This window comes from Oryctolagus cuniculus, chromosome 3 (genome assembly GCF_051225735.1).
Source record: "Oryctolagus cuniculus isolate XC-2025 breed Fujian yellow rabbit chromosome 3, ASM5122573v1, whole genome shotgun sequence".
In the NCBI taxonomy this organism is placed as follows: Eukaryota; Metazoa; Chordata; class Mammalia; order Lagomorpha; family Leporidae; genus Oryctolagus; species Oryctolagus cuniculus.
This window is the reverse complement of record NC_142869.1, coordinates 840,227-959,380: the sequence shown is the minus strand read 5'-3', so window position 1 is coordinate 959,380 and position 119,154 is coordinate 840,227. Positions and strand designations below refer to the sequence as shown.

General features: G+C 67.1%; 3 protein-coding genes across 21 annotated transcripts; 2 read left to right on the top strand and 1 right to left on the bottom strand.

Moving 5' to 3' along the window:
- The first annotated feature begins 353 nt into the window (after positions 1-353).
- On the top strand, positions 354-21,855 carry GPR35 (G protein-coupled receptor 35). 3 transcript variants are annotated; one of them, XM_070069938.2, is made up of 3 exons: positions 354-468; positions 16,583-16,760; positions 20,690-21,855. In XM_070069938.2, the coding sequence occupies exon 3, from the start codon at positions 20,700-20,702 to the stop codon at positions 21,621-21,623; it is 924 nt and encodes a 307-aa protein (XP_069926039.2). In that variant the 5' UTR covers positions 354-468; positions 16,583-16,760; positions 20,690-20,699; the 3' UTR covers positions 21,624-21,855. The 3 variants fall into 3 exon arrangements, with proteins under 3 accessions (XP_069926039.2, XP_089184889.1, XP_089184890.1); XM_089328763.1 differs by lacking the exon at positions 354-468 and adding an exon at positions 490-766; XM_089328764.1 differs by lacking the exon at positions 354-468 and adding an exon at positions 16,105-16,225.
- Positions 21,856-31,472: 9,617 nt separating this feature from the next.
- LOC103347324 (aquaporin-12) lies at positions 31,473-35,850 on the top strand. Its single transcript, XM_051839332.3, has 3 exons — positions 31,473-32,143; positions 33,100-33,216; positions 35,561-35,850. Exons 1-3 carry the CDS (start codon positions 31,537-31,539, stop codon positions 35,740-35,742), a joined length of 906 nt encoding a protein of 301 aa, XP_051695292.1. The 5' UTR covers positions 31,473-31,536; the 3' UTR covers positions 35,743-35,850.
- A 2,116-nt stretch (positions 35,851-37,966) lies between these two features.
- Positions 37,967-104,454, bottom strand: KIF1A (kinesin family member 1A). 17 transcript variants are annotated; one of them, XM_051839311.3, is made up of 50 exons: positions 104,228-104,454; positions 91,193-91,342; positions 89,213-89,289; positions 87,982-88,161; positions 87,243-87,308; positions 85,755-85,933; positions 84,704-84,815; positions 83,558-83,635; positions 83,291-83,356; positions 82,735-82,752; positions 80,472-80,547; positions 78,970-79,048; positions 78,575-78,717; positions 78,146-78,172; positions 76,197-76,408; positions 75,259-75,338; positions 75,025-75,100; positions 74,195-74,274; positions 73,835-73,941; positions 73,042-73,125; positions 71,155-71,335; positions 71,015-71,087; positions 70,826-70,919; positions 68,820-68,968; positions 68,219-68,397; positions 66,945-67,082; positions 66,014-66,286; positions 61,231-61,349; positions 59,627-59,712; positions 58,702-58,843; positions 58,437-58,605; positions 58,260-58,350; positions 57,081-57,199; positions 56,623-56,678; positions 55,984-56,092; positions 55,282-55,348; positions 55,111-55,195; positions 52,509-52,614; positions 50,423-50,449; positions 45,236-45,350; positions 44,096-44,229; positions 43,914-43,975; positions 43,499-43,644; positions 42,593-42,775; positions 42,263-42,340; positions 41,796-41,920; positions 41,199-41,351; positions 40,892-41,084; positions 40,278-40,396; positions 37,967-39,993 (listed from the first exon to the last, which is right to left on the bottom strand). In XM_051839311.3, the coding sequence occupies exons 2-50, from the start codon at positions 91,296-91,298 to the stop codon at positions 39,951-39,953; spliced, it is 5,460 nt and encodes a 1,819-aa protein (XP_051695271.1). In that variant the 5' UTR covers positions 91,299-91,342; positions 104,228-104,454; the 3' UTR covers positions 37,967-39,950. The 17 variants fall into 17 exon arrangements, with proteins under 17 accessions (XP_051695271.1, XP_051695272.1, XP_069927561.1 ...); XM_051839312.3 differs by lacking the exon at positions 50,423-50,449 and adding an exon at positions 46,393-46,416; XM_070071460.2 differs by having other exon boundaries at positions 76,197-76,330; positions 104,228-104,453.
- Between the last annotated feature and the right edge of the window lie 14,700 nt (positions 104,455-119,154).

Sequence of the window (119,154 nt, the reverse complement as noted above, 5' to 3'; positions counted from 1 at the left end):
CCTCCGGGGTCGCTTTAAGCGGGCACAATCCCATGAGTGAGGGCTGCGCCTCCCAAAGCCGCCTCCTCACACCGCCGCCTTGGCTTTAACTGGGTCTCGGGCACACAGCGCCCCCAAGCCTGCGCCCGCCCTTCCAGACATGAATAGAAGCTGCTGACCATGGCCCCAACCCCCAGCCCTGGGCAGGGCACCCAGAACTCCAGAACACGCGCAGGCCGTGATGTCCGGGCTGGGTCCCTGACCACACCATGGCCCGCCATGGCAGCCGTGGGGTGGGGCCACCTCCTCGCTTGACACCTGGGGGAGGGGTGGGGGAGAGCTGCGCATGGCCCTGGAGGACCTGGCCGTGCAGGTGGGGCCGTGCCTTCCCTGGCCTCCTGCAGACTTTGCCCCGCGCCAACCCCAGGGCTACTTCCTGGCCTTGCCTCTCCCCCGCCTGGCTCAGCCTCAGGGTCAGCAGCGCTTCCGGTGAGTACGCAGGGCTTGGCAGCAGGTGTGAGGGGCAGCTGGGAGCTCAGACCGAGGCAGCAGCCGCCCGCCGGCCAAGCTGGGACCCCCACCCCAGCCACTCCTCCCCCACCCCAGCACCGCCCCAGCCTGGGCTGGGACTGGCAGGCGCTGACAGGACTGGCAGACTGAGGCTCTGTCTGTTCCACCCAGGCCGGGGCCCCGTGACGCTGGGACCCTGTCTCACTGCCGACTACAACCACGTATGTGTGGGGCCGAGACTCAAGGCCGCCCTGTCCCCAGGGCCGCCCACACCCAGGTAATCAGTCTCCCAGTGAGGCCGTGGGCGGCGCGGGGGGTGGAAGGCAGGGGCCTTTGTGCCATTTGACGGTCCTGGGTCTTGTCTCCTGGGCAAGAAGGCTCTCTGACCACCGTGTGTTTGCAGTGTCTCCCTGCCTGGGGACCGGGGCTGGGGCTGGGGCAGAGGCCGGGGTGGGGGTGGGGGCACTCGGCAACAGCCCCAGCAGGAGGAGACATACATGATTTGGTGCTTGGGTTTTGTTAAATTGCTAGTGGAGTTGTATCTTCAGGCTCTGTTGCTAGGATACAGAATGCATGATTGACACATTAACTGCATATCCCGTCGCCTTGGTAATTCACTTACGGTTCATGGCTGTGTTGGCTTTTGTTTTTCCTGGTGAATGCCTTAAGGTGTTCTCCAGGTGCGATGACGTTGCAGAAATCCGAGGTGGGAAGACTCCCTTTGTTCAGACAGGCACCAGGGACGGTGCAGGACCCGAGCCGTCCACCACCCAGCGGGCTCAGCTGGAGTCACTCCCGAGAGCTGAGCCACATCCCAAGCCTCTTGCGGTGTTTCTAGGCCATCAGCGTCACCCCTTAGCTGTCACAGCACTGGTGGGTTTAAATTGCAGCCCACGTGACTAGGCCCACACTCCAGTGGTCAGTGGTCTGGTGTGTTTGGAGAAGAGATGGCAGGGGCAGAGTCGGTAGGACAGATCTGTGACTGGAGTTAGAGGAGGACTTGGGACGTCTTCCCTGTAGACCAGACGCCAGCGGGCAGGTCTGTGTGGGAGGAGGGGTCGCTGCTGTCTGGTTGCGGCCGTATTTCCTCTCCGTCCCCCGGTGGTGCCCTCCTCACCTTCTCAGGGGCACCACCCTGTTGGATCTTTTAAGTTCCCTGGCCGGTAGCTGCAGACCAGCACTTACTTTATGGCCTCAGACAGCCCAGTCGGGCCAGCACATCAGTGATGCGGGGGACAAACAAGCTCTAGGATGAGGAGGAGCAGACTTTCGGACAGGGCAGGAGCTGGGGCCCTAAAGATGGCCAGAGCAACTCTTGTGACCAACCCCAGTCTTCTGGGGCTGCCTCGGTTAAACCCACAGCCAGCCACAGGTCAATATCTTCATGAGTCTCAGTGGAACAGGGTGAGCAGAGACCCAGGACAGGGTGAGCAGGGACCAGGACAGGGTGAGCGGGACCCAGGACAGGGTGAGCGGGGACCCAGGACAGGGTGAGCGGGACCCAGGACGGGGTGAGCGGGACCCAGGACAGGGTGAGCAGAGACCCAGGACAGGGTGAGCGGGACCCAGGGCAGGGTGAGCAGGGACCAGGACAGGGTGAGCGGGACCCAGGACAGGGTGAGCGGGACCCAGGACAGGGTGAGCAGAGACCCAGGGCAGGGTGAGCGGGGACCCAGGACAGGATGAGCAGGGACCAGGACAGGGTGAGCAGAGACCCAGGACAGGGTGAGCGGGACCCAGGACAGGGTGAGCGGGGACCCAGGACAGGGTGAGCGGGGACCCAGGACAGGGTGAGTGGGACCCAGGACAGGGAGAGCAGGGACCCAGGACAGGGTGAGCGGGACCCAGGACAGGGTGAGCAGGGACCCAGGACAGGGTGAGCAGAGACCCAGGACAGGGTGAGCGGGGACCCAGGACAGGATGAGCAGGGACCAGGACAAGGTGAGCAGAGACCCAGGACAGGGTGAGCGGGACCCAGGACAGGGTGAGCGGGGACCCAGGACAGGGTGAGCGGGGACCCAGGACAGGGTGAGTGGGACCCAGGACAGGGTGAGCGGGGACCCAGGACAGGGTGAGTGGGACCCAGGACAGGGTGAGCAGGGACCCAGGACAGGGTGAGCGGGACCCAGGACAGGGTGAGCAGGGACCCAGGACAGGGTGAGCAGGGACCCAGGACAGGGTGAGCGGGACCCAGGGCAGAGTGAGCAGGGACCCAGGACAGGGTGAGCGGGACCCAGGACAGGGTGAGCAGGGACCCAGGACAGGGTGAGCGGGACCCAGGGCAGAGTGAGCAGGGACCCAGGACAGGGTGAGCGGGACCCAGGACAGGGTGAGCGGGGACCAGGACAGGGTGAGCGGGGACCCTAGGTTCTGGGTGTCTATTGAGTCTTCCAGGCTTCCGCCATGCGTTGCCCAGTCGGCTCCCAGCTATGTGACTGGAGCAGGGCCGTAGATTCCTCAAGCCTCAGCCGTGTGTAGACTGACCAGCTTCCGGGGTGGTCAGAGCAGGGCAGGGGCTCAGAGGTGACTGAGGGGCTTTCAGGACCCCCAGTCACTGGCCACTTGATGGAACTCTCAGGTGGGGCTGTCGCCTTTACTCAGAGTGATGGACCCAGGCGTCTATTCCTGCGGCCTTCGAGGCTGTAGGCGTGGTTAGAAGCACAGGGCATGGTCCCTTCCATGTAGACCTAAGGGTGTCATGTGTCAGTCTCTTACCCACACGAGATCTCCTGGCCTGTGGTGCTGCTCTGGGTTGCTCAATGGCACAGGAAGTCTCTCTAACACCCACTGACGCAGCCGGGCTCTGTTACGGCCAGAGCTGTAGCTGGGCGTGGACTTTGTGTTTATGATTTATTTATTATTGATTTATTTATTCGAAAGTCAGAGTTACACAGAGGAGAGGCAGAGAGAGACAGATGTCTTCCATCCACTGGTTCACTCCCCAGATGGCCTCAACAGCTGGAGCTGCGCCAATCCAAAGCCAGGAGCCAGGAGCTTCTTCCAGGTCTCCCACGTGGGTGCAGGGGCCCAAGGACTTGGGCCATCTTCCTGCTTTCCCAGGCCACAGCAGAGAGCTGGATCGGAAGTGGAACAGCCAGGGCTTGAACCAGCGCCCATGTGGGATGCTGGTACTGCAGGCTGGGGCATTAACCCACTGCGCCACAGCGCCAGCCCCTGGGCACGGATTTTTAAATCCTCTATTTCTCTCTCATCTCTGGGCATCTCTGTAAGGGGTGGGGCCTACGGAGCAGAATCTCAGGGTGAGAGTTTGATTCCTGCTTGGGGTGAGCGTCTCAGAGAAGAAGCAGGACAATTGGGTCTCCTGACAAAACTTCAACAGAGGATCAGATTCTAACTCTACGTGTTGTAGGCAGGCAAACAGGTTAAAGTTGATTAGGCTTGTGAGCTGGAAGACCACACCTTCGCCACACCCCTGTGTGACCTCATGCCCCTACCTGGCCACACCTGAGCACCCACTGGCCAATCAAGTTAATTAGCCACTCCCCTTTGGAAGTGGATTAAAAGCCTGGGACAGGTATGCCCACGCTTCTCTCTGGCCTTTTGCCAGTGCAGGGTCTGTGTGGCCCTGCGCCTCCAGGGTGTGTGGCCTTCAGGCCGCCCGCCCCATGCTTCCTGGCCTGGATGCTCCTCCACGTGGCTGGCTCCTGGTGCTCAGTGTGAACCCAGATTTACCCCTCTCTTTCAGAAAAAAGCCCTCTGTTGCAGTGGATTCATTTCTGGGAGGAGGAGGGACAAGAGGCGCGGAGTCACCACACAGACCCCGGGAGTTGGGTGAAAGCAGGCCAGAGGCGAGCAGCCCACAGACTCATTTATTTCAGTTGGTACAGCTGCTTATATAGCCAAGGCAAGCAGTCCAGTCATGGGGTGGTCTATGCCCTAACCAATCACACCCTGTTGCCAGGCAGTTTCTGAAACCATAGCCCATTGCCAGGCAGGCTCCATTGCCAGGTGGGTTTCGAAGCCATTGCTGAGTAACTGACCCTGGCTTGCCAGTGGCCACCTTGGCATGGCCTTCTCATTCCACCACAGCCCTCACTCTCCTATGCATTTCCCTCACTGACTAAAAGCTTAGCATGTCCCAGGCTGCCTCGTTCATCTATGCTGCTATTCAGAATTCTCTGAATACTAGGCAGGGACCCACACAGGTTATTAATGCTGGGAATGAATTTATTTATTTATTTATTTATTTATTTTTGACGGGCAGAGTTAGACAGTGAGAGAGAAAGAGACAGGAAGTTCTTCCTTTTTCTGTTGGTTCACCCCAAAGTGGCCGCTACGACCGGCGCGTTACGGCCGGCGCGCTGCACCAATCTGAAGCCAGGAGCCAGGTGCCTCTCCTGGTCTCCCATGCGGTGCAGGGCCCAAGCACCTGGGCCATCCTCCACTGCCTTCCCAGGCCACAGCAGAGAGCTGGACTAGAAGAGGAGCAACTGGGGCAGAATCCGGCACCCCGACCGGGACTAGAACCCGGTGTGCCGGCGCCGCAAGGCGGAGGGTTAGCCTAGTGAGCTGCAGCGCCGGCCCCGGCTGAGTTTTAACGGCCTTGCCCCTCCCCCCTGCAGCGAGCAGCTCTCCTCCTCTGCACGGAGCTCCCTCCGTGGGTGGCGCCAGCGGACCTGCGTCTCTGTAAATGTTTACCTTGCGTCCCTTGCTCAATTCCCAGGGCTCTGCCCACTGTGCTGACGGCCCCCTGGAAGGGCCTCGATTCTGTTCTGTCCCCACTGCATGCCCTGGAAGGCGCTTAGAATCCATCAGGGCTGTGACCGCCTGTGGGGCCTTGAGATTCAGGGTTTGTCCCGTAGTCATTGTCCTCTTTCACCAGGAGAGCAGTCGCAGCTAGTGCAGGATGGCCAGGCGGCCAGCACGCAGGCCACAGGTCACCTCTGGGGGCCTGTATTTTGGGATTGGACTCCAAAAGCCATTTTCAGGACAAATTGAATTTGCAGGTCCTAAAGCAGGTGCCCTAGTGGGAGTCGTTCCCGTTAAAGTCGCTCTCCCCCCTTTTGTGACTTCCTGGGGGGCCATCAGTGAGAAGTTGGGGATCCAAATGCGACAGAAGCCAGCTGTGCCCCAGACCCTCTCGGACGTGTCTCTCTTGCAGAGCGCTGTGCTGGTCAGCCTGGTGGGGGGGGCTCTGATCTCTCGCGGGGGCCCCTGAAGAGCCTGCACGCCGGAAACGCCGCCGTGTCCACAGCTGCTGTAGCTGAAGCTTCCAGCAGCTGCCCTGTCGGGAACAGAGGCGGGGCCTGTGCAGTCTCCGCTCTGGGCTGAACGGAGACGCATCGCTGCCTGTTCAGGTTCCTTAGGTGGCAGTGCGTGAAGCAGGCGCTGGGCTCTGGTGGAGGAGGGGCCCTGGCCTCGGAGGAAGGAGGTGGGGAGGCGGCAGCAGTGAGGGCTCTCCTGGCTCCCCCTGGAGAATCGGTGGAGAGACTGTGGAAGGCCTAGTGGGCCCTCGATCTCTAGACCCGGGGATGAGTCCTGGTCACAAGAATTTTGCTCTGTCCCCCTGCCTGTCAGCGCACAGGCATATCCAAGGGGTTGAGTTAATGTAATTTGTAACCATCTGGGAGCTCTGCCTATCTGGCTATCACCGGGCACACCGGCAGTGACCTGCAGAGCCGCTGTGCTGGGCTCTGGCTGCCCAGCAGAGCCACGACATCAGGACCCGGGCCTTTCCCGTCCGCTGGGCCAGCAGGCGGCTCGGGCTCCCTGGTGAGCGGGAGGGCAGCACGTGTCACAGGTGCCCGGCCTCCCTCCACGATGCCTGGCACAGAGCACACGGCCCCCAGGCTGTCCATCCTATTGGCTGGGCCCAGTGGCCCATGGCCACTCCCTCCGCTGCCCCCGCCCAGGTTCCCCTGAAGAGCAGCAGCCAAGCAGTGGCAGTGGCATCTCGGCCCTCATCTTAGATGGGCAGCAGCTGTGACAGCTGCTTTACGTCAGAAGTTGGCCTTTTACTTTATAGGCCTTTTTTAATTAAACCAAAATGTTTAACTTTGTAAGATCCACCTTAGAGGCAAAATAAAGTTCTAATTACCTATTGTTGCCTTGCTGGATCTGCTAACCCAGTAACAAAACAAGCCTGGCAGATTTCGCAGCAAGAGCTTTTCTTTTAAAACAGTGGTCTTTTTGGTTTTAAAAGAAAAAATTTTTTGAACTCAATGTTTAGTTACATTTTACCAAATGATCACAAAAGCCATAGCTCTGGCAATTTAATGCATGAGATTTTACTGTCATCACTGTCCCCCAGATGTCAAGTTGAATTTGATACTCCTCTCTCACCAAACAAGTGTCCCAGGCTGCACCCAGCCAACAGTGAGATGCCTGGGACCCTCTCTGAGTCACCCCCGAGAGCTGAGCCACATCCCAAGCCTCTTGCGGTGTTTCTAGGCCATCAGCGTCACCCCTTAGCTGTCACAGCACTGGTGGGTTTAAATTGCAGCCCACGTGACTAGGCCCACACTCCAGTGGTCAGTGGTCTGGTGTGTTTGGAGAAGAGATGGCAGGGGCAGAGTCGGTAGGACAGATCTGTGACTGGAGTTAGAGGAGGACTTGGGACGTCTTCCCTGTAGACCAGACGCCAGCGGGCAGGTCTGTGTGGGAGGAGGGGTCTCTGCTGTCTGGTTGCGGCCGTATTTCCTCCACGATGTCATATTACCCCCCCCCCCCACTTCCCTTCCTTTCCCGTGTTTTTCCTGTTGCCTGATTGTCCCCACTGCTGAGGTCCCTGCTGTCATTCTGAAAACTGGCAGAGGGTGGGGGACCTGGGCCCGGGGGCAGGGGCACCATCTCCCCGCAAAGCCGGAGACCCCTGCTGGGGGTGGGGCTAGGGTTTCCTCCTCTGTTCAGGGACCGTGGCCGCGGTCGCCGTGCTGGGTTCAGTTTGCTGATTTTTACTGAGGGCTCTCCTGTGTGCAGGCGTGAATGGGCCTCCACTGCGCGTGCCTGAGAGCGCGCTGTGCGGCCTCTCCGCTGTTCTGAGTGGTTGAGGCTCCTTCCTCTCATCCTGGAACTGCATGCAGCCCAGCGGGAGACCGCTGGCGGGAGGGCTTGCTCGGTGGAGATTTGTGGTTGCTTCTGATTTCTCTGTTTATCTGCAAGGGGGGGGGGGGCGAGAGAGCGAGAGAGAGCGAGCGCTTCCTTCTGCTGATTCATTGTACAAACGACCACATCAGCCATGGCGCGCCAGGCCGAGCCCAAGTGACCCCTGGGTGCCGTCTGGGAGGCCCCGGCTGAGGCTCGCTGAGCTGGGCACGGGTCCCGGACCACAGGTGCGGGAGACAACTCTGCGGTTTGTGGGCAGAAGCAGGGACAGCAGTGCTGCACCGGCCACGCCCTCAGCCCTCGAGAGGGGCACAGGCTGGGGGGAGGGGGTACACTGAGAAGAGGGGGCACGCTGAGGAGTGGGGTACACTGAGGAGAGGGGGTACAGGCTGGGGGGAAGGGGCACACTGAGGAGTGGGGGTACAGGCTGGGGAGGGGGTGCACTGAGGAGAGGGGCACACTGAGGAGTGGGGTACAGGCTAGGGGGAAGGGGTACACTGAGGAGTGGGGCTACACTGAGGAGAGGGGGTACAAGCTGGGGAGGGGGTATAGGCTGAGGAGTGGGGGTACACTGAGGAGTGGGGGTACACTGAGGAGTGGGGGTACAGGCTGGGGAGTGGGGTACAGGCTGGGGAGGGGGGTGCAGGCTGGTGAGGGGGTGCAGCCTGGGGAGTGGGGTACAGGCTGAAGAGTGGGGGTACAGGCTAGGGAGGGGGGCGCAGGCTGGGGAGGGGGTGCAGGCTGGGGAGGGGGTGCAGGCTGGGGAGGGGGGCACATGCTGGGGAGCGAGGCGCCGGCTGGCTGGGGCCAGACCCGGAGGCTGGGTTCCTGCTGGATGCTTTCCCTTGCTTGCTGGGGTTAACAGTCGGGATCTGCCTTCCTAGGGCCTTGAAGAGTGGCTGGCGTGTGGGTCTTAACGCCGTGACAGAGGCATGGGGCTCAGCACTTCTCCGTGGGTCCCCACTCCTTACAGTGCTCCTGTGGGCCCCACTCCTTACAGTACTCCTGTGGGCCCCACTCCTTACAGTGCTCCTGTGGGCCCCACTCCTTACAGTGCTCCTGTGGGCCCCTCTCCTTACAGTGCTCCTGTGGGTCCCACTCCTTACAGTGCTCCTGTGGGCCCCTCTCCTGTGGGCCCCACTCCTTACAGTGCTCCTGTGGGTCCCACTCCTTACAGTGCTCCTGTGGGCCCCACTCCTTACAGTGCTCCTGTGGGCCCCACTCCTTACAGTGCTCCTGTGGGTCCCACTCCTTACAGTGCTCCTGTGGGCCCCACTCCTTACAGTGCTCCTGTGGGTCCCACTCCTTACAGTGCTCCTGTGGGCCCCACTCCTTACAGTGCTCCTGTGGGCCCCACTCCTTACAGTACTCCTGTGGGTCCCACTCCTTACAGTGCTCCTGTGGGCCCCACTCCTTACAGTGCTCCTGTGGGTCCCACTCCTTACAGTACTCCTGTGGGTCCCCACTCCTTACAGTGCTCCTGTGGGCCCCACTCCTTACAGGGCTTCTGTGGGTCCCCACTCCTTACAGTGCTCCTGTGGGCCCCACTCCTTACAGTGCTCCTGTGGGCCCCTCTCCTTACAGGGCTTCTGTGGGTCCCCACTCCTTACAGTGCTCCTGTGGGCCCCACTCCTTACAGTGCTCCTGTGGGCCCCACTCCTTACAGTGCTTCTGCTGACGCTTGGGCCCGAGCCTGGGTCCCCGGCACCGCCCTGATGGCCTTGACGGCTGCTCCACGCCCTGCCAGGCCCGCCCCTGCTTCCCCACCCCTGTGACCCTGAGCAGCCCCTCTTCTGCAGGTGGTATTAGGGTTTAGGGTGCGGAGCCCAGCCTAGGGCAGTCACTGCTGTTGGTTCTTGTCAGTGCACAGAGTTGAGAAGTATCTTTTTTACAGATAAAGATACACTGTAAATACTCACTGATACTTCCCTTCAACTTCAGGGTCACTGATGATATGTCTGGGATCCGCCTCTCAAAGCAAAGCTCTCAGCAACCACAGTGCCACCATTCCTGTGCACTTGGGAAAATCTCAAAACACCAGCAGCAACGCCCCTATCAACAGTCTCGCTGGAAACAGCCTAGATTTTTTTAAATTTAAAAGGCATGGGGCGCCGGATTCTGTCCCGGTTGCCCCTCTTCCAGGCCAGCTCTCTGCTATGGCCCGGGAGTGCAGTGGAGGATGGCCCAGGTGCTTGGGCCCTGCACCCCATGGGAGACCAGGAAAAGCACCTGGCTCCTGGCTCCTGCCATCGGATCAGCGCGGTGCGCCGGCCGCAGCGCGCTGGCCGCGGCGGCCATTGGAGGGTGAACCAACGGCAAAAGGAAGACCTTTCTCTCTGTCTCTCTCTCTCACTGTCCACTCTAACTGTTAAAAAAAAAAAAAATTTAAAAGGCAGAGTGACAGAGAAACAGGGAGAGAGAGAGAGAGAGAGCGAGAGAGAGAGAGAGAGCTTTCTCACCCACTGGTTCACTCCCTAAATGCTCACGCAGCCGGATCTGGGCCAGGCTGAAGCCAGGAGCCAGGAGCTCCATCCAGGTCGGGTCTCCCACGTGGGTACAGGGGCCCAAGCACCTGGGCCATCTTCCGCTGCTGTCCCAGGCACACGAGCAGAGAGCTGGATCGGAAGCAGAGCAGCCAGGACACACTGGGGTGCCAGTGTCACGAGCAGTGGCCAAGCCCCCCTGTGCCAGGACGCCAGCCCCTAAGTGTATTTTGACATCTTTGGCTTATATGGGTTTGCAGATAAAATAATATTGAAAATTATTTGGAGAACGGTTTAAAATAGTTAAAGTTTTCGTCATTCTCTTTGTGGTCAGTCTACGCAGACGGCAGTCCAGACCGTGAGGTTTCGGGCTGCCTGGCAGAGCCCAGCAGGGCCCTGTCACCAGCCGAGCCAGCACACGGACGGGTTTTGTTCTGCTTTCCATCTGAAGCCCGCCCCTGGAGATTAAATTAAATTTAATTTGATAATTATACAGATAGTTACATGATTCTAAAGCCAAACCTAAGACAAGACACACACCCCACAGCCGCTGACCATCCCTCCCCTCCCCCACGTCCGCCTGTCCGGGTGGGAAGCAGTGGGGACTCGGCTGTCGGACACAGCGCTCAGGGGTCTCTCTCCCCGCTGCCTCCCATTCAAGGACTGCCCAGGCCTGACCCTGCTTAGCTTCCCACCCGCATGGCAGCGGCTCTGCGAGTGGGACTCACTTCCTCACCCCGGGGCTGCGAGGGCTCCAAGGGGCGTGGTCCTGCAGGGGCAGCCCTGGGTGAGGGTGAGCGCCTGCCGCTTGGCTGGGTGCTGCCGGTCCCCGAGCCCACGGGGTTCCCCCCGGCAGCGTCTGAGGACGCCTCCCTGACGGCCTGGGCTCAGGCTCCTGGCCGCCGCCAGTCTGCTAGGAGAGGATCAAGTCCTGTGGACCCGAACTCTGCCCTCTTTAGATGACGTCACCGACTTCTCCCGCGCTTTCTTCCTGGTGTCAAAGGCAGAGAGAAAGCGAGAGCTCCTCTTCTGCTGGTTCCCTTCCCAAATGCCCTTGATAGCTTGGGCTGCGCCAGGCGGAAGCCTGGAGCCCGGAGCTCCCTCCAGGTCTCCTGTGGGTGGGGGCAGGGGCCCCAGCGCCGGAGCCCACACCCGCTGCCTCCGGGGTGCTCGTTGGCAGGAAGCAGGAACCGAGAGTGGCGCCGGGACCTGAACCCATGTGGTGCCTTAACCGCCGAGCCGCACGAGTCCTCGCGTGTCTGACGAGCCGTGCGTGTGCCCGGGGGAAGCGCTGTCCCCAGCCCTGCTGGCTGCCGTCTTCTGGCTTCTGGGCGCGGAGTTTCAGGGTGGGGGTGAGGTTGTGCGCCCCACGGTCCCTGGCTGGTGCTGGTTAAGCAGCCACTTCCTGGCCCACCCCAGACAGGCGGCCTCAAGCCCACCGACCAGGCTGGAGCCATGCTGTGTGGTGGGGTGTGGGCAGACACCCCACAGAGACTGTCCCCTCTCCTAGGGAGCCCCGCCCTCCCCAGCCTGAATCCAGCTGTGCGGAGCCGGGGTTACAGGCCCCCACTGAGCTCCCCCTGCCAGGCACCTACAGTCTGGGCTGGGGTAGGTGCCTGGAAGAGGGGTCCCTGGACAGGAGGGGGCAGGGGCGGTCTCTGCTGGGAGCAGGGCTGTGCTGAGGCCAGAGGTTGCCCTGCCAGGCAGACACAGCCCTGGGTGGTGGGGGGGGGGGCCTGGGGGCTCACGACATATTCAGGTGTCAGCAAAAGGGACAAGAGGCTGAGAGGTGGCAGAGGCCTGCGGGGAGGGCCCCCAGGGGCTCTGGCAGTGTGGGGGCAGGCATGAGGCAGCCCCAGGGGAGCCCCAGTAGGGGAGCGGGCGCTGTCCAGGCTGAGGCTCGGGGTCTGGGTGGGCCCGCGCCCTTAGCGGGAGCAGTGTCTTCCCGTGGGCGCCCTGCTGGGCCCCACACCAGGGGAGGGACTGGGCAGTGGCCAGCCCCATCTACACTGAGCACCGCCTAGAGGGGCCGCAGAAGCTGCCCCCAGCGTCCCGGGGCAGGGCCCGCCTTCACTGCTGGGGGCGGGCACAGGACAGGGCCCCCTCAGTACCCCCTAGGGACCAGACACCCTCAGCCATCCTGTCCTGACTTCTCCCTCCTGCCTCCCTCAGCAAGGGACCCAGGAGCCCCTCTGTCGGCTTCAGCCAGGGCCAAGGGTCTCCTGCGGGGCTCTGGGGAAATGCTGAACTTGCTTTGGGAGGTCTTACGGGGGGGGGGGGGGGAGCCAGAGCCGCCTGCCGGGGCCCCGCCTGCACTCAGCCTAGGGAGCCGGCGAGGCACCGGGCAGCCTGCTGCCCCACCAGCACACGTCCATCAGGCCCCGTGCACTGAAACAGACGGTGGGAGGGGTTCCAGGGCTCTGGCAGCCGCAGAGTGGGCTCCTGCCCTCCTGCCCCGGATTCTGGACCTGGGCAGCCCATGCCTGTGGCCCAGTGTGTGTGCGGCCCGAGTCGGCAGCAGGGGATAAGAGAGCCACAGAGGGACTTCTGGCAGGGGGCAGGGGGCAGAGGTGCTGTCTGCTGCCCTCACCCCTGCCCCTGCCCCGGGACCCCTTCCTGTGGCCCAGCCCCAAGGGCTTTCGGGACAAGGGTGGGGCTGTGGCACAGACAACCCCCAGGTCACCTGGGAAGTGCCTGGAAGGCAACAGGGTGGGCTGGGCCTTCAGCCTCAAGACGAGGGGACCCCAGCCCCCCACCCCCATGTCCCCTGCCAGCTCGCCACCTCCCCCTCCCGTCCCCTGCCCATGGTTGCCAGCGAACTCTGTCCTCTGCAGCTGCACACGCAGGTCTGTCTGCTGTGGAAAATCCCAAATACCCACAAAGGTGGGGGGTCCTGGCCAGAGACCCCGCTACCCCAGAGGGGGAGTCCAGCCCTGCTCATCACAGCCAGGACCCCGTACCAACTCCCCAGCCCCAGATCCCAGCCGGGGCACCGGAGCTTCCGCCACTTCCAGAAGCCTTTCCCGGGGTGAGGGGGTGCTCCTCACGCTAGGGGTCCAGGCAAGGCCCCGAGCGTCCGGCTGAGCCTGGCCTGGGCCTGTGTCTCTGCTCTCCCATACCAGGCCCCACAGAGGCAAGGTCAGCGGCGTCTCAGTGTCGCCATGGCCACCACCTGGGGCTTCCGACTGCCCCTTGAGGGGAGGGCCACACCGCAGAGGGAGATGGGAGAGAGGTCGCGGCCCTGGTGTCTTCCAGGCAGCCAGGTTGGCGCCTCCACCGTTGTGGGTGGGCCTGGATGATGGGGGACACCAGAGGCCAAGAAGGGGCTCCCACGGGACCTGGGAAGTGGGGTGACAGATGAGCCAGGTATGGGCAGGGGTGCCGGCCGCCCTGGCTCAGGGAGAGCAGGGGCGGCACCATGGGAGCTGCGGTCAGCTGGCACCAGGAGGGCCCGGGGTACAGCGTGGGCCGCCCTCACGCCCTCCTCACAGCATAGTGACCACAGCGACAGGCCGGCGGCTGGGGGCCAGACTGGCTGCGGACGGCTCTTTCCCGGCAGCCTGCTCACTTCCAGACCTCACTCTGCCGCGAGAGGAACAGAAAGTGCAGATGCTGAGGACGTGGCTGGGTGACCCGGAGACCCCGGAGCTGGCCCAGGCCTCCCTGCCCCTCCTACTGGCCCAGGGCCTGTGAGCAGAGGACCCCACTCCTGGGGTGCCAAGCAGGGTGGACAGGTGCACCAAGACGGCTGGAATGACCGGGACGGGCAAAGCGTTGGCACCGTGGGCACAGCAGGGTCATGGCCAGGACCACCAGGAAGATCAGTGTCAGCCAGGCGCTGGCCCCGTGCAGTGTCACCCGGGCACTGGCCCCATGCAGTGTCAGCCGGGCGCTGGCCGCATGCAGTGTCACCCGGGCGCTGGCCCCGTGCAGTGTCACCCGGGCACTGGCCCCATGCAGTGTCAGCCGGGCGCTGGCCCCGTGCAGTGTCACCCGGGCTCTGGCCCCGTGCAGTGTCAGCTGGGCGCTGGCCACACGCAGTCTCACCTGGGCGCTGGCCGCATGCAGTGTCAGCCGGGCACTGGCCTCGTGCAGTGTCAGCCGGGCACTGGCCCCGTGCAGTGTCAGCCGGGCACTGGCCGCATGCAGTGTCAGCCGGGCACTGGCCTCGTGCAGTGTCAGCCGGGCACTGGCCGCATGCAGTGTCACCTGGGCGCTGGCCCCGTGCAGTGTCACCCAGGCGCTGGCCCCGTGCAGTGTCAGCCGGGCGCTGGCCTCCTGCAGCGTCCTGCGTCACCGTGCTGGTTTGAGTCCTGGCCGCTCTCTTTCCGACCCAGCTCCCTGCTCATGCGCCCGGGCAGGCAGCGGTGACGGCCCAAGTACTTGGGTCCCTGCCACTCATGTGGGAGACCCGGAGGGAGCTCCTGGCTCCTGGCTCCAGCTTGGCCCAGCCCTGGCTGCTGCAGGCATTTAGGGAGTGAACCAGCAGGTGTAAGATCTAGTTCTTTCTCTCTCTCCCCCTCTCTGTCACTCTGCTTTTTTTTTTTTTTTAATATTTATTTATTGGTTTGAAAGAGTTACACAGAGAGAGAAGGAGAGAGAGAGAGAGAGAGAGAGAGAGAGAGAGAGGTCTTCCATCCACTGGTTCACTCCCCAGTTGGCTGCAATGGCCGGAGCTGCACCTATCTGAAGCCAGGAGCCAGGGGCTTCTTCTGGGTCTCCCACGTGGGTGCAGGGGCCCAAGGACTTGGGCATTTTCTGCTGCTTTCCCAGGCCACAGCAGAGAGCTGGATCGGAAGTGGAGTAGCTGGGTCTTGAACCGGCTCCCATATGGGATTCCTGCACTGCAGGTGGTGGCTTTACCCACTACGCCACAGCACCGGCCCCCGCTCTGCTTTTCAAACAAATGCATCTTTTATAAAAAGCCCCAGCACTGTGGACACGGGTGCTCAGCACAGGCCTGGGGATCTGGCGGGGCCACAGGCGTCCACACTCTCGGGAGGTGGAGCACCCATGTCCTCGGCCTGGCGTCCTCCGGGTCCTGCATTCTCTCCCTGCAGCCCCGAGTTCTAAACCCCCACACCGGGGCGGGGGCCACCCCCACAGGTGTCATCAGGAGGCCATGGGATGGGCACCCCGCAGGGCAGCCACACGAGGTCTGCCTGCTCAGGGCAGTTGAGGATGGGGGCCTGGCAGGCGTGAGGCGGAGAGGGCTGGACGGGCCACAGCAAGGGGCTGGTCCCACAGCAGCTAGGACAAGGGTCCTGGGTGGTGACCCCGGTGCTAGCAGTGACAACCCTGCCAGGCCTGACCTGGAACCTTCCCTGCCCAGCTGGGCCAGGTCTCCCTGGGTCCCTGAGAGAACCTTGAGAGAAAGGCCTGGGCAGCCCCCCACCTCTCTTGGGCCACCTGGGCGGCAGGGACAGCAGCTGCCTCTCCCCCCCGAGCCTGACAGTCCCTGAGCCCAGCTGGGTGCCAAGAAGCCGGGCACAGGCGGGAGTCCCCCAAGCGGGCACAGGCGGTGGCCAGCCCCACAGGCCAGAGCCTGACACACAAAGAACCAGCAGGGCGAGGTGCTGGGCCACGGACAGACAGAGGCTGGGGCGGGGTGGGGGGCCCGGGCAGGCGGCCGTGCAGAGCTGTGGGCCTGAAGCCTGGGAGTGGCAGCCCCCGACTGCGTCCGGGGCAGGGGGCAGCTGTCGCAGTCTGAAGAGGGAGACGCAGCCAGAGAGAGGCGACAGAGCCCAGGTCCAGGGTGGACTCTGCCCGGGTGTGGAGGGGTACAGGGAGTGGGAGGGTGGGGGCGGCCCCCGGGGGAGGGGGCTGCAGGACCCCACTCTCGGCAGACCTGGGTGTGGGCCGGCTGGGCGTGCACCCCTGGCTGTGAGGCTGCAGCACCCAGAGAGTGGAGAGGGGGAACCCAAGCCCACGGCCCTGGCGGGAAAGAGGAACCACCTCCCCCCTCAGCATCCGGTGCAGGGGTTCCCCATGTGGGCCCCAAGGGCAGGACCTGGGTCTGGAGGCACAGCCAGCAGGTGGGGCTGGGTGGGGGTAGCTGAGCGTCAAGGCCAGGCCCGGGGGCCTGTGGGTGGGGAGCCCTGGGCTGAGGGTCGGGGCCCGGTGCTGTCTCAGATCAGCATCACCGTGGCCCTGGGCCTCAGTTTCCCACTCTGTAAGGTGGAGTCAAGGTGGGACCAGGTTCTCCAGAGCCCCCTCGTGTCTTGGAAGAGAGGGAGGGGTCTTGGGGCAGGGGGCTCTCCCAGCGGGAGTGGAGTGGGGCAGCCAGGCTCAGCTGGGCCAGGCGTGGGTCTGCACCCACCGGCCCCGGGGTGCAGGAGGGTGGGGGTGTGGAGGCGGCATGGCGCCGTCTGCCTGAGTGTGGGCAGTGTGCGTGCCGTGCCCGCCGGGGGCCGGGTGGCCGCAGTTTCTAGAAGGACCAGGCTGCCTCTGGGGATGCTGGGCAGGGCCAGAACTGGGCTGGGCATCAGGAAGCAGCAGGCGGGGCCGAGCCACCTCTGCTTTTGCTTTCTCTCCGGCTGCTCCAGAGCGTGGATGCCGGCTCCCCAGAGCAGCACCGGGGCCGACACCCCGCCGCCCCCCAGAGAGCCCCGGAGGCCTTGAGGAGGGGCAGCCAGGGCCGCCCTGCCCCAGGCCCCACCCAGGACAGCCCCATCCCGACTGCAGAGACCAAGCGACTTGGCTGGGGGACACAGCTGCCTACAGGTCAGTGCCACTAGCGGGGTGGGGGGGGCTTGGTGGGGGGGCAGCCAGGGTCTCAGTGGGGGCTGTGAGGGTCTCAGTGGGGGGGCTGTGAGGGTCTCAGTGGGGGGGCTGTGAAGGGCTCAGTGGGGGGGCTGTGAGGGTCTCAGTGGGGGGGCTGTGAGGGTCTCAGTGGGGGCTGTGAGGGGCTCAGTGGGGGGCTGTGAGGGTCTCAGTGGGGGGGCTATGAGGGTCTCAGTGGGGGCTGTGAGGGTCTCAGTGGGGGGGCTGTGAGGGTCTCAGTGGGGGCTGTGAGGGTCTCAGTGGGGGCTGTGAAGGGCTCAGTGGGGGCTGTGAGGGTCTCAGTGGGGGGGGGCTGTGAGGGGGTCAGTGGGGGGGCTGTGAAGGGCTCAGTGGGGACTGTGAGGGTCTCACTGGGGACTGTGAGGGTCTCAGTGAGGGGCTGTGAGGGGCTCAGTGGGGGCTGTGAGGGGCTCAGTGGGGGGGACTGTGAGGGTCTCAGTGGGGGGGCTGTGAGGTCTCAGTGGGGGCTGTGAGGGTCTCAGTGGGGGGACTGTGAGGGTCTCAGTGGGGGCTGTGAGGGTCTCAGTGGGGGGACTGTGAGGGGCTCAGTGGGGGCTGTGAAGGGCTCAATGGGGGCTGTGAGGGTCTCAGTGGGGGGGTCTGTGAGGGTCTCAGTGGGGGGACTGTGAGGGGCTCAGTGGGGGGGCTGTGAGGGTCTCAGTGGGGGGACTGTGAGGGGCTCAGTGGGGGAGCTGTGAGGGTCTCGGGGGGGGCTGTGAGGGTCTCAGTGGGGACTGTGAGGGTCTCAGTGGGGGCTGTGAGGGTCTCAGTGGGGGGGCAGCCAGGGTCTCAGTGGGGGCTGTGAGGGTCTCAGTGGGGGCTGTGAAGGGCTCAGTGGGGACTGTGAGGGTCTCACTGGGGACTGTGAGGGTCTCAGTGAGGGTCTGTGAGGGTCTCAGTGGGGGGACTGTGAGGGGCTCAGTGGGGGGGCTGTGAGGGTCTCAGTGGGGGGACTGTGAGGGGCTCAGAGGGGGAGCTGTGAGGGTCTCGGGGGGGGCTGTGAGGGTCTCAGTGGGGGCTGTGAGGGTCTCAGTGGGGACTGTGAGGGTCTCAGTGGGGGGGCTATGAGGGTCTCAGTGGGGGGGCTGTGAGGGTCTCAGTGGGGGGGCTGTGAGGGTCTCAGTGGGGAGGCTATGAGGGTCTCAGTGGGGGCTGTGAGGGTCTCAGTGGGGGGGCTGTGAGGGTCTCAGTGGGGGCTGTGAGGGGCTCAGTGTGGGGCTGTGAAGGGCTCAGTGGGGGGGCTGTGAAGGGCTCAGTGGGGGCTGTGAGGGGGTCAGTGGGGGGGCTGTGAGGGTCTCAGTGGGGGCTGTGAGGGTCTCAGTGGGGGGGCTGTGAGGGTCTCAGTGGGGGCTGTGAGGGGCTCAGTGTGGGGCTGTGAAGGGCTCAGTGGGGGGGCTATGAAGGGCTCAGTGGGGGCTGTGAGGGGGTCAGTGGGGGTGGGCTGCCAGGGTCTCAGTGGGGGTGCTGTGAGGGTCTCAGCTCGGGGAGCTGGTGGCAGGGCTGGTGTCGGGCAGTTGGGGTGTGGCTGTGAGGGGGTGGTGCTGTGGGGAGCAAGTGCAGCACCGCATGGGGGCTGTGCCCCAGTCTCTGCCCTCTGTTTTAGGGGGCAGATGGGTGGGGCGGGGGCCATGGTGGGTGGGTGTGGGGCTCCCCCTGCAGGGCTGGGGCAGCATCACAGGGCAGGCTCTGCGGAGTGGCAGCCAGGCAGGAAGAAAGCCTTGTGGGGGGGCTCCTCCCCCTGGAGGGTAGGCACTCCCCCCACCCCGCTGGCATGAAGGGGCAGGGGCCCCTGCAGGCTCTCCGGGACGAGCTGCCGCCTCCTGAGCTTGGCGCTGGGCCCACATCCCGAGACAGCTCCCGGCGCCAGTCCCCGGGATCCCGTGCCATCGGACTGGCCCCTAGAACTTGACGTCCTGAGCTTGTAGGCAGAAGTATTATTTGGTTGTTTTATTTATTTGAGAGGCAGAGGGAGAGAGGGAGGGAGGAACCTTCCTGGAGCCAGGCGCTCCATCCACTTCTCCGTGGGTGCGGGGGCCCGAGTCCTGGGGCCGTCACCCTCGGCCTCCCAGAGCGCATGTCAGCAGGACGCTGGGGCCAGGCCCTGACCCCAGGTGCCAATTGCCGGGCCACACGCCGGCCAGTCCTCTCGTGTCTGACGAGCCGTGCGTGTGCCCGGGGGAAGCGCTGTCCCCAGCCCTGCTGGCTGCCGTCTTCTGGCTTCTGGAGGAAGTGACTGCGGAGGCGGGGCGGGGACACAGGAGCTCTGGCGCGGAGTTTCAGGGTGGGGGTGAGGTCGCGCACCCCACAGTCCCCGGGCAGGTGGACAGTTAAACAGCCACTTCCTGGCCCACCCCACGTTGCCTGGCGGGGTGTGGGCAGATGCCCCACAGAGAGACTGTCCCCTCTCCCAGGGGACCTGGCCCTCCCCAGCCTGAACCCAGCTGTGGCAGGGTCCCCAGCCGTCCAGCAGGGAGCTCCTGAGCTGCTGCCGTCGGGAGTGGAGGTGGTATTGCAGCAGGCACCCGCCGCCGGGATGTGGAGTCCCAGGCAGCCTTAGCCGATGTGCCAAATGCCCCCGCCCCCGACTTCCTGAGCTTTGTTGGGAGGATTTCCAAGGGTGGGGGGCCCTGGACCTGCACTGCCTCAAAGCCTCGGTGTCCTGTCCACCCCCGGGGGCCTGTGTGCCGTCAGCGGGGCACAGGTGTAAGGTTAGCTTTCTCCTCTGGACACTGGGCTGCACTGAAGCTGTCCCAGGCTGTGTAGGGCCATTGGAAGTGGTGCACATGGTGGGGGGCTGGTCCAGGGACCCTGCTGACCACACCTGCCCGAGCACCCGAGGGTGAGTAGTGGGCGTGGGTGTGCCCACCCCCTGCGCCCAGGCAGCCCCCTCCTGCCCGAGGCCAGTGCTGCCAGCTCCCTGGGCAGGTGCCCCAGGCCCTGGGCCGCTGGGCCACACAGCACCGTGGCAGCGCAGGGCAGGCAGGAAGGGACGCCCTGCGGTTGCCGCCCTCAGGTCTGCTGCCCTCAGGGCCAGGGCAGCAGGAGGAAGGCTGAGGCCCCCGCGTGTGGGGAGCTGTGTGCTCCCCCAGCGTGCACGGAGCAGACGGCGCTCCGGGGCGGGCGGGCTGGCCTGGGGGGATGTTTTGCTTCAGGCCAGGGTCCACGCCCCCTCCCTGATGGACTGCAGGCGCGCCTGCCCAGCCCTCACCGACTCACCAGGGGCGGGGTGCTCCCTTGTCCTTCCTGGCTCAGAGCAGAATGACCACCCAGGGCCGCTGAGCCCTCTTCCATACCACCCTGCAGGGCACCCCGGGGGGCCCAGTGCTCACCGAGGGAGGCTCTTGGGCCTTGCTGGGACCCTGCCGCCAGTCCCCCAGAGAGAGGGAGGAGGGAGACAGGTTCCCGAGTTTTCTGGGCAGTGGTCCAGAGCCCCAGCCCCTGCTGCTGGTCCCGTTCTGGCCTGCACCTGTGGGTTGGACACAGGCACCTCCTGCAGCCAGGTCCGGGGCTGGCAGCGGGGGCCCAGGCCCACAGCTGGGCCTCTGAGCTGCGCTTGAGGAGGGCTGCGTGCCGGGCGAGGCGGGGGCTCGGGGTCACGTGCTCCAGGCACTGCCTGCCACCCAGGGCCCCGGGAGAGGGGTGCAGGGGCGCCGAGGAGCCTCCCTGATGGTCTCGGCTTCCCACCACACCAGGGGAGGGGCCGGGCTCCAGGGCTGGCTGGGAGCTCTTTGCAGCTTCCCAGAAGTCCTTGGGAAGGAGAATTGGGGCGGTGGCGGGGGAGCCCGGGCCGGGGCAGGGCCTTGGCTGGCCCGGGCTCCTCCCCGTCGTGCCCTCTGCTGACCTCCCGTCCCCTCCCCCCCGCCCTGCAGCCCCGGCACCATGAACGACACCTGCGGCTCTGAGAACCTGACGTGGCCCCCGTGGCTGGAGCACACCTTCTCTGCCTACCTGGCCTTGCTGCTGGTACTGGGCCTGGTGCTCAACGGGCTGGCGCTCTGGGTGTTCTGCTGCCGCATGCGGGGCTGGACGGAGGCCCGCGTGTACATGACCAACCTGGCCGGGGCCGACCTCTGCCTGCTCTGCACCCTGCCCTTCATGCTGTACTCCCTGAACCACACCTCGGACACGCCGCTGTGCCAGCTCTCGCAGGCCGTGTACCTGCTGAACAGGTACATGAGCATCGGCCTGGTCACGGCCATCGCCGTGGACCGCTACGTGGCCGTGCGGCACCCGCTGCGTGCCCGCGGCCTGCGCTCCCCGCGGCAGGCGGTGGCCGTGTGTGGGACCCTCTGGGTGCTGGTGGCCGGCTCCCTGGGGCTGCGCTGGCTGCTGGGGGTGCAGGAGGGCGGCTTCTGCTTCCGGAGCCGCTCGGGACACATGCAGCACATGTCCGTGTTCTCGCTGCTGGGCTTCTACCCGCCGCTGGCCGTGCTGGCCTTCTGCTCCCTGCAGGTGGGGGCCGCTCTGGCCCGGAGCCCGGCCGCCAGTGCGGGGCAGGGCGCGGCCACCCGCAGGGCCGCCCGCATGGTCTGGGCCAACCTGGCGGTGTTCGTGGTCTGCTTCCTGCCGCTGCACGTGGTGCTGACGGCACATCTGGCCATGGGCCTGCAGCCCTGCGCCGTGCAGCTTGTGTTCAGGCACGCCCTCTTTGTCACCAGCAAGCTCTCAGACGCCAACTGCTGCCTGGACGCGATCTGCTACTACTACACGGCCAGGGAGTTCCAGGAGGCGTCCGCCCTGGGCCGGCCCCACAGCGCCAAGGCCTGCAAGAGCCACGAGTCCCTGTGTGTGACCCTCACCTAGTCCCGTGGGCCCCGTCTCTGGCTGGGGGGACCCTGACCAGTGGCAAGGAGCCCAGGATGGGCCCTGGACTCTGAGGGCTGTGGGTGCTGCCCAGGGAGCAGGGACTGGGGGGACAAGCCAGGCACAGGCCTGGAGCGCTGCACCCACACCCCAGGAAGGGGCACCCGAGGGCTTCCCGAGGCCACACCCAGCCCTTGCACCGCGCTTTGGGGCTGGAATAAAGCCCAGTCTTTGGAGCTGGTCCTGCCAGGGCCCCCGTGTGGCCCACACCTGAATGGGGGGAAAGGAGGGGGTAGCATGTGGCTCAGAGGCCACGGCCACGCCTCCCCAGATGGCTCCCCCTGCCCCGGGCCTTCTGCTGGGGGCCTCCTGGGGCCCTCTGTCCCTCCCCACCCTCTGCAGAGCTGCTGGGGGTGTCTGGTGGCCAGAGCCTGGCTTTCTCTGCTCAAGGCAGGGTTGGGGCCGTGCAGCCAGGCCCAGGTGGGGTGGCTAAGGTCTCGCTGGGGAGGCACCCAGTCTCCCTCCCCTGCCCTCCGAGAAAAGCCAGAAGCCACGTCTGGCAGAGCCAGGGCCTCCCTGCCTGGGGCTGGGCGTTCAGACTCAGCCGGATGAGCCGAGTTTTCTGGAGACCACCTGTGGCTGCAGCGGCAGTGCGCCTGGCTCCCACCCAGCTCCTGCCGCCCACTGCATGTGCTCGGGCACCAGCCCCATCGACTGTGGCAGGTGCTGGGCAGCCGTGGCCCCGCCGGCCGTGGCAGGTGCTGGGCAGCCGTGGCCCCGCCGGCCTTGGCGGGTGCTGGGCAGTTGTGGCCCTGCAGGCCGTGGCAGGTGCTGGGCAGCCGTGGCCCCGCTGGCCGTGGCAGGTGCTGGGCAGCCGTGGCCCCGCCGGCCGTGGCAGGTGCTGGGCGGGTGCTCAGCCTCTGAGTCCCCAGGTGCTTGCTCAGCGCTGAGCCTGCTCAGTGTGTGACTGCTGGCCCAGGTCGGCTGGGAGCTCGTTCTGGGGTGGGCAGGTGTGAGGCCCCGTGCCTGTGTACCGTGGGGTTTGGTGGCCTCCGCCACACTGCTCTGGGCACCCACAGGGCTGCCGCCTGCCCTGGCTTCTGCCCAGTGGGAGACGTCCTGCCTCTGAGCCCGGGTCTGCCGTGGAACCGGCTCAGGTGGCTGCAGAGCGTGTGGGGGTCGGGGCAGGGGTGCAGCAGCCCCAGACCCCCCAGCTCTGGTCCATCCGTTCCCCTGCCTGTCCACTGAGCCAGGTCTGTAGGCCCAAAGCAGGACCTGTGGCCATATCTGGAGCCAAAGCCTCCCCCAGTGTCCAGGCCTGGGGGTCCACCCTCACCCCTCCTTTCCACACACCCACCAGGCCCCCCTACCTCCAGCCCCCCCACCTGCTCCCTCTGGCCCCTCACCAGCCAGCAGCAGCTGGGGGGCCTTGAAACTGCAAAGCTGACCCCAGGCTCCTGTGTCCAGCCTTTCAAGGCAGCCTTGGAGGCCTGCTTCAACCGCAGCCCTCGGCCCTCCTCCCCCACCCTGCGCCCACCATTGCTGCTCAGTGGGCTCCCAGCATCCAGGACCAGGGCTCCCCGACCCCACTCTGCCTCACTCTGTGAACCCTGCAGGGGGCGGGGCCGGGACTCACTGGCCTGGAAGGCAGAGGGGACCAGATGGCAGGGGTGCTGGAGAACAGGGGTCTGAGGTGTGGGGGCACCGGCAGCAGCAAGGACTCTACCCAGACTGCACCCGCCTGCCCAGCCCCGCCCCCACCCCATGCTCCAGGCAGGAGACCCCTGAGGCTTCACCAGGGTCTGCCTGGGGTCAGGGAGAGGAAGACACACCCCTGAGGGCCAGGACATACCCCTGAGGGCCAGGACACACCCCTAAGGGCCAGGACACACCCCTGAGCGCCAGAATACACCCCTGAGAGCCAAGACACACCCCTGAGGGCCAGGACACACCCCTGAGAGCCAAGACACATCCCTAAGGGCCAGGACACACCCCTGAGGGCCAGTACACACCCCTGAGGGCCAGGACACACCCCTGAGGGCCAGGACACACCTCTGAGGGCCAGGATACACCCCTGAGGGCCAGGACACACCCCTGAGGGCCAGGACACACCCCTGAGGGCCAGGGCACACCCCTGAGGCCCAGAACACGCCCCTGAGGGCCAGGACACACCCCTGAGGGCCAGTACACACCCCTGAGAGCCAAGACACACCCCTGAGGGCCAGGACACACCTCTGAAAGCCAGGACACACCCCTGAGGGCCAGGACACACCCCTGAGGGCCAGGACACACCCCTGAGGGCCAGGACACACCCCTGAGGGCCAGGACACACCCCTGAGGGCCAGGACACACCCCTGAGGGCCAGGATACACCCCTGAGGGCCAGGACACAACCCTGAGAGCCAAGACACATCCCTGAGAGCCAGTACACACCCCTGAGGGCCAGGACACACCCCTGAGGGCCAGTACACACCCCTGAGAGCCAAGACACACCCCTGAGGGCCAGGATACACCCCTAAGAGCCAGGACACACCCCTGAGGGCCAGGACACACCCCTGAGGCCCAGAACACGCCCCTGAGGGCCAGGACACACCCCTGAGGGCCAGGGCACACCCCTGAGGGCCAGGATACACCCCTGAGGGCCAGGACACAACCCTGAGAGCCAAGACACATCCCTAAGGGCCAGGACACACCCCTGAGCGCCAGAATACACCCCTGAGAGCCAAGACACACCCCTGAGGGCCAGGACACACCCCTGAGGGCCAGGACACACCCCTGAGGGCCAGTACACACCCCTGAGAGCCAAGACACACCCCTGAGGGCCAGGATACACCCCTAAGAGCCAGGACACACCCCTGAGGGCCAGGACACACCCCTGAGGCCCAGAACACGCCCCTGAGGGCCAGGACACACCCCTGAGGGCCAGGGCACACCCCTGAGGGCCAGGACGGCCCCAGTGCCAGGACCTGGCCTACACCCAGGGCCAGGCAGCCCTGTCGGGGGGAGGGGTGTTCGAAGCAGCGCCTTACCTGTCTGCACCTGCGGGTCACGGTTAGACCCAGAAGTTCAGGCTCCGCTGAGGATGCCCAGGTTCGAGTTCTGGGTGTCAGTTTGGCTCCACCTCTGATCCAGAGGCCCCCTCCGCCAGCCCCCAGCTGTGCTCTGCCTAGGGGTGCCCAGGGTGCCCAGGGCTCCGGGCGGCACCATTGCAGAGGGTGGGGCAGCCGGTCAGAGAGAACCCAGGCAGGAGAGCAGCAGCCTCAGGAGCCCGGGCCCTGCAGGCCCAGCCCAACGCCACCTCCTCTGGGAAGCCCTCTGCAGGCTGGGGCAGGCCTGCTGCCTCCCTCCGCCCTCTTGCTGGGCAGCCCAGTGAGGAAGGGGCAGGAGGGGCCGGGGGCTCACACCCAGGGCTGCGCCTGGGCATGCGTTCCAGTGGGCACTTCTGCTCACCACAAGGTTCCAGAAAGGCCTGGGGCCCCAAAGGGCTGGGAGCAGAGGCAGCGCCCCACGGCTCCCCCAGGCCCAGGGACACAGGGTGGGCGCCTGGGGAGCTGGGCCCGCAGCCGCTTCAGAGCCCAGCCCAGCTGGACACGGCCCACAGGCCCCTCCTCGGCCTCCCGGCTGCACAGGGAGACTTCAGGGGTCAGGGACCCTTTGCTGCCAGCCATGGCCCTGGAGTTGTGGGAGGCAGTGCTGCCCACGTGGCGCCATCTCCATGGGAGCAGCTGCCTCTGCGGCCTCAGCAGCCTCCACCCAAGCAGGGGTGACCCCGACAGCAGGGGTGACCCCAACAGCAGAGGTGACCCCGACAGCAGAGGTGACCCCAACAGCAGAGGTGACCCCAACAGCAGGGGTGACCCCCACAGCAGGGGTGACCCTGAGAGCAGGGGTGACCCCGACAGCAGGGGTGACCCCAACAGCAGAGGTGACCCCGACAGCAGAGGTGACCCCAACAGCAGGGGTGACCCCCACAGCAGGGGTGACCCTGAGAGCAGGGGTGACCCCGACAGCAGGGGTGACCCCAACAGCAGAGGTGACCCCAACAGCAGAGGTGACCCCAACAGCAGGGGTGACCCCCACAGCAGGGGTGACCCTGAGAGCAGGGGTGACCCCGACAGCAGGGGTGACCCCAACAGCAGAGGTGACCCCGACAGCAGAGGTGACCCCCACAGCAGGGGTGACCCTGAGAGCAGGGGTGACCCCGACAGCAGGGGTGACCCCAACAGCAGAGGTGACCCCGACAGCAGGGGTGACCCCCACAGCAGGGGTGACCCCCACAGCAGGGGTGACCCTGAGTGCTGACCATGGGCGGCGGCCGCCCCAGCTGCCCTCCGCAGCCACCAGGGAAAGCTGCTCACCTCGCACCACCGTCCGGCAGGGCGCCTGCCCGTCCTCAGCCCCGGAGCCTCACCGCCCCTGCCCGCTGCCGCTCTGGCCTGCTGCTCACATACGACGGAAGAGGCCAGGGCACTCCCACCACACACAGGGCTGGGGGACAGGTCACTCCTACTTCACACAGGGCTGGGGGACAGGTCACTCCCGCCGCACACGGGGCTGGGGGACAGGTCACTCCCGCCGCACACAGGGCTGGGGGACAGGACACTCCCACCACACACAGGGCTGGGGGACAGGACACTCCCACCACACACAGGGCTGGGGGACAGGACACTCCCACCACACACAGGGCTGGGGGACAGGATACTCCCACCACACACAGGGCTGGGGGAGAGGTCACTCCCACTGCACACAGGGCTGGGGGACAGGTCACTCCCACTGCACACAGGGCTGGGGGCACAGGTCACTCCCACCACACACAGGGCTGGGGGGACAGGTCACTCCCGCCGCACACGGGGCTGGGGGGACAGGACACTCCCACCACACACAGGGCTGGGGGACAGGACACTCCCACCACACACAGGGCTGGGGGACAGGACACTCCCGCCGCACACAGGGCTGGGGGACAGGACACTCCCACCACACACAGGGCTGGGGGACAGGACACTCCCACCACACACAGGGCTGGGGGACAGGACACTCCCGCCGCACACAGGGCTGGGGGGACAGGTCACTCCCGCCGCACACAGGGCTGGGGACAGGACACTCCCACCGCACACAGGGCTGGGGGACAGGACACTCCCACCACACACAGGGCTGGGGGAGAGGTCACTCCCGCTGCACACAGGGCTGGGGGAGAGGTCACTCCCACCACACACAGGGCTGGGGGGACAGGACACTCCCACCACACACAGGGCTGGGGGACAGGTCACTCCCACCACACACAGGGCTGGGGGACAGGACACTCCCACCACACACAGGGCTGGGGGACAGGACACTCCTGCCGCACACAGTGCTGGGGGAGAGGTCACTCCCACCACACACAGTGCTGGGGGACAGGTCACTCCCACCACACACAGGGCTGGGGGGACAGGACACTCCCACCACACACAGGGCTGGGGGGCAGCATTCCTGGACCTTAACGGGGTACCTCACGCGCGGGGTCCCAGCAGGGGTTGCTGAGGACAGGGGAGCCGCTGCCCCCAGGAGGGGCTGTCTGGACACACGGTGGGGGAACCCCTGCCCCCAGCTGGTGTCTGGTTTGTCCATCGCTGGAGCCTAGGACACATCCCAGGACATCAGGGCGCACGGAGACCTCTCGGTGAGCAGTGGGGGCTCAGCATGGGGTTGGGCTCGCGCCCGTGACTCTGGCCAGGGCCGGGGACACCGTCATCTCTGGGCGGGGATTGTGGGGAGGCGGGCAGGTGGGAGACGGAGTCCCTCCTCCTCCAGCAGGGGCAGGGAAGCCGGGCCACCGGACGCTGTCCCTTCTGCCTTTCCTCGTCACAGCGAAGCAGCAGTGGCTGGGAGAGCCGGGGGCGGGGGGTCGGCTGTGGGGGTGCCCCCCGAGGCCTCCTGCTGAGGGCAGTGGCAGGCCCACAGGGAGCAGAATCCTGGGTGGGGATCCCACGCACTCCAGGCTGTGCAGAGGGTGGTGCAGGCTGGACCAGGGCACACCGCCCTGCTGCCCCCGGTGGGCGGAGCTTGGACAGGAGCCAGCGGGCAGCAGAGTGGCCATTAGAGACCCAGGACCGCCCTTGCTTGTAGCAAGCCGGGAGCCAGGCCCCGGGTCAGCGGGCGGCCAACCCTTTCTAGAAAGGCAGGCGACAAACATGTCCCATGCCCTCGCCACTGGTCCTGGCCCTGCTGAGGTCCAGTGCACCCCAGTCCGTGGTCTGCCGAGCCCCGCGCCCCCGCTGCATCCGTCCCCAAGCACACGGGGCGGTCTCCTCCCGGATCCCGGGCTGCTCCCCTGAGCTGCATGTGGGGATCATGGACACGTGGCCAGGGTTCCTGCGGTGGGCAGACTCCTCTGGCTACCGCCTGCAGTGCCAGTGAGGGCACAGATTCGAGTTCCAGCTGCTCCGCTTCCGATCCAGCTCTCTGCTGTGGCCTGGGAAAGCAGTGGAAGATGGCCAGGTCCTTGGGCCCCTGAGCCCACGTGGGAGACCTGGAAGAAGCTCCTGGCTTCGGATCAGCTCAGCTCCGGCCATTGTGGCCATCTAGAGAGTGAACCAGCTAATGGAAGACCTCTCTCTCTCTCTCTCTCTCTCTCTCTCTGCCTTTCAAATAAATAAATAAATCTTAAAAAAAAAAAAAAAAAAAAAGGAGGGGTGAGGTAGCGGGCCGTGACCCTGCAGGCCCAGGTCTGGGGAGGAGGGGCCCAACTCTGGCCCCTGGGGCAGCTGCCCGAGAGCAGCACCGCGGGCAGCGGGTGGGATGCGCAGGAGGCTCTGGGGCCACGGTTCCGAGCCTGACCCTGGGCACGGCTTCCTCCTCTGCACAGGCTCCTCTCTCCTTGCTGGGGGTGGGGCCACAGCCAGGGGCGGGGCCACAGCCAGGGGTGGGGCCACAGTGGGGGGGGCACAGCCAGGGGCAGGGCCACGGGGCGGGGTACAGCCAGGGCAGGGCCACAGCCAGGGGTGGGGCCACAGTGGGGGGGCACAGCCAGGGGCAGGGCCGGGGAGAGTACAGCCAGGGGCAGGGCCACAGGGTGGGTACAGCCAGGGGTAGGACACGGGGGGGGGGGGTACAGCCAGGGCAGGGCCACAGCCAGGGGTGGGGCCACAGCCAGGGGTGGGGCCACAGTGGGGGGGCACAGCCAGGGGTGGGGCCACAGTGGGGGGGCACAGCCAGGGGTGGGGCCACAGCCAGGGGTGGGGCCACAGTGGGGGGGCACAGCCAGGGGTGGGGCCACAGTGGCGGGGGCACAGCCAGGGGCAGGACCACAGCTGGGGGCGGGGCCACAGCCAGGGCATGGGGGAGCGGGTTTCAGACTTGAGCCTCAGGACACTGCCGGGCAGGGGAGGGGCTCACAGTGGTCCAGGCTTGGGACCGCATTCTCTTTCCCAAAGGCCAGGCTGCTGTGGAGGGGGCAGGGGTCTCTGGGCCACGGGGTTGGTCCTGAGGGAAGCCAGATTCTAAGCCGTCAGTTCCCAGTGTCACTGGGAGTGGCCCAGCAGTGGCTGAAGGAGGGGCGAGGTGACAGCTTGACCTCTGAGGTCCCTTCTAAACACGAGGGAGGCCTAGGGTCAGAGCAGGGCCGAGGTCGGGCCCTGGAAATCAGGCCTAAGACGAGGGCTGGGCCTCTGGTCTCCGCTCAGGGCCCCTGGGGCGCCTCTGTGTCAGGCTGGGACAGTGAGGTCAGCAGTGTCCTGGGGTGACCACTGAGCTCATCCTCTGTAGGAGCCCCCACAGGTGCTCTGGGTGGGGGGGGAGGGGCACCTGGGGAGCGAGGCGGGGGCTGGGCTGGGCCTGGAGGAAGCTCCTGCCCAGGCTTTCTGGCCCAGAGCAGGGTGTGGGGCTGCAGGGCAGCAGGAGGCGGTGCCCACGGGGCCAGGCCCTGCGGCGCCCGCAACGTCACACACCAGGGGGCAGAGGAACAGGGAGCGTTTTTAGCGACGTCACCCGAGCTTCTTCCAGAACCAAACTCCAGTGAGCACGGCTCTTACAATCACACGCGGAGTCCCTGCTGGGCACCGCCTCACCAGCCCCTGCCCGGTCCTGAGCAAGGAGGCCCAAGCCTGGGACACTCGCTCCAGCCTTGTGTCGTGCAGCCACAGCCGGCCACAGCCTGGAGTTGTGGTCGGTCCCCACACCAGCCACGGGAGCCTCCTGCTCACAACTGTGGGCCGCCAGGCGACAGGAGCGTACGCATCCGTCCTCGAGTTTCTGGGCGTCAGGTGGCCAGAGACCCTGGGGTCCTTCACTGCACCAGGCCTGGGGAGAAGCCGTGCCATCACCCGGATCCTAACAGTGAGACCAAGAGAAAGGCCGAGCCCGTGAGCGCCACCCAGTGAGCACCGCACCTGAGAGGGTTGGCCGCTGAGGGGTCCCGAAGACCCAGCGGGACCACCCGGACGCCCGCTGGGGAGGCCAGTGCCCAGCAGAGCAGGCAGCAAGGGGGCTTTGTGCTATTGTGCACCCAGGGACAAGCTGTGAGGGGAGCCCGATATGTGGGGGGCAGCCAAGGGAGTGTGACCACGGGGCGTGGCCAGGAGCGATGCCGGGGCGCCCACCTGGAGGAAGGGGTGAGTAAGAGCAGCAGGCGGGCAGCGGGAATCACTGAAGGGACCACGAGGGCAGGGAGTGTTCACTCCCCCCCCCCCCGCCACGCACACAGCCCCGCAGGTGCCTGGAGCCGCATTCGGGGCCCCGGAGCAGGAAACACGCTCGGTCGGCTTCCTCCCAAAGGTCCTGGTCCCTCACCAGCCGTGCCACACCCTCTGCCGGGCCAGCCTGCTGCTTCCCTTCCCTGGACTGGCCCCCCAGGGTCACCACCTCCTGGCCGCGGACCTGGCCCTCGGGGTGCCCAGCCGCTGCTGCTGTGCCCTGTGGGGGCCCAGTTCTCTGCTGGGGCTCGGGGCAGCTCAGCAGCGGCCGACCCAGGGCTCTGGATGGGGCCAGCACGGGCGCCTAGGAGGGGCTCCCCAACGAGCACCCAACCCTCCCCCCACTCGCTCAGGACCCCGGCCATGGGCAGCCGCCGGGGATCAGGCTGGGGTGCAGCTGTCTCCGACCAGTCTCGGGCCTTCTACTCCGGGGCACAAGAGGCCAGCAGGTTCAGTGCTGTCCACAGCCCTCAAGGAGGTGTGGGGCCTCCAGGTGGGCTCAGTGTGGGGCGGGGGTGACGCCGGGCCCTGCCTTCAGTCTTCAGAGACTGGTTCTGTGCTCAGGGCCCGGCCTTCCCATCCCAAACCAGCCATCGGCCAGGACAGGAGGCAGCTGGGTGTGTGCCTGACTCCCCACCACGCTGCCCTGCCCACTCGCTAGCTGCCCCCTCCCAGGGGGCCCTGCCCTCCCACCCGACACACCCCTCCCCAGGCCTCCCCACCTCCCCGGAGGGGCAGCAGGGAGGAGGCTTGGGCTTCCCCCCCCCCACGCTCCCCCTCCCTGGCAACCTCTGCCCTGGAAACAGCTCGGTCCAGGGTGGCCCTCGGAGGCAGTGCTGGGGTCACCCTGGGGCAGTCACCGCATGTGCTCCCCACTCTCTGCACCCCTGCCGCTCCCTCGTGGGGTCACTGTGGGGCCTGCTGACGCCAGTGCAGCTGACCCCGAGGGCGGGTGGTGCTGCGGTGAGGACACAGGCCGGGTGCAGGGGGGATGCCCTGGCCCCGTGTGGCCGGCGCAGGTCGGGGAGGAGCAGGTGTCCTGGTGAGTCACGGAGCGTGGCTGCCAGCTTGGGGAGAGCAGGCACCCGGGGCAGGCGGGGGTTGGGGGGCGGGCGAGCTGGGCCTTGCTGTGTCCCACGCCCCGGGGGCGGGTCTCTGTGGGCGTGCACAGGGCGGAGGTGGTGCAGCTGCGCCTTTCCCACGGCTCCGGCGCCCCGGGCCTGCCACGAGTCACCCGGTGTCCGCGCGATGACGGGGCTGAACGTGTCCCTCTGCTTCTTCCTCGGCACCTGCGCCCTCTGCGAGACGGCCAGGAGGGCGTCCAAGGCCCTGCTCCCCGCGGGCGCCTACGCCTGCTTCGCCCGGGAGGCGGCGGGCGCAGCCCAGCTGGCGGCCTGCTGCCTGGAGCTGCGGGGGCTGGCGGAACTCGGGCCCTGGGCCGGGGGCTTCGGGCCTGACGTGCTGCTGACCCTGCTGTTCCTGCTGTTCCTGGTGCACGGGGCCACCCTGGACGGGGCCTCGGCCAACCCGGCCGTGGCCCTGCAGGAGCTCCTCATGGCCGAGGCGTCCCTGGCCAGCACGCTGCTGAAGCTGGCGGCCCAGGGGCTGGGCGTGCAGGCCGCCCACGCGCTGACGCTGCGCTGCTGGGCCTGGGAGCTCAGTGAGCTGCACCTGCTGCAGAGCCTCCTGGCCGGGCACTGCAGCTCCGCCCTGCACACGTCCGTGCCCCACGGCGCCCTGGTGGAGGCCGCTTGCGCCTTCGTCTTCCACCTGACCCTGCTGTGCCTGCGACGCAGCCTCCCCGCCTACAGGGTGCCCGCCCTGGCCCTGCTGGTCACCGTCGTGGCCTACACAGGTGAGCCCCCTTCCCTCCCGACGGGCCCCCTGGGAGCCCCAGCTGGCCAGGCGTCCACGAGCTTGCCGAGGCCAGGCGGCTCCCAGACCGGATGCCAGGCCACCCGGCTGTGCCTCTCCCCAGCGCCCAGCTGCTCCTGTTCTGCCTGGGGCCCGGGGAAGCTTCCCCAGGCTCTGGTGTGGGGGCCCTGTGACCTTGGCCACCACCCCTCCCCAGGTGACAAAGCCCCAGCCCCTTCTCACCCGGTTCTTGTCTTTCCCACTGGGCCCTCCAGCTGGTGAAGCTGAGCTCTCTGCCCCCACCCAGATACCCTGGGCTAGGCCCACCCTGCCCCCACCCAGAGACCCTGGGCCAGGCCCCCCTGCCCCCACCCAGAGACCCTGGGCCAGGCCCCCCTGCCCCCACCCAGGCTGACCCAGGTGCCCCAGGCTCTTCCCCCGAACAGGGGTGCTGGGTGTGGGCTAATCCCACAGGAGGGCTGCAGCCCAGGCCCCTCCCAGTCTCCACTCTCAGGACTGATGTCATTCAGGACCCTGCACCCTGCACCCAGCACCCAGCCCCAGATACTGAGCGCCAAGGCCATGGGAGGCCCACGTGGAGGTTGGGAGGGGATCAGGCTGCCTGGGCTCCTGCCTCGGCACAGGAGGACCCCAGGGCCAGTGGGCTGGCCTCACGGGGTGGGTCTGTGCACCCAGGTCTGCACCTGCCTGGGCCTGGCACTCTCCCTGCTTCTTAGCGGTGGCCCCGCTGTGCTGGGCTGAGGACACTGCCAGCTCTGTCCCCCATCCCCCTTTCCTGTGCTGGCCTCTCTGAGAGCCGCCTCCCTGCCCCCAGCTGTGGCAGACGTGGCCCCGGGTGAGACCCTGTCCCAGGCACTCCCTGGCTGTGGGTAGGTTTGGGGGGCCAGGGGCCACTGCAGGCGGGACCAGCCTCAGGACTGCCTGGCCTGTCCACAGCCGGGCCCTACACGTCTGCCTTCTTCAACCCTGCTCTGGCTGCCTCACTCACCTTCCACTGCGAAGGAAACAGCTTGCTGGAATACGCCCAGGTGTACTGGCTGGGCCCCCTGACAGGTGAGCGCAGGTGTACTGGCCGGGCCCCCCGACAGGTGAGCGCAGGTGTACTGGCCAGGCCCCCCCGACAGGTGAGCGCAGGTGTACTGGCTGGGCCCCCTGACAGGTGAGCACAGGTGTACTGGCTGGGCCCCCTGACAGGTGAGCACAGGTGTACTGGCCAGGCCCCCTGACAGTTGAGGGCAGATGTACTGGCCGGGCCCCCTGACAGGTGAGCGCAGGGACAGGGCCAGGCCCCCTGATGGGTGGCAGCAGGGACCGGGTTGGGCCCCCCATGGGTGAGCGCAGGGGCTGGGCCGGGCCCCCGCCAGGTGAGCACAGGTGTACTGGCTGGGCCCCCTGATGGGTGAGCACAGGTGTACTGGACAGGTGAGGGCAGGGACCAGGCTGGGCCCCCTGACAGGTGAGGGAAGGGACTGGGCTGGCCCTGGGGAGGGGCTGCGGGGGCAGCACACGTGAAGAGGCACTGCCTCCCTGGGGTCCAGGGTCACCCCGAGACCAGTGAGGGGCTGTGATTGGCCCCATCAGAAGGAGGTGGAGCCAGGGCCGCAGGTGGTGCTGGGGGAATATGCGGAGATGGTGCCTGCTGGGGGGCTCCCTGAGGGCCTCACCCCCCGGGCTGGAGCTGCTGAGGGTGGAGCCTCAGGGAAGAGGGACCCCAGTGGCACCAGGTCAGCTGTGGGGGCTGGGGCTGGGCTCTGGACTGGCTGTCCCTCCCGGATCAGCTGTGGGGACTGGGGTGGCTGTGTCTCCCGGCTCAGCTGTGGGGGCTGGGCTCTGTGCTGGCTGTCCCTCCTGGGTCAGCTGTGGGGGCTGGGCTCTGGGCTGGCTGTCCCTCCCGGATCAGCTGTGGGGACTGGGGTGGCTGTCCCTCCCGGGTCAGCTGTGGGGGCTGGGCTCTGTGCTGGCTGTCCCTCCTGGGTCAGCTGTGGGGGCTGGGCTCTGGGGTGGCTGTCCCTCCCGGGTCAGCTGTGGGGGCTGGGCTCTGTGCTGGCTGTCCCTCCCGGGTCAGCTGTGGGGGCTGGGCTCTGGGGTGGCTGTCCCTCCCGGGTCAGCTGTGGGGGCTGGGCTCTGTGCTGGCTGTCCCTCCCGGGTCAGCTGTGGGGGCTGGGCTCTGGGCTGGCTGTCCCTCTCCTGCCAGCCCCTGGCTTCCTCTCCGGAGCATCCTGGGTGCTTCTCCTTCACCCGAAGCCACCGTCTTCCGTCACGACTCAGGGGTTCCCTGTGGCACCCACCTTTTCCCAGGAGTGAGCCCTACCTCTCACCCGCTGCTCCAGCTCTGCCCCCCACCCTGTGTGGGTTCACAACATCTCTTGGGGGTGCACCTGACCCTGGCAGTGCACCCCAGTGCCCTTCCCGGAGACGAGGGGCCTTGATCCCACAGCCCTTGAAGGGCGTTCCGGCTGGCATCGGCGTCTGGGCTGAGATCTGTCCCCGAGCCCTGAGCACCCCCGTCCTGGGCCCCAGGGTGGACCCCAGAGTGGCTCCCTGGGCGCTTGTGTCACTGGACCCTGGAGGACCCACGTCCGGGAGGAGGGCTCGGCAGGCTCGGCTCCTCCTGCGGCTGGTGGCTGCTGGTCACCCTCGCTGCCCTGGACCCCTCCGCACACGGCTCCTCCTCTGCGTGTCCACGTGGACACCAGCCACCTGGGGCTTAGGGCCATGTCGGGCTAAAGCTTTTCTTTTTTTTTTTTTTTAAAGATTTATTTACTTATGTGACAGTGCGAGTAACAGAGAGAGGGAGACACAGAGAGGTCTTCCATCCGCTGGCTCACTCCCCAGAGGGCCGCAGCGGCCTTGGCTGGGCCAGGCCGCTGCCAGGAGCGTCGCCCAGGTCTCCCACGTGGGCACAGGGGCCCGAGCACTTGGGGCACCCTCCATGGCCTTCCCAGGACGTAAGCAGGGGGCTGGATTGGAAGTGGAGCCGCCAGGACTGGCCCCGGTGCCCATGTGGGATGGCAGTGTCACAGGCGGTGGCCTAACCCGCTGTGCCACGGCGCCGGCCCCATGGCCCCTTGCAGAACTCCTGTCCTGGTAAGGGGTCTCTGGACTCAGAGATGTCTGTGCCCTTCTCAGGGACGCTGAGCCCGGGGGACTCAGGATTCTCGGTTCCTGGGGTGTGGGCCGAACAGGGGTCCAGGCCTCGTCAGCCTCCCAGCTCAGAGCGCCCCCTGCAGGAGGCAGGCCACACAGGCTCCAGGCCTTGAGGGAGGAGCCCGGGCCGGGCCTGTACCCACCTCCCGAGGGGAGTGGCCTGCCAGGAGCTCCCCAGGGCCCCCGCAGGACCCCCTTCCTGGGTCCCCATCCCGGGGTCTGCACTCCCGGCTGACCTGGTCTCTTGCAGGCATGGTGCTGGCCGTCCTGCTGCACCAGGGCCGCCTCCCCCGCCTCTTCCAGACCAACCTGCTCTACAGGCAGAGGAGCAAGTACCGCAGCCCCAGAGTGAAGCCGGCCCCAAGCTCCGGAGACCTGGGCCGGGAGTGGGGGCGGGGCAGGGCGGGGCAGCCTGCCCTCCGCGCCCACTGAGCTGCGCGTCGGTGGAGGATGGAGTGGCCGAGGGCTGGGCCCTGGGACCTCTGGGAGCCCGGGCTGGGGAAGCTGGGCTCTGGCAATAAACCCTTGCTGTGACCCTGCCGTGACCTTGTGTGCAGCTCCCTCCTGCCTCTTGCTTACAGACTAAGACCCTACGTAGTTGCCAGCGTGTGGCTTCCAATGGTGAGCAGCTTGGGGGCAGTGGGGGTGCTCAGGAGCCCCCCAGGCAGCAGGAGTAAAGCCCACGAGAAACCCAAGCAGTGCGAGTGTCTCCCACACCACGTCCCTTCCTTGTTCACAAAAAAGCTGACGGACACAGAGCTGGTGCCTCACGCTGTCTCCACACACACGGCACGCACACACGTGTCCCCCGCACTCCCAACAGGCAAAGCCCACCCGGCGGGCGTGACCGCAGCGGGGACCCCAGGACTGGGAGCAAGAAACAGAACCAGCTCTGTTTATAGACGGCGTCACCGACAGCCCGGGGGACACCTACAAGATGCTTGGCACGGGGACAGCACAGCGGTGACCGTGGGCTGCATACGGCGAGAACCAGAGCTATGACACCGCGCCCCGGAGACTCACCACAGCCCCCAGGGAAGGGAGGGCGTGGGTGCAGCCAGCTCCCAGGGTCCCTTCTCCCAGGGCGCCCGGCAGAAGGCCCGAGGCGAGAAACCCGCAAGATACAACCCACGCCCAGGGCCGGCACGCGGCTGGCGGAGGCTCGCAACCCCCTGGGGGAGACCATTCTGTACCTCACCCCGGGGTGAGCGCCCAGGGGGCCCATGTGGGGAGCATGCACACCGGGGGAGGGGTTCTCTGTCGGCTGTGCAGGAGCAGGCCCGACCCCCACACGTGGCCAGGACCCCGCCACAGACAAGTGGAAAACCAGGGGAAGTGTTCGAGACGCTCACCGCGGACGGAAGGTGAGCCCCCAGCTCACTGAGAACTCCGGAGCTGTTTTGAGTGGCGCTGTGGCGCAGTGGGCTGAGCCGTCGCCCGCAGTGCCCGCATCCCATATGGGCGCCGGTTCGAGTCCCGGCTGCTCCTCTTCTGATCCAGCTCTCTGCTAATGTATCTGGAGACCCAGAAGAAGCTCCTGGCTCCTGGCTTCAGATCAGCCCAGCTCCGGCCATTGCGGCCATCTGGGGAGTGAACCAGCGGATGGAAGACCTCTCTCTCTGTCTCACTCTCTCTCTCCCCCCTCCTCTCTCTGTGGCTCTGTCTTTCCAATAATAAGTCTTTAAAAGTGCTTCAGAACCAGGGAAAAAGAGGACAGAAGCAGACAAGTCCTGTGGCCCAAACCACTCAAGGCGAGAGCAGCACAGACCGGAATGGCCCACGACACCAGTGCTGGCCCCAGGCTGCAGAGGCAGAGCCCAGGCCCACAGCTCCTTGGCCCAGCCAGCTGGAGTCGCGGGGAGCCTGGGTGGGCAGGGGTGGGCAGGGGTGAGCAGAGGCGGGCAGGGGAGGGCAGGGGCAGTCAGCCTGCCGAGACCCTGGCACCCTTTCCCCCGCCCCGTCCCTGCCCCTGCCCCGTGTCTTGTCCAGTGGCTCCTGCTCTCTTGCCCCCTCTGGTGTGTGTGCTTGGGACTGCAGGTTCTCTCTGGGGAGCCAGGGTCCCTGTCCACGGGACAGCACCAGCCCTGGGAGGCTGGAGAAGGCGGCAGCACGTGCCTGGGCGGAGCGTGGTGCCCACGGCTGCGGCAAGGAGCTCTTGGTGCCCAGTGCAGCCGCTCTGCGTGCTGGAGTGAGTGAGTGAGTGAAAAGGCCAAGTGGCAGAGGGACGGAGAGAGAACCAGTGCTCGCTCCACTGCTGCACCCCCAGAGCCCAGACGGCTTTTCCGAGTCCCTCCGATGGCCTTATTACCGTGTGATGCTCAGATGGAGAGCGAGGGGTGAGTCTGGGGGAAACAGCATCGGCAAAGCTCAGGGCCACACCCACATGCACCGAGCTCGGGAACGCTGTGACTGCCCTGGCTCAGCCCACGCGCTCCTGGGACCCGTGGAGACCACGGCAGAAGGTTCCAGAGGGCCAGGGAGTGGGAAGGCATCCCCTGTCGGTGCCCTTGTGGGTAGGCGTCCCATGGGCAGATGTCCCCTGCCATGGACGGGTGTCCCCCGCAGGCAGGCATCCCCACGATTGGGCGTCCTTGTGGGCAGGTGTCCACCCCGGTGGCAGGCGGGGCCCCACAGAAGGCACAAGGAGACCCACAGCGTGTGCTGCACGAGAGCCATGTTTATTTCGTCATTGGACAGAGTCTTAGGTGCACAGAACAGAACGGGGGTCTATAGCTAACACTCGGGGCGCGGCATGGGGTGCGGTCTGGGTGTGCACACGGCAACCACGTATGTACAAGGGGGGACGGGCGGGACGGGCTCGGGGACACACAGGCCCAGCAGGAGGGCGGGCACCTGTGACATCAGCTGCACTGGGGGTCCCTGGGGGCTGCTGTGGGGGCCAGGGGCCAGGACGACAGGACCCCTGGGTGTGTGCGTGTGGTTGGCCGGCTTTGGGCGACTCTAGGGCGAGGCCTGGAGTTGCCCACTCGGCCCGTGGAGCCCAGTGCTACCCTCTCGCCTCGCCAGGGGGGATGGCTGCCCACCCCGAACAAGGCTGCACCTGGTCGTGCGAGGAGGACCCCAGCCCCAGCCAGCCCCGCTCTCCTCAGGGGGCCCCAGGCCGGCCCCGGCCCAGTCCTCAGCTCTCTCAGCATGGAGGTCGGTGGGCCGGGCGGGCGCGGGGACGGCAGGTGTTCCGTTAGCTCCGGGCTGGGGGACTCGCACTCTGGCTCCCCCTCCCAGGTGCTCCAGGGCCGCGGGCACGGGTGGTGGAGGAGTCTCCCAGGCTCCCTCCCTCGGCGGGTGGCCTGCAGGCTGGCTGGCCTCAGACGCCCACGTGCTGGGCCCCGGGCCTGACTCAGGCTGGCAGACCTGAGTGGCCACGGTGGCCTGCACCCTGTCTCTGATGCCTGGGAGCCGCTGTGCTGGGAGCGGCTCGCTCCACCCGCGTCTCCTCCCCGCCGCTGGGCAGCCGTCCTATGCTCATCCACACTGCTCAGTCATCTCCACTCCCTGGGGCACCCAGACACCCCGCCCCCCACCCAGTGGACTCAGTCCAGGAGGCAGGGGCGCTCTGCCCCAGCCGCCACCTCCTCTCCCCTCCCCCAACACAAGCTCAGCCCCCTTCGAAGCCACCTGGACCCTGGCCTCATCTGGCTGACGGGTGCAGGTGGGTGCACCCACACAGCCTCAGTGCTGTGGACACCTCGGGCCACATCAGTGCCACGTGGGGACAGCCTGGATGGGAGGGGCTGTCTCAGAACCTCTGGCTCTTCCACGCTAGGTGGCAGGAGCACCCAGCCCTGGCGTGGACCCTCGAGGCCCTGAGGGTGGCTGGCTTCGGTGGCGGTGGCACGGAGGGTGTTCTGTGGCTTGGTTCTGCTCTTTCTCCTCAGCTGGGGTCCCGGGGGCCTGGGTGTGTGGAAATAGCCCTGGGGCAGAGGCAGGGGGCTCCCTGGAGGAGGAGGGCCCCCTTGCTGGCTGCCAGCCAAGGCTGCTCCTTGCATCTGGGGAGGCCAGGCCCCCGCACCCCTGGAGGGACCCTGGATTCCAGACCTGTCCCAGCTCTAAACCCTAACACAGGACTCCTGCAGGGCCACCGGGCCACCCGGGGACCCTGAACCTCTCCCTCCAGCCCCCAGCCAGCACATCCCCTGGGGCCCCGTGCCACCTGCCTCCCAGCCCGTCCCAGGGAGACCTGCTGGCCTTGCCCCAGAGGGACATCACAGGTGTTGCCCAGGTGATGGGGCGCCGGGTGACAGGTGGGCTCTGCCTCTTCTGCGTGGCTGGGAGCCCCACACGCCCCAGGGGGTGCCGACGACCAGGGGCCTGGTCCCGCCCAGTGCCCGCCCCCGCCCGCCTCTGTGCGTCCCCGAGGGGTGAGGGGTGCATGGGGACACAAGGCTCTTACACGGCTACATGGGGCCTCCGAAATAAATACTTATAAATAGAACTCGATTTCTGGGCGGACTCGGTGTCACTAAGGTGGATTAATTATGTCTGTCTATGCTTAAAAAAATACCAGAGCGCAGCGACCCCGCCCTACCCTGCCCTGCTGGTGGGGAGGGGGCGGGCGGCGACCACAGGACAGACAGGGAGAGGGCGGGGAGCGGCCTTGATGGCCGTGGGACAGCCGCCACTCAGACCCTCATCTGTGCAGACCTCCTCCGGGACAGCTTGGACCTGCGGGGTCAGCAGGGAGGGAGGCGTCAGGGCTTTGCCCACCTCACCCCACCCCCACCCCAGGCCACCTGACTCTGCTGCCGCTCCCCTTCCCTCCCAGGGGGAGGGCCTGGGAGGAGCCTCGGCCCCTTCTCCTCCTCCTCCCTCCTCCTCCTTCCTCCTCCTCCCTCCTCCTTCTCCCTCCTCTTCCTCTATGGTCCTCCCTCCCCCACCCCTCCTTCCTCCCTCCTCCTCCTCCTCTATGGTCCTCCCTCCCCTCCCCTCCCCTGCCCCTTCCGCCGTACCGGATGGTCCCGGCCAGCAGGGGGTTGAAGGCATACAGCCAGTCGTGCATGTCCTTGTCGCTGTTGGCCTGCAGCAGGATGCCACGGTGCTCGGTGCACACGGCGAATGTGTTGGGCGTCTGTGGGGAGAGGCCTGGTGAGCGGGGGAGGGGCCTCTCTGTGGGGGGAGGGGCGGCAGGGGAGCCCTTGGGGTGAGGAAGTGGGAAGGAGACAGCAGAGCCTGATCCTGCGTGGACCGAGGGACCACGGCCGCCCTCACCCCGCACAGGGTCCTGACGCCCTTCTAGAAGCCTCCGTGGTCAGCACCCCTGCCCCAGGACTGCCCCCCAACAACGTGCCCAGCAGGCCCCCTCCGGCGCCTTCTCCACGCCTCTGCCCAACATGTGGGGGCACGGGTGGCAGGCTGGGTTCCACGTCCACCCCACAGGGGCTCCACCCCCTGCAGGGACGCCCTGGCCACCCCCAGCCGGCTCTCCCCAGCCAGCCTGAAGGAGCCGGGACGCCTGCAGGGCTCACGGCCCGGCCTCAGGAGTCCCCAGGAGGAGGGCAGGGCCCAGGGCCATCCCACGGGAGAACGTCCAAGCCCGTCGGGCCCCCGCGGCGGCCGGGCGCACCTTGAGCATGGCCTGCTGGTCCTCGCTGTACTCCACCTGGGCGGTGGCCAGGTTCAGCAGGAACCTCTCCACGGCGTCCTTGTCGCTGTTGTACATGTAGGCGTAGGGGCGCCGGACCACCACGAACCGCTTGGCCCAGCCGGCCGTGTGCGGCTCCAGGAAGTGCAGGTACCCCTTCTTGGAGACGATCGGGCTGCCGGGAGGGGACACTGCTGGCTCGGGCCCTCCTGGGCAGCCACGGGGCTGCTCCCGTGCAGCCCCGGAGCCGGGCCCTCCCTGCCCCTGACTCTCCCGGGGCCCCACACACCTGACTCGGATCTCCTGGATGTCAGGGACCAGCAGGCGCTGCGGCTCCTTGTCGGCCTCCGGGGCCCGGGCGGGCGAGGGGAGCTTCCTGGCGTCGGCCTCTGGTCCGGGCTCGGGCTCTGGGCTGGCTGGCCGGGAGCAGGGCTGTGGGGTCCTGGAGGGCGGAGGGAAGCTGTTGCCTCCCGCCAGGGGCTCCTGGCGTCTGGGCCGCGCCCCCCCGGGGGTGCTGGGGGCAGCCTTCGGGATCTGCCTGGCCATGCCCGGGCGGCTGTGCATGTCCTGGGATCCACGCTGGGATCGCAGTGACTGGGGGCCTGGCCGCGCCCCAGGCCTGGCAGCCTCTGAGGTCTGTCTTGCGATCTTTCTGTTCCACTGAGGGTTTAGACACTGACCGACCCAGCACAAGCTGTCCGTCGGCTGCCCGAGTCGAGGTGGGGCGCAGGTGCACCTGTAGGAGGGGCCGCAGACCCCACGGCACCAGGCCCCGCTGAACCCACGTGGCCATCCTCAGACCCGGCCTCTTGCCCCCGGGCATGGCCACTGTCCCCCGTGGACTCCAGGCTCCGGAAGCCTCTGCGGGAACCAGGCGCTCTCTCACCTCAGGTCGGCAGCACCGTACCGCCCTTCAACCAGGGAGGGGCAGGTGGAGGAGGGGGTGAGCGTGGCGGCCCCCAGGGGGGACATGGATGGGTCTCGCAGCAGGGTGACGGACATCTCCGAGAGCTGTGGAGGGCAGAGACCTCTTGCAGGGGCCAGGGAGGGGGCGGTCTCTGGCCCCCCCCAGGCCGTGCCCGTCCGCCCTCTCCTAGCCCCTGCACCCTGGCCTGTCCTTCCCAGGGCACTTGGGAGGGGGCTGATTCACCTCCCCCAGGAAGGGTGGGCACAGCTGGGCGGGGCAGAGGTGGGAGCCCCCGCCTGGCTCCGCAGGACCTGGGCGGGGCTGAGCCAGCACGGAGGCGGCTGGAGGAGGGCCAGGCCGCACAGGCGAGGGCCGGGAGAGCGTGGGAGGCCCGCCCGGCTCAGGCCCCGCCCCCCACGGCCTCCCGGGGAGCTGCGCGCGCCCACCTTGCTCTCGCTGGCGCTGATGCAAACGTGGCTGTGGGTGTACTCTCTGTTGAACGTGTGCGTGAGGAGGCGCAAGCACTGCGGAGCACAGCAGGTCAGGGGTCAGGAAGCTGCTCTGGATCGGGGTGCTGAGACCCCCGGCAGCACCGGCAGTCACGAGAGGGCGCCCCCGGGGAGGCCGTGGGAGGCCGGGCGGGGGTGCTGGGCCGGCAGGCTCGGGGACTGCACGGACCCCCGCGGCTCCCAGCTCCTGGTGGCTCTGACCGGAGTCAGCCGGACCAGGCTGGGCTGCCGGCAGCACCGGGGAAAGTGGGCGGGCCCGTGACCTGCCTTAACTGCCAGCTCCCGCTGCCTCTCGCTGGGGGCCTCCAGGGGCGAGAGCGGGGAGGAGGCGCCCGAGGAGCCGCAGGACCCCGAGTCCTCGCTGGAGCCCGGGGACAGCACGTCGGGGCCGGGCCGCTGGGCGGTCTCCAGCTTCTCCCGCAGCAACAGGTAGTGTCTGGTCTTCTCCACCTGCGCAGGAGGCACGGAGGGAGGGGGCCTTGCTGAGCCTCCGGCCCCCGGGAAGGTCAGCAGCCCGGCGCTCGGAGTGAGAGGAGTGGACAGACCCGCGGTCCCGCCCAGCGCCTCCCTCCCGGCCGCCACGTGGGCAGGTGCACGTGTGTGTCCGTGCTGCTCTGCAGGGCTGCCAGCGAGGCAAAGGGCCAGGTGGGCTCGGGCCCCCCGCTTCACTGCCCAGGTCCACGCCTCGGCCCCTGGGCTTGGCCTCCCGCACCCCTCCCAGGCTCCTGTCCCTGTCGCCGCCTCCCGCAGCCCCCCGGGAATGGGAAATGATCTCTGCTGCTTTGTCCTGTGCCCTGGAGCCCCTGCTGGGCAGTTTGAGGGCCGCTGGCCCCACCCTGGGGCAGCCTCCGACGCCCCACCCCCACCCCCACTGCTGGGCACCGGGCTCTGGGCTGCCTCTTTCGCTCTGTGGACAGGTCATGGGGACATGGTCACGAGGCTGTGGCTGCTTGTCCAGGGCCCAGCCCCCAGACTCCTCAGGGTCGCCTCCTGCGGCCCCCAGACTCCTCAGGGTCACCTCCTGCGGCCCCCAGACCCCGCAGGGTCACCTCCTGCAGCCCCCAGACCCCAGGGCCTCACCTCCTACAGCCCCCAGACCCCGCAGGGTCACCTCCTGCGGCCCCCAGACCCCGCAGGGTCACCTCCTGCAGCCCCCAGACCCCAGGGCCTCACCTCCTGCAGGAGGCTCAGCTTCTCCAGCTCCCACTGATGGTCCAAGATGAGGCTGTCACTCCGGGGCCTCCAGCCGGCCAGGTTCTCCTCACCACGGACGTAGGCCACAGACGTGTCCAGCACCCGCCGGCGCCGCCGCTGCATCCCTGGACAGAGGAAGGAGGCGCCGGCCCCACCCACGGCCATCAGAAACCCCCTCCCCTCTGAAAATCGGCTTCCCCAGGCCCCGAGCTCAGCCTGGGGCCGCAAGGCCTCGCTGGCCTTGTCTGCAGGAAGCGACACAGCCTGTGTCCCGCGGGCCAGGCCTGGCTGTGACTCTCACCCCCCGGGGTCCTCTGTGCACGGCGCCCCCTCCCCAGGGCAAGTCGGGGTGGGGGAGGAGCAGCCCGGCCCAGGGCACGGGGCGGACACCTACCTGGGCTGCCCGCGTCGGCCACGCGGCACAGGCTGAGCTCATACACGCCCGTCACACGGTTGCTGCAGGGACAGAGGGGGGGACACACCGGCGGGGCTCAAGTCCCGCTGCACGCCGGGGCCGGGGGCCTGGCACAGGGGAGGGGTGGCGGGGTGCCCACCCCCACCCAGGCCCGGGCTCACCTCTCGGAGGCCCGCAGGCTCCCGCTGCCGAACAGGCTGCGGATGGAGCGCGAGGCGGGCAGCTTGGCGTCGCGGGAGTAGAACACCATGCAGAAGTCCTTGGTGATCACCGCCGGCTGCGTGCAGTTCTCCATCTGCGGGGGCGGGGCGGGGCTTCGGTGAGCGCCCGCGGGCCCCCCTGCCCTGCAGAGCCCGGGGCCTCCCCCGGGACTCCAGGCGTGGCTGCCTGGGTGGGGGCTGCGGGGTCTCCCTCCAGTGTGGCACATGGCCCAGGCCCCCTGAGAACCAGACTGGACCCCGCTCCGTGCCAGCTTCAGCCGCAAAATGCATGGAGGACGCCCCCGGCAGGCTCATGTTTTCCCGGAGTGCCAGGCCGGCTGCTGGCCCTGGCTGAGGGCCCCGGGCCCCAGGCGGAGCTCCCCAGGTCTTGGCTGACCTCAGCAGTCAACGGTGAGGCGGCACAGGCCCAGGCTGTCCCTGGGGGATCTGGTCTCCGGGGAGGGGCGCCTGCCACAGGCCTAGCCGCAGGCACCTGCTCCCCTCCCCACTCCCTGTGCTTCCACGGCCTGTGTCCAGCTGAGCCCCACACTGGAGGCACCAGAGCAGGGAGGTGGGGGTGTGTGCTTCTGGTTTGGCACTGCCTGGAACACAGATGCAATGTCTGGTGGTACAGCAGCCACCTTGCAACCCCCGAGGATGAATCCACCAAGGATACTGGAATGGGTCAGCTGTGAGTGCTGCCACTGCAGACAGCACAGTGTGCAGCGAGCACTGGGCGTGGTCTGGGGTGAGCACTGGGCGTGGTCTCTGGGGTGAGCACTGGGCATGGTCTGGGGTTGGCACTGGGCGTGGTCTGGAGTGAGCACTGGGCATGGTCTCTGGGGTCAGCACTGGGCGTGGTCTCTGGGGTGAGCACTGGGCGTGGTCTGGGGTGAGCACTGGGCATGGTCTGGGGTGAGCACTGGGCATGGTCTGGGGTGAGCACTGGGCGTGGTCTGGGGTTGGCACTGGGTGTGGTCTGGGGTGAGCACTGGGTGTGGTCTGGGGTGAGCACTGGGCGTGGTCTGGGGTGAGCATTGGGTGTGGTCTTGGGTTGGCACTGGGCGTGGTCTGGGGTTGGCACTGGGCGTGGCCTCTTGCCTCGATGTAGGCGGACAGCGTCATGTAGATCTTCTCGCGGTAGGGGGTGACGCGGTTCAGCAGCAGGGAGTTGTGCATGGAGCTGTCCCACGCGGCCTCGAACTGGTAGAAGGTCCTGGGAGGAAGCAGAGGGGAGGGAAAGACAGCGTCGTGGGCGGCTCGCAGCTGGGAAGGGGACATGCAGACGGGTGGACGGACAGACGGACGACGGGGGCGGCTGCAGGGATGGCCAGGGAGCCGGGGTGGCGGTGACAGGGGGACCGGGCTGAGCTGGGCCCCGCACCGCCCCAGGCCACGCCCCAAAGGCTCCCCAAAAGGAGGGATGGGGGAGGGGGCACACAAGGGGCGGGGAGGATGGAGGACGAGGCACGGGGGGGCCCCACCTGGCCTCAGCCCGAGTCAGGAGGCTCCACGGCCACTCCCTGCCCGGCCCACCAAAGGCCGCCACCGCCACCCAGGTGCACGGAGGGGAGGATGCTTGGCGTGGAAGCCGGGCGGCCGCCACAGCACGGCTACTGCCCTGCCGCGGGCCCCGGAGCGGCCTCTCCTCTGACCCTGAGCCAGATGCATAAGGAGCCCGTGAGCCAGCGGCCACAGCCCTCCCCAGGCAGCCAGGGCTGCCCCTGGAGGCCAGCACTTCCCACGGACCGTGGGGCCGGCTCGCTGGGGTGGGGGGTGGCGGCTGCCCTGCTCCGGCCAGGGTCTCTGTCCTGTGTTGGCTTCACCTTCCAACCCCGGCCTTAGGCTGCGGGCTTGCTTGGGGACATCTGCCCAGTCCACAAAGCGGCAGCTCCGAGACCTCAGGCCGCGCGGCTCGGCCACCCAGGCCACGCGCCCGATTTCCGGCCAAGCATCCTCAGGGGACAGCTGAGCTCATCCACACCAACAGCCGGGCACAACACGGCCCCAACACGGCCCGGTGCCCGGGGAGCCAGGCTGCGCTGGGGCTCAGGCGGTGCCACGCCGTGCCCTCCCCCGCACGGCACGGTCAGGGACGTGGGACAGAGCACAGGGAGGGGGCAGGACCACTGCCGGCCACACGTCATCGAGGAGGACCCTGGGCAACCGGGAGAGGGCGGAGAGCAGGCAGACGTGGGGCGGGGGGCACTCGGGCTGCGGGGACAGACCAAGCAGGGGCGGGGGAGGGGAGGCAGTACCTAGTGTCACTTCCGAACGACAAGCTAGGGGTGAGGCGGTGGGCAGGACACACGCACACACAGAAGAAACGGAGACGTCAGAACCAGCCGCCCGGGCGCTGAGTGCGTGCCGGCCCCGCCTCCCCAGCCACGCCTTCCCAGGTCTGCTCCCAGGGGACGGGGGCGGGGCACAAATGCCTGGGGCGTCACCTGCTTGCTGTGTGACTGGCGGTGCGGCCCCTACCTCACACAGACGCCCTGCAGGTGCGACGTGCTGGTGGGCGAGGGACACGAGAGCGGCCCATGGCGCCACCGCCGTCATCCCATCCTCCCAGGTCTTTCCTGCCCCGCTGGGCCCCCTCTGTCCACCTTACTGCACCGTCCTGAAGCGCCCTGCTGGCCCTGTTCCCCCACCCCAGTGCTCCCCACGCATGGACACCGTGCACCCCGCCCGGCCCCCAGCCCCCAGCCCCTGGATCGGCCAGCGAGCCCCAGCCTGCTCCTCAGGACACTGACCCCAGGCCTGTGCCAGCAGCCTTCCCAGCAGCCAGGGAGGGGGCCCAAGGGCCCGGCTCCCGCCCTGCTGGCCGGAGTCCTGCAGTGGAGAGGCGTGGCCCCAAGACCAGGGTGTCCGGGCCCACATCCTGGCCCCGACTGGTCGGCTCAGCCACGTAGGGCCGAGCAGCCAATCTTGGGACAGAGGCTGCCCTCGGCAGGAGCCCAGCTGTGGGACCCCCAGGGCTTATGGCTGCCACACGTGAGGACCCTCACGGGGAACTCCAAACACTCGCTTGAAAAGTTGTGTGCCCTGCGACACTCTTCCCCTCCCACACCCCAATTCCAGACAGGCAGGCCATGGGCTCCGCCCACAAAGGCCGCAGGGCCAGGGCAGGTGGACCTGTGGAACGGGGACCCCAGGCTCACCCTGCAGACGCCATGGCTGAGCCAGCACAAGGCCCGTCCTGCCCAGGGAGCACCTGGGGTGGGACACGTGGTCACCCTGCAGGGGCTGGGAGCAGGCAGGGACAGATGACAGCCCAGTGACTCCATCCTGGCCCTTCCTGTCCCGGCCATTGTGGGCAAACACGGAGCAGGACAGTGCCCCGAGGTGAAGGCCTGGCCGGGTCTGACACCCGAGCACCGAGCTCAGGTGCCGCTGGGAAGCCCCTCTGCCAGCCGGGGGGTGGGGTCCCAGCAGGGGGAGGAACCTGCAGCGGCGCCATCCCAGCTCTGAGCACAGGGCGTGCGGCAGCGCAAACTCAGGGACCCTGCTCACGCGCACAGAGGCCACCTGGGCACAGCCGCGCAGCCTGGAGTCCTTGGGCCAGAAGGGACCAGAGAACAGGGGAGCCCCAGCATCTCTGGGGACCAAAGTGGACCTGCAGGCACCGGCCAAGCCACGGCGACCAGGGAGCCTCCCACCGCCTGCCTGAGCACCGGTCAGCAAGGCCTCCTCCTGCTCCTCGAAGGCCCCTCCTGCCTGACGGAGCCCCTCTCCCTCAGGAGCCCGGATCCCGGCCTGGGGACAGTCACAGATCAAGGCAGAGGAGGGGAGACCCAGGCCGACAGGTGGGGAGGTGGCTGGAGGCAGAGGCACCATGCGGGGTCTCCAGGCCCAGGAACTAGGATGGCAGGTGTCCGGAGAGCTGTCCTTGTCCCCCTGCCAGACAGGGGCTGCAGCCCACCCGGGGCCATGCCCAGCCCTCTCTTCCTGGCCTGCAGCTCCGCTGTGCCCCCAACACGGCCCCGCCTGTGGGAGTCGTCAGTGGGCCTGGATCCCATGCAGGGCCAGCCTGGCCCCATCTTGCTGTGTCCCCAAGGCCAGGATTGGTCAGCCTCTGCCGTGGAGGTGAGGGGCCAGCACACTCTCGGGCAGCTCCAAGCTCCTCAGTGAGTGAGCGAGTGTCGGGGCCCAGCCCGGAAGGGGAAACCGAGGCACGGGGTCTCAACACGATCCTGCCCCAGCGCTTCCTGGGGAGGCTGGAGGAGCACCAGGGACAGACGCGATCTTTGGGGAAACACGTGGGGTGGGTGAGGGTCCTCAGGCCTCAGCGCCCCTCGGCCTCCTGGCCAACACCTCAGGGAGGAACCTGCGCCGTGCCAGCTCGGGGCAGGTGACCCCTGGCCCGGCAGCAGCCTCTGGGACCCCAGCTAAGACACAAGAGCGCTTCACAAACATGGCTGGGGCCGTGGGCTCCCCTCCCCTGGCGGTCCCATGCGGCTGTGGGTGGGGCAGGGACCCCTGCAGGACCCGGCACAGCCCCTGGGACCTTGACTGCGGGTGCAGAAGCCGCACTGCTCGTGAGTGGTGCTGAGTGGGCTGCCAGGCCCTGTGCCTAGAGCCCTCGGGTGCCACCTCGTCTGACCCCATGGCATTCGGGGCCAGGACCCGCTACTGTCACACCCTGGGGTGGGGGGAGGCAAGTCCCCATGGGTCTGCCCCCCCACACACACAATGCCCACGTTCTTGCCGCCAGCCCAGCCGCACGACCCAGGGTCCCCCCTCTGCTTGTCTGCAGAACCACCCCCACGGGTGGGTCCCTGCCCACTGGCGTCCGATCTCGGGGCTGTGAGGGCCGTCCTCTGCTCCCGCCCAGGCCCTGGTCTCCAAGGCCTCTGCCTGTGGCACAAGCCCAGGGCCGCTGCCAACCAGGCAGTGCCGAGCTTGCCCCTCTGCCCCTGGTTTACTGGCTGTACCTAGAACCTTCCTGGGGGTGCCTGGGGCAGCCCGAGGGTCCCCCTCAAGCACACAAAGCTACAGAACCCGAACGCTGGGCAAACAACCTTGAACGAGACACGGGCCACTCCCACGTGAGAGCTTGCCAATACGCATGGAAGCTTCCACACGCCCGGAATACGGCCCCCAAACCAGGTGCCCTCCGGGGCATGAGCCGTGCAGCCAACTCCACAGGTCACCGCAGGCCCATGGAAACCTCCAGGCACTGGCGCAGCCGCGCGCCGGCCGTCACCCTGCCTCCTCGAGGGAGCCCGCCCGCCGACTGCGCAGGCAGGGAAGTCCCTGTGCCCCCTCCTTGGGTGTGGGCACCAGCAAAGCTGGCCCCTGCTCGCGGGCCACAGTCCACAGGGAGGGCCGCACAGTTGCTGGCCAGCAGCAGCTTGGGGCCACCACCTGTGCATCTTCACAGATGGGCTGCCGCCTGCCCCGTGGGGCCCCTCGGCCACAGCTGCCCGTCCCGGTCACCACAGCCAACACGTGACGCGAGCGTGGCCCCCGGGCCCACCTGCCGAGGAGGGGCCCGCACCTCGCGCCTCCCGGTCACGCAGCTGTAGGCTGACCTTGGTGCCGGAAGGTTCTCACCAGTTCAGAATTGGCCCCCAGCCTGACCGCCACGAAGCACTGGCCGCCACCCTCCCGGGCCTGGCGTGACGGCCCGGGAGCTCTCAGTGGGCCAAGTGCAGCCCCCAGCCTCACTGACCCCATCCCACTCGAGAAAGTGGGACAGTCTCTCCTGCTCAGACCCAGCGCCCGCCGTGGGTTTAAACCTGGGGTCCAGGGACTCACTGGCCACTTCCCAAAGGGAGGCCGTGGCTGGAGGGGCAGGGCTGGGCTCCACCCAGGCGCGTGCCTGCGGGAGGGGAGTGCCCGCTCCACGTCCTGCCTGTCCCCCCCTGCCCCCCGTCCCTGTGCTCTTGGCTCTGCCCGCCACGGGGCCTGCAGGGGAGGGGAGAGCTGGTGGGAGGAGCTGGGACAGCCCAGGGCAGCCTGGCAGCGGCCTGCATGCGGGAGACGCCTGCGCCCAGGGCAGCCGAGGTGGGCGAGGCGCTGGCGGGAGAAGCGGGGTGGGGGCAGCCAGCGTCTAGGGGGCCGGGAGGCTACACAGCAGCCAAGAGTGGGGGCAGAGGAGACAGCCAGGATGGTGGGGGGAGCAAAGAAGGAAAAAGGACCCCAAGAGCAGCTTGGGAAATAAAAATAGAGGAGACGGGGAGGGGAGCGGGACCGGGGAGCCCACAAGCTGCAGAACTTTCCAGGGCGGGGCGGGGCGGGGCAGCTGGGGGGAGGCTGAGATGAAGCTGAGGGCACACGAGATACCTAGGGAGGTCCCAATCAAGAAACTGCCTGCAAGACACAAACGAGCACACGTTAGAGTTGGAGCCGGGCAGCGGGCAGCAGGGCCTGGGAGAGGGAGAGGGAGAGGGAGAGGGAGAGGGAGAGGGAGAGGGAGAGGGAGAGGCCGCGGGGCAGCGGGGGCAGTGCGGAGCGGCGGGGGGGCCAACACCGACCCTTGGAGCCGGGCAGCGGGGTCTGGGAGAGGGAGAGGCCGCGGGGCAGCGGAGGCAGGGCGGAGTGGCGCGGGGCAAACACCGACCCTTGGAGCCGGGCAGCGGGGTCTGGGAGAGGGAGAGGCCGTGGGGCAGCGGGGGCAGTGCGGAGTGGCGCGGGGCAAACACCGACCCTTGGAGCCGGGCAGCAGGGCCTGGGAGAGGGAGAGGCCGCGGGGCAGCGGGGGCAGTGCGGGGTGGGGGAGCAATGCCGGTTCTCAGAGCTGGGCAGTGGGGCCTGGGAGAGGGGGAGGCCATGGGGCAGCGGGGGCAGGGTGGAGTGGCGCGGGGCCAACACCGACCCTTGGAGCCGGGCAGCGGGGTCTGGGAGAGGGAGAGGCCGTGGGGCAGCGGGGGCAGGGTGGAGTGGCGGGGGGCAAACACCGACCCTTGGAGCCGGGCAGCGGGGTCTGGGAGAGGGAGAGGCCACGGGGCAGCGGGGGCAGTGCGGGGTGGGGGAGCAATGCCGGTTCTCAGAGCTGGGCAGTGGGGCCTGGGAGAGGGGGAGGCCATGGGGCAGAGGGGCAGTGCGGGGGGAGCCAACGCTGACCCTCAGAGCTGGGCAGGCTGCACAGCTGGCCTGGGAGAGGGCGAGGCTGCGGCCCTGGACAAGCGGGGCAGCTGACACAGCACGGGGCTCTGGGCCTCAGCATCTGTGTGCAGCAGGAGGACTCTGGGGGTTGGCCGTAGGCGGGGGAGGGTCCCTGGGAGTCTGGGCCAGGCCAGGGTGGCACCAGCTGGGCGAAGCACAGGCCACAGCAGCCAGGCCAGATCCCCCTACCCCTACGTCCTCCTGCTGCCCCAGGGAGCTGAAGGCCATGAGGTGGCCTCTAGGAATGGGAGGAGCTGCCGGCCGCTACGTCACCTCCCCCTCACCCCTCTCCCCGCCTTGTCCAGCAGGTGGGCTATGCAGACCCCACAAGCACAGCCGTCAGTGCAGGGGACGGCAGGGGAGGAGGGCCTGGGAGACACCCACTGACTGCACCCCTCCTCGTTGCCCTGAGGAGTTGTGGGGGGCGGTGGGAGGGTCAGAGGTCACAGCCAAGCAGTCAGGGCCCAGGCCCCACAGTGCCACAGCATGGCCGACAGGCCCTTCTCTCTACCGTGGGCGACGCCAGGCTGCGTCTTCCAGGCCACGGGGAGTCCTCAGGTCCCACCCACTCCACACCTGCCAGGCGAGCCCCTGCCTGCACGTCATGCTGCCACCTCTGTGTGACAGCCTCCCCCCTGCCCGGCACCCCCAGCCCCATGGGACCTCCCAGCAGGTCCCGCCTCGGCCCCCACGGTGGAATGGAGCTGCCAACCTAGAAGCCAGGATGGGGGACGCCCCCTGCCCAGGACTCCCTTCTGCAGGGCAGCGCCCGGGAGCCGTGGACACAGCCCCAGCCCCGGCTCGCCGCGCAGGGCTGGACCAGGCCGAGCCTTCAGGGGTCCTGGAGCCTGGGAAAGCAGTGTCGCAGACCCCTGCCTCCGGCACGACGGCTCTCACCCGCCCCGGACACACGCGACTGGGGGCCGCACAGGCTGTGGGGACCTTGGAGGGAGCCTGGAGATGGGTGCACCTGCCAGCCGCCGGCCTGGGGCACCCCCCATCCCGGCTGACCACCAGGCAGTGCAGCCCGGCCCTGGACACCGCCAGAGGCCAGACACTGGCTGCAGCAGTGTGTCCCTGGAAGCAGCGGCCTGGGCCACGCACGGCCCCACTGTCGCCTGCTCATCCTCCCAGGGGGACGGGGTGACGGGCACGTGAGGGCGCTCCCAGACAGGGAGCTGGGGGGCTTGGGGGCCAGGTAACAGAGGCAGTGGATGGCGCTGGCCCAGGCCCTGTCCCCGGGCTGTCGCCCTGGGGGACTCACCGGTCATCCTGAGCCGGCTGGATGTACCCAGAGGAGAGGATGTTGAGAGACAGGATGTTGGGGTCGATCAGAGACTCGTCAGTTTCTGGAGTGTTCCGGATGCGACCTGCAGGGACGGCGACGTCACTGCCCCGGCTGGACAGGGCCCACAGGGCGCCCGCTGCCCCTGCCCCTGCCCCTGGAGGCCTTCCTCCCTGCAGGCTGGAGCTGTAACAGACGCCCTGCCAGCTGCCCCACCTGGGACAGGAAGGCCTGGCCCCAGCCACCAGGGGAGGTGGTTTCTCTTTTTATGCTCAGAAACACAGCTGGGCTGGGGGCATTTCCAGCAGAGCCCCCGCCCAGCAGGAGTGCCCCTAACAACCCCTCTGCTCACCCAGAGGACACACGTGGCGCACAGCAACCCCAGGCCCCACCCCTTTGAAAGACCCCTTCCCACAACCCCGCCATCCCAGAGTTCTGCGGGTGGGCACAGGGCTGGGCTGTGGACAGTGGGCTCGGAGTCTGGGGGAGCAGGAGAGGGTCCAGGGGCCCCCGGTCAGCACAGGAGGCAGAGCCGGCCCCTTAACTGGACCCCCAAACCTCTACCCCACCCCAACTCCTGTCTGTACTTCCAGGGAGGGGGCTTGGGGGGAGGAAGGGGCACGGGGCCACGCTGGGGATGGACAGCAATGCAAGGGGCCCCAGGCAGAGGGATGCCCGGGCCCTTCCCTGTCTGGAGAGGCCGGTAGAACAGCCTGGCAGGACACCGCTGTCCCCAGTGTGACCAGGAGTGCACGGGCTGTGGCCCTGTCAGTGACCACTGGCCATGTGCACCAGCTCAGTCTGAGAGACCACTGACCGGGTGTGTGGCTCCATCTGTGAGTGACCCCTGACCAGGTGTGTGTTCAGTCTGAGTGACACCTGACTGGGTGTGTGTTCAGTCTGAGTGACCGCTGACCGGGTGTGTGTTCAGTCTGAGTGACCGCTGACAGGGTGTGTGTTCAGTCTGAGTGACCGCTGACTGGGTGTGTGTTCAGTCTGAGTGACCCCTGACCAGGTGTGCATTCAGTCTGAGTGACCGCTGATGGGGTGTGTGCTCAGCCTGAGTGGCCCCTGACCAGGTGTGTGTTCAGTCTGAGTGACCGCTGACCGGGTTGTGTTCAGTATGAGTGACCACTGACCGGGTGTGTATTCAGTCTGAGTGGCCCCTGACTGGGTGTGTGTTCAGTCTGAGTGACCCCTGACCGGGTGTGTGCTCAGCCTGAGTGGCCCCTGACCAGGTGTGTGTTCAGTCTGAGTGACCACTGACCGGGTGTATGTAGCTCTGTCTGACCCCTGACCGGTTGTGTGTTCAGTCTGAGTGACCCCTGACCGGGTGTGTGTTCAGTCTGAGTGACCCCTGACCGGTTGTGTGTTCAGTCTGAGTGACCCCTGACCGGGTGTGTGTTCAGTCTGAGTGACCGCTGACCGGGTGTATGTAGCTCCGTCTGAGTGACCCCTGACCGGCCCTGTGGCTCAGTCTGAGTGACCGCCAACCGGTGTGCACCAGCTTACTCTGAGACGGCTGACTGAATACTGCACACTGGATGCCTGGTGCTGGGTCAGGGTCCTTGGCCACCAGAGTGCCCAGGGCTGAGTGTGCTCTGTGAAGTGGCCTTGCATGACCGCACACCCAGAGTAGACACCGCCACCTGTGTCCTCACAGCATGGGCAGACCAGAGCCGAGAGCCATGGAGAAAATGCTCCGAGCCCCTCCCTGTGGATAGACCGTGTGCCCGGGGTGGCAGGACGGGCAGCAGGAACGCGCCCCTGTCCCACACTGGTAACTCCCTGGAGGGACAGTGGCGTGGAGGGGCCCCAGGGGCAGCAGCTCAGCCACAGCTTCTGGGTGCGCGGCTGTGCTGTTCGTGGAGTCGGACTCCGGCCCCACGCTGAGAGGACACTGGCAGCCCTGGCCGCCCTGGCCGTGGGCCTCAGCTGGCCCCGGACGCTGACCCCGTGGGTAAGCAAAGTGGGGTCGTCATCCTGCCCTGGGCTCTCCCTGCCAAGAGGCTTGGCCGGTTGGCACAGCGGCTGGACGGAGCTGGCTGGCATGTCACCGGGCCACGGCCCCCGCAGCCCCGTGGCTCTCACAGCCCCCATGGCCCCGGAAGCCCCCGTGGCCTCTACAGTCCCCACAGCCACCGCGGCGCACCTCACCCACAGCCCCTACAGCCCCACTCACCCACGACCCCCACGGCCCCACTCACCCACAGCTCCTACAGGCCCACTCACCCACGACCCCCACGGCCCCACTCACCCACGACCCCCGGGGCCCCACTCACCCACAGACCCTACAGCCCCACTCACACACGACCCCCAGGGCCCCACTCACCCACGACCCCCAGGGCCCCACTCACCCACAGCCCCTACAGCCCCACTCACCCACGACCCCCATGGCCCCACTCACCCACAGCCCCTACAGCCCCACCCACCCACGACCCCGGGGCCCCACTCACCCACGACCCCCACGGCCCCACTCACCCACAGCCCCTACAGCCCCACTCACCCACGACCCCTACAGCCCCACTCACCCACAACCCCCGGGGCCCCACTCACCCACGACCCCCACGGCCCCACTCACCCACGACCAGCTCCCGCACTTCCTTCCAGCGGATGTGGCTGCCCGTCTCGTGCAGAAGCGTCACCGTTATCCGTCTCTGGATGCCCTGCCGGCCCCGGGAGAGAGGACAGGTTGGTGCTGGGGGCCAGGCAGGCAGGGGGGTAGCGAGCGGGGTGGGCAGGGGCTGCGCACCTGGTGCAGCAGGAAGGTCCCCATGCACGGCATGCCTCCCCGGTGGTCCACCACGGCGGGGATGTAACTGCAAGAGAATCCGCGTGAGGGCCGGCCCCTCTGCCTGGTCCCGGGGTGGACGGAGGACACCACGGCTGCCCGGAGCCCTCGGCACTGTCCGCCCCGCAGTGCCCACCATACCGGGAGTGATCCAACAGCCCCCAAGGGCCTTGGTCTCTGTTCCCTGCATCCCTGGCCCATCAAGGGACCTGGGTGAAGTCACGGCACAGCCCCTGGGACTCCCCCAACCTTGGGGCATGAGCGCAGGCCGGCTCCCAGGGTGCCAGGCGGACCCCACTGGCCCTGCACTGCAGCACCACGGACCCCCCCCCCACCGCCTTCAAGCCTCACTCAAATGTCCTCAATCACTCCAGAGCCCAGCACCCTCAGTGCCCCAGCCCCACCTGGCAGGGACCCTCATCTACTTGTCCTTAGCACAGGGACAAGGCCTGGCCCATCCTGGCCCACCTCTGTCCCGTTCCCACGGCCTTCTCCCTCCTCCCACAAGCTCAGGGGAGCCCTGTCCCCATTACCCCTGGGGAGCCCTGCCCTGCCCCACAACCCCTGGGGAACCCAGCCCCCACCACAACCCCTGGGGAGCCCCGCCCCATCACCCTCCTGGGGAGCCCCGCCCCACCCCGCCCCGCCCCGCCCAGCACTCACTCCCCGTTGGCTTCCAGCTCGCAGATCTCGAAGTAGACCAGCAGGTCGTACTTGCAGTGGCAGGGCCCGGGGCAGGGCCGCGTCAGTGTGCTGAGCTTGGTGGCGGGCACTGGAGGAGGGGAGGCAGGCGCAGGCTGAGACCTGACTCAGCAGGTGTCCAGGGCGAGCTGGGGGCAGCTCCCACGGGGAAACAGCCGTCGAGGCCACCACCAGGCTCCCCCACCCCCAGCGGGAGAAGCCCACAGCCACGACGCCGGGGCACAGGCCCTTGAAGAGGGCAGAGGCCAGAGCCCCCAGCAGCAGCAGGGAGGCAGAAATGCCTGCAGGGGGCCGCTCGGGGACCCTCTCTGTGCCACACGGCCTGCACCAGACATCAGCCACAGCCCACGGCACCAGCACTCAGCCTGGCCCCACGGCCCTGTCCTCAGCTCCCCCGGCTCTCCACATCCCCTCCCCGACCAGGTCCGCTCTGGGCAGCTCAGCTCCAGGGGTCACCGTGGGGCAGCTGACCACCCTGGGAACACGCTGGACAGAGCCCCAGACTCCAGGCGTTGGGCCGGCAGGAGCCGTCAGCCAGCAAAGCGCCACCCACGCGGCCTGGGTCTCACTCGCAGCACCACGGGATGGGCCCCCGCCTACCTGGCTTGGACAGCGGCATCACGCGGGGGAAGTGGCGGCGTGAGGGCCTCAGGGGGCTGCAGAGAGGGCCAGCAAGAGGCCACCTTCAGCTGGGCCTGGGGCCTGGGGCTGCCGGCCCCATCCTGTCCCCGTCTCCCTCCTGCTCTGTCCAGCCCGGAGAGACCACGGACTCAGGCCCTCCCGCAGCTCGGATTGGGAGGGGGCCCCTCAGGAAGCAGCCCCCGGCCCCCAGAACAATGCCTGTCACTGCCCTGCCTTTCCCAACCCCCCTGCACACGCCCTGGGGGTCTGAGCTGGAGACCTTACCCACAGCCCCCGGAGACCCTCCCAGCCCCCATTCTTTCTCCGTGGGAGGCCCCGCAGCCCCCAGAGAGGGAGGCCAGGCACAGGGCCAGGGTCTGAACGACCCCGGGCACACAGCCCCGGATGCAGCCTTGCGCGGGGGGCTGGCGGCTGACCTCAGCACGTCCTTGCACAGGGGCGGGAAGGGGTGCTGCTGGTAGTGGCCGAAGACCTCGAACACGATGGGCTGGCTCCTGATGTACTCCACAAAGGACCTGGTGACCTCCACCGCGATCTGTGGGCGAGAGGGCACAGCCACGCCGCGTCCACAGGGAGGGAGGCCCCAGCCAGCACTCCCCTCCCCCAATGCCACACCAGGGGTCTGCCCGGCACACACCCAGGTCAGCTGGGAGGCCCCAGCCAGCACTCCCCTCCCCCAGCACCACACCCGGGGTCTGCCCGGCACACACCCAGGTGAGACGAGGCACAGAGGAGGGGTCCCTGGTAGTGACCGTCTAGGGTCCACTCCCCAAGAGCCCAGGGGTGAACAGCCCCTCCCCATTCACACGGTGAAGTCCAGGCCCTCCCCTCAGAGGCGGCTGTGTCTTGAAACTGCCCCGCCCCCGCAGGTCCCGGGGCCTGCTGGGGAGACCCCTCCAATGGGGGCCGACGCAGACTCGCAGGAGGGGCAGCAGGCTCGGGGGCTCAGGAGGCCTCAGGAGGGACTCCAGCTCCAGGGCGTGAGGACACGCAGCCCTGCGGTTCAGCCGCCCACCTGTGGGCCTCATGCAGGTCTCCAGGCTGCCCACTGGGCAGCGGCTGCCCCGCCCAGCTGCCCAGGGAGCCCCATCAGTGGCTGCCCCATCCAGGGGCTCAGCCCAGGGACCCCGGGCAGTGGCCGCCCCGCCCAGGGACTCCTGGCTAGCTGGCCCTGGCCCCTTCTTGGGCCGCTGGGAGCCCAGCTGAGACGCTGAGCTGCCTGGTCACTCCCGACCTCTCAGGATGGCACTGAGGGGCTCCGCAGCCCAGGGGCCGCCCCCTCCTCCTCACCCCTGGGGTTCAGGCCAGGGCCCAGCTCTCAGCACAAACCCTGGGCACCAAGGCACTGGACACTGTGTCTGTGTCTGCCTCTACTCGCTGTGGGGAGCTCTCAGGGTCTCTCCTGATCCCAGCTGCAAGTGTAAACCCACCAGGGGGCCCCGCCGCTGGCCGCAGCCCACACACCCCTGCTGGCACAGGAGGCCTCGGCCCTGGGCCCCTGCTGGCTCCTGGCACCAGGCCAGTGTTGCCAGGGCGAGGCAGGGGCGGGGAGGACGAGCAGGTGGCCGGAGGGAGGGGAAGGGGCTCCGACGTACGTTCTGGACGTGGTAGAAGCCGAGAGGGGGGCCCCTGCCCGTGTTCTTCAGGGGCTCCGTGGAGAAGGCCTCGTCGTGGCGGTGGATGAAGCTGCAAAGTGGACGGAGACTCGTGGCCGGGTGGGGACGGGGCCAGGGCCCGCCGCCTCCCGGGCACAGCCTGCCTCGTGCGCTCACTTGAACTGGCAGAAGATGTCGGCGTACTCGGCGGAGATGCTGGAGGCCTGCAGCACCGTGACGCGGAAGGTGAAGGTACTGTTCAGGCGCAGGTGGTCCCCGGCCGCGTCCAGGGCCCCGTCCAGCGTGGCTTTCTCGGGGCTGTCGAGCAGGCCTTCCGCGGGCACCGCTGCGGGGCCAAGGGGAGAGCAAGGGCAACTGCCGGCCACGCTCCAGAGCGGCGGGGCGGGGGGGGGGGGGCCGCGGGCGGCGGGTGGCCACCTACCCGAGCAGGTGTTGTTGTTGACCTCATCGGCTGAGGGCCCTGTGTCCGCGCCCTGGCCCTGGCCCTCCACGATGCGCAGCTCCTCCTGGGAGGTCCCCGAGCGCGACATTCCCACCACGGCGGGGCAGGACTCGGACTGGAGCTGTGGGGGGACAAACCAGAGCCCACCACGGCGGTGCTGCCTGGGGCCTGCGGGCACCTGCGGACATCTGGGAGGCAGCCCCGCCCCTCCCTGGGCCTCCTGGGTTCACTCCCACCTCTCAGCTCCGTGAGGCCCTGGAGGGGGACACTGGGGACTGGGGAGCTGACTGTGTCTTCAGTACTGGCCCCTCCCACCCCCACAGGCAGGAGGCTGGTGAGTCTTCTGTCCTGCACGTCCCCAGCTCTGAGAACCCCCTCCAGGAGAGGGAAGGGATTGGGGCAGACCCCAGCCTCAGTCAAGGCACTGGGCACTAGTGCAGGGGCTGTTGTGTTGGGTGCCCAGCGTGGGGGGTGCTGTGAGGGGCCAGGCATGGGATGCCCAGCATGGGGGGCCCAGTGGGGGGTGCTGCATGGGGTCCCAGCATGGGGGTCCCCGCTGCAGTCTCTCCTGGGAGAAGGGAGCTCTGGGTCGGGTCCCTTCTCGTGAGCACGAGGCTCAGGGAGGCCGGGTGAGGGGCAGTGCAAACGCAGGTGCTGGGAGAGCGGAGCAGAAGCGGCCCAGGAGGGCGGTCAGAGCCTGGGGCCTCTCAGCTCCCACCCTGTGCTTGGCCCGGATCAGGCCAAGGGTGGCCCTGGTAGGACACGGCTGGATCTGGAGAGCTCTGCAAACCAGGGGAGGGGCGTGGCGTGCTCCCAACAGGGAGGGACAGAGCCACGGGAGGACCCTGGCCCCAGAGGCCCGGGGCAGCGGCCCAGCCCAGCGCAGCCTGAGCCCCTCTCGTACCTTTTCGAAATGCTGGTCGTCGAAGGAGATCTTTGCGGTGCCCGACTGGCGGACGCCGGAGCCGTAATCGGGGGCCTCCTCATCAGCTGTGAGAGAAACCAGGTGGACGGTCAGGGCCCCGCAGGTCCCCAGGGGGTGCGGGCGGCCAGGCCGAGGGTGAGGGCACAGGACACGCAGCAGGCGGCAAGGCTCTGGCCCCACACGCCCCAGTCTGCGCTGCCCGGGGCCCACAGGAGGCCCTGCTCTTTGATAGGGGCTGGACAATCGCCCCAGGACCTGCTAGCTCCACCTCTCGGAGGCCACCCACCTGGTCACTGCACGGCCCCAGGCGGCTCCCCCGCGCCCTGGCCCGCAAAGCCTCCAGCAATCCCCCACCCCTTCCTGCGGCCTCAAGATGCCCCTGACCTGGGCTCTGCTGGCCACCCTGACCCCCGGGCACTTGACCGTCTGTGCCAGGCTCCAATGTCCTCCCCGCGCCCCACACGGGCCGCGGGACAGTCTCACAGCCCTCCCCACCACGCAGCTGCTCCGCCGCCGCCCAGCCAGGCCTGCAGCTGGCAGGCACCACAGCCACAGGCGGGGGTATAGGTGCCACCCAAGCAGGAGGCCTGGGGACCCGGCGCAGGTGAGGGCCCCTGCAGCAGCCACCTCCCAGTGTGACCAGGGGACACAGGGACTTGGGGGTCCCCGACCTGGGCACCTGCCTGACTGGTGGCCCTGGCAGTAAGCCTCACAGAGCTCCAACACCGGCCACAGGGACCCCAGCAGCCCCTCAGGTGGGGACAGGTGGGGCAGGTGGGGACGACTGTGGTCTGACTGTGAGGGTAGCAGGGGGGAGTGGAGACGCCTGCACTGGCCCGTGAGAGGCCCCGCAGAGCGGGAGCAGCCCTGGCGGGATGAGGGTGCACCTCATGTGCCCGGTCCTCCTGGGCTAGCAGTGACGAGAGCAGGCTCCCGGGCCGCCCGGGGGAGCTAAGGGAGCATCCGGAAGTTGGGGGCCCATGAGGATTCGGCAGAGGGGTCCGGTTAGTTAAGCGAATCACTGAGGTGGAGCTAAAATCCCCTAAAGTGGCCAGGACATCAGGCTACAGCGGAGGCCAGGCATCCGAGTGTGTGTCGGGGGGGGGGGGGCTTGAGGCATCTGCAGGGGGTCACGCGCAAGTCGAGGGGGCTGCAGCCATCTCAGGAGAGAGGCCTGGAGATCTTGGAGTGCGGGGGGGTCTCGGGAGGGGGCATGGAGACACCTGGCTGGGGCCCTCTGAGCCTGTCCCCGCCCCGTCCAGCCAGCTGCCCAGTCTGTCTGCCCCCTCCACGCTCTCCCCAGGGTGCCCACATGGCCAAGGCCCTTGACAGGGAGGCGTGTGGGTGAGGAAGGGAGGGGCGGGCGGACGTCCCGCTGGGGGATGTACTGACCCTGGTTCCATTAACAAGCGAGCAGACCAATACCCAGAGATGGTGCAGTAATGGGGCCATGGGTGGGGTCTGCAGCCTTCCCCAGGGGGGCGGTGGGGAGGCTGTTCCTGAAGGGAGGAGGGGGCTCGGAGGGCCTGGGCTCAGGAGGCGGAGCCAAGGACCGCCCCGGCCCAGCGCCGAGTCGCACACACCTGAGATCGCCTGCACAGCCACACGGAGGAAACCCTTGACCTCGCCCTTCTCGCTGACGATGGCCACGCGGTGCACCAGGGGCACGGGGTACAGCAGGTTGCTCAGGTAGACGAAGGCCCTGGGGGAGCAGAGGCCGCGGTCAGCGCCACCCCGAGCGTGTGCGGCAGGAGCAGCGGCGGCAGCACGGCCGGCGTACAACACGCTGCAAAGCAGAGCAAAGCGAGACAGCCAGGGCGGGCGGGGGCAGGCAGGACAGGCAGGGCGGGGGTTCCCTGGGGAGTGAGGCACTGGGGAGACAGGAGGAGGTGCAAGAGGAGGAGGAGGAGGAGGAGGGCGTGAGCCGCAGTGGGCAGAGGACGGCGGAGGCCGAGCACAGGCCCTCTGACCGAGAGCGCTGGGGCTCCAGCCTGCTTCAAGGACTCTCAGCGGTGACGGGCGCCAGGCAGCGCCTCCGCCTCCCCACCCCGGGGCCCCCCCGGATGGCTACGACTCCCGCAGAGCCCCTTCCACAAACGGCGCAGACGCTCGGCGGGTCAGGGGGATGGGGCACCCCCACATGGCACCAAGGCGGGCTGGTGGAACGGAGCACCCGGACGCAGGGCGCTGCCGCGTGATGCCCCTGCTGGCGCCGGGACAGCCCAGGCCCAGGCCATTGTCCCCAGGGTGTGCGCTGTTCTGAGGAGGACGGGGGCCCTGGAGGACCCTCACCCAGCACTCAGGATCTCCTGGGGGCAGGGACCGGGCACAGGAGGGTTGTCCGGGTGAGCTCAGACTGGGAACCCGCCCCCAGTGGAGGGGTTAACAGCACTGCATCCCACGAGGGGGTGTGGGACCAGCTTGGAGTGGGTGGGCAGGACGTGGACACGGGAGCAGGTGGGGAGAGCAGGACGTGGACAATGGAGTGAGTGGACAGGACGTGGACACGGGGGCAGGTGGGGAGAGCAGGACATGGACATGGGAGCGGGTGGGCAGGACATGGACACAGGAGTGGGTGGGCAGGACATGGACACGGGAGCGGGTGGACAGGACATGGACGTGGGAGCGGGTGGGCAGGACATGGACACGGGAGTGGGTGGTCAGGACATGGACACAGGAGTGGGTGGGCAGGATGTGGACACGGGAGTGAGTGGACAGGACGTGGACATGGGAGCAGGTGGGGAGAGAAGGACGTGGACATGGGAGTGGGTGGGCAGGACGTGGACATGGGAGCAGGTGGGGAGAGAAGGACGTGGACACGGGAGTGGGTGGGCAGGACATGGACACAGCAGTGGGTGGGCAGGATGTGCACACGGGAGCAGGTGGGAAGCCAGGAAGTCAGGATTGGGTGGGTGCAGGGGTGGGGAAGGAGCAGAGAAGCCTAGGGTCTCAGCCAGGAAGGCAGGTGATGGGGGACAGGGAGGGGAGTCCACAGCCTGCCGGCCAGGGGGACACTGGGTAGGGGTCTGGGAGCTGGCGAGCTCCCACCCCACCCCCCAGCTGTCCTGAGGGACAAGGGACTCCAGACAGGCACCGTGGCTCAGGCACCGGGCCGGGTAGGGGGGCAAGTGGGGCTCTTCCCAGCGGGGCCCTGACCCTGCTCCACTTCCCCACGACAGGGACTCAGAACCTGGCGCCAGCCCAGCCCCTCCTCCTCCTCCACACCCTTATGCTACTGCAGGGGTCTCCCTGGAGCCCCTCACTGGCCCAGCACTGGCCCCTGCCAGGGTCCACAGCAACCAGAGGGTCTCTGGGCACTGACCTGATGGGACCTCCCCACAGCCCTGGACAGCTGGGTTCAGGGCAGGAAGCAGTGAGGTTGAGGCAGGGCAGGCCCGGCTGTCCCCACAGCGCCCGCTACTGGTGAAAGCTGGTAGGAGCCAAGCATGGCCTCCGTGAGTGGCTGACCAGCGGGCTCAGGAGCCGGGCACAGCCCGGATGCAGCTTTCCACATACAAGGTGGGGGCCGGGCTCACAGACCAGGCTCAAGCCCCTGTGAGGCAAGCTGGCGGCCAGGGAGGCCGGAGACCCACAGCAGCCAGCGCCTTGGCGAGCACTCACAGGGACGGAGCCTCTGTGGTCGGGGTTGGGGCAGGGCTGTGTCCCTAACAGGGTACCGTGGCTTCTTAGGGGTGCACAGGCCAGGATCCCCGATGGCACAGAGATCTGAAGCAGTGTTTCGGAAGAGGAACCAAGGCACAGAGCAGGGCCCAGGCCCTGAACCCGCAGCCAGCCCCTGCCCAACTCCCACCCAGCGCTGGCCACGCTCCGCTGCCCACAGTTCTGTTAACAGAGAAGCAGCCCAGGTCACACCCAGACCCGGCTGGGCAGCCACTGCCCGAGGTAGGAGGCTGGTGCTGAGACAGTGACAGCGACCCTGGGGGCTGGGCCCCTCCTCCCCTTCCCTGACCTCACAACCCCACTGAGGGCAGACACACATTCCCGGGGCATTTGCCCTGGGCGCCCAGGCGGGGGTCGTGGCTGTGTTGGCAGCTTTGGTGCCAAGTGTTCTAGAAGCCAAAGTAGCCTCGCTGGCTGACCCCATCCCATCCCAGTCCGCTTGGTGATGGTGAGGGAGCCCTTGGGACCCCCACAGCCACTGTCCCCAGGGCAAGCACCAGCCACCGGGGGGGGGGGGCTGTGGGCCGGGCCTGGAAGCTGCCTGACACTAGTAGGGCTCACCCAATGGATGCAGCTGGGGCACAAGACGATGGGGCTGAGGGGGCAGCGCCTCCTGCTGCTGCCCAGGCCTCACAGCCCTCGCGGGGGGCAGGCTGGGCTCCCCACCCCTGCCTGCAGGTGGCAGAGCCGTCCCTGCTGCCACCAGGGGGCCAGAGCCCAGCCCAGCCCTGACGCGGCCGGCCATGCCCCTGGGCAGCTGACACCAACCCTCTCCTCCCCACCCTCAGGCCCCCCAAGGCCCCTAGCTCTGGACACAGGACTGGCCGTGCCACGAGGCGAGTGTACCTTGAAGCAGACTGAAACCCACCCCGAGGGGAGGAGGCGGCAGAGGCAGACACGGCACGGCGGGAGGGAGGAGGCAGCGCTAACCACAGATTGGTGAGGTGCAGAGATGCATGCTGGGACCCGGGGAGCCTTTCCAGAGGGGACAAAAGTGGGCGCCCAATTTTGCTCAAGCTTTGGAGAGAGAGCCAGCAGCTACCAGGATAAAAGGCAAATCCCGGTGGGTCCTTCCCAGGCTGGGCCTGCATAGCCGCTGCGCGGGAGAAGCCAATTCTTGCCAGAACAAAAAGACCAGGATGGCTGCCCACGAGGCCGTCAGAGGCCGCCCTGGACGGGGGCCGGGCCTCTCGGCAAGGACCGTCGTTTGGTTTGGTGGTTTTGTAAAATCTCAAATCCACGAGGGGGGAAAGAAACGGTGGAAGGACCCAGCTCTTTCCGGCCGACACTGCAGGAGCCCACGCCTGGCCCAATGTGCCACCCCTGCAGCTCCTGACCCCTGCCCATGCCTCCCGGACACCTAGAGGCCTGCGTGGAGCTGGCCTGGGGTCTGCTTCCTCTCTCAGCCCCTGCAGAATGTCCAGAGCCCGGCACCTCGGAGGGAGACGGCCGTGACGTCTGTCCCCAGCAGGCCAGCCCACCACCCCCACGACACTCGCAGAAATCCAGGCACCTGCTACCTTCCCAGGCCGGAGTTAGCCCAGCGCTAACCCCGGGGCCAGGGGCCACCGAAGGCTTCCGGCGCTGGGCTGCCCGCTCCCTGGCTTGGGCAGGATCCAGAAGGGGGGTTGCTATGAAAAACCATCCAGGGGTTCATTTGGTGTAGCCGTTAGGGCTGGGCTGGGCAGAGGCCCCCACAGGGGAGTCCTGGCTGCTCCGTTGCCACCTTCCCGCTAACGTGCAGCAGGTGACGGCTCGAGTCCAGTGCCCCTGACCCACATGGGGAACCAGGGTGGAGCTCTGGGCTCCTGGCTCCGGCCTGGCCCAGCCCTGCCTGCTGTGGGCACTCGGGGAATGAGAGCAGATAGCAGATCTCTCTCTCTCTCTCTCTCCCTGCCTCTCAAGTAAATAGATTTAAAATTATTATTTTTAATTATTATTGATTTACAATTATTATTAATTATTTACAATTATCTCAAGCCTCTTGATGTACATGAGCTCGAGACATCAGCCACTGCCCACTGCAGCTGGGTCTCCGGCGCCTGCTGCCCACGCAGGCTGCGCGTGTCTGACGTGGCTGCAGGCAGGGCTCGTCCCCACGGCCCACGCCCACCTCCTGGCCTCGCCTCTCGCATCATCCAGGAGGGCTTAGCAGCAGCTCCACTCTGCCGTGGGCAGTGGGCCAGGAGGAGCCGGGACACACTCTCCTCTGGTGGGCCAGGGTCTGCCCAGGCCCCCAGGCTTCGGGGGTGGGGGAGGGGCCGGCTGCTTCCCCGGCCTCAGCACGGCCCCTCTGAGCCCGGCTCCTCTTCCACAGACAGCTGCTCCCGACAGCCGTGGAAGGAAGTAAAGCCACTCCCACCAGGACCAAGCCGAGCCCCGGGACGAGGGGCCAGGCACCCGGGCCGCAGGCGGCTAGGCCTCGCTTTCCAAGGCCCCTGCACAAGGAAGGCATTAGGGGCCTGAGCCGCGGCCACCCCGGGGCTCCCAGGCCGGACCCTCTGCCTCTCCTGTAACTGGACCGACCCCCTGCTGGGCCAGAGCCCCGCCCTGGGGACGCGCGGGGAGCCCAGGCTCCCTCAGGCCCCTCCCCTCAGCCTGCCTCGCCCAGGCTCCGGCCCGCGGCAGTGCTCCTGCGCCAAAGAGCTGGGTCCTTCCCAGCATGCTGTGCTCGGCCTCACCAACCTTCCTACTAAACTGAACAGGGGGGGCCGGTCGTAAAACGGGTCCCGGCCGTCGCACAGCGTGTGCTCCGGAAAGACGTCGTCCTCCAGGTGCTCCTCCTGCTCCTCCTCCTCCTCCTCCTCCTCCTCCTCCTCCCCCACGCTCTGCTCCTCGGCAAGCTCGGTGGCGTCGGAGTCGGGGCTCGAGAAGGTTGGGGAGGGGGTGAGAGCAGCCATGCGCTCGCTCATGCATGTGTTGAGAAGAGGGTAGCTGTTGCAGCCAGAGATGGCTGAACTGAGGTTAGTGCGACAAGACAGAGAGAAGTTAACACAGCCGCTCGCGGGGTGGGCGGGGCCGGGGCGGGCGGGGCGGCTGCTGTCAAACCCAGACCGACTCGCAGCCGCCAGGACATGGAACAAAATGCCCCCGTCCCCGGCCTTGGGAAGAGATCGTGTGTGGCCAGCCGGACGGCTTGGAAGGTTCTGGAAGGCACCGGAGGTGTGGGTGAGAACAGGGGTCCTGGCCGGGCGCAGCTGGCGCTGTGAGGACCTCGAGAGCTTGGCCATGTGGGGTGCAGGGCTGGACACAGCCCAGGAGAGGGACCACGGGAGGACGGGGGCTGGGACCCAGCTCCACCTCATGTTCCCACCCCAAGGCCAGCAGGTGACGGAGCCTCCCGTGTTCACATGTGGACCCAGGGTCCTGCACTGCAGGGTGGGTGGGCGGTGCCGAGACCCCCTCCCAGGTCGCTTGGAAGAACGGGGCTACCGTGGGCCAGAGGGGGCTCGGTAGGGCCTGGGCAGGCGTGGGGCGTACACGGGTGGGGCTGGGATGGGCAGGCGTCCTGGGCGTCCTCTCCTGTGGGGGCTCCAGGCCTCAGGAGGAGGCCCACTTCCTGCCCCCATGGACCCCCCACCCTCTCTCTCAGCCAGGGACGGGAGGAGGCGCCCACCTGCCCACCAGCCGGAACCAGGGGAAGCGGTCGTAGAAGGGGTCTCCGCCAGTCACCACGTTGTCACAGTCTTCCACCACGCTGGAGGGCACCTCGGCCGCTCGGTCGTACATCTCCCGCATCAGGTCCAGGCGCTGCCTGCAGGGGGCAGGGCCGTGAGGACCGGGGCCCAGGGCCAGCTGCAGCGGGGTCACGCGGCCTGGGCGGGGTGGGGGCACTGCAGGAAGCCCCTGAGCCACCGCGAGCGGCAGGCTCACCCCTGACTGCCCCCACCCCCTCGCAGGACAGCGGCAGGGTGGCCGAGGTCCACAGCCGGGAAGCTGCCGGGGGAGGGAGGGGCCGCCCGAGCAGAGCTCAGCACAAAGGCTGCAAAAGTTTTACCCAAGAAGGAAGAAAGGCGGGGGCCGGGCCCTGGCGGGGGGCTCAGGCCCACCCCGAGTGACGAGGCAAGCGTCTGCCTGGCGTGAGCGTGCAGTGGGGGTGAGCACGAGGCTGTGTCTGCACAATGCAGAGTGCGTGTCTGACTGTCGTGTGCGAGTGCCTGCAGGTGCATGGACGTGAGTGTGAGCAGCTAAACCGCACCAGAAAGGGGAGGGTCTGAGAGCGGTCACTGCGTCACTCACACCTCCGGGAGCCCCTCCCGTCTCGCCGCTCCCCAGAGGCAGCACCTTGCGGGAGGGGGCCCACGCCCAGACCGCCCCCTTCTCTAACCTCCTCTCACACGGCACCAGCAGCCCTGCCTACGCCACTGAGGCCCGGAGCCCGGTTCTGACTGGCTGGTCCCCTGCCCCGCCTGCCCCTGGCTCCCTCCCGGTCCAGACCACGCGCCGCCTCCTCTCCGCCCGAGGACTGAGTGATGCCTGGCTGTGCCTCTCGGCGTGACAGTGAGACCTGGCGCAGGCCAGAGTGTGTGCAGTGCAGGAGCCCTCCTGTCCAGCAGGGACGGACAAGCGGTCCCTGGCTGCCCTCTCCCGCTCCCTGGCCGGCCCTGCCCCAGTTCCACCTCTACCTCCTGCAAGTGTCCGGGGTCCAGGAGCTGCCCCCTCCCTGCCTCTCCCGGCTCCGGCTGGCTGGGGGACAGTATACCCCCAGGCCCTCTGGGCTTCTCCCACGCAAGCCCTCGAACCAGGAACACTGCCACAGCTCCTGGCCCCTGGCCTCAGCCCCCATCTCCTTGTTTTCCACACGTGACCACGGAACGAAGGCAGGAGAAACAGCGCATCCACCATCCCTGGGGGAGGCAGCCCTGGCCCCTCGACTGCCCGCCAGCCCACCTGAGCTTCTCCAGCGTCCAGTAGTGGGTGGCCCCGTTCTTCTGGTCCTGGACCTCCACGGCCACAATGGTGCGGGGGAAGGGCCGTGTCTCCCGGTCCTTGGCCGCCTCCGGGGGCAGCAGGTCCGGAGGCAGCGGGGAGTACAGCGTGTCAGTGAGGAGGACAAACTGGAACTGGACCTGGGCAGGAGGAAGACGACCCCGGTCAGCCAGGCCAGGGCCTCCCTGCCAACTTGGATCTCAGCCCCACACCCCCGGAGTCCACTGGACAGTGCCACCTGCTCCATCAGCCCTGATGGCCATGCCTGCCCTGCGCACAGAGGGTGATGAGCCCACCCCAGCCGGTCCTAGGGCCACCCTCAACTGCCCTCACTTCCAGTGGCCCAGGCTGGGTGGGCGGGGCTTCAGAAGGAGGGATGGGGCCTGCAGAGGGAGGGGCGGGGCTGCAGAGGGAGGGTGGGGCTGCAGAGGGAGGGGCGGGGCTGCAGAGGGAGGGTGGGGCTGCAGAGGGAGGGGCGGGGCTGCAGAGGGAGGGTGGGGCTGCAGAGGGAGGGGCGGGGCTGTAGAAGAACAGTGGGGCCTGCAGGGGGGGGGGGCTGCACCTTCTTCTTCAGCTCCACACTGATGGCGTTGGCTTCCTTGAGGAAGATGGCGTTGCCCCATAGCAGGTCCCGCAGGGATGTGAACTGGTACCACTTCCACTTCCGGAAGGCCCACAGCGCCAGCTCACACTCCCGTTCCGTCCACTGAACTGCAGGGAGAGGCCACAGCACTGCCCACCACGCCCCACCCGGGGCCGGCACTGCAGGGGGCCCTGGCTGACCCCACAGGGTGGCACCCGAATGAAAAGATCACAGGCTGGACACCGACGCCCACCGTGGTCCCTGTGGCCTGAGGGGGGCAGGGGGCAGGCCCCTGTCCTGGCTCTGTGGCTCCAGGCACCCCCTCCAGCCCAGGCCAGGGCGGCTCTGTGCCAGGAGAGGGTGGGAGACCTCATCCATGGGAGCCACATTCGGCACTGGGGGCAGGGAATTGGGAGGGGGCGGGAGAGCAGATGGTGCCCACAGGGTGGGACTGGCCCTCCCAGGGCACGCGCCTGTCTGTCCACTGGGCCCTCGGGAGAAAGGCCGGGAGCTCCTCCTGGAGCCAAGACTGCCCCTCCTCCCTCCCAGACCACTGCCCCTCCTCCCTCCCAGACCACCGCCCCTCCTCCCTCCCAGACCACCACCTCTCAGCTGCCCCTCCCACCCAGAGTCCCTGAGTTCTGAGAAGGAATCTCACTGGACTGGTGAGTGTGTGAGGTGTGTGTCAGTGTGCGTGTGTTAGTGTGTCAGTGTGTGCACATCAGTGTGTGTGTGTCAGTGTGTGAGGTGTTTCAGTGTGTGTGTGCACATCAGTGTGTCTGTGTGTGAGGAGTGTGTCAGTGTTTGTGGAGTGTGTCAGTGTGTGAGGTGTGTGTGTGTGCAAATCACTGTCAGTGTGTGAGGAGTGTGTCAGTGTGTGAGGTGTGTGTCAGTGTGTGTGCACATCAGTGTCAGTATGTGAGGTGTGTCAGTTTGTGTGCACATCAGTGTGTGTGAGGTGTGTGAAGTGTGTGAGGTGTGTGTGAGGTGTGCGTCAGCGTGTGTCAGTGTGAGCATGTCAGTGAGTGTGTCAGTGTGTGCAAATGTGTGTGAGATGTGTCTGTGTATGATGTGTCTCAGTGTGAGTGTGTCAGTATGCTTGTGTTAGTGCCAGTACCAGTGTGTCTGTGTGTGTTGGTGTGTGTTAGTGTGTCAATGTGCATGAGTGCATGTGTGAGCACATCAGTGTGTGTAAATGTGTGAGTGAGATGTGTTTGTGAGTGATGTGTGTGTCTGTGTGTGTGTTGGTGTGTGTGTTAGTGTATCAGTGTGTGTGAGCATGTCAGTGTGTGTGTGTGTCAGTGTGTGTATATGTCAGTGTGTTTGGTGTGTGTGTTAGTGTGTCAATGTGTTAGTGTGTCAGTGTGTCAGTGTACATGTGTTAGTGTGTCAGTGTGTGTGTCAGTGTGAGTGTGTTGGCATGTGTGTTAGTGTATCTGTGTTTGTGAGCGTGTCAGTGTGTGTGTGTATGTCAGTGTGAGTGTGTTGGCGTGTGTTAATGTAACAGTGTGAGTGTGTCAGTGTGTGTATGTCAGTGTGTGTTGTGTGTTAGTGTGTCAGTGTGCATGTGTTAGTGTGTCTGTGTAAGCATGTATCAGTGTGTGTGTCAGTGTGCATGTGTTAGTGTGTCAGTGTGAGTGTGTGAGTGTGTCAGTGTGGCCAGCTGCTGGATGCCAAGTGCACATGGACCTGCAGCCACAGCCCCACCCACTGTGGCCGGAGCATGCACTCAGGGTCCCGAGGTCAGGGCGGACCTCGACCTTGTGGTCTCCACAGCACACAGAATGGGGTGCATGGGCGCAGGCTGTGCGCACGGTGAGCCCTGCCCCTCGGTACCAGCATGCACGTGTGCACATGTGCACACGCACGCGGACCTGTGCGGCTCAGGCCCCATAATCCTTCCCAGGGGCCAGGAGGCAGTTCCCCGGCACAGAACCTGACCCCGGGCGGAGGTGCTGACCCGGTGGCCGCGGGGAGGCCCTCACCTTCGTCCTCCGGCTCCTCCTCCTCCTCGTTCACCTCTGGGCAGTACCTGGAATCCATCTGCTTCTGCAGGGCCTCCAGCTTGCTCTCGTAGTCCTGCGAAGAGGCAAGGCCATGGCTCTCGCCGGCCGGCCCGCACCCCCAGCGGAGGCCCGGCCGCCCCCACCCCCAGCCGAGGCCCGGCCGCTCACCAGCCGCTGCTGCTCCAGCAGGTAGGTGGCCTCCTCCCGCTCCCGGCGGTACTGGTCTTCCAGCTCCTGCAGCCTGCGGGTGGGGGCGGGGGTGAGCAGGGGCGGGGGCGGCGGGGCGCGCCAGGCCCACCCAGCCTCACCTCTGCTCCATCTCCTGCTTCATGTCGATGCCCTGCTTCTCTAGCAGCTCGCGCTGCGCGAAGGCCCAGTCCACGGGCTCGGCGGGCGTCTCTGCGCAGGGCGTGCGCTCCCGCTCCTGCCGCGCCTGCTCCGGGTGGTTGAAGCGGAACACGTGGCTCTTACCCATGATGATGCGGTTTCCTGGGGACAGAGGCACGGCTGGCCTTGGGGACCTGCAGGTCTCCGGCGGCCCCAAGCAGGGAGGAGAAAGCAGAGGCAGGGGTGCGGGCCCTCGCTGGACCCGGGCCTCGGACACTTGCCTGGCTACCAGGAGCACCTTACCCCTTGCCCCCAGCTCCAGGCCCTACCTGCAGCCCCCTCCCCTCAAATCCACCTCCTCAGGCCGTTCCCAGCTCAGCAGCCAGCAGCAGCTGCAAACGTGGGCTTCTGCTGTGCCCTCTGGGACCCCGGGCTCCAGGCTGACCCTGGGTTGGGAACAGGTGTGCCCTCCGGGATCCCGGGACCCTGGGCGCCAGGCTGACCCCGGGTCGGGAACAGGTGTGCTCTCCGGGACCCTGGGACCCCGGGCGCCAGGCTGACCCCGGGTCGGGAACAGGTGTGCCCTCCGGGACCCCGGGACCCTGGGCGCCAGGCTGACCCTGGGTCGGGCACAGATATGCCCTCCGGGACCCTGGTCTCCAGGCTGACCCCGGGTCGGGCACAGGTGTGCCCTCCGGGACCCTGGGCACCAGGCTGACCCTGGGTCAGGCACAGGTGTGCTCTCTGGGACCCTGGGCACCAGGCTGACCCTGGGTCGGGCACATGTATGCCCTCTGGGACCCCGGGACCCTGGGCGCCAGGCTGACCCCAGGTCAGGCACAGGTGTGCCCTCCAGGATCCCGGGACCCCGGGTGCCAGGCTGACCCCGGGTCAGGAACAGGTGTGCCCTCTGGGACCCCGGGACCCCGGGCTCCAGGCTGACCCCGGGTCGGGCACAGGTGTGCCCTCCGGGACCCCGGGACCCCGGGCACCAGGCTGACCCCGGGTCGGCATCAGGTGTCTGCCCTGCCTCCACCACCCAGGCCTAACTGTGCCCCGTCTTCCTGTACAGGCTGGCAAGGTGACCCCAAAACTCAGGAGGCCCCTGGCCCTCCCTGGGGGCCCCAAAGGCAGGAGCACAGACTCGTGGACATGCCCTTCAGGGCGGGGCGAGGGTCTTCCTGGCCCTCACGCCTGGTGGAGGCTGGCAGTTGGCGGGTTTCGTGCATCTGCTGGGCCGGGCTGCGGCACCAGCAAGACAATCGCGGGCTGTGTGGGTGTCGCTGGGGCTCTGGCGCGGGGCCCGGCCTGCCAGCAGCTGGCTGGACGGAAGGGGACGCGGCAGCGAGGGCCTCGTCCAGTCAGGCACAGACCCCAAGTCCCTGCCTGCATTCCCAGCTGTGGCTGCACGCCTGCCACGCCAGCCCCACGGTCGCAGGGGCTGGCTCCTGGACCAGCCCCGTCGTGCGCCGGAGCGCTGAGTCGCCACACCCTCCGTCTGCACCGCCCGGGCCAGGCCCCCGCATGCCTGTGCACGGCGCTGAAGTTAGACTTCAACAGCACTCACATGGGAACAGTCAGGACGGCTGCCGACGGCCGCCCCCAGTCACTCACCACACCTGTCCAGGGCTGCCTGCTGTAGCCCAGGCAGGTTCCCCTCACCCCACTGTCCGCTCACTGGCTCAGGGGTCCTGGTGCCATGGGCGTGGCCATCTCTGCCTGGTATACCAGGCAGATAGGGTGACTGGGACGTGAGGACAGGGGCCACTTCGCGCCCCTGCCTGCCCCTCGGCCTCCCCATGCCCCTCTCCTGGTCTCTACCTGACTGGTCACCTCGGGCCCCTCCCCTGCCCCACGCCCCCCCCTACCTGACCGCAGGATGCTGGGCTCTGTCACTTTCTTGCCATTGACGTAGGTGTCTGCCCCCTCGCAGGGCTCCAGGGTCACCACGGCTGCAGGACAGAGAAAGGGAGGCCCGTGAGAGCTGGTGCCAGGCCTCCCTCCCTGCTGCTGTCCACAGAGCCTGGCCACCAGTGCCCCTGTGTGGCCTCAGAGGGGGCTGCAGGGGTCCCAGCCCAAGTGGCAGAGGAGGAAACGGGCCAGTGAGAGCCCGGGAGGCTGCTGGGCCTGAGCCCCCAGGCCCCGGCCAGGTCTCAGGCAGATACAGCCCAGAGACTGAGGCCAGCCTGACCCATCTGACACTGGGCTCACCCACGGAGCAAGCGGCAGGGGCTTGGGGCTCTGTGGACAGAGGAGAATTCTGGGAGTGCCAGCTGTCACCAGCACCATTCAGCACCACGTCCAGGTGGACAGCAGCCTTCAGATACGGGCCTCACATGCTACAGCAGCCCAGGGGCCCAGCAGGCTCGTCACCGTGACAGCAGTGCCAGGTGATGGGCACGGCCAAACTGCTGTCCGGGAGGAGCGGTGGCGAGGCAGGGAGTGGACAGATGGCTGCTCCCCAGGCTCTCCGCCCTCCCGGCCGCCCAGCCATGCTTCCTGGCTGGCAGCCCTGGCACAGGGTAAGAGGAGGGACAGCTCGCCCATGTCCCACACTGAGCCTCCCAAGGGGCTCGGCTCCCCCAGCAGCACCCACCCCTACCCAGCACCCAGACGCCACACCCACGCACGGAACCGGGGCTGAGGGCGGGCGGGGCTCACCTTCACTGCCGCCCCTGGAGTCACTCCGGAACACGCAGTGCTCCTCCTTGATGAAGTGCCCGCTGAGGACGATGTCCTGCCGCCTCTCGCCGTCCTCCCTGCCCACTCTGGGGGGGCGGGGGCATCAGACCGGCAGCCCCGCCCGGCAGCCCCGCCCAGCCCCCACATCTAGAGACGCCCTGGGCCCAGTAGGCGCAATGACTGGGCACGGGGCCTCACTTGGTGATGCCGTCCTCCCTGCCCACTTTGGAGGGGGGCGGGGGCATCAGACTGGCAGCCCCGCCTGGCAGCCCCGCCCAGCCCCTGCATGTAGAGACGCCCTGGGCCCGGTAGGCGCCATGACTGGGCGCGGGGCCTTACCTGGTGATGCCGTCTTTGATGTAGTAGAGGAGGCACTCAGACATCAGAGGGTCCTCGTTCAGGTTGACCAGATGTGGTGTCTGGGGGGCGGCAGGAGGGTCACCCCTGGTAAGGGCAGGAGCCCAGGCTGGCCGCTGCACCTCCCTCTCCCAGACGCCAGACACCACCGGTCCTCGGAGGACACAAGGGGCCTGCTGCCCCGCGCCCTCCTGGGCACTCCTGTGGCACACAGCAGTCTGGCACAGTGGGAAGGCTGCTCGTGCCTGCTGGTGCCCCCTCCCCCGCCCTGCCCCTGGGCCCGGCTGAGGAGCCCTCCCAGTCTCAAAGGGGCCGGAGTGGGGGTCCAGGTGCCCGAGCCAGTTCCTCCCGGCAGAGGAGCCACATACGCAGTGAAAGGTGAGGGCCCCCAAAGACCCCCGAGGCCCAGCCCAGGCCTGGGACCTGTGAGCCAGTGAGCGCCACTCAGCCCCGGCTCCAGCTGCACCCAGGGGCCAGCAGGCTCCCAGCTCTGTGGCCCCCAGGCCCTACCCACAAGTGGCTCAGCCCCACAAGTCTCAGGTCTCCGGCCGGGAAGTGGCTCCCAGCCTGGCTCTCCCCTTGGGGGCTGACTCCACACCCTAAGTGGCTAAGAGCCCCCCTCAATGTTCCAAAACCACCAGAATGCCCCGCCTTGAAAAAGCAGAGGGCAGGTCCCCCGCTCAGAGGAAGATCCAGCCGTGGGTGGCGGGGCTGTGCCCACCATGCCCCCTCCTCACAGGAACACCAGCTCTCCACCTGCCCCGTCTCCAAGTCAGGGTGGCCTCACGGCCCTGGGCCCACCGGGTCCCTACCTTCTTGGGAGAGAACACGCCCAGGGTGCCGCCATCCTCCCTCATGGCCACGCCCATCTCAGCCAGCAAAGCTTCCCTGGGGGACAGAGCTGGGGTCAGCAGGTGCTTCCAGGACTGGCCTCACAGAGCCAGCAGGGCTGTGGGCCCTGTGGCCCCCATGGTCAGCGAGCTAAGGCGCCCCCGGCAGGGACTGGCCCTTCTGCACGGAGCCGCTGCCTGGGCCGGGGCGCCCACCTCTCCATGCGGATGGCTTCCGTGCGCCGCAGCTTCTCCTCCCAGGTCTCGTTGAGCTCGGCGATGATCTTCTCTGTTTCCTGGGGGCAACACGGAGCATGTGGGGTCCTGGGCCAGGGCCCAGACCCCCGGGCCACCGAGGCAGGGGGTCGGAGGGAAAGAGGGGGCGAGGAAGACATGCCCGGCAGACGTTGCCACAGCTCCCACGGCACTGCCCGTCCATTCCCGGCACCAGCACCCTCCTTCCATGTCCTTCCTCCTCACTGTCCATGGACCCCATGCCCCAGAGGGGCCCCTGACCTAGGCACCTGCAGCCCCGCCTCACCCCGGCCTCGGGGCCTCAGCACCCCTGTCTCTGGGGCCACAGCCCAGCCCCCCACCCCTTGCACGGCCGGCACTGCAGCAATGTGGAGTGGACACCTGAAACCAGCCAGGCCCACTGGGAACCAGGGTGTAAGCAGGGGGCAGCTGGGGCCTGCACAGTGGGGGCCGGCTCCGGGGGGAGGCTGCCGCACCCCAGCAAGGACACTGTGGGGACCCTGGGGGCCGGGGGTCGCGGCTCCCTCTCCCCTGCAGACAACACCGGGCTCACGCTCCGGAGACAAGGACCAGGGGTGCGATTAGAGTTGCGAAGAGACTGGGCCCTGGGCACGTGGCTCTGAGGACTTCCCTCTCCATTGCTGCTGCTCAGGGACAGGCAGCCCCGACACCGGGATCCAGGGTCCTTCATGGGCACTTTCTGTCCATCAGTCCAGGGACCCCTAAAGCCACTGGGCTTCCCTGGCTGCCGTGGGTGGGCCGGGGACAGGCCAGGGTCCACCGGTGGCCACACGCCCAAGACACCTGCTGCTGCTCCACCCTGGCCCCAGGAGGACGACCCGGTCCTCCCTCCTCTCGAGGCGCCCCTGGGAAGCGCCCTCGGCCAGCCCGGCCCTCACCTTCAGCCTCTCGATGGCCTCCTCGCTGCCCGGGGCAAACAAGATGCGCTCGTGCAGGCTGGACACGGAGGCCGCGCGGCTGGACAGGGCCGAGAGCGAGCACGAGGGGCTCATGCCCGCCAGGGCGTCGGTCACTGTGGAGAGATTGTCAGGGGCCTCACTCGGCTGCGCCCCGCCGCGGCCGCGGTTATTGTTCTCAAGGTCGGACGCGTCTATGGGAGGGAGGCCGGGCGGACAGACCGACGGAGGGAGAGAAAAGAGAGACGGAGTCGGGGAGAGGCGAGAGGTGCAGCCAGGAGTCGGCAAGAAGCACGGCGCAGCGAGCGCGGCAGCCCGCGGCCCAGGGCAAGCACATGCGAGACCTCCAGGAGCCCCGCCCGCCAGGGAGCCTGCGCTGCCCGCCAGGGGGCACATACCCACCAGGGAGCCTGAACCCACCAGGGAGCCTGTGCCGCCCACCAGGGGGCGCACACCCACCAGGGAGCCTGTGCCACCCACCAGGAGGCCCACACCCACCAGGGAGCCTGCGCTGCCCGCCAGGGGGCCCACACCTACCAGGGAGCCTGCGCTGCCCGCCAGGGGGCCCACACCCACCAGGGAGCCTGCGCTGCCCGCCAGGGGGCCCACACCTACCAGGGAACCTGTGCCACCCACCGGGGGGCCACACCCACCAGGGAGCCTGAGCCCACTAGGGAGCCTGAGCCCACCAGGGAGCCTGTGCCACCCACCAGGGAGCCTGAACCCACCAGGGAGCCTGTGCCGCCCACCAGGGGGCCCACACCTACCAGGGAGCCTGTGCTACCCACCAGGGGGCCACACCCACCAGGGAGCCTGTGCCACCCACCAGGGCGCCTGCGCTGCCCACCGGGGGGCCACACCCACCAGGGAGCCTGTGCCACCCACCAGGGGACCCATGCCTACCTGGGAGCCTGTACTGCCCACCCGGGAGCCTGTGCCACCCACCAGGGAGCCTGAACCCACCAGGGAGCCTGTGCCGCCCACCTGGGAACCTGAGCCCACCAGCCCACTAGGAGCCCACGCCACCTGCTAGCCCACTCTGCCCTGTGGCAGCGCACAGCCTGTGAGCCAGGCGCTCTCCCAGGCACCTGCCTCCTGCCACTGCCCCACCCGCAGCCACCTGGCAGCCCCAATGCTCACCCTCATCCTCTGTGTGGGTGCCGCCGGCCCCTTACCCCCACTGCACAGCACCCCTGAGCTGCGGGGGATGGGCTGGCCCCGCTGAGCGCGGAAATCCACCCCAGGACCGGCTGAAGGAGGGGGTGAGCGGCTCCCCAGCCTCCCCAGGGAGCGCCTACTCCCACACGAGGAGCTCACCCAGGACTGCAGCCCCTGCAGCCCAGAGCGGGGCGTCCTCCTCCCCTCCCCTGGGTGCGAGGTCCCCAGGCCCCTCCAGCAGAAGCAGACACACCGCAGCGCAGCAGCAAACACAGGGCAGCACGGGGCGGGGGAAGGGGGTGCCCCCTTCCGCCTCAGGGCCCGCAGGGCAAGCACAGAACCCCGTGGAGCCAGCCCAGGGCCACCTAACGCCTGGGCAGGGTCTGGTGGCGGCCACCACGAGGACCAGCTCACGGCCCTTCTGGAGAGAAGGGGCCCTGGCATGGGGCGGCTGGAGAAACTGGAGAAACGCCAGGCTACCTGGAGGCCCGCTGTCCTCCCAGCCCCACGGCGCTGACACTCCTCCTGCCTGGCCTCCAGGCACGCAGGGGCCCTCTCCTCACCCCCTTTCACCCTCAGGAGGCATGGGCTCCGCCCTGCCCCCCCGTGCCTCAGTTTCCCTCAGACGCCATCCAGGCAGGATGGGCAGGAGCCCAGGCTCCTCCAGGCAGGGAGTGAGAGAGGCCGTGGGACCCCCGTCCGCCCCCCGCCCGTGCTGCCCTGGGCCCCCGGTGGGCCAGAAGCAGTGCAGAGCAGCAAAGGGGAATACACACATTTGGGTCCTCCGGGCACAGTGTTGGCTACGGGGCAGGGCAGGCGTGAGGGAGGGAGGAGAGACAGAAACAGAAGAGGTTTGTTCCCGGCAGGCTGGCACCGTCGCGGGCTGGGAGCCAGGGGAAGGCTGGGCGGCAACAGGCGGGGGTGCAGTCTGCAGCCCGGGGACCCAGGTGGGCTTCCAGGGACACCGTCTCTGGCCTGTCTGGGCCAGTGCCAAACCCAAACCACACAGCTCCATCCAGCCAAGGCCGGAAAGCTCGGCCCTCAGCCAGGGCTCCTGCCTGGACCCCCCCCCCCCCCATCCCAAGGCAGCTGGGTCCAGGGCGAGGGAGGCGGGGCTGGGAGAGCCAGCACGCTGGCCCCAGGGGAGGCCTCTGGGCCTGCGGCCCCTGCCCTGCCCGGGCCAGGCCGGCACAGACACTCACTGTCGGTGATGTCGCCGAGCCCCTGGGCGTACAGCAGGTCGCGCAGCCGGGTCACCTCGTCCTTTAGCTCCCGGATCAGCTTGTTGTTGGGGTCCTCGTTGATGACCGCGTTACAGCGGATCTGCTTGGCGCGGTCGGCGTACCTGGGTGGCAAGGGGAGGCATGGGCCAGGCCGAGCCGAGAGCTCTGCCAGCGGGCCCAGGGGGCACCCACGGCCCTGCCGGAGGGCACTGGCGTCACCCCCACGGCAGCAAGAGCTATGGGGACCCTGGGCTGCCACAGCCCTAATGTGCACGCACAGGACAGGGCCCACGAAGGCCGGGAGCCCACAGAGCCCCAGGGAGGCCCCCAGGGAGGCGGTCCCTCTCCCAGGGGTCCCCACCTCGGGCACACACCTCAGGGTGCTGAGGGTCTCATCGTAGTTGATGTCCGCAGGGCTCAGGGCTGCCACCATAGCTGTCCTGGAGTTCCCACCTGGGGCAGAAACCAGGCTGTGCCCAGGGCTGCGGAGGGCTCGCACCGATCCCCACCGCTCCCTCCCACCGCCACGTCCAGGCGGGAAGCTGAGACAGAGAGGTAAGCCGAGGCACAGCACTGGCCCCGGCCCTCCCCGGCTGGGCTGTCTCCGCACCAGGCACCCTTGCTGGGGCCGGGGCGCGAGGCAGTCACCCCCAGACGGCTTCGCGCACTCTGCAACGTACTGAGCACTGCCTGCTCGGCCCCGGTGGCCAGGAAACGCGCAGTCTCACCGGCGCGGGTGAGGCCGGGCGGCAGGGCCCGTGGGGTCGGCCCTGACCGGCCCCACCCCAGCCCTCAGCACCGCTGCCGTCCAAGCTCCAGGGTGGACAGGTGGTCTCACCTGCCTTCCTCTGTGGCCTCAGGGCCGTGGCCCTGGGGTACGGTTCCGGAAGTCCCCACAGGGACGGTGAGGTGACAGTGAGAAGGACCCAGGCCCAGTGCTATGCTGGACCCCCAGCAGGCTACCTGGGGCCTCTCCTGCCCCACCCTGGGCCTGAGCCTGGGCAGGGTCTCCCTTGCAGCCACAGCTGGGTGCTCCTGCGACACCCTTGTCCCGTCTCAGCGAGGCCCACAGACCCCTGCCGGCTCCTCCCTCACACGGTGCCACAGCACAATGCATCGCCAGGCGGCTGCGGCCGCCCATCTCGGCCCCGCATCGAGGGAGACCACAGACCCCGGGTCAGCCCAAGACGCAGCCACCTCCCTAGGCGTCAGCTCTCTGGCCACTCACATGGCCAGGGTGATGTGGGAGGGCTGGGGTCTGGGCTTGGTGTGCCACCCTCTCCCCTTCCCCACTGAACGCCCTCCCACAGCTTGGGGCTTGGGGGGCAGAAAGGGGGGCTCGCGGTGTCACACCCCCGATGAGGAAATCAGGCCACTGGGTCTGGGGGCACAGCTGTCCCAGCCCAGACCCCTGACACCAGTGGGCATGTCTGCAGCCCCTGCGAGCCATCCTGGCCCCCCAGACCTGCTCCCGCTAACTCCCTGCCAGCCGCTGCCCCAGGCCCTCCACGTTCACCTCGGCCTTGGCATAAAAAGGGGCAGGAGCTCCCCCCGCCCCCACCCAGGTGGCTGGGTCGCCGGCCTCCCCCAGCCCAGGTGGAGGTCAGAGTGGGGTGGCCGGCCTCCCCCGGCCCAGGGTGGAGGTCAGAGTGGGGGTTGCCGGCCTCCCCCGGCCCAGGTGGAGGTCAGAGTGGGGTGGCCGGCCTCCCCCGGCCCAGGTGGAGGTCCGAGTGGGGTGGCCGGCCTCCCCCGGCCCAGGTGGAGGTCCGAGTGGGGTGGCCGGCCTCCCCCGGCCCAGGTGGAGGTCCGAGTGGGGTGGCCGGCCTCCCCCGGCCCAGGTGGAGGTCCGAGTGGGGTGGCCGGCCCGAGTGCTCACCCAGGTTCTCCCGGAGGAGCCAGGTCAGCACGGAGTCCCGGTATGGAATGAAATCTGTCTTCTTCTTCTTCTTGTTCTGCGGGAGAGAAAACCACAAGGTCAGCCCCGAGCCTTCGGCAGAGGAGGGAGGGGCCACACAGGGCCTGCGCGTGGCCCAGAGCCGGGGCAGGTGGGGGCTGGGGGCTGGGCCACACCTCTCACTCACACCCCCCAGAGACAGGGGCGGGCAGCGCACTCCTCGGGTTTGTGCCTCGCCCAGGCAGCTGGACGGGAGCTGGGATGGCTCACGTCCCGGCCACCATGTCCTCCCTCTATTGTCAGAGGGACTGGGCTGAGTCCACAGCGCCGTCAGCACCTGGTGGCCCCTTCTGGCCAGAGGGGACGACCCCTCTGCTGACATGGCTTCCCCCAGCACCCACGCCGCGCCCCCCCTTCCTGTGCTCTTATTCCTCCGGGGGAGCCCCCACCGGCCCCCCGCCATGTCACAGCTGCGGGAGGTGCTCCTCAGGACGCCCTCACAGCTGATGTCCACTTCCCGGCAAATGCCCTGCGGCCTCTCAAGGGCATTGGCAAGGAGCCCCGTGGTCCCACCTGCTGCCTCCCGCACCGAACACTCAGTCCCCTCGGGCAGGCCCACCACCTCCCAGACACCTGGCGTCTCCGTCTCCTGCGCCCACACGAGGCCAGTCCCCACCCACCGCTCTCCACCCAACCGCCTGGCACATTCCAGACTAATCTGACCTGGCCCCAGCCACTGCTTCCACAGAGCCACGTGCAAACGGCTCGTGGCCACCGTCCACAGGACCATGGGCTCTATCCTCAACCAGTTCCCCAAATTCTCTCCTATGTCCTGGGTTTGCAGCCCCCGTGTCCTCACCGCCCTCACAGATGACCCCAGAGAGCACCCACGCAGCCAGGTCTCCCCTGTCCTCTCACAGCCCCCAAGTCCCTCACATTCAGGGACGCCAAATTCCTTCCAGTTCTCACCTCACCTCCGGGCATCTCAGCCTCTCGGGTCCTTGTACAGCTCCCATGCTCCTCACACCCTCACTCACACCCCTCACACCCTCAATCACAGCCCTCACACCCTCAATCACAGCCCTCACACCCTCAATCACACCCCTCACTTTCACACCTGTCACTCTCATTTAAACCCACACCTCTCACTCACACCCCTCAGCCCTCACTCACACCCCTCACCCCTCACTCAAACCCCTCAGCCCTCATTCACACCCCACACCTCTCACTAACACCCCTCACTCACACCCCACACCTCTCACTCACACCCCACACCCCTCATTCACACCCCACACCTCTCACACCCAACACCTCTCACACCCATACCCCTCATTCACACCCACACCCCTCACTCACACCCCTCACCCTTCACTCACACCCCACACCTCTCACATCCCACACCCCTCACACCCCACACCTCTCACTCACACCCCACATCCCTCACTCACACCCCACACCCCTCACTCACACCTCTCACTCACACCCCACACCCCTCACACACCACACCCCTCATTCACACCCCACACCCCTCACACCCCACACCCCTCACTCATACCCCACACCCCTCACTCACACCCCTCACCCCTCACTCACACCTCTCACTCACACCCCACACCCCTCACACACCACACCCCTCATTCACACCCCACACCCCTCACACCCCACACCCCTCACTCATACCCCACACCCCTCACTCACACCCCTCACCCCTCACAACCCACACCCCTCACTCACACCCCTCACCCCTCACTCACAACCCACACCCCTCACTCACACCCACACCCACACACCCTCTCATCACTCACCCGCCCTCACACTCACACAGCCCCCACACAGTCCCACACCCCACACCCCGTCTCCCTCATCTCCCTCGCCACCCCTCGCAGTGCCTCTGAGTCTCAGCACGGCTCTTGGGGCCCCCGTCCCTAACACTCTCGCCCACAGGTGTCGGCGCCCCCCCACTGCACACCCAGGGCTCCCGCGGCCTCGAGGCCGTCACGTCTGGTCACGCAGCCGCTCCCTTCCCGGGATTTACTCCACGTGCGATGCTGCCCTTATCTTTCTGTGTGTCTGACTGTCCCCTCCCCCGCGGTGCAGGGGGCACCAGACCCCGGCTGTGCCCCGCCAGGGCTGGCTGTGGCCAGGCTCAGCGTGCTTCGCCATGTCGACAAGCGGGGTGGGCTTTGCTGTGGGCCTCCCCGGGGAGAGCCGGGCTGGGCTGCCCAGGGCTGAAGGAGCAGCTTACCTTGTTGGGCCCGGAGTCCTGGAAGAGAATAGACGAGAAGTCAGAGGCTGGATGAGGCGGGGGTCTCGGGCACTGGGGCCCAGCACCCACTGCCCAGCCACCACTGGTCACCCGGCTGGTCCTGGCAAGCAGGCCAGACAACCGCTCAGCCCCCAACACCGCAGGGTAGGGCAGGTTCTGCCCTGGCCTACAGCCGGGTGTCTTGTGAGTGCGGGGCTGTCACACCCAGCCCTCACCTGCAGGAGCTGTGGCACTCTCTGGAGCCAGCAAGCTCACGAGAGCACGGCCCGCGGTGGCCCTCGGAAGGGTCCACGGGGAAGGGACCCACGCCCACTGTACAGCAGGGAAAATGAGGCCTCGGGCAGGGCAGTGACCAGAGCCCACGGCCAGCCTGTGCGGCTCCCCTCCGAGACCACAGCCTCCTCGCCGGGGGCCGGGGCCGGGCCAGGGCCGAGCCGGGAGCGCGCTGAGTGGGTCCCAGCATCCTCTGAGAGGCCGGGGCAGGGAACCCCGAGTCCACCCTCTCAGTCCAGCCCCAGGCCCGGCGCCCACTCACCATTTCCGCCAGGGCAGAGATGACCTTCCCCAGAGTGGTCAAGGACTTGTTGATGTTGGCTCCCTCCTGTATGCAGGGAAGATGGCCGGGGCTCAGCAGGGCCCGGGTGCCCCCCGCCCCAGGAGAAGCCCCCAGGGCCTGCCCTGTGCAGCCCTGACCCCCCAAGCACAGCCCTCCCGCCCCACCCACCCTAACAGGCCAGACCCATGCCCGGTGAACCAAAGCGCAGAGGGTGCCGGCTTAGCACGCCGCGGCGGGCAGCCCTACCTTGAGACGCGTGCCCTTGGCTCCCGTGGAGTCTGCCCGCTCACTCCCGGCCAGGTCCACCAGGCTGATTTTGCTCACCTGAAATGGCAGACTTGTCAACAGCTGGCGATGTCTCTGTGCTTGGCCCCAGGAGTGCTGGAGCCACGGCCACACCCCTCCCTGGGGTCGGGGGCCTCGGCCCCGCAGAGCTCCCAGAAGCACCGCTGATGGCAGCTCCTTCCCCGTCTGCTGAGCTGCAGTGCCAAGCGGCGCCAAGCACCTCCCCAGCCGGCATGGCCCTCGCGCTGGTGCCAGGCACTCCCCACTCTCCCGTGAGCTGGCAGGATCGGAACCCAGCTCCAGAAAGGACCCTGGCCACTGCTCACTGCCTTGTGGGCGTAGCTCCCTCACAGCCACTGGGCTGCGGCCAGGCTCCCAGCTGAAGCTCACCCGGCCTGGGCTGGGGGCCACAGGCACCCCAGGGGGGCCCAGCGCGACTTGAGCCCCAGCCGCGAAGGCCAACAAGGGAGGCAGGGCAGGAGCCCCAGCCTGGACGTCTGGGGTAAAGGCCAGGAGCCAAGGCCCCCGCCGGGCCACTGAGGGTGCCGGGGCAGGTGGCAAGGGCCTGTGGGGTGGGCGCCGGCCGACTGTGCCTGCTCAGCACTGGCACCCTTTGCGGCGGCCCCTGCTCTCCAGCAAGGGCAGGGAGCTGCTGTCCGCCTGCAGCTCTGTGACAGGTGCGCCCTGACCCGCCAGCCCCTTGGATGCTCTGAGGGCCACCCAGGCAGGGCTGCGCCTCCTCCTGTCCCTTGGCCTGTGGGGCTGTGCTGGGTGCAGCCCTGGGACCTCCCCGCTGCACCCCACCCCCAGTCTCCACAAAACTGCCCAGCAGGCACCAGGCCCACAGCCCCTCGACTCGGCCCCTCCCACACCCAGGTAGCCCCGCATTCTGAGATGCAGACTCCACCAGTCCCCCACTGGGGCTCACGCTGGGCTGGGGCAGGAAGTGCTTGGCGTGGGGACACTGGCACACCTCACTGGGCCGCTGGCATCCTCACTAGCTGGTTTGACGTCCTCGCCCTGCCCTGCCCCGCCTGTCCTCGCATCCCCCACCCTCCCTGGCCACTGCCCTGGCCCCTGCCCCGCAAGGCTGCTCCACGCGCTCACTTTCTCGGTGGTGATGTTGGTCTCCGCGTCGTGGCGCTTCTGGGTGAAGATGATGTTGAAGACGGCGTGGGAGCGGCTGCTGGTCTCGTTCATGTTCGTGGCGGCCACCGTCCTGCAAACAGGAAGCCACACGGGGTTGCCCCTCATCCAGCCGTTGGGCACCAGAGTCGCTGGCAGTCCAGCCCAGGGGACCAGGTCACAGGCCTCTCCCAGGGCTCCCCTGCCCGGCCTGGCAGTGACTGTGTCCCCGCGAGCACTCAGGCAAGAGCTGCACCGCCTCCTACTGTGAGGTTCCCAACCCCAGCCCAGGCCCCGCTCATTGTGGGGGGAGTGACTGGGGGCTCCCAGAGGCTCAGTGATGCCCAGGTGTCGCTGGGCAGGAGACCCTGAGTGGCCCCAGAAGAGAAGGAGGTCTCCCTTGCCTCCCTGGGGAGCCCAAGGAGCCCACTGTGATGCAGGAGCCCCACCCCAGGGTGACAAGGCTCAGCACTGCGGCTGTCATGAGCGCCAGGGCTGCCTGGCCTGCCAGGGCCCTCACAGCAGTCTCCCTGGGCCTGCGAGCGACAGCCCTTGGTACCCTACACCCCCCTCCCCACCCGGCACAGGAGGCCGCAGTGACCACCTGACCCTTGTCAGAACAGCGCCCACACATGGCCGCTGGGAGGAGTGAGACGCCCCCTCCACCACCCAGGGGCCAACACTGACCCAGGTGATGGCCTCACCCTCACTCAGCAGCAACTGGCCCCTCCCCTGGGGCCACCCAACACCCCAAGAAGGTCCAGCAAACTGGCCCCACACAGTCCAGTCCTGGCGGGACAGCTGCCCTTGGGGACAGACGACAGCCTAGGCAGCTGGACAGACGCAGCTGTACCAGCCCGGGAGACATGCAGGGGCTGCCCCGGGCCTCCCTGGGGCTGGCACAGAGTCCACCAGGACACTGACAGGTGCCCCAAGGGCCAGGCCAGAGGAGAAGGCAGGGTTCCCTCGGGAGACCTGGCGGCGGTGAGGGTGGGGGCAGGGGGTTCTGCAGGTCTCCCCACCCCGCACACACCTGGCCTTGTTCCCTGAGTCCATGAGGTCCTGGATGTCGTTGTAGGAGGTGACAGCCAGCTTGGAGAGGTCCTCCACGTAGGGCCCCAGCAGCGGGTGCTCCCTCACCCGCAGGTTGCCCTTGTTCTTGGGGTTCAGGAGGTCACGGACGCGCTCACAGTAGATCTCCATGTAGCTGACCTGCAGGGAGTGGGCATGGGGACCCTGGGTGGGGGTGCGGGGAGCAGGCCAGGGGACCCTGGGTGGGGGTGCAGGGAGCAGGCCAGGGGACCCTGGGTGGGGGTGCGGGGAGCGGGCACAAGGACCCTGGGTGTGGGTGCAGGGAGCAGGCCAGGGGACCCTGGGTGTGGGTGCAGGGAGCGGGCACAGGGACCCTGGGTGGGGGTGCAGGGAGCGGGCACAGGGACCCTGGGGTGGGGGTGAGGGGACCAGGCCACGGGGACCCCTGGGTGGGGGTGAGGGGAGCAGGCCAGGGGACCCTGGGTGGGGGTGCGGGGACCAGGCCACGGGGACCCCTGGGTGGGGGTGAGGGGACCACCAGGCCACATGGACCCTGGGGTGGGGGTGCGGGGACCAGGCCACGGGGACCCCTGGGTGGGGGTGAGGGGACCACCAGGCCACATGGACCCTGGGGTGGGGGTGAGGGGACCAGGCCACGGGGACCCCTGAGGTGGGGGTGAGGGGACCAGGCCACATGGACCCTGGGGTGGGGGTGAGGGGACCAGGCCATGGGGACCCTGGGTGGGGGTGCGGGGACCAGGCCACGGGGACCCTGGGTGGGGGTGAGGGGAGCAGGCCAGGGGACCCTGGGTGGGGGTGAGGGGACCAGGCCACGGGGACCCCTGGGTGGGGGTGAGGGGAGCAGGCCAGGGGACCCTGGGTGGGGGTGAGGGGACCAGGCCATGGGGACCCCTGGGGTGGGGGTGCAGGGAGCAGGCCATGGGGACCCTGGGTGGGGGTGAGGGGACCAGGCCACGGGGACCCCTGAGTGGGGGTGAGGGGACCAGGCCATGGGGACCCCTGGGGTGGGGGTGCAGGGAGCAGACCATGGGGACCCTGGGTGGGGTATAAGGTTGCCCTGCGGGGCAAGGGGAGGCTGGCAGAGGCTCCGGGTGCCTCTGGGGCCACAGCACCTGCCTGCTGTGAGAAGCAGGGGGGTCAGCCCCCTCCCACCTGCTCAGTGTTCCGCCCACACCATCCTGGGACTCACTCCCCAGTGTTGGCCCAATGTGGTCACACCAGGGCCACCTCAGCCCAGCACAGCTAGGCCATGCTGCTCTCCAGGCCCCGGCCTGGATGCCGGAGTAACCGCCGGACAAACACCTGTGAGCAAGGGCCGCCCTGTGGCTCCGCGGCTCCGCGAGATGCCGGCGTGGCTGTCACCAGGCCAGGGTGAGGGCCAGGCCGGTCATCCAAAGTCAGAAAAGCATCATCAACCACACCTGGGATTCCCCAGCCCTGGCCGTGGGCCGGCGCGGGCGGACCCTACCTCCACGGAGTAGGACATGTTGTCGTTGGTCGTGTCATTGATCCGAGAGAAGAGATCCTCACAGAGCTGCAGGCACGGACACGCCGTCACCAAGGGGGCTACATGGAGCTCATGGCCAGTGCCACCCCAGAGCCCTCCCTGGACACCATGCCCAGTACCAGCCCGGAGCCCACACTGGATACCAACCTGATACCACCCCAGTATGACCCCAGAGCCCACCCAGGATACCACTCCAGATACCATGCCCAGTACCACCCCAGAGCCCACCCTGGGTACCATGCCCGGTACTACCCCGCACACCACCCCCAGAGCCCTCCCCAGTGGGTGCTCTCCCCCAGCCCCTCCCCACCCTCACCACACACGTCCGCCCCACCCTGAAGGCACTGAGAAGGCCTGAGCCCAGGAGCCCGCAACACCTGCCGCCCCGGGGCACTCATTCCCATGGACCTGCCCTTCACCCCACAGCCCCAGGGGTCTCCCTTCCCCGCCCTGGCCGAGTGCTGACCGGCTCAGAGCCAGAGACCCCCAGGGACTGGGCAGGGGGAATAGGTTCCAGCTGCTCTTAGGAGCCGGCCACACCTTGGCGTTTGGTCACCCTTGCCCTGGGCACCCGTTCCTGCCCTGACCACCAGACACCGAGCCGGCAGCTCCCCAGTGGCCGCCTGGTGCTCGCGATGGTGCCGGGCAAGGCCGAGGCCAGGCCCCTCCCGCAGCCCCCGCAGCCCCCGCCCGCCCGTGCCTGTGGGATGATGCCCTGCTGCTCCTTCTCCTGCTTGCCCATCATGGTGTAGGACTTGCCGGCGCCCGTCTGCCCGTAGGCGAAGATGCACACGTTGTAGCCTTCGAAGGCGTGCTGCAGCATCTCCTCGCCTATGTCCCGGTACACCTGCTTCTGCGAGGCATAGTTGATGTCCTCGGGCTGTGGGGGAGGAGGCCGTGGCTGCAGGGGGCTGGGGGTCGCCTGCCCCTCACTCCCACCCTGCCCGGGGGTCTCCCGGGAGGAGGGGGCCCCTGAGTCACAAGTGAGGGTTGCCGAGCAGGGGAGGGCGGAAGGGCGTTCCCCCAGCGGGAACAGCATGTGCATAGGCCCAGAGATGCGAGCTCAAGAGCTGACAGCTGCACACAAGGCGACGAGCACTGGGGCTGGAGGCCCAGAGGCCCACGGGCACTGAGGGAGTCACCCTGGGGACAGGGCAGACTGGACGGGGCAGGCAGAAGTGGGCGACAGGCGCTCACAGCCGTGGAGGAGGTGGACTCGGGGCGCCTGCATCCTTCCAGAACCGGGGTGGGGGACATCCGGCCCGCGGCCACACAAGCCCACGAGTCACTGGGCTGGCCCTGCTCAGGCAAGGCAAATCCTTGCGGGCACAGAGCTGCTGACTGTGTGGCCACAAACACTGTCAGTAAGGATCGCGCTAGGCCTCGGCCAAAGGCAGGCAGCGGGATCCAGGGGCCCTGGGGTCCGGGGCGGGGCCTGGCTCACCAAGGTGCATGACAGGGGCGGGGCCTGGCTCACCGAGGTGTGTGATGGGGCGGGGCCTGGCTCACCGAGGTGCATGACGGCGGCGGGGCCTGGCTCACCGAGGTGTGTGATGGGGGCGGGGCCTGGCTCACCGAGGTGTGTGATGGGGGCGGGGCCTGGCTCACCGAGGTGTGTGATGGGGCAGGGCCTGGCTCACCGAGGTGTGTGATGGGGCAGGGCCTGGCTCACCGAGGTGCATGACGGCGGCGGGGCCTGGCTCACCGAGGTGTGTGATGGGGCAGGGCCTGGCTCACCGAGGTGTGTGATGGGGCGGGGCCTGGCTCACCGAGGTGCATGACGGCGGCGGGGCCTGGCTCACCGAGGTGTGTGATGGGGGCGGGGCCTGGCTCACCGAGGTGTGTGATGGGGCGGGGCCTGGCTCACCGAGGTGTGTGATGGGGCGGGGCCTGGCTCACCGAGGTGTGTGATGGGGCAGGGCCTGGCTTACCGAGGTGTGTGACCAGTAGGAGTAGTCAAAGCTGAAGCTCTTGGGCGTCTCCTTGGGCTGTTTGGGGTTAATGATGGCTGCAGGAGAACACACAGACAGGTGCTCAGTGCTGTCGTGATGGTGCCGGCAGCCCAGGTCCACGTCCCCCAAGGCAGGACACGGAGGGCTTGGCCCCCAGAGAAGCCAAGCCCCAGCACCGGCGGCAGGGTTCTCCCTGGGTCTGCGGCAGACAGGGTGCCACCGACACCCACGTCTGCCCACCTCGGCTCTCCACCCCCGGCACCGTGGCCACGGAACCCCGGGCGGGACCAGACCCCAACCGGGTCCCCATTTCCACCATGGCTGCAGCCCAGTCGGGGGTCCTGACTGGGGGTCTGTAGCCCCACAGGGGCCCTGAGCTCCCAAGTGTGGGGGCCCCCAGGGCCAGGCCGTGCCCAGGGAGGGCTGGGTGGGCAGTACTCTGCGGGTAGCAGCAGTGAGTGAGCAGGGAGGGGTCGAGCAGAGGGCGTGGGCCACGAGGACCCTGGGCCTGGAACTCACCGGCCCTCTGCCCCCACCAACTGGGTCCTCCTCCACACTCTCACTGCACACGGGGCCCTGAGCTGCAGAGGGGCCGGCCCCTTCCCAGGCCACACGGCCCCAGCCCCTGCCCCTGAGCTGGCGTCCCACCAGCACCTCGGAGCCTTGGGAAGGGACAGGAAGGCAGCCCCCCAACCCCCGCCTGGGATGAAGGAGTGAGGGGAGAAACCTGGCCTCCTAGGGAGAGGCTCCCGCCCCCTCCTGCCTGCCTGCTCCAGTCAGAGCTCCGAGGCCCAGCACCACACGGGGCCCTGCGCTCTGCACAGGGCCTGGCCGTGTCACCTGCGAGGCCTGCTGGGGACTGAAGCCAAGTCCCGGGCAAAGCCCCCACCCCCAGCCCCCGGATGGCCTCTGGAGGCAGGGCCTCTGGGAGGAGGTCCTGTCCCGAAGATGACAGCAGCCGAGGGAGCCCGGCACAGGCCTGGCTGAGCCCACCCCGCAGCGCTGCAGGAGGCAACACCTGGCCCCCAGGTCCTGTGATGCCCATAGCTGCAGTGACCCTGACACGGTCCAGCTCACAGGGCCCCGAGGCCGGCCAGCCAGGGAAGCAGGGCAGGGAGGGGCTGAGGGGGACGGATGCTCCGCCCTGGTCTAGGTGCAGGTGACCGCGGCGCCCAGCGTGAGAGGGCTCACCGTGACCACCCCCCCGCCCCCGCACATCACATCGCAGAGAACTGAGCCTGAGAAAGAGCGCGTGGGGCGTGGTGAGGAGACTGATCCCTGAGAGAGAGACAGACAGACAGAGAGAGACAGAGAGACAGAGGCAGAGAGACAGAGACAGAGACAGAGAGACAGAGAGACCAAGCGCCTGGGCAGCGAGGAGACTGACCCTGAGAGGGAGCGAGCTTGGGGCCAGCCCGCCCTCTCCTGCCTCAGCGCTGGGACCCTGTGTCCAGAGGCCCCCGGCACAGGTGCATCACCCTGACCCCTGGAAGTCACCGCCCCCCCGCCCCATTCATCATGGTTACCACAGGCCTCCCACCTGAGACAGACGCCAGGGACCAAGACCCCACGGCGGCCCCCGGCTCCTGCACCACAGTCCACGAGCAGAGACGTGGTCGGCTGCTCAGGTGAGGACACGCTGGGGTGGGCTGGGCCCCCAGTGCACTAACCAGGTCCTTACAGAACAGCTGTGCCCTTACAGGGACACACACAGGAGAGACCACGTGCCAGGAGAGGTAGGACCAGAGCTGGGCTCCCAGGGGCTGCCAGAAGCCACAGGAAGCCAGGGACTCCTCCCCCGAGCCTTGGGCCCGGCCCTGCTGACGCCCTGAGAACTGAGAGTGAATTTCTGGCTTTGGAGCCCCCAGTAGGCGGCTGTTTGCTCTGGCTGCCCCAGGACACCACACCGCACCGGGCGGGGCCAGGAGGCGCCAGGCCGGCCAGGGTGGCCGTACTCACTGGTGGTGCTGCCAGCCATCTGGATGATGCACTTGGAGTCGCGGCTCATCTCCCGGGAGTTGAAGGGGCGCACGCGCACCGCCACCTTCACGGAGGCCCCGGCCATCTCTGCGGCCTCGGTCGGTCACTCCCAGCAGGGGCAGGAGATACCTGGGGAGGGACAGGAATTAGGAGCAGAATCTAAGGGGCTGAGTCCACCCCTTCCTGCCCCTCTGGGGCCAGGACCTGAGGTCAGGCAGCCACAGGTGAGCCACAAGGCGGGGCCCAGGTGACCCTCCTACAACCTGCAAAGCCAGGGCCCGGCAAATGCCAGGATGTCCCCGCAGTGACTGTGAGGGTGACCTTCAAACCCAGGCCAACTTCTCCAGGAGTGGCTCAAGTGGACAACGTGGCCCATGCCAGGGCTGTGCCGCAAGGAAGTGGCCCAGGGCAGGGCTGTGCTGGGAGGAAGTGGCCCACGCCAGGGCTGTACCAGGCCACAACAGCGAGTGCTGGCTCAAGACCAAAATGCCAGGACGTTCTGAGTGTCCGGTCACACCCTCCCTCCCGGCCGTCCACCGGGAGCCACCTCTGCGTCAGCGTAGGCCGAGCAATGGGACAGAATGTGTCCAGCATCTCACCGGGGCTGATTCCCGCCGCAGCAGAGAGGAGGCTGGGGGGGGGGGGGGCAGCCCGCGGGTCCCGGCAGCCGGGGGTTGGGTCCAGCGTCAGCCCCAGCCCCGCCGCTGTCCTGGCTGTGACTCAGCCCCCGGTGCACAGGTCTGACCTCACGGTGGTTTCGCCTCGCAGGACCTGGGACCCCGAGGAAGGCTGCAGGAGCGTCCCCCAGAGCGCCGGGCAGCCACGGCTGGGCAGGGTCCTCGGGCGCAGGGCGAGGAGCACGCTCAGCCCCGGAGCAGCCAGAGCTCCGGCTAACAGTCTCAGACTCCCACCCAGCGCTCTGAGCGGATGTGGACGTAGTTACGTGGTGAGCCCCCCGTCACTAGGGGCATCCAAGTGGAACAAAGGCTGGACCTGAGGTTCCAAGGGACTCACACCTGCCTGGTCCTCAGGACGGCCTGGCCCACAGCTGTCCCTGCAGCGGGCGAGGGGGCACCACAGTCCCAGACCCCGCCGGGCAGTGCCCTGGCCCCAAACCCTGCAGACCAGCTGGATCCGGCCAGGACTGACCACCCCTCCCCCACCCCGGCAAAGGGCTCTGAGGGGCCACCGGGAGGAGAGGTGCCAGGCCGCCCAGTGCCTGCTGGGAGCAAAAGCCGGTGGGGGCTGGACTCCTGCTGGCCGCCCCACCACGGCCGCTCTCAGCCACGCTGCAGGCTTCCGTCTGCCCCCCCACCGGTCCACGGGGCCAGCCCGCACCAGGTGAGGGGACAGCCCCTCTGAGACCCCCATATGTCGTGTTGCAAAATCTCAGCACTGAGACTGGAGGACGTCCGAGGCCCGTGGGCCAGGCCGGGAGGAGAAAGAGTGAGGACCCAGGTGAGGACGCCCGCGGCAGGCCTCCAGCCTCTGGGGAACCCGAGTGCCGACCCAGGAGCAACCGGAAGTGACAGGAAACAGTTATGGAGGCGGGTAGCGGCGTCCCCAGAAGTGCATGACCCCCACAGGCAGCTGTGTGCACTCCGGTGGCCCAGCGGCCATGGCCCCAGGGGGTGCCGAGGAGACTTTTGTAAAGAACAGAGGGGCGGGCCCCCAGCAGCTGTCACTCAGGGCTGCAAAGCCGTGGGCAGCTCCAAAGGCTGGGTGGGGGAGGGGGCCTGCGGGAGGCCGCACAGAGAGGTGGACACAGGCAGGACAGCAGCTCGGGTGGCCAGGGAGGGCGGGGGTGGGGACGCGGGCCGGCCCATGCAGGGGGAGAGCACGGGGACTGGATGCGTCACCGCGGCGTGGGGCGGGGACTGGGCCAGCACTCCCCCATCCCAGGAGCAGGACAAAGTGCTGAAGAAATCGGGGGCCCAAGCCCAGCCGCAGAGCAGTGGGGAGGGGCTGCGGGGACAGTGGCACCGCCCCCAGCCATCTGCAGTCCAGGCAGGGGCGCGGGCAGGGGGCCTGCAGTCTTCCCGCATGCAAGCAGTTGCCCAGGGACGGAGACCACCGCAGAGGCCCAGACGGCTGAGGGGAGCCCCTGGTGGCCTCCCCCGGAAGCCCCGCGGCCGAGAGCTCCTGGCGCTGAGACCCAGCCCCGGGACCTCGGCGGGGGGGGGGGGGGGGGGGGGGGCCCGGGCTGCAGGGCGCGGGAGGCCAGGCCTGAGCGGTCCCTTACAGAGAGGAGGCCGAGGAGCTGGGGGCAGAGGCCCGGAGCCCACGGAGCCGAATCAGGTGGGAGCTGACACAGCAGCCGCCACCAGCAACGCCACAGGGTGGTCACAGCCCAGGACGGTGTCAGCGCACGGGGGTCCGGGCGCGGAAAACAGAAAATGGAAGGCCACAGAAAGCAGGAACGCAGGGCGGCGCGCGGAGTCAGACACACGCGGGACGCGGCCACAGGGCCCAAGGCCCACGGGCGACGGAAACACGAACCCTCACCCCGACAGGGTCGGCGCCGGGGGCGGAGCTGTGCTGGGGACCCCATGCTAGGAGCGCAGGCCTCGCCAGGCTGCGCCTGCCTCCCGCGTGCACACGCGCGCTGCGCCTGCCTCCCGCGTGCACGCGCAGGCCCCAGAACCTTGCGGAGCAGCCTCCTGCCGCACCTGCGCCACGCGGTCCACACTTCACCGTCGCGGCCTGAACGGACCCAGGCAGGGAGAGCAGCCATGCACAGCCCACGAGAGCTCACGCACATCCACCGCCCACCCACGAGCTCCTCACACCGCAGGCAGAGGGCCACGGAGCTCGCTGGGCGCTGAGGAGCGAGGCGGGGGGAGCGGCCGCAACAACAGCCCACGAGTAGAAGGCTGCGCCGCGCCCACAGCGGCGACCTCAGGTGGACAGCGCGGGGCGGCCGGGGCCGGCGTCTCCATCCGGTCCAGGACCCGCATCCTCATCGCCAGGGCTCATTAACAAGCCGACACCAGGGGTCTTCAAAAAGTTCGTGGAAGCGTATACGCCTTCTAATGTCTTCTAATTCCATTTTCTGTAAACTTCGTGAAGACCCCCAGTAGAAAGAAAAATAGGGGCCGGGGCTGCGGCTTAGCGGGCGTCCCATATGGGCGCCCATTCAAATCCCGGCTGCTCCACTTCCGATCCAGCTCCCTGCTGTGGCCTGGGAAAGCAGCAGAGGAGGCCCAAGTGCTTGGGTCCCTGCACCCACATGGGAGCCCCGGAAGGAGCTCCTGGCTCCTGGCTCCCACCTGGCCAGTCCTGGCCATTGTGGCCATTTGGGGAGTGAACCAGCAGATAGAAAATCTCTCTCTCTCTATGTAACTCTGTCTTTCAAATAAATAAGATAAATGTTATAAAAACAAAATCTATTCCTCCCACCAAAAAAAAAATAATAATAATAAGGCAGCAGACTCAGACACTTTGTACAAGTGAGTTCTAGCAAACACTTGGAAACAAAGGTAATTTCAATCTCACACAAACTGGCAGGATGGGAAAAGGAGAGGGAGGCATGGTGAGAGAGGGAGAGAGGGAGAGGGAGAGAGAGAAACTCCCAGCTCACTTGTGCAGTGGCTGGAACCCGCGGGGGCGTCCAGGGCTGCCGCCCGGCACGCACCAGATTAAACTGGAAAAGTAGGGCCTTTCAAGACCCACTGGTGACAAATCTGTGGAAACTCCGCAGTTAGGGAAACCCTAGCTTCTGCTTCCAAGAGCCGTCCCGAGCACCACGCTCAGGGTGACGTGGAGCCAAGAGCCCAGGGCCCCGGCCGCACCGCGACAGGAGGACAAGCCAGCGTCGGGCGGACTACAGAGCAGAGACCAGGCCATGCTTCTCTGCAGGTCGCGTGGCCGTCCGCACAGAAGTCGGCAGGACGTGCAGGTGAGTGGTTTGTGATGGTCGAATCCACCAAAGCCTTGGAAGTATCGGCCCTACGACACAGGACCCAGGGACAGGTGTCACAGGTCCCTGTCGCTCTTACGAAGAAACGTGTGAAATTTAATCCCCAAAATGATAGAAAAGCTGCATAACAAGGAACTGCAGCCTGTTCCTAGGGAGGAAGAAACCTCAATGTCTGGAAAACATGCATTTTCACCCAACTGAATGCAAAAATCCAATGCAATTGCAAACGAAGCCTCAAGTTGCTCTGTGTGATGTCAGATTACTCAGAACGCAGGAGACCCGTGTGAGCCCAGGGCAGCAGCCGCAGGCCCCACGCCTGGCTCAGTGCAGAACCCAGGCTCCAGGTACAGCGACGGTCAGAGCGCTCCAGCCACTCCCACCCCGCACCTGGCCCAGCCCAGCCTCTCCAGCAAGGGTGGCCACCCACAGCCCACAGCCAGTGACAGCACCTAGCACTAAGTCTGCTTTGTGACAAAGCGTGGAAGAGCTCGTGTGCTTTAGTGAATGCTGCACTGAAAGCTGGGCCTCAGTGGCCGTGTGCACATGTGTGCATGTATGTGTGTGTATGTGTGTTCACGTGCATGTGTGGGCATACGTGTGCATGTATGTGTGCTTATGTGTGCTTGCATGCATGCCTGGGTGTATGTGGGCATATGTGTGCATGTATGTGTGTTTATGTGTGTGTGCATATGTGTGCATGCAAGTGTGTTTGTGTGTCGTGTCCGGGCATGTGTGGGGGCATTTGTGTGTATGTGTATGTTCATGTGCATGTGTGGGCACATGTGTGCATGTGTGCTTGTATGCATGTCTGGGCATGTGTGTGTTCATGTGTGTGCGTGTGTGTATGCATACATGCATGTGTGTGCATGTCTGGGCACATGCATGGGCATATGTGTGCATGTATGTGGGGTTATGTGTGTGTATTGTACATGCATACAAACATGTATATTGTACATATATTGTACATGTATATAAACATGAATGCAAACATACATGCGTGTTTATGTATGTGTGTTTATGTATGTGTGCATGTCTGGGCATCTGTGGGGTGTATGTGTATGTGTGTTTGTGTGCATGTATGCATGTCTGCAAGTGTGTGTGCATGTGCATGTGTGTGCATGTGCACCACTGTGAAGCCAAAACCTCCTCCACTGTGCATTAAGTCAAGGTGGTATCAGGGTACGGGGGGAAGCCACCGATTCCACAGAGGGACTCCTGGAAACCAGCCTGTGTGGCTTCCAGGCTAACGGGGAGCAAGCACCCCTGGATGGTGGCCACAGGACAGATATCAGCCAGACGGAGAAAGTTCCCTATCAGAATCAATCCCCAGTGGGTCAAAGACCTGCAAGCAAACAGAAAAGCGAAGGCACCAAATGAAGAGGAGGAGGAGGAGGAGGAGGAGGAGGAGGAGGAGGAGGAGCTGCTCTTCTGCTGCCCTGAGCTCTTCACCCATGGAAAACACAGGAAGGCAAGGGCTCCAGAGGGGTGGGAGAGGCACCCCCAGCCCAGCAAAGGACCCGTGTGCAGAACACACAACCCGTAGCTAAGCACAGAGATGCTTCAAATCAGAAACAAAAATGGGCAACAGGTATGAACAGGCGACTCACATGAGCACGAGAACCAGGAGAGCATGTTCTAAAGCTGCACCCATCAGACAGCAGCAGTGCAAGGTCTGATGGTGCCACGTGCAGTGAGCATGGGCCAGATTTTAGAGCTCCCTGTGGGGAAGCCGCTGGTGCAGCCACTATGAAACCACCCGGTGCTCTCCAGTCAGGCTGCAGACGGTGGGACCCACAACCACGGGCACCCAGAGCCATCACAGATGCTCACAAGCACTCTTTATAATTGCAGGAAAAGCAGAGACATCTGGGGTGTGCAGGGTGCATGGACATGTGTGTCCTCATGGGCGGATCTCACACGCAGCACGGGACACACAGACGCAAGCACTGAGTCATGTTCAGACACACGAGTGAGGCCACGTGGAACCATGGACACACACTGATGGACAGCATCCTGCTGACGCGGGGCAGGGAGCTGCCGCCAGCGCCTCCAGCTGGGGTGGGGAGGGGTCTGCAGCAGGGACTGGCTGGTGGCGTCAGTGTCCAGGGCTGCAAGGCCTAGATGCATCTCAGAGCAGACAGGGGAGGGGGCAGTGGAGGGGTCAGTGATGCCATCAGATGCGGGGCAGTGACCCATGGTGACCCTGCAGGACAGGGAGCTGAGAGCTGGGAGCCAGGGCTCCCCGGGAGGAAGACACACAGACCCCTCCCCTCACTCAGTAAAAACATGCCAAGGATCCACCATGGGACAGGCCTGGAGGCTCACCATGGACCCAGGGAGTAGGGCCAGCCCTCAGGGTCCTCACCTGGTTGGGGGAGGGGGAGGTGAGGCCGATAGGAGTGTGGGGGTGTGGGAGGTGACAGGAGGTGACGGCAAGGCTGCCTGGACCTGCCCGTGACTGGGAGCCAGGATCAGGAACCAGTCTCAGCTGCGAGGAAGAGAAACATGGACTCCCACACAGGCGCTCAGGGCCACCTGGTGGCTTTCACCTGGGAGACCTGTCCACCTCCAGGCTGGACCAGCGGTCACACACGCCAGGGGTGGCCCCAGACACAGCATCAGTGAGGAGGCCTCCTCCAAAACACCCACCCTTTCTGAGGAGCTTAGGACAAAGCCCGCAAGTGCACGGAGGGCCAGCCCGGTGTCCTCGGCACCGCACAGGTGCACGGAGGGCCAGCCCAGATGTCCTTGGCACCGCACAGGTGCACGGAGGGCCAGCCCAGGTGTCCTTGGCACCGCACAGGTGCACGGAGGGCCAGCCCGGTGTCCTAGGCACCGCACAGGTGCAGAGGCCAGGCCAGGCCACACCCCAGACACACTGGGGCAGTGAGGCGGGGCCCTTCGGCCAGGTGCCTGCAGGCCCACAGTCGTCCTGAGACCCCGGGAAGTAAAGGGCAGGGGACCCCAGGCTCACCCCCAAAGCTCAGGGCCAGGGGTGCAGGGCAGGCGGGGGCAGGTTTGGACACTGAGAGTCTAGTGGAGGAGGCAGGAGTGAGGGGTACACAAGGACCCTCCGGCCACGCTGCCCACCCCCAGCCACGCTGCCCACCCTCGGAGGCAAGGCTGCCAGCACCCACAGACATCTGCAGGCGTCCCACGGGGTAGGAGGAAGCACCGGGTGAGAGAGGAACCTGCAGTGGACACTGCGTCTGTGTCCAGTGCTGGGGGGCGCAAGGCAGGGCTCCCCTAAGCGCCCGTCAGAACCCCACTCGCAGAAGACAGCAGCTGCACACATCCTGCCTGTGATCCCACGCAGCAGAGGCCACGCGCCTCCCCGGCCATGAAGCAGCCGGGGCTTCAGAACAAGACCAGAATAGACCAGCAGAATGCAGGAAGCAGAGAGAGGCAGCAGGAAGCCCGATCCCCGTCCTCGGCGGCCTCACAGGACAGGACGCTGCGACCCAGGGGCGGGGACGACGGGGAGCAAAACCAGAGAGCAAAGTCCAGCAATGTCCCCGAGATAAGACGCGGGGTGGCGAGGACAACCACAGGCGACGGCAGAGGCAGGGAGGAGACGCGAGGGCTGGGCCCGGCAAAGCCCACCGGCCGCCCGCACGGCAAGCAGAGCCCACGGGTGAGAGAGGACGCGGGCTCCAGAGCCGCCACACGCACCCCAGGCGGCGCGGACACAGCGGGACGCGCGGACGCACGCAGGGTGTGCTGTAGCCGAACACGGCAGCCCGGCAGGAGGCAGGGAGGCGGCTGCACCGCGGGGGCTCTGCAGGGCTGGGGGCAGGGGAGGACGAAAGCAGCTCGCTCCGTGCAAGAAGGCGGCCACTGAGACCTGGGCAGGACCTCATCCACGCACGCCCAGGCACAGTCACACAAAGGCAGTCAGGCCCAGCAGTGCTCCCCGTGGGACGGATGGCCACTGCCCACCCAGGAGCAGCCAGGGACCTGCAGCCCCAGGGAGGCCCTGGCCCTGGAGAGGCCAAGAGTGAGGGCCGGACGGTGCCCGGAGGCTGCACCACCCCCGCCCAGTCCCAGCCCTGCCTCAGAGGCTGCATACCCCCGTCCAGCCCCAGCCCAGTCCAGAGAATGGACCACCCCCGCCCAGCCCCAGCCCAGTCCAGAGAATGGACCACCCCCGCCCAGCCCCAGCCCAGTCCAGAGAATGGACCACCCCCGCCCAGCCCCAGCCCAGTCCAGCGAATGGACCACCCCCGCCCAGCCCCAGCCCAGTCCAGCGAATGGACCACCCCCACCCAGCCCCAGCCCAGTCCAGAGGCTGCAGCACCCCTGCCCAGCCCCAGCCCAGTCCAGAGGCTGCAGCACCCCCGCCCAGCCCCAGCCCAGTCCAGAGAATGGACCACCCCCGCCCAGCCCCAGCCCAGTCCAGTCCAGAGAATGGACCACCCCCACCCAGCCCCAGCCCCACCCCAGAGGCTGCAGCACCCCCGCCCAGCACCAGGCCGGCCAGCAGCCCCTCAGGAGCTGGGTCCCTGTGGGCCAATGGGCATTGAGGTCCAGCCCTGCCCCACCATCTGCTGGAGCCGACAGCAGGTGGGGAAGCACACTGGGGCCTACCTGAGGCTCTGCAGGGCTGGGAAGGGGGTGGGAGTCCGAATGCCCCCGGGGGCCCCCAGACACCATCACCTCCCTCTGAGGGAGGGCCAGGGGCTGGGCTTGAGGGGAGAGGGGCTGCAGGGTGTCAGGGGCCACCCCATCCCGACAGCTGCAGCCCAGGAGCCCAGGTGAGATCTCGGGGGGCACCGCCCACCAGGCTCAGGCCTTGAGTGGGAGACTGAGAGACCCTCAGACTCCCATCCTGAGGGGCAGCCGCTCCCTGCACCCCAGGACTTGGATGGCAGGGGCTGAGAGAACCGCTGGCTTTGGGGGGGGCGGTGTCTACCGAGCGAGCCCCAGCTGTGTGACCGGCAGCGGCCGCCCAAGCAGGGGCGGGGAGATGAGGGGCAGCAAGCGCCCAGCACAGCCCGCGGCATCACCACGTGTGTCTCAGCGTCACGACCGCCACCGGGGCTCCGAATGCCAGGTCCGGGATCCACACCAAGAGCACAGCCCATGGCACCGGCACTGGCACAAGCACCTGGGCAGTGGGTGGGGCAAGCGCTGAGGGGTGGGGCTTACAGCAGCCTCAGGGGGAGGCAGCACTGGAGGGGGCCTGGAGACCTGAGGAGGACCCAGGTCGGGTGGAGACACGGGAAGTCAGGGACCCAGGGCCTCTGTGTGTCCGGTGAGCATGTGTGTGCAAGTGTGTACATGCGTGTGCTCACAAGGGAGTGAACGCACATGTGAGTGTGTGCATGTGACTGCGTGTCCACATTCATGTAAGTGTATATGTGCATAAATGTACTCGTGCAAGTGGAGACGGAGTCAGTGTGAGGATGAACACATGTAAACACGTGTTAGTGTGTATGCACATGTGCAAGTAGAAATTGAGTCTGAGAATGAACACGTGAGCACATGAGTGTGAGTGTGAGTGTACATGGGCTAGTGGAGACAGTCTGTGACAATGGACATGTGAGCACATGTGCGTTAGCAAGTGTGTGAGTGTACACGTGCAGGTGGAGACGGTGTGAGGATGAACATGTGTGCACATGCATGTGTGTGAGTGTGTGCGGGTGTACATGGGCTAGTGGAGACTGTCAATGTGAGAACGGACACGTGAGCATGAGTGTGAGTGTGAGTGTACATGGGCTAGTGGAGACTGAGTCTGTGACAATGGACATGTGAGCACATGTGCATTAGCAAGTGTGTGAATGTACACGTGCAGGTGGAGACTGTGTGAGGATGAACATGTGTGCACATGCATGTGTGTGAGTGTGTGCGGGTGTACATGGGCTAGTGGAGACTGTCAATGTGAGAACGGACACGTGAGCATGTATGTTAGTGTGCATGTACATGGGCTAGTGGAGACTGAGTCTGTGAGAACGAACACGTGTGCACATGCATGTGTGTTAGTGAGTGTGGGTGCACATATGCAAGTGGAGACTGAGTCAGTGTCAGTGTGAGGATGAGCACATGTGTGTGCATGTTAGTGCATGAGTGTGTGCTGACAAGGGTGCACTGTGTAAGTACACACGTGTGTGGGAGCGTACCTGGGTCCATGCTCATGAGTGTGCATGTTCGTGTGCCGTGTGTGTGTGTCTGGGGTCCCCAGGAGTGAAGTGGGGAGCAGGCTGTGCCTGGGCTTCCCCTCCCCAGCCACCACAGCCTCCTGGCACGGGCGTGGGTCTGGCACTCGGGGGGGCCCCCGAGTCCTGGTGAGCCCCGGCACAGCAGCCGGCAGGGCCTGGGATTAGCAGCTTAAGGCCAGGGCCGGGGCAGCCCCTCCCCTCAGAGCCAACAGCACTGCCTCCAGGTCCGCACTGGGATCACCCTCCACGAACACGGCTGGGCTGGCTGGAGGGGCTGGGGAGGGCCAGGAGGCTCACCTGGGCTGGCAGCTGGCCTGGCTGTGCCCTCCACCTGGGCAGTGCCCCATATGCAGCACGGAAGGCCCAGCTCCTGGTTGTTAAAGAGCAAGCCACTGTGCCGGGTGGGGGTGGGGGTGGGGGTGGGACCGGGACCCTCCCGGTCCCTGCCCCAGACCCAGTGCTAAGGGACCCAGATGCAAGACCCAGGCTCCAAGTCCTCCTCTCTCAGGGACAAGCCTGGTGGGCAGACGGGACAAGGACATGGGCCCAGCACTGTGTGGCTGAACCCCTGCTTGGGACAGTGTGTGCTCTCCAGATACTCCTGGGGCGGGCGGACTGTGCGGGGCAGGTGACACCGGCACTTCCCGCTGGCCATCAGCGTGCACTGCCCAGCCCTGTCCTTCGGGCCTGAGAGCACTTGATGGGCTGGGGCCAGGAGGCACCTACGGCCACAGGAGGCAGCCATGGTGGCTACAGAGTGGCAGAGGCCCGCACTTCCCGTCCTCCCCGACCCCGGCTCTCCGCCCACCTGGGACCCTGTTCATGCTTGAGGACCCGGCAGGGGTCGGTGGGCCATGAAGGACTGGTTGTGCCAGGACTGCCCGGCCTACCCGGCCACCTATCTGGGCTGGGCTGGCCTGAGCCCAGAGGGCCAAAGAGATCCCCCAGCCCCTCCAGGGTCTTTGAGGCCTCGTGGCCGCCTCCTCCCATGGCGCCTGTGCCCCCAGCCCCTCTCCCACCCTCCTCAGACCCACCCCTGGCAGGCAGAGGCGGCAAGGATGGGAGGGACCCAGGCTGGGCTGGCAGTCAGCTCGGCCACGCAGCAGCTGTGGCCGTGGGCCTGGAGCCACACCCGGTCCTTCAGGACGCACCGGCCACTGCTGGCCAAGCTGGGCAGGTGCTCAGACACGCACACTAACACACGTGGGCCCGGCCCTACCAGAGTGGGCAGTGGGGGACTAGGTCACTCTGCAGTAGGGCTCTCAGGAGGAGCGTGTGGCTGCCCCGTGTGGGGTCCCAGTTGCCACCTGGGGCTGGGCCCCGGCGTGGGGAGGCACGGATATGTGGGGGGGAGGGGGCTGGCTCTCTGCAGGCCTCCTGCAGGTCCTTCCTGGGAGCTGCAGGTTGCACTGACCCCAGACTCGGCCTGCCCTGTGGCCACACCTGTCCTGCTCCTCCACGAAGAGGATGGGGCTGATGATGCAAACAAAGGCTGGGGCGCCCCCCCAACCTGGGCCTCGGCCAGTGGCCTCCCCGTATCCCTCAGGTCCAGAGGGGCCCTGGAACCCTCCGCAGCACCCGTTTCTCCAAGGAAGCGGCCCATCTGATTCCGGGGTTTGCAGGATGCAAGGGTGGGCCTGAAGCTGGGCAGGCCCTGGCACCCCCCCCCCCAGACTGCAAGAGCCACACCTGACCACCCCACCCCACTGCCCAGACAGCATCCTGGCCAACCACACCTGCAAAATGGCCGCCGCAGGTGCAGCCCCCACCCCCACCCCCAGGCCCCAGAGCTTCCCCAGACTGAGAGGGGCCACTCCCGGCCACAGGGTGGCCATCTCCTGCATGTCCCTGGGGTGCGGCGGTGCCGCCCTGCAGCCACCCAGTCCCCGGGCCCCGCAGGCCTTCAACCCCAGCAATGCAGGCAGCCTCTGCAGGGGCGGTCGCTTGGGGAGGGGTCCCCGGTTTCCTAGGAAAAGCCCCTCTTCCTGGGGACATGGGCGCGCATCGGGTCCGCGCCGGCGACGCCGCGCCCGTGCCCGCGCCCAGCAGGCCCCATGACTTGGCATTCCGGCCTCCCCTCCCCCTCCGCCCGCGGCCGCGGCCGCCCGGGCCCCCGCCCGCCCGCCCGCACCCCGCGCCCCGCGCCGCGCCCCTCCCCCGGCGGGGATGCGGCCCCAGCCCCTCTCTCGGCGGGAGGGCGGTGCTGGGGCTTTGCTGGGAGGTGCGGGAAGCAGCGGCAGACAGGGGGAGGGGCCGGGGTCTCTGCGGCCCGTGTTCCTTCGCGGCATCCGCGCCCGGGCATTTGGGGAGCCAGCAGCCCCCACCCCGCCGCCACCACCGCCGCCGCCAGCCGCACCTGTTCCTGGGGCGCTGGCTTCGCAGATGCCGGCCGCGTCAGCTCGCGGCAGCCCCCAGGGGGTGGGTCTCACTGGAAGGGAGCTGGGGTCTTCGGGGAAAGGGACACGGCCTGGGGGGCGTGGATGGCAGCCTCCGCGGTGCGCACCGAGCGCGTGCCCGGCTTCGCGCCGCAGCCCCCGCGCGTCCGTTTCGGTCTCGGCTTCAGCATCCGCCCTCCCCCACCGCGGGAGCAGAGCAGCTGCCCGCGCCCCTCCCCTCCGTCCTCGCCTCTCCTGCGCACCCCGCCCGGGCCCCGCCGGTGTCTCCTCTCCGGGGAGGATGCGTCCGGGTCCCGCCCGCGGGACTCGCCCTCCCCGAGGGTCCCTCCGCCTGCGGCGCCGCGGCGCCCGGGCCTTCGCCGAGGGCGCTGCCCCCCACTGCCCACGAAGGGCGGACGTTCTGAATGCGCCGCATTGTTCTCCGCGGGGACCTGGAGGCCGGAGGGAGGGAAGGGGCTGCGGCAAGGACGCGGTGCAGGTGCAGGACGCGGGGTGCCGGCGCGGAGAGGGCGCGCCCCCGGGCCCGGAGCAGCGACCTTACCTCTCTGGCGTCAGTGGCTGCGGCCCCGCATGGGCACTGGCTCGGGAGCGGGTCCCAGCGCAGAGCTGCGCGGCTCCCCGGCTGCGCTCGGCCTCTGACGGCGGCGCCGCGTGACGGGCTGCGCGCCCCCGGCCCGGCCCGCCCCCGCCCCGCCCGGCGCGCTGGTTGGCTGCGAGCGGCGGCCGAGCCCCAGCTGCCAGTTGGTTTGCTGCGGGCCGAGGGACGCGCGTCGCGGCCGCCGCGGGGCTGGGGCTGGGGCCGGGGCCGGGGCGGGGGTGGGGGTGGGGGCGGCTGGGGCCGGGCTGTGACATCAGCGCGACGGCGCGCGCGCTCGGAGACCGCATCCCTCCCCCACGGACCCCGCGATCGGCCGCCCCACCCTGGTCCCCTTCCACAGAAACCGTGAAAGTCCACCTGCTCCCTGGCACATCGTGGGGACAGAGCTGGGGGCGGCTGCGGGGCGGCGACCGACACGATTCAGACCGCGTAGGGTGCGGTTGGAAGTCGCGCTCCACGCGGGGCCCCAGCACTTCAGCCCTAGTCCCCCGTCAGTCCCTCAGGCCCCTGTCCCCGCACCCCATCTGCAGCCCCCTGGGGCAGGCTTCACGCCGCCCCGCAGCCGCGCCCCGGCAGGCGCCGGGCACCCCCGGCAGAGCCCCCGCCTTCCCGCACTGCGGTGCGGGGTGTGACGACGTCACACACCGTGGCGGGGGCCCCGGGCCCCAGGCAGGTGCAGGCTTGGCTGCGGGGCTTGACTGCTCCTCCAACTGTAGGCGCGGCCGAGGTGGGGGTGGGGGGAAGCGACTGGTGTGGACCAGGGGCTCTGCCCCGCCCACCTGCCCGAAGCCCGCAAGGCCGAGGGCGGCTCCTGCGTAAACCAGAAATGAGTTCTCCCCAGTGCGCCCGCCCGAAGCGCGGACTCCGCGGGGTCCCTGGCTGCGGGAGTCCCGCTGCCATCACGCCGGCTGGCGCGGCCGCGCTGTGTCTGCAGCCGTTGACGTCTGTCCAGGAATTAATCCATTTCGGCTCCATTTAAAAATCACTCGCATATCCACTCTGTGTCTGCTATTCTGGACTTCGTCTTCTTGTTCTGGGTTTCTCGGGCGCGTTTTTCTCCGGTTTTAAATGTCTCCAGAGCGGGCCGTAGCGCCGACGCCCTCCCTGCGGTTCACTGCCTTCTGTCGCCGCTGCTTCTTCCCTCCTGGGTCTGCGTGCTCTCTGCAGCATCCGCACCACAGCCACAGGCCCCACGGCACCTGCACCACAGGCCCCAGCACCTGCACCACAGGCCCTGGCACCCCCATCACAGCCACAGGCCCCACGGCACCCGCACCACAGGTCCCAGCACCCGCACCACAGCCACAGGCCCCACGGCACCCGCACCACAGGTCCCAGCACCTGCACCACAGGCCCCAGCACCCGCACCACAGCCACAGGCCCCACGGCACCCGCACCACAGGTCCCAGCACCTGCACCACAGGCCCTGGCACCCCCATCACAGCCACAGGCTCCACGGCACCCGCACCACAGGCCCTACCCACTGCACCTGCATCACAGGCCCCAGCACCCGCACCGCAGGCAGGCCCCACAGCCAGGTCTCCAGCTCCTGACCAGGACGCCGGCAGCCACCGCACCTGCGCACTGCATCTGCACATTTCCTGAGGGCCTGGCCCTTCCTGTCCTTGCTCACTGTCCAGCAGTGCAGTCCACTGCCCGGCGGGTGGCGGCGGGCAGGCCTCTCGAGCTGGGCGCAGGACGCCATGTGGAGGCTGTGGACACGGGCCGTGGGCTCAGGGGCTTCCCAGCCCCTGCCTGCAGAGGGAAGCTGTCCCGGCTGCCGGCCACGCGGACGCCAGAGAGCACCCAGGCAGCAGGGCCCATTGGGGCAAAGGGGCGTGGGACGCAGGAGCCCCCAGCCTCGCCAGGCTGCAGCTGCTCGCCCGGGCGCCATGAAGGCTGAAGGCTCTGCAGGACCAACAGCTGGCGCAGGCATGGGCGTGGGCACGAGTGCGGGCACGGGCGCAGGCACTGGTGTGGGCACGGGTGCAGGCGCGCTCCACAGTCCAGATTATCCGTGGCACGAGTCGGGGTAGGAGTTCCTGCTCCTCTGCGTGGGCCTGAGCTGCTGAGTCGCTGTTTTTACAGAAGCTGCGGGTACAATGGTGGAAGGTCTGGGGCGTCTGGGTCGCCCGGGTGATGCTGCGGCCACTGTGCTCGTCCGGCCTGGAGTCCCCGCCTGCTGTTTGGGATTTGGTTATGTCCCAGCCCGGCTCCTTTGTTTGCTATCTGCCTGTCTTTTTCCAACAATCTAATTTTAAACTTGTTCTATCTTTTTTAAGTGTGTATCTTTCAGGCACAACATTGTTGCAATCTTGAAATCTACTCTCTCTGCTCTCAGGTGGATTCAGTCCTCTTGGATTTCCAGGAGCCACGGCCGCACTGGGCTTCCTTTAGCACCTTTTCCACAACCTCAGTTTATTAAACATTCCCCTATTTCTCTTGCACACACCAAGCCTTCTGCTGACTTATCCTTATTTTTATTTGTATGGAAACTGCCTAGTTTAGGAATGTTTTTCTTGCCTTTCTTTTTCATTATTTTTTGAAGGGCTCACACACACGTTTACACACATGCATACATGCTCGCACACACATATGCTCACACACACGCACACACATATGTGCACACACATGCTTACACACGTGCACACACTCACACACATATTCTCACACACGTGCTCACACATGCACACACATATGTGCATGCACACATGCTCACACACATGCATTCACACTCACACACATGCTTGCACACATGCATACACACATATGCACGCACACACACACACAGGGGCTGGAGCTGGCAGCCAGGAGCTCAGCTCAGGTCGGCCGTGCGTGTGGCTGGAGCCCTCACCAAGGCCTCCCGGCGTGTGCGCAGGAAGCCGTAGGTCAGAGCTGGAGCCTGCACCTCCAGCTGGTGCTCAGGGGTGGGACTCGGGCGTCTGAGCCACCAGGCCCGTTGCCCTTCCCTCTCGTTCCTGTGTGCCCCACATGGCTGATGCCGCCCCGCGGGGCTTTCGATGTGATGTCCTAAACTCAGGCCAATGTCACTGAGTCACAGACTCACAGTGACTCCACACCCCAGAGGAAGCAGACTTAGAGACGGGGCCAAGCTGCACTCAGAGGGAACGTCTAGCTCTCTACACAGCAGGAGCCCCGACCCACAGGAGGCCTCAGAAGTAAACCGAGGGGGCCGGCGCTGCGGCACAGTGGGAAAAGCCGTCGCCTGCAGTGCCGGCATCCCATAGGGCGCCGGTTCGAGTCCCGGCCTCTGCTGTGGCCTGGGAAAGCAGTGGAGGATGGTCAAGTGCTTGACCCCTGCACCCGCGTGGGAGACCTGGAGGATGCTCCTGGCTTCAGATGGGCGCAGCTCCAGCCGTTGTGGCCAAATGGGCAGTGAACCAGCAGATGGAAGACCTCCCTCTCTCTCTCTCTCCCTCCCTCCCTCTCTCTCTCTCTCTCTGTGTGTGTGTGTAACTTTGACTTTCAAATAAATAAATAAATCTTTTTTTAAAAAAATGAAGTAAACGCGCCAAGCAGTGTGTAACTCGGCAAGGCAGAGCCTGAACAAACCCAGTCGCACACGCTGGCCGAGGAAGGCCAGGCAAAGACGACCTGGGAAGCCCGGAAACAGCATCTTCAAAGCACGGTCCTGCAGTGCAGAGCCAGCTGCCGAGCGTGGGCTACCCGGGGAGAACACGGAAGAAAGAAGGGAAACATTAAAAAACGGAACAACAGCCATGCAGAGAGGGACGGAAAAGCCACAGAAACTCTCGAGTACACGTGATGAATGATTGTCTGCAAAAAGAAAACCTCAGGAGCTGAGATCCAAACAGCAGAGCAACGCGGCCCCTAACCCTAACTTCACGCCTTCTCGGGGTCCAAATCAAGGCCGTGTTGACCGGACTTAAAGTGACCGGCCGTCGACAGAAGAATTCTGGTGGAGTCAGCGTAACAGTGGTGCCAGCTCCTGGAAGAGAGACCTCAAAATAGAAAGCCACAGAGCGAGTTGGTGCCCCGTGGCTGCCCCGTGGCTGCCCGCGTCCCTGCAGTGCCGGGTGGCTCAGCATCAGGGCTGCAGTCACAGACTCCAGACCCCCCCCCCCGTGACAGTGCCACAGCAGCCAGGGCTGGAGCTCCATGCAGGTCTCCCGCGTGGGTGCAGGGCCTCCCAGGTGCCTCGGCAGGACGATGGGTGGGGGGCGCTGGGGAGAGGAGCCAGGACTCAGCCTGGACTCCGGAAGCTGTGATCCACCGCCCCAGGCCCCGCCTTCCTGGCTTAAAAGCAAACAAGCAGCCCAGGGGAGCCAGGGCTCTGCCTCACCGGGGGACAGTCAGCCTGCAGGGCAGCAGCCAGGGCACCGCAGGGCAAGGTCTCCTGCAGCCGGGGTCAGCACAGCACTGACCTCAGACGGGCTGGAGAGGCAGAGAGGACCCAGCGCGTGTGGAATGCTGAGGCAGGTCTGGGCCCACAGCGAGCCCATGGAACCAGGGCTGCAGTGGGGGGAGGGGAGACACCTGGAAGGTTCTGGAAGGACACACATGAGCACCCCCTCAGCCCAGAGAATAGGCACAGTAGGAAACATGGCGTGGTCTCAGATTCGGGACCCTTGCAAGCCCCCGAGGGAGAGGGGTGCTAAGACCACGTCGGGGCCAGCACACAGCTCCTGAACCCGGCCTGCGGGCTCCTGAGGTTTCCTGGGGGATGGGAGCACCATCCATAGAACGCGTGACCCTTTGATCTCCAAGACGTGGAGTTGGGGTTAGAAACGCGGAGGTCCAGACTCCGGCCTGCTCCGAGGGCTGGAGTGTACAGAGAGAGCACGTGCCGGCCCCGGTGGCCCTGCTTCTGTGGGAACTCGGTCCCCAGTGGCCGTGGAGAGGCCCGGGCCAGGGGCGGAGCCCTCCCCGCGGAAGGACACGCCTGCAGCCCTGCGAGAAATCCCTCCACTGCGCGTCCACGCCTGCGCGCCAGCAGGGAGGGGACTGTGACACCGGGGGCAGCCGGTGCCTCGGGAGTAGCAGGTGCACACAGAAAGCCCAACGCGTGTTACACGGCAAGGGCAAGAGCGGAGTCTGCCTGTCCCGTGCTGGAACGCGGTCAGAAATTCGCCAGCGCTGGAGGGAGAACGTGACAGGCGGCCACCAAGGGCCCGCCACACAGGTGACAGCTAGAGACGGTCCCGCCCGGAAAAACGCAGCCGGGACCGCGCAGAGGACGCGAGACAGCAGCTGCTCGGCCCACACCGGGAGAGGAAAGGAAATCCTTAGATAATAAACCCCCAAAAGCCAAAAATCAAAAATCCCCATCGCAGATAGCACGAGAAGCAGCGGTGGGGCAGCAGCAGCTGTGCGGGGGGGGGGGGGGGGAGCGCGTCCCTTGAGAGTGGGGGGGCAGGGGAGAGCAGCCCCTCCTGCCTGGTGCAGCCTGGGCAGGGGCTACCCAGAAGCACCTGCGTGTCAAGCACCCCTCACCCAGCTTCTGCAGCCCCAGGCTGGACACCCGCTGTGGCCGGAGGAATCGGTCATCCAGCCACAAAGGCGAGAGTGAAGTAGGGTACAGGGGACTGTTCTCCAAGGCTGCAAAAACAGTCTCAACAGGAGGTGCTGATGCTCAGTGATTTCCAAGGGACACAGTCGTGTGGGAAACAGCACCCTGCCCCTTTTCCTTCCTGGAACATCGCAACACACTGGTGACAGCTAATTCATTTCAAAAAAAAAGGGGGGGATTTATTTATTTGAGAGGCAGAGGCAGAGAGAGAGGTCTTCCATCTGCTGGTTCACTCCCCAGATGGCCGCAATGGCCGGAGCTGGACCGACCTGAAGCCAGGAGCCAGGAGCTTCTTCCAGGTCTCCCACGCAGGTGCAGGGGCCCAAGGACTTGGGCATCTTCTACTGCTTTCCCAGGCCATAGCAGAGAGCTGGATTGGAAGGAGCCGGCGTCCCAGGCCACAGCTTTACCCACCACGCCACAGCACCGGCCTACAGTGACAGCCGATTCTAACCGTGCATCAGGGCAGAGGTGAGGCCACGTTCCTTTTTCTGAAATTCCTCGTTTATTTGTTTGAAAGGCAGAGACACAGAGATTCATGCCTCAGACGCGCACAGCAGCTGGGCTGGGCTCGGCCGAAGCAGCAGCCAGGAGTGTGGTCAGGGTCCCCATCGGGCAGGGACCCCAGGGCCTCCCGGGTGCGCAGGACAGGAAGCTGGGCCCGCACGTGGACGCGGGGTGCGGGCCTCTTACCGCCGCGCCCATCTCCGCGTTTACCTCCTTTTGTGCTGTTCTGGACTGGGTTTTAGTCCAGCACATCTCTGAGGACTTCTAGGAAAAGCAACCAACGAGTAGGAATTCAGGTTAAATCCCAGGAAGACGACTCGGGGACAAACGGAAAATCCAAGCGCAAGGCCCTCCCTCTGCGGGGAACCCGCGCCTAGTGCCCCGCAACAGGGAGCCGCGGCTGGGGGAGCTGGGCGGCGGCTGCGTGCCCTGCACCCACCGGGGAGCCGCACGGGGTGGGGGGGGGGACAAGGAGCTGAGACCCGGGCACCGCCTTTGGGGAACCTTCCAGAACCGCTGCGGTAGCTGCTCGGTCCCGAGGAGCATTCATAAAGCAAAGCCGCCCGAAACGCGAAGCGGGGCGCAAGCACACAGCGCCCGCGGGGCGAGCCTGGCCTGTGCGCGGCCTCCGGGTGGAGCCCCCGCCACTGCTGCCCCGGGGCGCGCGGTCAGGCCCCGCCCCGGCCCCGCCCCCAGGCCGCCCTGGTTGCCACGGCGACGAGGCCTCCGGTAGTCAGGTGCGCCATGCTCCTCTCCGGGGAGGGCCGTTGCCATGGCAACGGCGGGGCTGGTCCAGCCTGGCGGACAAGCCTTGAGGACCCCGGGCTCGCCTGGCACCGGCTGCAGGGGGGGGGCCCAGCCCCGGGCTCCTAGGACCCGTCCAACCCACGAGGGACCCATTCCACCACCTGTGCTCAGGCGGCTCCCACGGGAGACCCCGGGGGCGGGTTCCTGGCCTGGACCTCTGGCCTGTGTGCAGAGCTGCTGGCTGGCCATGCCGCCTGCCCACCTGGTGCTGGCTGACCCCTTCAGTGCCAGCTCCTATGCACACTGCAGCCTTTGCCCACTTTGTGGTCACCTTTGGTTGTCAGCCTGCCATCTGAGGCCGCCCACCCTCCAGATCACCCCTGGGACGCTGCCGCCTCCCCCAAGCACTGGCCTCACCACTGGTCTCCCTGCTCTTGTTCCATCCCTGCCCACTTCGCTCTGTGCACTGTGCCTCTGTGCACTGTGCCTCTGAGGGGCCACTGTGAGTGGGGACAAGTCTATCCCGGCCTTTGGGGAAGAGACAGGGGCAGGGCCTCGGGTCTCTGAGAACCAGGCTCTCCCAGCAGGTCAGCTAGGGGGTCGTTCATCCCGCTAAACCCCAGCTTCTCCCTGTGGGCAGTGTGGCCACTCCTGCAATCACACCACAGCGACCAGGGAACAATGAACAATGGCCTGGGGCTGCAGGGGCAGGAGGCTGGTCAGCAGGGGCCACTAGTCTGGGGGTGGGGAGGCCACTGGCCCTGCATCCCAGAGCAGCTGGGGTCGAGGAGCTGGGCAGAGACCCAAGTCCTGGAGCTGGGATTCTCGTCCAGGCTGGCTGGAGAGTGGGCTTGGCTGGGGCCGACGGAACCTGGGAGGGGAGCAGGCGGGCCCCACGGGGACGCTGTGGGCAGCGAGCAGAACCAGGCCCAGCCGGTAGGCACCTGCTCCTGGCTCTGCTCCATGGGCTCCCCACCCCCGCTTGAGCACGGCGCCTCCTGGCCCAGGGCAGATCAGACTCACCTGCCTCCCCCCGCTCGGAGACCCTGCGTCTGAGAGGCTCCCCGGGTTCTGGGGGTGCTCCCCGGGGCACTGGGGCCCTGGTGGGGAGAACCTGAGGGCAGGAAGCAGCTCCAGGCCCGCTCTGCTCTAGTGGACGCTTGCTCGGGGAGCCCACTCTTGTTCGGGGAGTCCACTCTGGGCTTTGAAAGGGACCCAGGCCCTGCCCACCTCACAGAGGAGGCAGTGAGGCCCAGCATGGCGCCAGGTCCAGGCCACAGGACAGGGGCCCCAGATGGACGGCCCCTCCTGTTCTGTTTAAGGGACAGTTGTCCAGCCCCCTCATTCCTGGTTGTTCTGAAAAACCCAGTGTTTGTGGACGTGGGAGCCCCAACAAGAAGTGCACACAGGGTGTCCCTCAGAAAACAGCATGTTGAACGGAGTCTTGGGGGCGTCCCAAGAGACATGGACTGGCACAGCGAGAGCTTCCCGGGAGTCCACTGGCCTCTGCCTCGCAGGACCCACCAGGGCAGCCACAGTTCCAGGCCAGCTCAGCCCTTGTGCCATCCTGCCTTCCACCGCAGGGGACTCTGAGACCGGAGTGTCCACAGGGGGACAGGGACCCAGGCCACAGGGGACCCTAAGACCTGGGTGTCCACAGGGGGACAGGGACCCAGGGCACAGGGGACCCTAAGACCTGGGTGTCCACAGGGGGACAGGGACCCAGGCCACAGGGGACCCTAAGACCTGGGTGTCCATAGGGGGACAGGGACCCAGGCCACAGGGGACCCTAAGACCTGGAGTGTCCATAGGGGGACAGGGACCCAGGCCACAGGGGACCCTAAGACCTGGGTGTCCACAGGGGGACAGGGACCCAGGCCACAGGGGACCCTAAGACCTGGAGTGTCCATAGGGGGACAGGGACCCAGGCCACAGGGGACCCTAAGACCTGGGTGTCCACAGGGGGACAGGGACCCAGGCCACAGGGGACCCTAAGACCTGGGGTGTCCACAGGGGGACAGGGACCCAGGCCACAGGGGACCCTAAGACCTGGGTGTCCACAGGGGGACAGGGACCCAGGCCACAGGGGACCCTAAGACCTGGGGTGTCCACAGAGGGACAGGGACCCAGGCCACAGGGGACCCTAAGACCTGGGGTGTCCACAGGGGGACAGGGACCCAGGCCACAGGGGACCCTAAGACCTGGAGTGTCCATAGGGGGACAGGGACCCAGGCCACAGGGGACCCTAAGACCTGGGTGTCCACAGGGGGACAGGGACCCAGGCCACAGGGGACCCTAAGACCTGGAGTGTCCATAGGGGGACAGGGACCCAGGCCACAGGGGACCCTAAGACCTGGGTGTCCACAGGGGGACAGGGACCCAGGCCACAGGGGACCCTAAGACCTGGGGTGTCCACAGGGGGACAGGGACCCAGGCCACAGGGGACCCTAAGACCTGGAGTGTCCATAGGGGGACAGGGACCCAGGCCACAGGGGGACAGGGACCCAGGCCACAGGGGACCCTAAGACCTGGGTGTCCACAGGGGGACAGAGACCCAGGCCACAGGGGACCCTAAGACCTGGGTGTCCACAGGGGGACAGGGACCCAGGCCACAGGGGACCCTAAGACCTGGGTGTCCACAGGGGACAGGGACCCAGGCCACAGGGGACCCTAAGACCTGGAGTGTCCATAGGGGGACAGGGACCCAGGCCACAGGGGGACAGGGACCCAGGCCACAGGGGACCCTGAGACCTGGGGTCCCCATGGTTGGGGGACTCAGGGCTGGGCTGGGTCAGGGACACTTTGCCGGCATGGCGTTGATCCTCATTCATCTGTGGATGGATTGTGAGGAGTGGTGTGTGTGTGTGCACGTGTGTATATGTAACTACATGTGTGTGTATAGCCGTGAGACACCCTCTCTCTTGGCCGTTAGGAAAGGGTCTGAGTGTGGAGTCCTGGGGGCGGGGGACCCTGTCAGCCACGCCCTCCCCTTCCCCCCCTGCAGTGTCTCCTCAGGAACCCCGCCCCACTCCCACCCTCACTGAGCTGCAGGCATGGGAGGCAGGGGTCTGGCCATGCATTCATTCCATGGAGGGGGGTGCTGGCTGCAGGACGCAGGTGCACGGGGTGGGGGCAGGGGTGCAGCGAGGCAGCAGACTGCCGGGGCCCCACGGCCTGCTTGGCTCTGGCTCACGCGGCCTCCAGGGCCTGTGGTGCGGGGAGCCCGGCTGGCTCGGCCCCGGGCGCTGGGCGGCCAGCTGCTGACTCAGCGCCTGTCCGGGGCAGCCGGCCGTGGGTGCAGCGGCCGGGTTGGGCCAGGGCGCTGTCGGGGCCCAGCCTCGCGGGGGTGCCCCCAGGTCTGCTTGCTCGGCTCCCGGCTGCTCCGATGCCCCTCCTCTGTTGGCCCACAAACTCCCCCACGAGCCCCAGCTCCCTGTGTCTGGGGCTGGAGGGTTTGGGGACAGGAGGGGCTGTCCTCCCCCGAATGCCGCCCGCCCCCTGGGCTGGCGATGGCAGGGTCCCTGCAGTGCCTGTGATGCCGACACCACACCCGAGCTCCAGCTGAGTCCTGGCTGCTCTGCTCCCGAGGGTGGCGGGCGTGGACGCTGCAACATGCCCTCCTGGGGTGACTGCTCACACGCGGGGGCCTGTTTGGATGAGCACGCGTGTTTAACTGTGATGAAGTCCAAGTTCCCATGGCCTTGTCGCTGCTGCTTTTCTGCACCCAGGGTGGCCTGGGCGCCTCCCCCGCCTTCCCAGCCCCTGCAGGCCCCGTGCAGCCCCTGTTTAGTCTCGCCCGGCACCGTGGGTCACTGCCTCCTGCTGCCGCTGGCATAACCACAGCTCTCCATGGCGCGGCGCTGCTCTGGGGGGCCGTGGACTCAGGCCCCTCAGCCATTCCAGAGCGAAGTGGGGCAGAGTGGAGGGCGCATGCGTCGCGTCTGCAGCAGAAGTCCACGCCCCGGCACACACTCAATGCGTGAGTTTCTGCGCGGTGCTCCTGCATCTGCACGACCAGGAGACGTCCCTTCTGGAAGGGAACGGGACGTGAATTCAATGAGATTTCTATAAAAATCATACAAGGATAATTTAGGAACTGAAATTCATTCTCGAGCCAATCGACAAAACAAACAGGAGTGGATAACCAGGAAAAAATGTGAAGGAAAAAAAAGAACAATTACTAAAATTCACTTATCCTATGGCAGAATCAACCGGGGGTCTGCTCTCCTCCACGCCTCAGTCCCCCGGGGCCGCGGTGGCCACCGGCTGTGTCCTGCCCCTGTGCTGCCGGGCGGGCAGGGCCCAGGCGAGTGTTGTGGTGGTGGGGGCTAGCCGGGCTCTACGCCGAGACCAGAGCACAGGACAGTCCCTCGGCCCCTGTCCACACCCCATATCCACGCCAGCTGAGTGAGCTGTGACCGCTCGGGACAGCAGGTGCGCCCAGCTCGGCCAGAGGCCACCCCCGGCCCTGCTTGCCCGTCCTGGGTCAAGGGCCTGCAGCTGAGGGCTGGGGTGGACGCACCGCCTGCCCCAGGGCCTCCATGTCCTCACCTGGGCATGGGGGACAGAGCCAGCTGAGGACCTGGACGCCTGCGCCAGCCATCTGGGCTCCAGACCTCGGCTCCGTGTCCCCGTCTGTGAGCAGAGACCACGGTCTCCCTCCACCTCGCGAGCTCTGTCTCGGGATGGGCAGAGCTGCCCACGGGCCTCGGGCCCCTCGCAGAGGTCGGGAGATGACGCTGCAAACGGCTGGCAACAGAAGCGGCGGAAATTAAATCTTTCCTTCGATCTTGGCAGAAGGCAGGTCGACCTTGGAAGGAGGCATGTAGGATCGATTCTCTCATCTACTCTAGAGGCTCCCTCCACCCCCACCCCAGGGGCGGGTGTCCGGAGACGGGGGCCTGGCCCGAGGGGGCCCTGACCGAGGGCAGCTGAGAAGACCCTGCAGGGGGGTGCTCGCAGCTGCACAGGGGAGACCCGGCCTTGGGAGGAGGCACCGGAAGCCAGGATGGCTCCGGAAGGAGCCGGAGAGCCTACGAGGTCCCTGCGGCGGCCGTCACCGCGCTGGCTGCACTGTCGGAGCAGAGGGGCCGGCGGCTCTGCTGCAGGGCTGTGAGGGCTGAGCTGAGCCCTGTGGGGCCTCTCCCCATCCCGGCTTCTAGAACTTCCAGGAATCCTGCTTCCCTCCTAGTCTGTGTCTCTTCCCAGGAGAGTGGCGGGGGAGGGAGCCCCGGGGCCCCTCTCGCACACCCCACACAGCGCAGGCACCCCCACAGCCCCCGGGGCCTCAACGCCCACAGGCCTAGGGCAGCACGAGAGGGGATTCCCCAGGGGATTCCTGCAGAGCCCAGCAGGGACGACCAGGCAGCGAGGGGGAGAGGTACTTCCTCCGCCCCCCGTCCGCCTGTGCGGCTGCAGCAGGAGCCCGAGGCTGGGGGCTACCAGGGGCAGGGGCTGCCAGGGCTCAGGCTCTAGAGAGCACAACATGGCGCCACCGTCTCGGGGTGGGGGGGAGACTGAGCCAGGGACCAGAATGAAGCTCCCTGGAGGGGGTGTCCACCCTGGGGTCCACACATCCTAACCCTAACCTGCCGGCGGCCTCGGAGTGCCGGGCCCGTGGTCTGGGGCCCATGCACTTGCCTAACTCAAGGCTACAGCCACCTGTGGAGCCATCTGGTTCACAACCGGCATGGAAAGACAGGGAGGCCCAGAACCACCGCCAGGCTCCTGACACAGAAGTGGGGAGATGCGGGGCCCAGCCCCTGCCTGGGCGTGGTCTGCCCACCACGCTCTGCCATCCGGTGTGCCCCACCCGTCCTGAACCGCAGGCTGCCCGTGCAGCCTGGGGTCGGGATGAAATCCCAGGCCTCCCAAGCCAGCTTTAAAAGACATTTTTCAGACAGCTGGGAAAATGTGCCCATGCAAGCCTCTTATGTAAAAGTAAGGAATTACTGGGAGGGCTTTTTATTTATTTTTTTTTTAAAGAATTATTTATTGGTTTGCAAGGCAGAGCAAGGGAAGGAGGCAGAGAGACACAAGGGCCACACATCCCTCCTCGGGCGGGTTAGTGCCCGTGGCGGGGAGCGTGCTACCTTGCTCGGGCCCAGCACTCCCCACTCTGACGCCCACAACACCTGTGCAGCCTGCGCCCACATGCCCCCAGGGGAGTCTAGGGGCGAAGCAGGTCCTCTGTCCACTGGACCCTTCTGTGCCACCTCCTCCCCCACACACCCTGCCCGCAGTCGCCTCTGCCACCAGGAGGAGCAAGACACTGTGCTTTGGGGGAGGGGGCGCAGTATGCATGCTGACCACTGGATGTCGCTGTTTTCCTGGAGACCAACACGTGTCCCCTGACCTCCCCTGTCCAGCCCTGGCTCCCACGCAAGGGTTTTCAGCACAATGACCTCTGACCCCAGGCCCGCCTCTCTGGGACCCTGCTGAAGTGCTCATCCACAGTGTGCCCGCTGGGCAGAGCACTGTGAGTCTCCCCGGGGCTCAGACACAAGGCCAGGCCAGGACACCCACCACCAGGTGCTGCTCGAAGTCCCAGACTCGGACCAGCACCTTCAGGCATACAGATTCCCAGCCCCCCCGCCATGCACAGCCACAAACTCTGGGGTGGGGGCCAACCATAGGCAGCCGCTCCCACCCTCGTTCTCATCTGGGACCACTGCCCTCCGGGAACCAGGCCCAGGGGCTCCAGACAGCCTGGGACGGAGGCCATGCCAGCCAGGAGAGGCTGCCTGCCTGCCAGGACACCACCATGTCCACCTGTGAGAAAGCCCTCCCTGGGACACAGACTCCAGGCGGCCATCACCGAGTGACGACTGTCCAGCAGGGGCAGGCCAGGACAGGAGCGAGTGACGACTGTCCAGCAGGGGCAAGCAGGACAGGAGCTGAAACCAGGGCGAGCCCCTGCCCCAGCATGCCCTCATGCCTCCCCACAGCGGCCACTCCCAGCCACCCCCACGGTCCTGCTGGGCGGAGTGGGCCCAGGACACGCACTGAACACAAGTCCCCCAGGTGGCAGGCTGACCACAGCTCCTGTGTGCCCAGCATTTCCCGTGTTCAGGCACGTGCCGCGTGCTCCCCTGCCGTGTCTCCTGTAACCCCCCCCACGGGAGCCAGACAGCAGCGTGTTTGCAGAGCGGCAGAGTGACTTGCTCAGAAAACACGTGTGGGTGGGCCATGGGGCAGGGCACTGGGGAGGAGAGGGTGGGATCGAGGCGGTGAAACAAGGGACCCACAGCCCAGGGGAGGCAGGAGCAGGAAGCCACCCCCCAGGAGTCACCCAGCGGCAGGGGCTCCAGCCCCTCACCCTGAGCCGCTGGGAGCATCCCAGACCTGCCCTGCCCTCGACACAGGCCGGCTGTCCTCACCACGCTCACCACGCGGCAGCCTCGGCAGCGCCCACACACAGTTCTCAGTCCTGGAGCCAGAGGACACAGGCCAAGGGTGGGCAGCCAGCTCCTAGCCCCTCCCCCTGTGTGTGTGCTGAGCTCCTCCCTCCCAGCCCCCGTCCTGGTGGGTGAGGGTCCTCTCAGTCCCCGTCCTGGTGGGTGAGGGTCCTCCAGCCCTTCGTCCTGGTGGGTGAGGGTCCTCCCACTCCCTGTCCTGGTGGGTGAGGGTCCTCCAGCCCCCTGTCCTGGTGGGTGAGGGTCCTCTCAGTCCCCATCCTGGTGGGTGAGGGTCCTCCCACCCCCTGTCAGGGTGGGTGAGGGTCCACCTGGCTCCTGTCCTGTGGGTGAGAGTCCACCCGGCCCCCGTCCTGGTGGGGGAGGGTCCTCTCAGTCCCCGTCCTGGTGGGTGAGGGTCCTCCCAGCTGCCGTCCTGGTTTGTGAGGACCCTCCCCCCCCCCCAGGCCCACCAACCCCTAAATGCTTATTTAAAATGCTACTTCTGGTACAGCCCCTTTCTGATGTCCTGGGGGCTGGGACTTCCACCCGCCGGCTGAGGATGTCACCCGATGCCCACCCAAGCCCCCGCTCTCCCTGCTGTGTTGCGGGTAAACCCCCTTTCCATGCTTCTAAGGGGCTCCTAGCCCCCAGGATGAAGCCCAGAACTT

Coding starts and splice junctions, on each gene's coding strand:
- GPR35 (XM_070069938.2), top strand. CDS start 20,700: ATGAACGACACCTGCGGCTCTGAGAACCTGACGTGGCCCCCGTGGCTG.
- LOC103347324 (XM_051839332.3), top strand. CDS start 31,537: ATGACGGGGCTGAACGTGTCCCTCTGCTTCTTCCTCGGCACCTGCGCC. Junction 32,144..33,099: donor CACCGTCGTGGCCTACACAG/GTGAGCCCCCTT, acceptor GCCTGTCCACAG/CCGGGCCCTACACGTCTGCC. Junction 33,217..35,560: donor CTGGCTGGGCCCCCTGACAG/GTGAGCGCAGGT, acceptor GGTCTCTTGCAG/GCATGGTGCTGGCCGTCCTG.
- KIF1A (XM_051839311.3), bottom strand. CDS start 91,298: ATGGCCGGGGCCTCCGTGAAGGTGGCGGTGCGCGTGCGCCCCTTCAAC. Junction 75,339..76,196: donor AGGCCATCGAGAGGCTGAAG/GTGAGGGCCGGG, acceptor TGTTGCCCCCAG/GAAACAGAGAAGATCATCGC. Junction 43,645..43,913: donor GGCCGACGCGGGCAGCCCAG/GTAGGTGTCCGC, acceptor TCCTCTGTCCAG/GGATGCAGCGGCGGCGCCGG.